Source organism: Periplaneta americana, chromosome 2 (genome assembly GCF_040183065.1).
Source record: "Periplaneta americana isolate PAMFEO1 chromosome 2, P.americana_PAMFEO1_priV1, whole genome shotgun sequence".
Taxonomy (NCBI): domain Eukaryota; kingdom Metazoa; phylum Arthropoda; class Insecta; order Blattodea; family Blattidae; genus Periplaneta; species Periplaneta americana.
Window position 1 is genome coordinate 136,508,649 of NC_091118.1, and position 144,179 is coordinate 136,652,827.

General features: G+C 34.7%; 2 protein-coding genes across 5 annotated transcripts; one reads left to right on the top strand and one right to left on the bottom strand.

Annotated features, from left to right (window-relative positions):
- Positions 1 to 383: 383 nt before the first annotated feature.
- pns (DENN domain containing pinstripe) lies at positions 384 to 57,356 on the top strand. 4 transcript variants are annotated; one of them, XM_069818506.1, is made up of 23 exons: positions 384 to 655; positions 20,472 to 20,581; positions 20,664 to 20,834; positions 21,387 to 21,643; positions 23,623 to 23,894; positions 26,221 to 26,399; positions 30,209 to 30,351; positions 32,887 to 33,205; positions 34,096 to 34,307; positions 36,034 to 36,270; positions 37,736 to 37,937; positions 39,776 to 39,949; positions 41,372 to 41,468; positions 41,568 to 41,603; positions 41,718 to 41,895; positions 44,265 to 44,393; positions 44,472 to 44,593; positions 44,679 to 44,824; positions 47,372 to 47,490; positions 49,415 to 49,620; positions 52,580 to 52,762; positions 53,732 to 53,909; positions 54,906 to 57,356. In XM_069818506.1, the coding sequence occupies exons 1-23, from the start codon at positions 556 to 558 to the stop codon at positions 55,093 to 55,095; spliced, it is 3,960 nt and encodes a 1,319-aa protein (XP_069674607.1). In that variant the 5' UTR covers positions 384 to 555; the 3' UTR covers positions 55,096 to 57,356. The 4 variants fall into 4 exon arrangements, with proteins under 4 accessions (XP_069674607.1, XP_069674605.1, XP_069674606.1 ...); XM_069818504.1 differs by having other exon boundaries at positions 385 to 655; positions 32,821 to 33,205; XM_069818505.1 differs by lacking the exon at positions 41,568 to 41,603 and having other exon boundaries at positions 385 to 655; positions 32,821 to 33,205.
- A 5,254-nt stretch (positions 57,357 to 62,610) lies between these two features.
- On the bottom strand, positions 62,611 to 77,561 carry LOC138694606 (netrin receptor unc-5-like). Its single transcript, XM_069818509.1, has 3 exons — positions 77,480 to 77,561; positions 71,501 to 71,712; positions 62,611 to 65,994 (listed from the first exon to the last, which is right to left on the bottom strand). Exons 1-3 carry the CDS (start codon positions 77,545 to 77,547, stop codon positions 65,852 to 65,854), a joined length of 423 nt encoding a protein of 140 aa, XP_069674610.1. The 5' UTR covers positions 77,548 to 77,561; the 3' UTR covers positions 62,611 to 65,851.
- Between the last annotated feature and the right edge of the window lie 66,618 nt (positions 77,562 to 144,179).

A 144,179-nucleotide genomic window follows, 5' to 3' on the forward strand; every position in this document is an offset into this window, starting at 1 on the left:
TTTACGCAGTTGTTCCATTAAAACTTTAAATTTACAACTGCCCTTGCAAAATAGACCTACATTCCTGATTACATACAGCCGGAATATTATCCGGAAAGGTTTTAGATCTAGGATTTTAGCCGTGGTTCTAGCAGATAAAAAAATATAGAGTACGCTGTAGTCAATTTCAGGCGATTTTAAATTGTCCTCAGTTGATCTAGATATTGTTATTTAAGAAGCTGATATTTTATTGTAATGTCCAATAATTTTCAGTTTGCAAAATAGTGAAAATTTTCCCTCTGTGTTTTCTTTGCTACAGGCGCCGTACGATCGCTAAAGCTTCAATCCGCCGAGTGTTCTAACGACACCGCTATTCGCATCTTGCTGTAATTGCGTATTTGTACCAAAGATGTCGCGCTTGTCGACATACATTTACAGAATCAATTCTGATCCGTCAGCTGTGTAGCCGTGTAGAAAGCAATAGAAAGTGTAAAATGGCTTTATGTGGAATGCTTTTCGGGCGGAAGAGTTGGTGTCATAATTTGGATTGAAGTAAACTGTATATTTTAACAAAGAATGAATTCACCAACTTCTTCGGGAGCAAATAGATTTGCAGATTACTTCGTGATTTGCGGTTTGGACCTAAGTTCTGGATTGGAGCCAGATCGGTTTGCTGGTAAGTGCTTCTGCTAGTCAAATTTTTTGACAGATTGTGTTCTTTACATAAGCAATAACTATTTTCCATAATTAGATAACTTCGACTGCGAATGCAAGTCTATAAGTGTACATTTTTACTCTTACTGAGGTTTTGTATGACTAAAACGTATTTTAATATTATTTATTTACTTTTGCTTTGGTATGGTGTTAGGAAATGAATAGATGGAGGAGTAAGGGCTTTAATGTTAGAGTCATTGTCTTATAAACAAAAGAAATTTTATTGATGGGAATTGGCAAACACTATTAATAACTTGTTGCAAGCGGATAAATTACGTACCTACATGACAAGGATTGTGGTAATACAAATACTTTTCCCCTGTAAAAAAATTCTCAATTTAATTGTAGCCCTGAACAGGGATTGTAGCTTTTAAATAGGTAAAATTTATGCTCGTCAAACAACTTGATAGGATTTTGTACTGTTCTAGAGAGAGAGAGAGAGAGTTTTTAGGTGTGCAGTGTAAAAATTCGTTCGTAAAAGTCAAGAGTGTAAATTTTTGCATTTCTTTTCCTATTCCTTTTATCAATCTCTTTATTGTAGATAAATCTTTAATGATAAATCTGATGAATATGACCTATTCTTTTCACATTGTTACTCCAGTAGATAAATTTAGTGTAAGCCTAATATAAATTTCTATTTGTAAGACCGGTTTTGGTTCACGAAAATAGATGCCACCATTTAATGAAAGGAAAAATAAAATATTAGGCTAATGAATGTATGAAGTTGAGATTATATTGTAAAACTCTTTTTCTTGTAACCAAATCGACATTGGAGGAAAATGAACCAGCAAATGTGAATAGATACACGATTCAGTAGTTTGAAGTATTAAATTTGTAATATGAGAATAACATGTTGCTTATTCATAGTTTAACACCATTAGGAAGAAGATATTAATTGTCAACAAAAATCATCCTTGTGAAAATTAATTCTCAAAACTTTTCTGTGCCTATTCATTCTGTAGACTTACGACATAATTTCATATTTAATGTCAGTACTCGAATAACAGCTACCTGTACTTACTCCCTGTAACATTCCTGCTATTCCAATTCGATAATTAAGCGATTCATACGTGCTTCGAAATTGTATTTGTTTGAGGGGGACGAGAAGAAGGAAAAGGAATACGCAACGATATAGAGCCAATCTTTCAGTACGGTACCATTTATTTACATATTATAGTAACCTACTGGGACTATTGAGGTCACAAAGGCATGGATCTCTACCTTCGTGCCCTCCTCTCCCTCTCCCCCCCATGTTGGGTAAAGGACATACCAGTTACCGGGCTATAGTTCCTATATAGGTAGGCCTACCTAATTTGTTTCTTTTATGTGCCTATTTTTAAGGTGAAACTATTTTTCTGTTTTCTGTGCTGCATTGCCATCAAATTTCGAAATCGGCGTTTATGAATATTGTATACATAAATACAGAACTATACTTCTTGCGAAGTAATCTTATACTAAGTAAGTATAATATTTGATATTTTATTGTTCTATGATAACTTTACTGTCTGTACAAATGTACTTAAATTTAATATACCTTCACTTTGTCTTATGTTAAATTTTATTAATTGAAGTTTAGATTAGTTAATATTTTTATCACGGATTTTATTTCTTTGTGTGCAGTCATACACAGTTTGTGTAGTAGTAAAAGCAATATGTGCAGTAATAAAAATACAACAGAATACAGACTGCCTGGGTGGCGCAATCGGTAGAGTGCTTAGCCTTCTATGCCCAAGGTTGCGGGTTCGATTCCGGTCCAAGTTGATGGTATTTAAGTGACCTGTAAAAGAACTTCTGCGGGACAAAATTGCGGCACACTTGTGACGCTGGCATAACCTCGGCAGTCGCGAGCGTCGTTAAATCGTCAGTATTCGCGCGGCATACATTTTGTAAACCACTGCTGTTTATTACGTCATCACATTTCCGCTTTGAATGCTGATAGCGTAAAATTTTGAATAGCTTCTTGTTACAGTCTGATGTCAGGAGTATTTGGACGTAATTGTGACTATTTTCTGTGTTGTAAATATATATTTGAGAATGGATTACAATTGTAATCCGCATGTTTTCGATTTCCTTATTTGTAATGTTTTCTTATTCCTATAAGCCGTTCATAAGAATTTTTACAAATATGTTTTATTGTTGCACTGGTTATTTCATCCTCCAATATAAATGGTTACGTGGGCATAATGATAATAATACATAACAATGACTTCTCACATGAAACAGGTATGAACTTGAACCAATAGTGACTTGAATTTTAAGAGTGGAAAATTTATTATAACTCTTGACTACTAGGGTGTAGAGTGTAGTTTATAGCTAAAAATGAAGCCCATATAATAATTGAGTTTTTAATTACATCGTTTGCATGATAATACCATTATATTAACTCCACTAGGCCTAATTTAAACATTAATGTTCAAATAGAGTCACAATGTTATATCACAAACAGTTTAATAGAATCAATAAAGTAATGTTACTATTATATATAGGTATGTTGAAAAAATTACTTATTTATATGTGTAAAAATGTTTATTAAAAAAAAAAGAGATGGATTATAATGTAATCCGCGCGAGTACTGGTGCCACAAATATGGTGCGAGCACTGAAGGGTTGAATAAAACATAATTCATTATTATTACAACACAGTATATGAAAGCAATAGTTCTAATATTCATGAGAATTTTCTTTGTATTACAAAAGTTACTTGATATAATTATTACAAAGTAAACGTAATATAAACAATTATAGCAGAATAATGTAGCAGTAATGTGAAAAATTATCTTGTAAGAGTTATCAGAGTCTTAGAACTTTTTATTGTTTGTTGTTTGTGGCGTTATCCTTCCGCAAGCTGTCTTCTTTACATTTTACTCTGCTTGGCTGAATATGAGGTGAGGTACGAATGGTATGGTACTCTATCAGAATCACCAGACTTAAAAAATGGAACATACTATAGATTCTAACTCACCAAGTTGGCATCCCTGACCATTGTTGTTAACACGCTCGCTAGTTCGATTCTTAAATAACAGTTATACGCAGTTAATAATAATAATAATAATAATAATAATAATAATAATAATAATAATAATAATAATATTCCTGTCATTTTGGTGCCAATTCGTGCAGTAGGCCTAATACAAATTTATTTAAAAAACTCTGATTTTCTGTTATATTTTAATACGTATCAATAAAAATAGATCACCCGTATATTAGTATAGGCTTACATACCAGTAGGTCCACTTAAATATATGATTTTTGTTATTTTAAATCGATTTTCAATCCACTCTAAAGTGGTAAAAATGCAAGATGTGATTTGTAGCCTACATTTAAATTACATAATACAAATGCGTGTTTTTTTAAATTTAAATATGAAATTGAGGTTTTGTTAATTTAGATTTTAAAACTCGTATAAAATAAGTAGAAGAAAAACATTCTTAAAATATAACATGCACTAACTTGTTTGGTAATTAATAGGCCTATGGTATAGACCAGGGGTGTCAACTTTATGAATACTGCGGGTCAATATTAAAAAAAAAAGTTCTTTTGAAGGGCCGCAGATATTCTCCAATAATAAATACAATTTATATAAATGTCTTACTAATTAGTAATTACTGTAATTTATACTAATTAATAATACAAATATTTTTTAAATTTTAAGTTTGAAACTTTGCTATTGGGCCGCAGCAAACATAGTGGCGGGCTGCATGAGACCTGCAGGCCGCGGGTTATGTACGCTGGTGCATATAAAATGCTAAATATGATTTCTAACGTGCAATTTTTTTTATTTTAATTTGCTAAAATCAACCATCTCAATGTATTTGTAAATTCATAAAGCTGTTTCTTGTTAATGATGAAAATTACCGCATCTATTAATGATTTAATATGTTAAAAAAAAAAAATTCATTTACCTAAATGACATAATATTTAATGCATAATGTAATGTAACTTATATGTTATAGGTTTTTTTTAATAATTTTATTATTGTCTAAAATATTACAGTGAGGGAAGGTATTAACTTTAACACTAGAATAGTCTGAAATGAAAAAAAGCGATAGAAAGAAAGCAAGGTATTGTGGTTTATACATGTAGGTATCATTTTCGTTGTACTTTAGTATAAAAACATTAATTTAAAATTTTCTTGGCGTTTACCCTGGGTCCTATGTCATAATAATCATGTTCTAATTGTTGAGATGACCCCATATTAATGTTACCAATTGTTTCCAGTGGGTGCACAAGTGAAAGCAAATACTCTTTCTCTGCTTGGAACTCTCTCCATTTCTCTCCTACATAGAGTACATAAAAAAACTTTCCACGTTTCATGAGGAATGTTATTCTTTTGTGCATGTGTACCTGTGAGAGTGAGAGTATGAGAAAGGATAAATTGCTCTCCAATAATGAAATTACGGTATTTGATTAATATATGTTTAGTGAATATGTTTGATACCCTCCTTTTAATTTTTAATGTGTAGTACAAAAGTAAGTAGGTACCTAAACCACTTGAACTTTCAAAATAAATTATTGTACTTAACTTGTGAAGCGCAATAATTATTCATAGCTACATAAGAAAAGAAAACATAATCGAAAAAAAAAACCTAACCCTTTACACGTCCAAAACAATCGGAAATAACACTAGAAAAAAATGAACTGAAAACCATAGTACTATTAAATGAAATATAGAGATATGTTCGAAAGAAAAAATGAAGGCGGGCAAAGGAAAGGGTGACTTTTATCAATTTAAATAAATGAACTATTTGGATGTTGCATACTTTATTTCGTATCACAAAAGTCCGCAGTTCGATCCTTATATCTGGGACTAGTGCCAAAATAGTTACATATTAACACAAACTAATATTAATATACTACTACTACTACTGGTGCTGGTGCTGGTGCTGCTGCTGCTGTTGTTGTTGCTACTGACAATAACCATCCATGCAAATACTAAAAAGTTTTTGTGTATGCAATGTAAGAAGAAATAGATCCAGCCAGATACTATCCGAAGAGAATATTCTACGTAAAAATAAATTATAAATGTCGAAACTATGGCAATGGATGAAAAATAATTCAACATACTGTATCTGGATGTTAAAAACTTGCCTCTACAGACTATATTTACAGACAACCAAGTTTTTTAAATTAAGTTTATCAACAATTGGTAAAAGAGTATAAGTTTAATTCGAAATTTTCTCGGGCTTCCAGCCAGGTCATAAGTTGGTGATCCACCGACGCACAGTGGTCCGGATCGCTTAAAAGCTGGTCAAAAATCAATTTTTCAACTTCGATACAGAATCTTTAAATCACATTCCAATAATTCTACAATACTTGACCTTCAAAAATCACAGGTTATTTATTAATAATAACATACAGGTTTCACGATATATTTGTTCAAAAGTGACATAAATCCTACTTGTGTAATTTTACCTTAGTGATGAGATTTTAAAAGAGCCCTGATCAATTTTTAAAATGCATGAAAATAATAGTAAATATTTTTATTATATAATATTATATGTCTTTTACATTATACACACTAACACGTAAATTAATATTATGTTTTAATATTAATTAGAATTTTTTAAAGTCAAGTATTATTTTTAAAAAGATACTTAAATATATAGAGAGTTTTAAAAAAATGTATAAATATGTACACTGTGAAACTTACACAGCTGTTAAGGGAAGCCTTCGTTTAGGGAATGTTGAAGGTTTCATCTCCAAGGTTATCCAAGGGCAACCTCTACGTGCCCAAGACTACCCCTGCGCGCTGTTTCCTCAATCCTCATGTGCCATAACTGTGACAGCTCATAGTCATAACTCGCGTTCTGTTTACTTTCCATTTAAAAGGGGGTTCTTTCCAAGCTGACTGAAACACTAACTGTATTAAGTCATCTTGATACGTTCAGTGATTCAGGGAGTGTTTATTGTGCAAGTGCAAAATGAATTTTTCTGTGAGTCGCCGTGAACTTCACCATAAAATTAGACAACGGAGAAACGAATCGCGTAAGCAACAAGAAAACTATATCACGTCATATTTGACTAATAAATTTGAAATTAGTACTGATTGTAGTGCTGCAAAAAAGTTATACAATGTCATTAGACTACATTTTTTTTCTTCCGTATTATCAGCGATGGGTGAAGTGTGGTTATAGTGAAACAAATTTTTCAAACAGATATTCTCGTTGATTAGATCATGACATAACATTGCCTATTGAAAATATTTCATCTGTATCAACGCCGAAAAAGCATACCGACATTCCAAGCACATCGGGAAAGCTGGGTCGCGGTCGTCCTACAAAAGTATTTGGGGAATTAAGTGAAAGAAGTAAACGAAGAAAAGCAAAAGAAACGAGAGAAAATGTGTCTTCTGAAGAGCTCTCTTATGCTACAGTAATGAGTTTAAGGTCAGAAGGTGATGAAGCAGCAGCCAAATTGTTAAAAGAAGTAACAACCACAACACCAAGCAGAGGCAAAAGAATTCGTGATTATTGGAGGAAAGAAAAAAAGGAAAGTACTAGACTCACAAATGAAGAAGCTCTTTCATTAATAATAGATTCAAATCTGTCCAGACATCAATATAAAACAATTAGAAAAATGGCTGTTGCACATAACCATGATCTCTACCCCAGTTATCAATCCGTTTTAGAAGCTAAAAAAAGAAACGTACTCCCAAGGCATACAAGTGACCGAAAATAAATGTGAGGTCAAATTACAGTCTCTGTTACATCATACAGCCTATAGAATCTTGAATATTTCACCTCTAAGTAACACAGAGAAAAACTACATGTTGCATTGTAAATGGGGTTTTGACGGCAGCTCTGGTCATTCGCAATATAAACAGATATGGCATCAAAAAGAGAAAAGTGATGAAAGTTTATTCCTTACGTCATTGGTTCCCCTGTGCTTGGTTGATACTTAAAGTGGAGATGTTGCATGGAGGAATCCCCGTCCTTCATCAACTCGATTCTGCAGACCTATTCGCCTTCAGTGGGTACACGAGACAACGGAAATAGCCCAAGCAGAGAGAGAATATGTAGAAAATCAGATACAGGACTTGCAACCATTTACATTAGGTAACATCAGTTTTCACTACTTTTAACTATGATAGACGGGAAAATATGCAATGCATTAGCCAGGTCATCCAGTATGAAGTACTACATCTGTGGTGCAAAAATTTCACAAATGAATAATCTTGAATTTTTACAACAACAGTCAGAAGATACCTCCAATTTTGTCTTTGGATTATCAATTCTACATGCACATATAAGGTTTTTTGAATGCATACTACATATATCTTACCGGTTGAATTTAAAAAATGGAAGGCAAATGTACGAGATGGAAGTCGAGAAATTATGAAGAAAAGAAAGAAAACTATTCAAGATGCATTTCGAAATAGATTAGGACTTATTATCGATACACCGAAGCCTGGATATGGGACCACAAATGATGGGAACACGGCAAGAAGATTTTTCGAAAATACTAAAGAAGCATCTAAAATAACTGGCGTTGATTATGATTTAATTTCACGATTCAGTGTGATTCTTACTACAATTTCGTGTTTTCAAAATATAAGTGAATCGCGATTCAATATATACTGCAGAAAGACCGCAGAGCTATTCGTCAAATTATACCCATGGTATTATATGCCACCAACAGTGCACAAAATTCTTATTCATGCAGCATCTATTGTAAAATCAGCTTTATTACCAATAGGAGAATTATCCGAGGAAGCAATGGAATCATTAAACAAAACTGTTACAAGATTTCGACAAGATCACACCAGAAAGACGTCAAGAATTACTACAAACTTTGACTTATTCCATAGGCTGTTTCTTGCATCAGACCCTTTAATTTCCAACCTAAGAGAACTCCCCAAGAAGAAGAGAACACAGTTACCACTGCAGGTGCTCCAGTTGCTCTCTACACCTGAAGGGCCCAACAGCGAGGACTCGGGAGATTCTGATTCTGAAGACGAGTGATGGAGGAGGGGTCCGGTATAGATGTAAGTCGCTAAAATTCATTATATTCCTCATTTTAAACAATTATTTGTTGATTGGGCATGGCATAATGTAGATTGTAAGTAGGGAGATATTTTTGACCATGTTTTTTAATATTCGGACCACTGTGCGACGTTTCGAGGATGTTCATCTTCCTCATCTTCAGGGTTAAGTGATATCTGAGGGTACCTAGCTCCTTAATTTATAGTGCCAGAGGGAGTCAGCTGAGGAGCTGTGCGCCAGGAAAGCTTCTGAGTATAAGTTTCTCCAGCCCTTTCCTCCATACAGTATTATATGGTTAAGCCACTCTTTGTTTTGGAAGATGGACATAGTATTTCATACTGGAACAAACAGACCATAGACTACAGAAAATCAGTTATAGTTGTAGTCGATAAAATGTCCAGGGCGACAAATGTGATAAACAGTACTTTCCAACACCAACCACCTATCAAGAACAAGCTGTGACGAATTAAAAATACTAAAACCTGAAGTATGAACAGAGGTGTCATTGCAGGTTTTGCATGAGGAGGGGGAAAGGCAAGATTTTTTTTAAGGAAAGACCTTATGGGCAAATCGCGTAATGTACTCCCTGCCTATGTCCTCTGAAATGGACTGTTTTCTATACTGTAAAAAGGTAAAGGTATCCCCGTAACATGCCATGAAGGCACTTGGGGGGGGGGAGCATGGAGGTAGAGCCCTACCCAATACGAGCAAATGCTAGGTAACTTTCGGTGCTGGATCCCGGACTCATTTCACCGGCATTATCACCTTCATTTCATTCAGACGCTAAATAACCGAGATGTTGATACAGGGTCGTAAAATAACCCAATAAAATAAAAAAAAAAATCAGATGTACTGAATATATTTTTGAAATGCATATCTTTTCTCAATTTATCAAGTATTTTTTATTTCAAGTCACAAATATGGCTGATATCATGATTAATTTTTTGTTTTGTTTTATGGGTAAGTTCACCCCACTTCACAGTGCATTTCTAGTTTCTACTCACACAGTTAGTTCTAACTTCTTAACGTACTTATATGATACCGATATAATTTTTGCTTTCCTTTAATGGGAGAAGGGCCTGAAGGGCTGCTTACACTGCAGCTGCCTGAAGCTTATTGTATTTACCACTCCTATTTTGTGAACGATTTTATCGCTGAATGGGCGTGCTCTTGTACGAATACAGCACACTGTACCGTGAACTTAACTTGGTCTGTGGTAATTAACCTAAGCTGTGGTAATAATGGTAATATGTGAAGAAATTATTGCGAAATGAGTTCGGGGTTCGACGCCGAAAGTTACCCAGCAATTCCGCTTCAATTGGTTGAGGGAAAATCTCGGGAAAAAAAACTCAACCACGTAACTTGTCCCAACTAGGATTTGAACCCAGGTCCTTTCGTTTCATGGTCAGGCATGCTAACTGTTACTCCAAAGTGGTAGACTACCTACATGCACTTATTATTAATATGAACATACATAATTTTATTTACAAAATAAATTTTAATTTAATTTGGCAAAAGAATTTTACTTTTATTTACAATATGTCGTGCCACTGATTGCTGTTAGTACAGGGAGATTATTGTAGGCCTACTGCGGGACTCCACTCCGCAGCTCGCGCGGCATTCGCCGGTAATAGCTTATCAGTTTCTGCCTTGCATTTCATATGCGCTCTGTTACACAGCGTAATAACCTTCCGTTACTTTAACAACAACTAATATAAACTAAGGGCATAGGTCGTGCAAGGAACGATTACCGAAAATCAGTGGTGGCGTTACTGTTTGTTTTGACGTGTGTATGTTGGCACGCCGAGGGAGCGAGAGATGCAGGCCAATGGAAGTACTGCCTCTTTCAAGAAGGTGGACAGATGGGGAAAGAAACAATAATTACCAATTAGGAACAGGATTATTTGTTCATAAAAATCAGCAGTAATAAAGGTCGAATTTATCACTAACAGGTTATCATATTTAGTACTTAAGGGTAGATGGTGCGATATCATAGTTATAAATGCTCACGCTCCTACAGAAGAGAAAGACGACCATATAAAGGATAGCTTCTATGAGGAATTAGAATATACTTTTGATTAGTTATCTAGAAATAACATGAACATTTTATTGGGGGATTTCAACTCTAAAGTAGGACGGGGGGATATTTTTAAACCAACTATTGGAAAAGAGAGCCTACACGTAACTATAGTCCCGTCGCTCTTATTTCCGGCAGCCAATCACGTTGCAGATCGGCTACATTTAAGCGTGTGCGTCTTGTGATTCGCTGCTGATGACGTTATGCATTTCCTAAGGCTCGATAAATACTTAATATAATCGCCCGCCATTTTGACTCTTTCGTTGACGTTCGCAGAAACCACACGTGGACGTTATTTGCCGTTCAATTATTTGCTCAATTACAGTGCGTTTGATTTATTATCATAGGAGCTACGACATGATAATGTTTAACGATGTGGCAAATAGATTCCTCGTCTGGTAGCTCGGCAACGAAAGAATAAAAATGGCGAACAATGCTATGTACCTAGACTTTATAGAGCCTTCACTTCCTAACACGTAAGCGAAGAGGAGGAACCACGCCGGGAATAACAGCGTCGCGACTATAGTAATGACAGTGGAGTTAGGTTAGTGAACTTTGCGACATCAAACAATTTAATTGTCAAAAGTACAACATTCCCCCATAAGAATATACATAAATATACTTGGACTTCTCCTGATGGATTGACACACAATCAAATAGATCACATCTTGATATACAAAATGCATATAGAGTGTTAGTTGGGAGACCGGAGGAAAAAAGACCTTTGGGGAGGCCGAGACGTAGATGGGAGGATAATATTAAAATGGATTTGAGGGAGGTAGGATATGATGATAGAGACTGGCTTAATCTTGCACAGGATTGGGACCGATGGCGGGCTTATGTGAGGGTGGCAATGAACCTGCGGGTTCCTTAAAAGCCATTTGTAAGTAAGCAAGCAAGAAAACAATCCGAAGCGAATTAAACACGCAACATATGTTTACGAGTAAAATAATGATACTCTGCGAGGGGGATGCTCCATCACTACATAATAAAATCAACGCACTTTAAACAAGACACGTATTCACATGCAGTGGAACTGAAACTAAAACAGTAATGTAACTATCACAACGCAAGACTAATTCTATTCTTCCGACTGTACTCTTGAATATCATTCAAGCTATTTCGGCCCGCTCTTCCTTATAGCATTGTTTCGTTTGCATTCCTGTCATCGGTATTCCCTGCTTGCGAGACCTATAACATCTTGGTTTCATTTGAGCAGGGTCATTAACTAGCTTATTTTTTATTTTTTAAACGTTTATAAAAGTGGGATGTCCTGCGCCGTGGCGTCGTGGTCTAAGGAAGGCATCCTGGCTAGGACCCGCGTTACGGAATGCGCGCTGTTTCGAGTTCTCATGAAATTTCGGCCAGTGTATGGGACCGGTGCCCACCCATCATCGTGATGCATTTGGGGAGTTACGATAGGTAGCGAAATCCGGTTGCGAATGCCAGCTATAACGGCTGGGGGGATCATCGTGCTAACCACACGATACCTCCATTCTGGTTGGATGATCGTCCACCTCTGCTTCGGCATGTGGGCGTGAGGCCAGCAGCCGGCTGGTCGGTCTAGGCTCTTCACGGGCTGTAGCGCCACGGATTAATTAATTAATAAAAGTGGGATATGCTAATATTAAAAGTACAGTTCTCACATTTACTTTCTTTAATAGTATTATCATTTTTTATAATCTTAAACTCGGGAGGAGGGGAACACATTCCCCCGAAATGACTCTTCTGGTATGGAATAATGAACATTTGGAATTACGAAGTCGAGCCTACTGTGTCCCATTTGTGAACTTTATTAAACAAGTTTTTTTTCTTCGGATAATCTTTACAAAAGCAGGAATAAATTAATTTCATTTGAAAATTATATAGAATACCAGAAATTCAGAAATCAGTAGTATTGAAGATCTGTTTTATATCAAGAAAATTCCTAATCCTTCATTAAGAAGTGCAGATTTTGTATTTAAAATAGCTTAGTATTTGGTATTTATTTATTTATTTATTTATTTATTTAACCTGATAAAGGTAAAGCCATTAGGCCCCTCTATCAGCTTGTGTTGAGAGCACCTAACTATTGTAGTAAATAGCAACATGAAATAATAATAATAATAATAATAATAATAATAATAATAATAATAATAATATTGACGATACTGGGCAAGTCAAACTGAAGGCCCCGGCACTCTGCTGCCTCACCACTAGTCTCACAAGCAGATTACTGTAATGATTCTCACGTGACTTAGTTCATAATATAATATTGATCTTCGTGGCTACAATATTTTGCCTGTACGCAATATTTAAATTACCACCATTAACCGTGATTTAGTCTCATCAATACAGCTAGGCAATGTTGCTAAATGGTTATTAGAGGAGAAAAATTCGCTCCGGCGCCAGGGATCGAACCCGGGTCCTCGATTCTACGTACCAAGTGCTCTAACCACTGAGATACGCCGAAGTTCAATCCACAGCACCGGATCGAATCCCTCTCCTCTAGTGTTTTTCCCTTTGTGGCCTGTCTCCAAGTTCGACATATATGTTGGCATGTATTACGTAAACTGCCATTATACAGTGCGTTCGTAGCTCGGCCGGACAGTTCCGCGGCGGCCTTGGACTGGTTGAAGATTGGCGCGCCTGCCGCCAGAGTTACACGTAAACGACCGGCAAGTCATGGGTACGGAACACTAACTACTCTACTAACATTAGGCTTACCTGCATCACAACAGATGTTGAAACTGATGACCTTCAACTCGAACATATTCCTTATATCTCCGAAAACAATCTGGTTCACTCCCAAAAGTTCATGTTGACTGATTGCCTGTATTTCTCTCGTGATGTTATTCTTCAATTCTTGTAACGTGTGCGAATATGATGCGTACACTTTATTCTTTATCGCATGGTGATAGGTCAGGGGAACGAGGTGGCCACAATCTTTGACTAATTATTCTGTCACCAAACACACTTTGCAATTCATGCATAGAATTCGCAGCGGTCTGCGCTGTAGCTGAATCCTGCTGAAACCAGCCACCCAATCGTTCATTTCTTGTTAGTTGCGGAAAAAATTATTTACAATTGAAGTTACATAAACGTGTGAATCAACTGTTGTGTCGAAAAATATGGGACTGATAATTCTACTCGCACTCATTACACACCAAACTCCAACCTTTGCAGAGTGGTGAGGAACTTCATGAATAATATGGGGATTTTTGGTAGCCCAGTATCTATTTCTGAGTAGAAACGTGACCGTGAAGATGAAACCACGCTTCATCAGTGAAGAACGTTAAAAGTGGGTCCACGTCGCATTATGAACGGACTGCATAAACCAATTGCAATAATTAACCCTACTTACAGGATCTTGTGGTTGTAAAGTATGAACTACAGTTACCCTGTACGGCTTAAGTTTCGGAAGTTTCGTTGCCACAAAAGCTGACGTCTTGGAAATGTTAACCTCTTGTGCTAAACATCGCAGTGATTTGCGGGATGAGTGCTCTAACCGGGCCCCTACTTCATCAAGTTTCTCTTCCGTCAGTACACGGCGTTGTTGAACACGTTTCTTGTTCAAAAAAGATCCTGTATGTCTGACTTTATTGACAAAGTCATGAATAGTTGACCTGCTAGGAATTCGAACACCTGCAAACCGATGTTCAAATTCTCTTCGACACCTTCTTGCAAAAGAGTATTTCACATACGCATCATAGAGAAAAATACGTAGTTCTAAAGTGTACTCAGTCATTATTAATAGACACTTTATCACCCCGAGACAACACAATATTACTCACAACACGCGCACAGACGTCTTCTCCTCACGACAGATCCAACTCGACTGACTGGCGCGTCAGCGGTAGCTACAGCGCTACTCTGGCGGCAGGCGCGCCAATCTTCACCCAGTCCAAGGCCGCCGCGGAACGGTCCGGCCGAGCTACGAACGCACTGTACAAGGAGCGCACTCAACTGAGTGATTTGGTGGCCGGGATTCCACAGTAATATGCACTGTTGGGCGAAGAATCTACGTAAAGATTAATTTTTGGTCCTACAGAATATATCTGTTATGGTAACTTCGGCGTAGCTCAGTGGTTAGAGCACTTGGTACGTAGAACCGAGGACCCAGGTTCGATCCCTGACGCCGGAGCGAATTTTTCTCCTCTAATGATCATTGTTACCATAATAGATAATTATATTCTGTAGGACCAAAAATTAATCTACGTAGATTCTTCGCCCAACAGTGCATATTACTGTTGAATCCCGGCCTCCAAGTCACTAAGTTGAGTGCGCTTCTTGTATAATGGCAGTTGACTTAATATAGGCTAATTGTCAACATATATATCGAACTTGGAGTCAGGCTACAAAGGGAAAAACACTAGAGGAGAAGGATTCGATCCGGTGCTGTGGATTGAACTTTGGCGAAGCTCAGTGGTTACAGCACTAGGTACGTAGAACCGAGGACCCGGGTTCGATTGCTGGCGCCGGAGCGAATTTTTCTCCTCTAATAATTCTGTAGTGCTCGGGAAAAGTGACACAAGTCAGTTTCCACAAACCTTTTTTGATAATTTATTGACAACTTACGGAACATCTGTTCGCTTGGGAAAAAATACATAGGTAGGCTATTCCTCCCATTACAATAATTCATACAGAAAAAAATCAAATCGACATAAACTAGTGTAAGTTGTCAATAAATTATCAAAAAAGGTTTGTGAAAACTGACTTATGTCACTTTTCCCAAGCATTGCAGATTTATTATTACCATAACAGATATATTCTGTAGGATCAAAAATTAATCTTTACGTAAATGTTGCTAAAGCTTATAAACATCTCTCAGATAAGCATCCCAGAAGCCAGGTTATTGCTCGTGCAGGAAACATGAGTATATAACAATGCGTATGGAAATTAAAGCTAAGTTGAACAGAAGGAGACCTAATGTTTCCGCTTACTGCAGTACAAATATTGCACGTGTTGTCTTACGTTATCTGTTTACATCCCTTCCTCCTCAGTCCGCTCTCGTCTTCTCCTGAGTCACCGACAGTAAGTTGCATGGAAAGAGATATAGCTCTTGCCATAAATATTCTTGCTATTTGACGGCTCTACAGTCTGACAAGTGACCTTTTGCGTGACTAGTGAATTTATTTAAGGACATAAAATATTACCTGAATTTCAGAATTATTGCTCAAAATGCCCTCCATTACGTTGTATACACATGTTGCAGCGATATGTGAAGTTGTGGACACTCGTTGGAATTCATTATCGACAGTATTATTGTGTATTAGCCGTGTTATTTCAATCTTGAGAATATTCATAGTACGAGGGTGTTTCGTGCACTTTCTGAGGTACCCTAGATTAAAAATACACACCGACAGATCTGGCGACCAAGCAGGCCATAGTCCACTACTTATTACTCTGTCGTCAAAAATCTCACGTAGGGCTTTCATTTTAATACGGTGATGTGTTTGCTGAATACAGTTCAGGTGCTGACTGAGATTCATAATTAAAAAGTGCCAGCAGAAATATGCTACCAGTTTAATGAAACAAGTGATAAGACAAAACTACACGTTTTGTCATGGGCCAGGCTTAAAGTAAATCTGAATTACTAGCATTCTTACCGAGCTGCGACATTGCTGTGTGCAAGTAAACCATTGGATTTTCCCGACCTCATGTATAGAAAGTATAAGAGAACATTTTGAGAGCCACCGGCGTGGCTCAGTCGGTTAAAGCGCTTGCCTGCCGATCTGAAGTTGCGTTCGGGCGCGGGTTCGATCCCCCCTTGGGCTGATTAACTGGTTAGGTTTTGTCCGAGATTTTCCCCAACCGTAATGTGAATGCAAGGTAATCTATGGCGAATCCTCGGCCTCATCTCGCCAAATATCATCTCGCTATCACCAATCTCATCGATGTTAAATAACCTAGTAGTTGATACAGCGTCGTTAAATAACCAACTAAAAAAAAACATTTTGAGCAACTGCTTTGAAATACAGGTAAGATTCTTTACATTTCCTTAAATAAATAATTAATTACTTACGCCAAAGATCACTTGTCAGACTGTAGTGCTGTGAAATTTCAAGAAAATTATGTGCAAGAGCTGGTGATCTGCTTGCCAGACTGTAGTGCCAAGAGACAGATGGAATGTCTGCCCCTTAGATTTGACTTGCTGTGTATAAAGATTGTATAGGCTATCTATTTGCATTCAGCTTCCACAGCCAGAAATCCAGACAGTTCGCCTTTTAAAATACGTACTTTCTGCAGTGTAATATCAGTTCTATAGTATTCCGACAAATGCCTTGTTTTTCCTAATTTTCCTGGTCTGGTAGTTTTGACAGGCTTTTATGAATGAACCTTTGTGGTACGTAGCCACAAGATCGAGTTATAACTGTTACAATCTTTATTTTCATACCCCACATTCGGCTCGCCTCAATTGTAAGTTTCTTATATTTTAGGTGCTTTTCAGTTTCCATAGGCACAAATTTAATGATCGTACGACATAATATCCATCATTTGGCATGATTTCATATCTAAATTACGGATTATAATATCAGGCTTATTAAAGTGTTCCTTACTGTCAGTGTGGATCTTATACATCATCGTCATTTTATCGAATTATCTATATATATATATTCATTAAATTAAACAGTAAATCATTAAAATTCAGACTAAAACTATAATAATTTGTGTTAAAATTATAAGCCTAACAAGTGGGACTCGCACTCTGGAACTGCACTTCAGCTTGGGTTCAAATTTCGCTTGAATTGATTCCCCCCCTAATTACGGAGTTGTTGTTTAGTCAACTGTCCGAAGACAGGTCTGAACCTCACAAGCAACAGAATGTCGTGTAATTCCATGGCAAATTCTCAGACTCATCTCATTAGCATACCACTTTGCTATCATCACTTCACCAGGTCCACACGTGTGGAGTAACGGTTGGTGCGTCTGGCCGCGAAACCAGGTGGCTCGGGTTCGATTCCCGGTCGGGGCAAGTTACCTGGTTGAGGTTTTTCCGGGGTTGTCCCTCAACCCAATATGAGCAAATGCTGGGTAACTTTCGGTGCTGGACCCCGGACTCATTTTACCAGCATTATCACCTTCATCTAATTCAGACGCTAAATAACCTAAGATGTTGATAAAGCGTCGTAAAATAACCTACTAAAATAAAAAATTAAAAAAAAACACTTCACCAACTTCACTTATGATAAATAATCGCGCAGTTGTTACAGTGGCGTTAAATAATGGATTTAAAGTTGAGTTATTACTTATTGTTATTAGTTATGGAAACTCGAGAAAAGTATTGTTCATCGTAGGATTATAAGTGTAACAAATGGAGTGTCGTAAATTATTTGTGGAATTATATATAATCTTGTTTCTGTTTATTTCGTTTTGTACTGTTCTGGAGTGAGGCCAGTGGTTAGGGAATTATGAGATAGCAATCATCAGTATTTATTTACGCTTAGGGTCTTGCCCTGCAGATAAGCTTTAACCTTTGCGTACGGCATTTTTTTTTAATAAACTGCAGCATAAATGAATGTAGATTAACTTCCTCTTTTTTATTATTGTAAATACACACGCGAACCCAAAATTCGTTGTTCAAATGTATTCGGTACCGGTATATCAGTATTGTATAATTTTATATTTTATTTATTCATTTCTCTTTCATAATTTAAAGTGTGTGTAATGAATGCTCACAATCTGAGCCAAAGTTAAGTGTTCAAATCCGACAGGAGGTGATAGATTTTAAGGAATTAAACAATCTCTGGTGTGCAATAGTATTATGAAGAGTGGAGAAGTTTGGTCACTAAAGGAAAGAAAAAATTAAAACTACTTGCTAGAGAAATGGATTTTTGGCGCAGAGCGGCTCGTATATCTAGAAGAAATAACTACTAAAAATACAATCAGACAAAAAATGAATATAAATATTAGTAAAATTTTGGACTACATTAGAATGAAACAGTTAACAATGCCAGGTAAAACGGATAGAAGAGCAACAACTACAGAGAAGCATACTGGAATGGATACGTCAAGGTAAGCACAAGAGAGGAAGACCAAAAACATCTTAATGTGCATCTACAAGGTTCAACTTTTTTTTTCAATGTTATGCATTCAAGCAACGGCGCACCATGTAGACGCAAAATCTTCATGATCCTAATTGAACGAGCGTTTTAATCTTGATTCTTTCAATATTCTTCCCAGACTGCATGCCTACGCGCGTGTAAAATGTAAAATGTAGCCTACTCTGTACACTGGAGGAGGGCCAGTGGAACAATAGAGATGGATGGAGACGGATTATTGGAAGATGTGATTTAACATTGAACCGTATATGAATATATATGGCTTCTTTCGAAAGGGAAGTAAAGCCAGGGTTCTGTGTGTTAGAGATTCACTATACGTGAAAGAACGCAGTCATTGAATGAGAAAACTGCAGATAAACTTTTGATTGCTATTTCTCCACAAAGTTAAAATTAATAACTCCAACTTGCATGTGGCCTGTCTTAGAAACTGAATTCAAATTCGTAAATATCTTAGTTGCCATATTCAATATATTCGAAAGTAACTACAGAATCAATATCATCAAATAAGTTATATTCATATATCTATTGATTACTTAGCTTGCAATTAGAACACTTTCTTAGCGACTGAAATTAATAATAATAATAATAATAATAATAATAATAATAATAATAGTGAAGGTAATAGGTAATCAGAAATAATAAAATATGTAAAATAATTCTTTTAAAAAATTGAAATATAAATTACAAAATCCAGAGTGTATTATTAACATATTTCAGAAACTGCTCGAGAAAACGACAAATAGTTTTATATTGGAAGATAAATGATTACGGGCATAATAGACCTTTATTAAAGACATTCTAATTGATGCATGATTACTATCTACAGACAGTCTTCACAGAAATTACTGGCAGGAACTATAAAAATTCAGGCTATTGACAGAAGAAGTTAAACTGCTGTAGATGAACTTATTCCCGTAATACCTTCAATCATTTTAGCAGAAAATTATTATTCCTTGTAATCTTCACCGCAGTTTAAAACAGCTGGCCTTGACGATGATAACTACCAAGTAAATCCAGAAGACTTTTTTTTAATTCCTCGAGGATGGCCTGAGAATTCCATCAAATGATGGAAGAGGTATAGCCCAAATCTCTGTCACTGAATACAATACACAGTTTCGTGCTTACTCTGGACTTTATAATTGCGTGTATGTGAAATTTCCCAGTAATGTAAATTTGAGATAAATAAATAAATTAATTAATTAATTAACTAATAAATAAACAAATAAGTAAATAAATAAATAAATTCGTGGATTATTCGAATGTGCTATCCTGGCACTTGTAATAATTATTAATTAATTCGTAGTTTTCTGCCCAAGGTTAGGTCTATCACTGTAAATCCAGCAATCTGCAGTCTTTCCTATTTTCTGCCTTCCTCTTAGTCTCCATATGATCTAGATGTATGTGCACTTGTATGGAAACTAAATAAAACCAGGAAAAAATAATCTGCTATAGAAATGAGTAGTGATTACCATTATTAGTAGTTCATGGGTTTTAATTTCTACACACATATGTTACGATAAGACTTTCTCACATAATTCACGCATGAGAATGAAAAGCTTCAATATTGAATTTTATGCTGCCTATTGTACAGTACTTGGAAATATATACATTAAGTAAATATTAAACTAAAATACAGTATTATCATATTCAAACAGTGAAATATAACAATTTTTGACAGGTGATAATCTGGAATCAACACCTTTGGATCGTTCATATAAATGTCAAGTGTTGGGTTACTATCCTGAGTCAGTGGCGTGGAATCCTTTCGATAAGAATGCAGTTGGCATGGTGAGTTGCAGCAATAATGTGGAACATTCTGTTTGGGAAAATAATGATTAATATAGTATAACCTGTGTCATTTTTCGGATAGTTATGTCTGCCACATGGCCTGCGGTTCCGCACACAGAAGCATTCTTTGGAACCACAATTCCATAGTTTTGTCATTACACGAGAGGATGGACGTCGCAGCTACGGTTTTAGCTTTGTATTTTATGAGGAGGTGCGCAATCGCAAGATCTGCTCGGCTATGCAAGTCTTACAGGTAACACTGATATTTTTTCTTTCGATTTCAATGTGAAGTTTTTGGTTTGTTGTAATACTTTAAGGACATTGCTATCAACATTAATTGTATAAAAGGAAAAGATAGGAATCTCCTAGTTGTACCTAGCTTGTGTGAACATCCGCACATGGTTTTCTTGTCTTTTTCTACTCTTTCTCATTCCATTTTTTCTTTTCCCCTCCTTATTCTTCTGTTTTCCTCTTCATCCTATTTTTCTTCTTTTTGCCTTCCTTATCCTCATTCTCCCATTCCTTTTTTAGGGTTTTATCCTTCAGCTTTGTTTCCTACTCATTTTCTTCATATTCTTATTCTCTTCCTCTTTCTCTTAATTTCCTAACGTACCTTTCCTTTTGATTCTGGCAGTTTGTCTCATCCTCTTCTGGCTCCACTTCACCTTCCTCTCTATTTCATTTCCACTTTTAACCTAACAGAATTAAGCCAGAAGTTTTAAATTATACTTTATTTTATGATGGATTTATTAGACGAAGAAGTTTGTTTTGTGGTGTATAATTAAGCATACTTTTTTAACACAAGCAAATGCATCTCACGGAGTTATCCAGCAGTCATATTGGAAGCGGTAGTCGAAGGAGTCGTGCAGCTGGTCTTGGACATGATGCACATAATACTCGGTCTCTACCACGCCATTTTAAACTGTCAACACACCAACAAGGTGCAGCACAAAGTTATTATGATACAACTAAGGATACATTATACGTCAGCAAGAGTATTGCTTTAATATGTCAACTGCCATATGTGTATGCTGCCAGGAAGTTTCTATCAGGACTTCACAGGTAAATTTCATTTCATAATCTGTTGTATATCACAATTTTTCGTTTTACTTGGTATGACAAAAATGTTAATTACTGCAAGCAATTGATTTTCTGACAGATAGGAGGATAGTGGCTTTTGGCTTTACATTTGTCTGCTAGTTAATCCATTTTTTCCTTAGCATGGCATCCTTCCGAAGATGAGTAAATGTAGAAGGTAGAATTGCGGCACATAAAATAATCTTTTATCGTAATTTACCTTCCCTGTCTACATTAATTACAATTATAGCACGTAAAAGAGTTTTGTGCCCAAATTTATAGCCATGTCAAAATTAAACTCAGCTGGTTATACCCTCATCCTGTCATGAGAAACAAAACCCGCCTTACAGATATTCGCTATATGTATGAAATTCCTTTGTTAGACAAGCGCAGGAAGGTTTTAATTAACAATTTCAGAGATGTTAGCAGCCAACAAAAAGTTTTCACTCGTTTATTATGATATTAATTAAGGTCAAACGTAATTATTAACACACAAGCATGCGTGCATACTTTTTTGTTATACGTCATTACAACGAAGTTTACTACTCATTTAAGAAGTGCCTGAAGGTATAATTTTTACGTTTTATTTTTTATATACCGTAATTAATTGACTTAGTGTTTTTATGTTCTTTGATTCATTGTGGTTGTTAATAAAAATCCTATGTCTCTGTAGATTGATATATAATCAGTCATAAAACACAGGTTTCACTTTCGTATTACATGTTTGCTGCATATGTCTCGGAACTCTACAAGCAGTGCCTTCGAATTAATCACTGTCATATTGCGAATATATATTTGCGATTATCTACAACTTCACATTCGTTCTTGCATACTAGTTTCTGTCATAGATATTGCGTAAGACCCATACTTCTTACACGTTATTAAATTTGATTTATTTCATTTATTTTAGCACATAAATATGAAAAAATATATTTGTCTTTATAAATTTTAGAAATTTTAAAATGTTTTTCTTTACTCGTTATTTCTTCGCTTTTGGTAGTCTTTCTTGTATATGTAATATATTTGCAGCAACAGTTCGATAATCGTTAATTCAATCCAGAAAACTGCAGAATTTATCGAAATGGCAATAATTAAATCACTAAACTGACGTTGATCTAAATAATTTGTTCAAGTTCTTTGAAATAATTTCTTAATGTATGCATTATGAAAGATATAAATGTGAATTATATAAACCTACTTTCTTGCTAAATGAAGGATGTCAAATAAATTATTTCTCTGATTTGTTTCCGCCATAGCTCACACAATTTTGTAATATTTAAATTTCAGTTTTACAGAATATTAATCTATATAATAGAACAAAGTTAAAACGCAGGAAGCCACTGGTGTAGCTCTGTCAGCTAATGCGCTTGCCTGCCGATCGCGCTCGGGCGCGTGTTCGATTCCTGCTTGAGCTAATTACCTGGTTGGGTTTTTTCCGAGGTTTTCCCCAATCGTAAGGCAAATTTCAGGTAATCTATGGCGAATTCTTGGCCTCATCTCGCCAAATACCATCTCACTATCATAAATTCCATCGACGCTAAATAACCTCGTAGTTGATACAGCATCGTTAAATAACCAAATAAATTAAATTAAAACACAGGAAAACTTGTCTTGAGTAGGCCTATCTGCTAGAAGTCTCGTAGTTGATACAGCATCGTTAAATAACCAAATAAATTAAATTAAAACACAGGAAAACTTGTCTTGAGTAGGCCTATCTGCTAGAAGTCATTACAAAATATAACATAGGCCTATTTGTACAAAAGTTATACAAATTCGACTTGATAAATTGTTGTTAATTAACTCTGTATTGGCACTATTTTACTACGGACTAGTATTTCAAAGCACATGAGCAGTTATTATTGTAATGTAGGTGTCTGATGTTTGTTTTTGTATGGACATGCTTATATTTAAGGTAGTACTTTTGAAATCAAATGCTGAAAAAAATGTAATTGCGTTGTTTGTAGGTTGGTGTCTGCCCCATGTCCAGGACAACTCAGCATAGAAAGCTATGTACATAACTTATTGTACGAGGTGCCAACACCACAACCTGGACGCAGTATACGATTCTCGTGCCCCTTGGCAGATAGCGTTGTTATCCAGCGACCAGGTTCCATTGAGGAGCTGCCTCTGTTTGACTTCTCTCTGAGAGAATTATTCACGTTACTTGGAGTAGATTGTCTTATACAGCTCTTCACATGTGTATTGTTAGAGCATCAAGTGCTTCTATGCTCTTCAGGTAATGTGATAAAAGAAAGAACTTCTTTCATTTTACTCTTAAAAGTGACGAAACATATCCATAATAGTGCTGAATTTATACTGTTTCTTTTTTATTTTAATCCTGTCATAAACAAATAATGTAAATGATTGAGGTAAATATATTTTATAGTAGGCCATAAGATTTCAGCGACATTCATTAAAACAAAATATCACTAGGTATTTTAAAGATTTTATCCCAGAAAGATTTCAGGTAATGAATAAGCATCTTTGTCATCTTCCTGTTCCACCATTTCTTCATTCTCTTCTTCTCTTTCTCCACTTCTTATTTTTCCTTCCCTCCTCCTCCTCCTCCTCCTCCTCCCCCCCCCCCATCATCATCATCATCCATATTATTTTGGGCTAAATATGTTGGGTGTAGTTTCATCATCTCGATTGTCTGTTTCTGTAATTTTATTACTTACGTTTCTGAAGATGGTTTGCAATTCCGAAAAATTAAAACTTTGTCATTTTACAAGAAGATGAAAACTTAAAAAATATACACCACAATGGAACCAACATGGAACTTTTAAATGCCGTGTGAACAGAACAATAACTACCACTAGGATATGGATTTCTAGTTCTGTACCATTACCTATTTTGTTTGCTACCTCCTAGACGTAGGCTACATTATTCAAATATCTCTATGTTTCATGGACGCAGGATCCCCCTAATAAAATTCTATAGCACTTAAAACGCCTAAATGATCCACTAACTCCTATAAAAGACTAAAAACTATATTTGTGCCTGAAAAGTGCCATTTTAGTATTTTGCGTACTGTAATTTAAAATAAAAATATCAATACAAAAATTAAAAAATACACTGTAAAGTGGGGTGACTTTGAATGCCGAGGTGACTTTGAACAGTAATTTAGCGCCTTTCTAAATTAAATGCTGTACCCAATTGCGAAAAAACTGTTTAAGTTGTCAATAAACTAGTTCAGTTTTTTTGCAATAGGGTACAGCATTTAATTTGGAAAGGTGCTAAATTACTGTTCAAAGTCATCTCGACGTTCAAAGTCGCCCCACTTTACAGCACCAAAAACTACAAAATTCTATTAAAAAATTATCCTGTAGACAAAATTGGTCTGGCAAGTTCGTTCCATATTGGTCTTAGAAGAGGAGGGAAGAGGATTTTATTTATTTCCTGGAACCGAAGTTCCATCCTAACATAAAAGAGATAGTAGGTTGTTCAGGTTAGGCAAGAGCTTACAAATTAGTTTTCGCGTCAATACATTCCTTTTATGCGAAATGAAACTGACCAATCAGCAATCAGTCTCTTTTACTGATAGAATTTGAGTCTTCAGCTCAGTAACACTCATTGTCAGCACCAGTTTCTTTGTACATGAATACCTCCTAAAATGCAATATTTACTAAAATTAAAATTATTACTTATTAATTTTATATAAACTCCTAAAAGTACTAAATTGGATTTTATAAATCCGTTTCCTAACTAGCGCTATTTACTTGCCTTATTAGTGTACTATTCCATTTTGGTAAAGTAACTATTCATATACAACTTAATTAGTGCACAAGATATACAGAAATCGTGTACTAAAAAAACTTTCCCTTCCCTTCCCTTCCCTTCCCTTCCCTTCCCTTCCCTTCCCTTCCCTTCCCTTCCCTTCCCTTCCCTTCCCTTCCCTTCCCTTCCCTTCCCTTCCCTTCGACACTTCATTGCTTTTTCTGTATTTCATTCAGTATAATATCAGTTTTAGAATATAAAAAATTGAACTACATTAAGAAGTACTGGAAATTTAGGAGACCTTTTATTAAGAGATTCCCACCCCCTTGTTTTATGGGCACTGCAGGTGCTATTGCAACATTACTGTGGAGAACTTTTCAACTGTATTATTGGAAAATGTGATGGGGGGGGAGGGGCGAAGAGAATAGTACAGTTACTGATCAGCAGTGCTGTCCTATTGTCTTATGCTAACTACTAGTGCTAGTAATCTTCACTAATTATTTTCTCAATTATTTACAAGAGGATAACAGTTCAAATTTTTACTACTTACCGTGGTTACTATCATTTTTACTCTACCAATGTAAAACAGCCTGAGTACTCGTGCTCATCGTAATGTTTTAAGTTTAGTCCTAAATCAATCATTTAAATCAGTATTACAAAAAATATGGCTGGAGACGTGTTAAATTAGATCTCAAGTGTTACTGATTTTACTTTGCCATGGGGATAAAATCATACTTAATCTGTTACTTGCTTTCGTTTACAGCTGGGTTAAAGTGAGAACAACTATTGTACGTAAATGTGTTGAAAAATATGTACCAGTATTGACAAAAATTTTCTGTTTACAGACTACCATCGTTTGATGCTGGTAGCTGAGTCTGTAACTGCTCTGCTGTTCCCTTTTTCATGGCAGCATGTGTATGTTCCAATTCTACCTTCATCATTGCAGCACTTTTTGGATGCTCCTGTTCCATTTGTAATGGGCCTCCATAGCTGTAGTGAGTCACAGCTCAAAGTTGCTAGCGAGGTCAGTTCATTTTGTTCATTTACTGTTACATCTCTTATATACATAAAGTTACATAACTGTTTTCTCTTATTAGCTTATTTGCTCTCTTCCCCTTTTCTCCTCCTCCCTCTCTCTCTACAGTGAATAGAAAGATATATATCTTACATCTTGACCAGCCTCTAGTGGTCAGAGCTTCTTACTACAGTTCATGAGGTTCCGGGTTCAATTCCTGAAATTTTTCCTTAATGGGAGTTATTCCTGTGTTCGTCCATGGTCTGGAATTTAGGTTAAGTTTAGATTTAAGACCTCTCCTGGTGCCACATCATCATCATCATCATCATCATCATCATCATCATCATCATCATCATCATCATCATCATCATCATCATCGGGATAATGTAGCTTCATTTCCCAGACACCCCAATCTCAGAAGAGAGTTATACCTAGGCCACTGCCAGGCAAGAAGACCAGAAATGTCGAAATACAGCCTGGCGACATTATCAAAAAATACTTTACATCTTCTACTTGATAGATAAATTTAATTTACGTCTATAATAACCCTCAGTAAAGTTTCCCCAGTGTCCATATTTAATCTCCTTAATACTACTAGACAAACGCACAACAAAATTCCATAAAATTGGAGTCAGCATGATTCTAAACCTCTCTCCACTAAAATCATAGGGGACATTACATTGACACATTCATAACTTATATTCACTTTCTAACAGGAATTGTGGTTTCTATATTGTACCCAAGCTATACCTTAAATGTTGTGTTATCCATAGCCAGCATGAATTTAATTTACGGTAATTAAAAATAAAGTTAATAAAGCTATCTTCAGTGGACTAATGGTTATCATACTTGCTATTTGATCCAGAGTTTGAGAATTCAATCCTAGCCAAAGGTAATAGATTTTTGAGGATGATAAATCCTTGGCATAGCTTCGTATGATGCGAAGTAATGTTTATTGTTCTATATTGACCATAGAGGGCTCCAGGCAAAGTTAAAAGTTAATATATTTTGCTGAAGCCCACTGCTTCGCATGAACAGATTATTATTATTTTTTTTTTTTTTGCATATGATTGCATTAGGAAAGTAGAAATGAGATCCTAAGGTTGTTGCGAAAATTCTGAAAACTTCTCGAGTCGTTAAAACTTGCAGTGTTAATAGTGTTATATAAAAAGTCAACAGACCGACAGAGACCTTTTGCATCAAATGCACTCTAAAACTAAATGAGTACAGTACCAATTAAAATATACTCGTATTGATACATTCATCATATTTGTTAAAAATATATTACGTTTACCTACTTTCTATAGTTTAAGACAAGATCTTGTAGAATTATATTTGGGAAGCAAGAGGATTAATGGCTTAGGACAATATTCAGCCATTGGAAAAAAAAAGAAGACAATTATTACTTTCTATAGTTTATATAGGATCGTTTGAACAAAAATAAATCTTAATCTAACGTATGAAAATTTTGCATTTTCTGACATTCTAAACACGGTATTGAAGAAAATAAGTTTGGTTTTACTATATTTAACAATATTTTTATTATAAAACATTTGATTGTTTAATAACAGATTTGAAGTATGTGTTTATTATAATAGGAGGAAATTTATGGGGTAGTTTGAATCTTAAATCTTGGCACATACGTTGCAGTTTTATTACAAATGATAGGTATATTAAAAACTGACGAAAAAGTGGCCCCCAAAAGAGACTTGAATTGAAAAGAAATGATGACCATTGTTCAGGTTACGTAATGTATAACAGAGATTGCAATTGTGACAGTTATAAGAGGAGAATTCAGTTCCGTTCTGCTAATTGTCTGTTAACAAGTTAACAAGTCCCCTCTAGGGGTAGTTTTTAAGTTTTGATTATGCTATTGAGGCTATGGAAATAATACCTGAAATTTACTGTAAACCATTGTTCACAAGCATTTCAGATTATCGTGTTGTAACAAAGCCTCAGTGTACTTCTACACCTGAAATTAGAAAATTGCATAATATGCATAAAATTTTTTGTGCAATAATGCATATAGAAATCAGGAGTTGTTTATTTTGTTCCACTGGCTTCTACTTGCAAAAAAATAATTTCACAGCATCTAACAGTTTTCTTTCAAACTGGAAAGAAATTGTTACAAAATTTGAAATACAAGTTGAAGGTTTCTGTAGCACTAACATTTTTATTATTATATTATGTAAGTGTACATTTATAAATATAAGTGTAAATTAATAGTGGAGATATTTACTGGGATTACAGAAGTTGTAAATTAATACCAGAGTTATAGTAGATGAACTGTTGTTGTTGTTGTTGTTGAATGACAATTAAAAATTCATTTGCATCGTTCTTTCTCTAGCTTTCTATTAAAGTGATTCAATGTTGTTCTTCCTATTATCGTCGTCCAGTCTGTCACAGAAGAGAAGGTACTGTTTGTTCAAAATTTCATTTTATAGTAGGTGAACTTAAAGTGTAAGAATAGTGCTAGTATTTTGCAGTGTATTTTGTTTAAGTAAATGTGTTCTTGTTACATGGAAGTCTCAGCAGCCCGATTGTAAAATATGGCAATAAAATGTCTGTAAACACTTCTTGAACTAGTTTGTCATGTAACTCGTGTATGAGGTGTAAACTTAAGTTTTATAATATGGAAGAGGATTTTGTTCGTTTCTGTTTATAAAATTCAACATTTTAATAAACTGTTGCTGTTTCAATTAGTCATTATATTTTATTTGAAAATATAAAATCTGTTTTTGTTCGTTAAAAAAGAAAAAGAGACTGTTAGATATGTTCTTGAATCATTATAGAACACAGTGGAGCTTCAATTATTATTGTCTTCAATAAATTATCATTTCCACTAACCATCATTTACTACCCAGCCTTAGACTTCAGTGATTCAATTTTCGCAGTTGATTATTCAGGAGCTGCATTATATCTATCAGTAGAATTTATTGAATGTTTTCAGCTATAGCGGTGGTTTTATTTGATGCAAAATGGCTCCAAGAAGGGAAAAGATTACCAGTGTCAAGAAGGAAGCTCATGATGACATTATGTTGAAAATGGAGCATTTACTTTTTCTTTTTTCTATATTCCAGAAGCAAGTGCAACGTCAAGACTTACTATGCTTGTCAGTGAAATAGTAGTAATGAGATAGCATTTAGCTATATCAACCCGAGGATTTGCTGTGAGATTACTTGACATTTGTCTTGCAGTTAGGAAAAATCTTGGAAAGAATCTAACCAGATAATCAGCCCAATCAGGATTGGAACCCACACTCAAGCATAGCCTTAGATTTTCAATCCAAATTACTACTGTCTGAGGACACTAGTGGTGAAGCATTTTTGCAAAAAAAAAAAATAATAAATAAAAAAATAAATAAATAAAAATAAAAAAAAAACAAAAAAAAAAACAAATAAAATGAATAAATGAAATGAAATGAAATGAAATAAAATATGTGATACAGAATTTTTATTTTTGGAATGATTTTTCCTTATAATATGAATTTAAATTATTTGGTTGTCATTGTTTCAATAACCATCACAGTTTGAAGGAATTAATTAATGACGAGATATCATGCTCGAAGCTCCACTATATGACATTTCTGTGGCTATTTAGTGCTATGTAGGACACATGGATATTTTAGTTAGATGCGTAACAAACTTGCATCCATAGCTTGTACCAGTGGGTTGATATCTAACATTACATGAAAAATAAAATTTTACGTATTATTTTCGTGCGATATTATTTGTATCCTACTGAAAAATGGGATATTGTGGCACATACATTGACAAGTTACTTGAACATTTATATGACTTTATTACTTGTGTCTGTAGGCAAACTTATGCTACGTGGACATAGATAATCAGACAGTTCAGTTACCAGAGGAATTGCCAAGTTTTCCACAACGTGCAGAGTTTGTCTCTGAGTTAGTAGAGCTGCTCACAAAGCATAAAATCAATGTTGGACAACTCGACAGGTGAGTTAACTTTTTGTTGTGTCCTGCTGACGTAGAATTAAGTGAACACACCTTATGAATCTACTAATATGTTTTAATCAAAATTGATTGTGAAACCTTAAAATCTATTTCATAATTTATTGCCTCAGACCACGAGATAATCTTTGTTTTAAATTAATGATAAAAATTAAAACAAAAATATGTATTGATTCTTCATTGTTAGATACACACTTTTAACACTTGTATAATCACTGATTAACTTTATAATTTCTTTACTGTGTTATAAGGAACATACCACAGCCATAATCAAACTACACAACAATTCATACTATGCAGAACACATCACAAACTCCAATCACAACTACAGCAACATAGACACTGACATGAAAATACTACACATCCAGCCAAAAAACCAGAAACTTGACACTCTAGTATGATATAAAATTTACAAACATACAAAAACACACCCAATCCTAAACACTTAACTCAATTTCAAAACACATATCCTTTTCGACACAATTATGAACACACCACGCCACAACAGAAAACCAGAAGATAGCATGGAACCTCCAACTAGGCTTCGAACAATGAAGAATATCCCTTCGAAACTAGTCAGCCAGGTAATTTTCTAATGTTAATACAGTAAAGAAGTAGTTATAAAGTTGATCAGTGAAAAATATGTAAGTCTAAACAATAAGGGTTCTTAGTTTATTTCTCTTTTTCAAATATTTCAAGACAAATTCTTGTAGAAAGGTAGAAAGTTTGAGGTTTGTAAGAAAGAACTGAAATAACTCTATTCAAACTAGAATCATTGTCCAAAGTATGTATGCGCGATGGTAAAACTGCATGCCCTGTATCAGAATTAAAACATAATGAATTCGTGATGTGTGTGTGTGTGTGTGTGTGTGTATGTGTGTCTACATATATATATATATATATATATATATATATGAAGGCTGACCAACAACAAGGTGAAAGGGTCAACATCATCTCCACATTACTTGATCACACAGAGCAGGTCAAATGACCTAAACTGGAGAAATTTATTGTGATGATGATACATGTTATATAAATGTACAGGACTTCTATTATATGTTCTGACCACTGTCGCGTTGTTTTGCTTCTTGGTGGCTGAGCATGTCGCAGCTGGCCATACTTGTATGTTAACCCCACTATTTAAAATATGTATAAAATTGTACCTTATAGAAAATGCTGGAAATGTCGTCCTCCCTCAGCTAAACAGACGTTGTATTGGGAAAACACATTCTGATTGACACGATTAAGTTCGGCCACTGTAATGTTTCTGATTTCATTTGTTATGTTTTCTTTTAGTTCGTCCATATGATTTCTCTTCTTTTGTCAACTAATGATAAAATGGAGTCAAAATATCATTTTTGTACCTCTCTGCATTTACTGTCCGATTATTCGACTTGGGCTAACAGCACACCAAACTCCAACTTTCCTATCATGAAGAGGGATTTGTTGAATACAATTTGGATTTTCAGAATAGCGAGTGTTTTGATTATTTACATAACCAGTCAGGTGGAACCACGCCTCGTCTGTAAAGAACACAAGCTGTGGATCGATTAAACCTTCAGTCACTGATGAATAAAAACCACTCACAATAACGCACTCATGCTACTGGATCGCTTTGTTGTAAACAATGGATATGTGTACAGATACGGAATTAAAATTTGGAGAGAGTCTTGATGGGAGTCCACCTGTATGTAGCAACAATTTCGCACTACTGTCCACAGGTAGCATATATAGGGGCTCTTCTTTACTGCACGTGTGCAGTGTGTTGTAAGCAAAACTTATACAATAAGGGAGCTCCAAATTCTGTTTTCGTATTATACACTTACAAGGCTTCAGTTTTAACAGTTTTGTTATTTTATGTGCAGAAGACCCTGAAACCCCCACATGTGCTAATTTCGAGAGTGATTTGTTGGCGATCATTCAAGATGTGCGCCAATTTGGTTTAATTCGTCCTGTTAGAACTGTACGTTTTCGCATGTTTTTTTTTTTGCACATAATCAATAGATTCATATTTGTTCAAAATATCATTAATTGCAGTTCTGGAAAGAGATAATTGATCAGGGAACGTTTGAATAAATTCTGCACAAACACGACGAGCTGATTCATATTTATAATAAACTTTACATACAAAAATGCGTCGCTCTAGAGTCAGCTGTGTAACCATCTTCGCAGATTACTGTACACTACCCCAAGAGAACAGCATATTTATTCTGGGAGAGTGCTGATTGCCATGGCCGAGAAGCGAAACACTGCGCCAGTGGTCAGTACATATAATAGAAGCCCTGTATAATGTTAATTGCTTTGTTTTTTCCCACATTGCTTAGTTAAGTTGTTAAATGGTTACTTCATTACTATGTTAATTACATTTGCTTGTTTGAATATTAAACAACTGATAGTACATTTGGAAATTTTGCTTTGTTGAAACTATTTGAGAGATGTGAATCCTGATTGCAGGAATCTAAACGAATGTATAGTAATGCCACATGGTGGTTCTAACATGACAAACCTGATGACCTCTAGCTGTACACTACCTGGTGGTTTTGGTCCTCTAATGCGGCGCAAGCATTCCTGGTCACATGACTCTGATTCGGGTGTGTCGGATGGCTCCACTGCTGGATCTCCCCAGTCAGATGCCCTGCAGCGTATTGTTGCTATTGTTCAGCGCACAGGTGTTTCTCTGGATGGCAGTGGACAAGTCAATGGGGGTGAACGCGAGTTAACAGAACATGAACAATATGTTGAAGACTTGCGACTCAACAATGCAGTGCGAGAAGTGTTTCTGAACCGCTTTGTGAATGTGTTCTCAGCATATGAACACTTTGTGATACAACCGAATCAGGTGAGAAAACATGTTAAAATGCATGTTATTACTTCCTATTTTTCTATACATTTGTGTTAGATATATTTCATATTAGTTCTTGCAATGATGAAAACTTGCCCAAAATGACAGAATTTTTGGATGTATATTTTGTAAGTGCTAATATTTAAGTACTGTATGTATTCTGCTGTCATATCTTACTTTCTGTATAATGTCATGCCCGAATAATGAGATATTGGTGTCATCCCCAGAGATTCTAGTGATTATTTGACATATAATGAATGATTGAGAAACAGTGAATTTTAACAGGAGGTATGAGATTATCTCAGAATAAACTTACCCTTACATCTTTGTCCATAAAAAGTTCATTTGAACTTGCTGGGATTTTAATTTGGATGTGCAGTGTAGGAAAACTTACATTCAAATCATTCTGCGAAGAGTGCACCTAGTATTTCTAAGTTTTATGTAATTTATCACCTGTAACATTGAAATATATGGTTAAAAACTATTATTTTAATTCACAGCTTTAAAAAGCTTAATTTTTTCAGTGAAGAGAATGTATTTGTTAATTGGCTTCAGTAGAATTTAATATTCTTAAATGTAAAATTTATTAGGTAATGAAGAGCATTATGTATCAATTTATTATACACTACTTTAAAAACAATTATGATCGATTTTGGGAAGCATGTGCAAAATTCTCTTCCTAATACTTTTTCTTTTTTATTACTTATTGCTGTTATTGTTTCAAACCTTCGTTCGTGTACATATTGTATGTATTGATGTTTTAAGGAAATGGTCATTGGTCAAGTTCTAAGCTGCATTAGATATTAAAAAATGTGCAAACTTAATAAAATTAATATAATTTGTGCAGAGTTTTATGGGTGTAAACATAAACACTTTTTTTTATTCAGGACAAGGAACAGTGGCTGAGTAACAGAGATACAATGCAGAATTTTGACAAGGCCACATTCCTTTCTGATCAACCTGAACAGCATCTTCCTTTCCTGTCACGTTTCATTGAGAGTCAGATGTTCGCGACATTAATAGACAACAAGATCATGGCCAACTGGAGTGAAGTGGAACCAAATTTGAGGGTGTTCGACCGGAGAATACGACTCCTCAGGTAAAGAAGGAAATGTTCTCTGTTACACTCAACTAATATCATTCTAATAAATATTTTCCTTCCCTCTCCTTTCTCTTTTTTTCTCCACATCAAACACTGAAGTATGTGTTTTTTTTTTCCAATGCCATTGGTCTGTCTGTCTTCGGGTGCCCAAAAACTCATTCTTTCAATTTCTAATCTGTTGTCGCCATTCCTCTCTATCTTCTATTGTTATTCTCTCCCCTTCTCCTTTATTCTTTCTTGAATGTCATATGATCACACATGATATCTATTCTAAAATTATCTTGGGGAATCTTTGTTCTGACATTCTCGTAACATGTTCATAGCATTCATGTTGTTTTTGATTAATATAATCTATTATCGAATTCTGTACTTACATTTTTTTTCGAATAACTGTATTTCTAATTTTATTTCTTTTTGATGTCATTGCTGACCTCCCTCAAAAATCCATCTCTGTTGCCAATAATTTTATATGGCTTTCTGCCTTCAGCTTCCAAATTTCTGATCCATATGTTATGCTTCATACATCACTCAGTGATATCATTAAAAGATCTCTGACTTCTTGTGGCATCCTGTCTCTTTTGGAACCATCAAGTATTAGTCACGCAGATGATAAATGACCCGATGGTCTCACCTTAATCCCATGGTCTAGAAGAAAATCTTTAATTTGGGACTCCACTTGCGTTGACACTCTAGCCCCTTCTCACTTGCCGAATACCTCCAGATGCACAGCATCTGCTGCTGAATTAGCCATGAAGAAAAAAATCAAATATGCACATCTTTTAGACAATTATATCTTTATTCTCTTTGTTGTGGAGACCTTCAGTCCTTGGAGTCTTGACTCTAAAGTTTTGGTATCTCAAATCAGCCAGATTTTGATCTCTGACATCTCTATTACTGGTGATCGCCATTGTACTAATTCTTTGCGTCAACACTTAAGTATAGCTATTCAACGTGGAAATGCAATGAGCATTTTAGGTACTCTTCCCAAATCCAGTCCTTTAGATGAACTTTTCCTTCTTTAATAGTTATTAAATAGTTATTACTGCAGCCTCAAGACTTACTTTGCTTGTCAATGGAATAGTAGTAATGAGATAGCATTTAGCTAGTTATCAACCCGGGGATTTGCTGTGAGATTACTTGACATTTGCCTTGCAATTGGGGAAAATCTTGGAAAAAATCTAACCAGATAATCAGCCCAATGTTATATTATGTAAAAGAAATCTGTTCTTAAACAAGATGATTCGAAGCAAACTTTATTGGTCATTTCTTACTCGTGTTAGAATTCTATTTTGCTCACAATCCTTGTCTTTTATTCTGACTGATGGTAATGAATTCTATATTTTAGATGTTTTCATCTCAGAAATGGAATATGTCACTGCCAACCCAGAAGACTCCAGGAGGTTCTAGGTGTCATCATAGTTGAAGGCATTAAAAATCATGCAGTCTTCTTCAGGCGTTACAACTTTTTAGAACAAAGTTTTGGCCATCTCAATAAGTTTTACCTATTTCTTCTAGGCCTGGACTGTTGTTGTCCAATAAATCATGCAATCATTATTATTAAATATTACTTTTCTGTTATCAGAGCATTTTTCGAGACACTTAGAATCACAGAGTACAAATATACATATACGAATCAGTTTTAAAATTGAACTGAGTCTTATATCTACGTTGTAACAATATGTGAAACTTCATTAAATTTAATTTAAAAAATTTTGTTACACAGAAAACGATTTGGAGAGGGATTGGTACGCACACCAGGTTACGAACCTTGTACTACAATTAGAGACACAGAACTTTTGTTGGAGAAACGTCTTGTGTCAATTGATGTGGTGGTGGCTAGCCCTCAAGAAATACTTGTAGCATCTGACTCACAGCAACCTTCAGCACTACCCAGCAGGACACGTGCAGGCACGTTTCCACTGCTGGATCTAGTGGCTCTCAACAAGGAACCTGTGCATAGGTATAACAACTTTTTTTTCTATAATATAAATTAACGTCTTCTAATTTTTTAACTCTGATACTGCAACAAAATAATGTGTCGATTTGGTTTCAATGAAAAATGGACATTATGAACATTGTAACTGGTCAGTCTTTTATCAGGTATTTTTGTATTTGGCAAGTTAATGTGTGTTCCAGACAAGGTTGAGAATTCTGTAAGATTCTCCATCTTTCCCTAAAATCTATTACTGTTTGCAATGCCATAATTAGGTGGCAAATAAATATAGTATCTTGGCACTTACTTGTGAACTTTTGAAATATTCTACAAATTTCCCTACAAACTGTTCCCTGTCTTAAGACGCCATAATTAGCTATCAAACAAACATTTTTGTCATCCATTGTTGAAGTAACCATTAACATTTTCTCATGCTCGAAGTGCACTATTGTTAAAACAATGCTAAATACAGGAGTCCATATTGAGATATAAAAATGAGCATAAGCCATGTCAATAATAGGAATACAAGTAAATAAATTTGTAATAAATGAGACACTAACAATGATGCTCATTTAATTTCACTGTCATTATGGATTTCAATCATAGATAAGAGAGCAGGTGGTAGAAGTTAAGCAATCTATTGTCGACCAAATGGCGGGCATATTAATGCTCAAGGTGCATATTGAGTATTACAATACATTGGTTCTTAAACTTCGTGAGTTCGCGAACTCCTTTCATATGATATACACTTTGCCGGATTCGTAACACATTAGCCTAAGCCCCTTCAGTTCGCAAGCCAGAAATTATTGATGGCATTCACTGAAGGATTATTCAGAATTCGAAGAAATCAACACTGAGCAACTGAGAACACTAACACTGTGCATCAGCAGCCACCACATTACTAAAAAGCACATATTTACTCTTTACTGACCCAGACTACGGTACTTTTTCATATGCCATCCGATATTTTACTTATCTTAAATAAGAGCGACTATGTCTTAAATGTTTAATATAACTTAACTTCATTTCTTGGTATTCAGATATCAGTGTCTTCATCTTCAATTATACGATTAGTCTCTCCACAGTTTCTTCTTCATTAGGTGATATCCTGAATCACAGTCATTTAGTGCTAGCCCACAACCACTTTTATTGTGTTGGATCTCTTACCACCCCTAATTAGTACTTCATGTTATAACTGTATAAAATTCTTTCGAATTCTCTTTAAACATCACTCTCTTTCTTCTTTAAATAATTCTATATTTATGTTGACTGATAGCATTTAAATAGGATATATGAGTATAACTTAATTATTGAAGATTCACTGATACAGTACCTAATTTTATGTATCTGTTTTTAGGAATATATGTTTTTTAAATTTATTTCAATTGATTAAAGTTAATTTACTGTTTTGTCTCCATATGATTTCCATTTGAAGTGATATTTCATTCTGAATACTTTGTATGATATTGCTAATTTCTCCATTAATTGGTAGATCACGAAAACGCAGCACAGTACAATGGCGCAGCTCTCATCGTCATCATCATCGTAGTTCAGAGCGCAGAGAAACGATAGAAAGTGAGAGCACAACAGAAGCTCATAGTGGAGTGAATCTACGGCAGCCAAAGATGAGCAGTGATATGAGTCCGGCATTGATGGCACAAACCAATTGGACCTTCGTTGAAAAGTTATTAAAGGTAACATAGTATAATCAATATAATTAACCTCTCCTCAAGATCCTGGATTTTAACTACAGCAAGAATAAGAGAAACAAAAAAATATTTCAAACAGAATCCCTTTTATTACTTTCGATTCTATTGTCTAAATTAAAATTGTTGTCTCTCATACATTTTAAAGCAACTTATGTGCCTTCTTGTAGAAAAAGAAATATTTACATATTGGATACTGTTTTAGTACACTAATATAATTTCATTTTTTTTTTCCCTCATTTGTGTCCCTTGTTAGTAGACAACTCCCCCCCTCGAATCCCCCAAAATAACTTATATTTAAGGGTACTGGGTAGTGCTGTTAACAGTATTTTCGCGTATAAAAATGAATATATACAATATTTTTTTCCTCTTTTTCTATTAAACACAGACTAATGTCCTTCACACTGTGTGATGAACAAATGTTGGTGAGTTGTGAGCTGGTCACAGAAACAAATTATCTTTCATTGTTTTAATGCAGGAATGGCGGAAAAAAAAGAGTATTGAAAAAATAATAATTTTTATTGTTCTAAATTCAGGAACCATTTATTCAGAAGTCTACCTGAGTAGCATAGTTGGTATAGCACTGGCCTTCTGTGCTCGAGGTTGCGGGTTCGATTCAGGCCTAGGTCGATGGCATGTGCTTAAATGCGACGAACTCATGTCAGTAGATTTACTGGCATGTAAAAGAACTCCTGCAGGACAAAATTCCGGCACACCGTCGACGCTGATATAACCTCGGCAGTTGCGAGCGTTATTAAATAAATAAATATATATATATATATATATTTTTTTTTACTCAGAAACTACTTAAGATAAAGGGTTGAAATTTTGTATGCTAATGTAAACTGTATAGTTTTTCAAAATGTATGGACTACTATTTTAAAATATTTCATTCAAGTAGTGACAAAATAAATGTATGGGGATTTGTCACATTGTGCTTGTATAATTGAAAACGTACTATTTTTATTCCACTCATTTTCTCAAATAATATGTTTTTGACATGGAGGGAAAGTATGAAAAGTGTGAGATTAAAACTTTTTTAATAGGTGTTCCTAACTGTTGGCAATCGCAAATTTTCTTTTTTTCAATTGACTTTTCTTTCTGACATGCCTTATTAAACCGATGAAAGATAATTTATTTCTGTGGTCAGCTCACAACTCAGCAACATTTTTCTATCACATTGTGCAAAGGACATTAGTCTGTGTTTGATAGAACCAGAAGAAAAAGATATTTTATATATTCATATTTATACGAGAAAATACTGTAAACAGCATTACCCAATACTCTTAATGTGACAACAGTATTTCGTAAATTTCTACATTTACTTGATTTTGTATTACTTTCTCTATAAATTCTTCAGATTAACTCATTTGTAAAGCATCCTTGTTGTTTCCATCAGAGTTGTAAACCTGCAACTGAATAGTATTGTAGTTTCGTATTTGGAAAGTTAGTGTTTAAATGTAATATCAGCTATCTTCACTGAGATTTATCATGGCTTTTATAATTTTCTTAAGATCAGTTCTATAATAGTACTTCGAAAGAAAGCAACCTTGCTAAACTATCGACTTGAAAAAGTAATTCTTAAAAAATTTAAAAAGTATCACATTTGCCATAATTCTTAATTTTTGCTGTCCTACTGGGCACATTTTTATAGTGTATTGTTTCTGTTACCTTCGATATTTCATTATTTGTAAATAAAATTGAGTTATGTTAGAAGCATATATAGTGTTAAAGAAATGATTAATAATGGTATAATTATGCTCATCTGTATTATAATAATATATATGAAATATTTGAAAATAAGATATTTTACACTTGGATTGCAGGACTGCAAAAGCAAAACAAAACGGATGCTGGTAGAGAAGATGGGAACTGAAGCAGTGGAACTAGGACATGGCAGTGGAGAAGGTTCCTTGGTGGGAGTAGAAGAAAACACACTCATTGCGAGTTTATGTGATCTTTTGGAGAGAATCTGGTCTCATGGATTGCAGAACAAACAGGTTGGTGGTACTGTGTAATACTATATTTCGTGGGTGCTCGTGTAAAGGGGGTTAAGTACGAATTGACTAAATTGGGATAAGTACAGATTTGAACTATCCACAGTTACTTTTCTCTTGTGTTAAAGATGTTAAGTCATTCTTCCATATCCATATTTTGTGACAAAAGGGTTTTGTTCAATACCAAAGAAGAGAAGTTTACATACCTTACAAATTGACTTAACCCCCTTTACACGAGCACCCGCAATTTTTAGTAGAAACATAAATACTACATAGTTAGATACCAGTATATGGTAGCTTACAGTTAGTGTATTACTTGGAACAGATACAGATTGTTGAGATATTTTTCAACACATTCACTACTGGAATTAAGACATTTGTCATACTATGGGATCAACTTTCGTAGCCCTATGTTGTAGAAGTCTGCAGTTTGGGATTGGAACCAGTGTGTACAGCCATCTATCTGCACCTCTCTGTCGATTCCATGGTAGACAAATTTGTCAATTCCAGTGGGGAATATGTTGAGAAATAGCTCAACAGTTGTTGTATCTGTTCCAATAATTTTTTTTAATGAAATTGTGTTTTCTTTCTATAAACGACCCCAGGGAATCTTACTTTTTTATGGCCCTTGTAATTGCGTTCGAATGGGCAAAATTTGTACAAGCACTTCTTTTGACATTATTAACATAGTGGAAGAAAAAAAATTAACTTTTTTATCTCCCCCCCCCCCCCCCCCTCCCTCGAGAATGTTTGTTTGTAAGCTGTTTTCTTTTTCATGACAAAGAAAAGAACGAAAAATGAGTTGTGGCTGTTTATTCTTCTGATTATGAGGCACAATCTTAACACTTTTTTTTAAATATTCTGTTACATGCACGTATTCTTTATTATTGTGATTATTAATGATATTACTGCTGTTATGGTATTGACAATAATTAAAAATCATAGTATTTTACAAAATAACTTTGGAAGACCCGGCCTTCCTCCCAGCCTATAATTGGTCACCAGTGGTTCCTTTTTATTTTGATAGTATAATGCTTGTTCCTTAATTTTTTGTTCTGCTAACACAGATTTTTAAAATGCATTTGTGCAGCCTGTAGTGTTCATTTCCACCTTCTCCTTAACTCTTAAATTCAGTATTCAGTTCAAATATTTTTATTGAAAAGCATAGCTGGAAACCTATCACTGGATGGTCTTGCACTCTTCGGAAGATTCTGTATGTTGTTTAGTATTGGACCGTAACTTCCTGGAACAAGTTTTCACTCATCTTTTCTTTGGTCTGTGTTAAACTAAAACTGCTGTTTTTTCATTGCAAATATATTATTAGTTTATGCATATTTGTTAATTTATTTATATAAAAGGCACTGTTAAATATAAAACGGGGAGAGATGTAAATTAAGTGATTTTTCAGCATACTTTTTGTTGTAGGGCAAGTCTGCACTTTGGTCACACCTTACCAACTACCAAGAACTGAAAGAATGTGACGACACTTCAAAACCCATTGACCCGAACTTCCTCACTCCAGGTGAGTGCTAGTGCTCTGTCACTTTTATTGCCACTGTCATATATTTTTACATATTGATGTGGGTTTTGTTTGTTTAATTGCTGCTGATGGGCTGGACAGCGCTGGCATGGTGTGTGCTCAGGAAGAGACTCGACTGTAGGTGTTCCTTAATATAAACTCTTCATGTGTTGTTTGTGTTATTGTGTGAAGATTACCTTATCTTTAAAAATATATAAATAATTATTACATTGACTTCATTTTTTTACGCAGATCTGTCGTCTATGGCTCTGGAGACAGATCTCTCGCCCTCTAGTCAACAACGTGGAAGAGAAAGGCACAAATCACCAACAGAGGGCAGGTCACAGTCAAATGGTGCTTCTGCAACACCTCCAAACTCAGATCAGCCTGGTTTGAGGCCTCTGCCTGTGTCACTGACATTCGACATGAGGTAACTGTAACAAAATCGTTAGATTGGAGTCTTGAATTACATTTAATGCAATGAAATTGTATTTGCAACTTAAAGTTAGCATACAAAAATCATATACAAGTCGTTAATGAGTATTGAAATTATTCTAACTAGGTGTTGTGAAAGCAGAAAGATGATGTTAAACAATACAGCATACAAGTAATAATGCATCTGCTTGTATGTTTCTGTCATTGTGCGCATAGTAGGTCACTTCTGCAGTTTTCAAAATGTTACAATAAAATTTCGTATTAATATTTCAACAATAAATCTCTTATATATTTAATGATATTTTAAATTTCTATATCATCATTTCCTCAAGTGAGACGATTATAATCTTATCTTTTTAATGAAGTTCAATAATGACTTGATTGCATAATATTTAATGTTTTGAGCATCCATGATGCATGTTTGATAATATGAAAGATTTGGGTACAGGACGTGTTTATCTTTTGGTATTATTATAGAGAATTTACTGGAACAGGATTATTTCGACATTTTAAAAAATGATGATATTGTACAGTCGTTTAATTACTAACTTAGTGTTCAATAATTTTACTTTAGGAACATATGGAACACAAAACATTAATTTAAAAAATGATGAGTTTGTAGGTAGTTCTTTAGTCCAAGTCAATTACCACATAGGAAGTACAAGCTGTAACTAGCTTTTACAAACATATGGAACATAATACAAGGAATGAGCTTGAAGTTCTTCAATCCAAGTCAAATATTGAACAAAAACTACTAGCTTTGAAATTTGCAGACTGTAATTTAAAGAAAGAGGTAAGTGTTGTCTGCATTCTGTTCACGCTGCTGTTCATTATGTACATCATGACGCATTACTTTTAAGGCAAGATGAAGTTCCTGATTGCTCGAATTACATTCCACAAATTAAATTGATGTAACTTATCTAAATGAATCTTATTTTGGATAATTTGGATTTATCACCACATTTTTCACTCCTTGTATTCACTTCTACCTTCAGTGTATGTGAAATATTGATCCCTAAGTGTCTTGTAAAAAAAAGAGAGAGAGAAAGAGGGGGAGGGAGAGTGAAGGGAGGGAGGAAGGGAGTGAGAGGGGAGAGGGAGAGGGAGGTCCGAATTATAGCATATTCCCAAATAGTGAAGTCCGAATTAGTATTGTATCTTTGAAAGTTTGTACATTTAAATATTTAATATAACTTACTTTCATTATTATATTATTTTTGTATTGTTCCAAATAATTTTTCATTAGAGGCATCTTTTTGTTTTTATGATAGATCTATTCCTTGTTCTGAACTTATTATCAATATGGCAACTTGATTATTTTTTAGTCTGACAAGCAAACATTCTGATGGGGGCAGATAAAAAAGTTAAATTTTTTTCTTCTACCATATTAATAATGTCAAAACAAGTGCTTATACAAATTTTGGCCACTCGACCGCAATTACGAGACCGTCCAGAAAGTGATTTTTCCTGGAGCCGCTTACAGAAAAAAAAGCATAATTACATGGAAATATTTATTGAAACAGATACAGCAATTGTTGCGTTGTTTGTCAACATATCTCCCACTGGAATTGAAACATTTGTCATACCATGGGATCAATTTTTGTATCCTTGTGTCATAGAAGTCAGCCACCTAGGATCGGAACCAGCATTTGACAGTCATCTGTAACTCTCTGTCGATCCCATGATATGATAAATGTCTCAATTCTGGTTGGATATGTTGAAAAATAGCTCAGCAATTGCTGTGTCTGTTTCAATGAAGTTTCCCAATGAAGTTGTGTTTTCTTTCTGTTAACAGCTCCTGGCGAACTTATTTTTTATGGCTCTCGTAATTGCAATTGAGTGGCCAAAATTTGTATAAGCATTTTTTTTAATGTTATTAACATGGTGAAAAAAATAACTTTTTTATCTGCCCCCCCATCAGAATATTTGCTTGTGAGCAGTAAAATAACCAGTTGAATAAAAAACTATTGATTGTATAAATAATTGACTAAATCATTTCCTACTGTATATATACATGTCAAGTTTGAAGATCGTTGAAAAGTCCAAAACTAACAAAATGAAGCAGACTTAGCAGGATGAACAGTTTAATAATTCTTGAAGGAAAAAGAAGAGGGATGCACAGAATACAAGCTAATAAATTGTAATGCATACTGTATAATTCATGTAAGAAGTAGCCTATGAAAGTAGCATGTGCGAAAATAGTGTCAGCATTTTATATTAACTGTAATTAATGTCATAGATTATGTATAGTTTACTTCAACTAATTACAGAGTTATTGTAGGTAAAGAACATTAATTAAAGTGCTGTACAATTTTTTTGATACAAGGAATAGTCATTAATGGCAGATTTTCTATCATGGAACAGGAATGTACAAGCAATGACTGACATCAAAACTCACATTGGCTATGCAAGAGCTTGGGTTCGGCTGTCACTGGAAAAGAAGCTTCTCTCCAAACATCTACGTACTTTACTGTCAGATACTGCATTACTCAGGTACATGACCACATATCTGACAAAGCTTTGAATCGGCAACATACTTGTCTAGGATGCTAACGTGATATGTGGTTTTAGGAGCCAATACAAGAGATATGCATTCCTGCGATGTGAAGACGAGAAAGAGCAGTTTCTGTACCATCTACTGACACTCAATGCAGTAGACTACTTCTGTTTCACAAATACTTATACCAGCACAAGTAAGTTTCACTTTTTGTTAATTAACTTTTATAAATGATATTGCTGTCATCAAAGTGTAATTTTTCTGTCCTCTTTGAATTGCAGAACTTCCTTATCGTGTGGTGATATTCCCCTCCAGAAGAACAAGTGCTGCTACCACTTCAGCTAATTCGTGGGTCACTATATCTGGCACACTTGGGGAAACTTCTCCAGTTTCAATTCCCCGAGGAGCCCTCGAGTTTGTTTTTCACGTAAGTAATAACAGCAAAGTGATTTAAATTGTATTGTAATATAAAATGGCATCATGTTTCATCAAGTGCATCACGACCAAATATTTCAGTAGTAAGGTCAAGCCTTCGCTCCTCCCCTTATTGGAATATGTTCTATGGTAAATGATGATGATTATTATTGATAGTATTATTATTATTATTATTATTATTATTATTATTATTATTGTTGTTGTTGTTGTTGTTGTTGTTTTTATTGCCTAATTTCTGTTAAGTATTAACAGTTGTTGGTTCTTTTTTTTATATAACAGACCTGTAGTGGACCATTTGTGTCTGTTTCCAAAGCTATGAATTTTCACTTGAGTCTCGTATAGACTTGAATTTTATAAAATTAAACCTTTCCACGGCAACTGAGTTGGGTAGGTCACTTAATTAGAATGGAGGACGAAAGAATGGCGAAGATGATCTTCACTGGAACACTGGAGGAAAAGAGAGATAGGGGTCCTCCCAGATTGAGATGGTTAGACTGTATTGAGGAAGATTTGATGAAAGTGAGAATAAGGAGATGGAGGAAGAGGGCAGAGGACAGACGTGATTGGGCTATTGTTTTAAAGGAGGCTTTAGCTAAACTGTAAGAGCTGTATGCCAGAAGAAGGAGAAGGAGGGGGAGGGGGAGGAGGAGGAGAATTTAAAGCTACCACTGGCATTTATGGCAAGCGCATTTTAAACAAAATATAATCAAAATCCAAATGCACGCATTCCGAATTGTTTGTTGTGTGAACAGCTATTCAGAACGAAATTGTACTCCAAGGCATGAAAACACGCCTATGTTAGGCGACTAGTGGTATAGCTTTGGCGTTATATTGCTTCAGTGCCAGGAAAAGGGTTAAATGCTGCTTTAAGAATACATCATAATTATGATAGTATTTCTTTATCCTATGGCTGTTACTTGACTTCGCATCATTCACCCAAGTATCCCCCTCTGCATGCGACATACCAAAGCTGTAGTTCTTTTTGGTGCTATAGACGCATTATCCTCAGTGCACCATGAGAGACCAACTACATAGCACTGAATGCATAATGATGATTACTGGAGCAATGGTGGAATTTGGTAGGGGAAATGGTAGTACCCTGCAAAAACCTACAACCAAGTACTGTCTTTGTCCGTCATAAATTCCACTTGGACATACCTGGATTCGAACTCCGTATACCAACGTGGAAGGTATGGTCCAGCCCTTCAGCCAATGGTGCAATAATAAGAATTACTTGGTTAATGCAGATTATCAACTAAATAACATACAGTTGTTGTTTAGTCAACTATCTGAAGACAGGTCTGAATCTCATAAGTGACACCATAAGGCATCACTTATGAGGCAACTAGGCCAGGAGATAATGGGGTAGGGTGGCCAGTTCCTTTCCCCCTCCATTGCATACATCACTGACTAGTAACATATTACACTAATCAGACTTCAGATATATACAAACAATAATTATGTTTTATGTAATTGTATTAATTGAACTGTTGCAAATTGGTTGTATTATTTCATTAAGATATCAGTTCTACCTATTTTATATAATGTATACTAAGATTAAAATTTTTCCATTTTGGTGGCTGAGTGGTCAGACTTTCAGCCTGTCACACAGGCAGTCGAGTTTGATTCCCGGTCATGCCTGGGATTTTTCATTAAAATATCCATAGTGACACTTGTGGCAGACAAGGTGCAGTTGGTGTTTCTCTCGGGGTTCTCCTGTTTCACCATATTAGACATCTACATCATTCTGTCAACATCTTTCCATTCCATCATCATTCCATAACCTAGGAATGTGTGGGGTTGCCTGCTTTAAACCTGGGTACATAGCAAACCTTAGCATTTTGAGCCAGTGTGGATTTAGGACTGTGTTTAACTTGAGAGTCAACATGATAGATTTAATGGGATCACAGTGCTGGGTCATAGTGACCACCTCCTTAAATTCAATTCAATTCAAAATAAAAAAAATTTATGCCCCATAACTGAATGTTGTCTGTTAACATGACCTGGCATATGAAAATTAGCTTAATCAGAAAATAGCATCTTCTTAAGATAATTTTGTTATTTTCTCCAGTTAAGTTAAACATGCAGTGGTTGAGCATAATTGTGCTGCATATCAAATGAAAGCTTACACTATGAGGTTTAAAATGACATCAGAATCAATTCTAGAGCCATAATAGTTTTGGAGTTACGGATATTTTTATTTCTCAAGATGTGGGGAAAAATCAGATAATTTTTTTATTTTTTGACGACTTGGGGAAAAAAAATCTATACAGTAAAAAAATTCTAAAATTTGTGGTGTTTGTTAACTCCATGGGTACATGAAGATACCAAAAAATTAAGAAAATTTATAATATTAGGATCCAAAAAAATTCAGAAATGTTTGATTTGACATTGGATGACCCTGTAATAACATATAATATTTAACTGGAAAATGCAATGATTTTTCTGAGGAAGTACACAAAGTGAAAAATTAATTCGAAAAATTGATACTAATTCATAGCAGATTTACAACACAAGAAATCGTCTTGCTTTGTTTCAGCATAAGAATCTGGGTATTTTGACAACTCTACGAATTGGACATGACAATTCAGGACCTTCACCAAAGTGGATGGTGGAACATGTTGTAGTGCGCAATGAAGTCACAGGACATACATACAAGTAGGTGTCACTAAGGTTCAAGTCCGTTGGCTTGAAGTTTTATTCACTATAAGTGAAGTAGAGAAAACATAAATATTACTTTTTCGGCTCTTACATTACTCCTTTAGCAATTCTGTGATTTGTGAAGGTTGCTGGAAGAACACACATGTAACACTCATCTGGGTGTTAACACTGAGAGAGCTGATTCCCAAAAAAGACATAGCTATAGATTTTTCTGTTATACCAGAACCATTTTGTGAAATTTCAGTGAGATGTGTGTGCTTCACATTATAGAAGTGAGTGGAAACAGAGCATGCTTGTATCTGAACATTCTGTGTGTGCCTTAAGATTTAATAAGGTGACCGAAAGACCTTTAAGTACATCACTTAACAGGTCTTGATTCTGAAAGGGACCAACCTGAGGATTATAATGATCTTACTAATTTTAATCTTAATACACAGGATGGGATTCACTGTTGAGTTCGCAAGTGTAGGCTTTGTGGTTTACAAGAGACTGCTGACATGTACTTAATGAATGTGTTTCTTGAAGCCTCGAAAAGTATTACAGTAAAACCTCGTTAATCCGGACCCTGATAAGCTGGACTTCGCTTAATCTGGACATGCAAAAAAAAAAAAAAAAAAAAAAAAAAAAAAAAAAAAAAAAAAAATGTTTGGAAAAATTAAAGAACCTTGTTTCAAGACTTACTTTTATACATTAGAACTATGGAATTGCAATATTACATCTATAGTATTAAAAATTGTACTGAATTGTATGTATTGCTTTACATTTTATTGTACTGCATGTTCAGTTCAAAGTGTGTCATGGCTCGCTGTATGCCGTCAAGTGGCTAGTCGTTGAGCCTAGAGAATTCAATCTTCCTACACTTCCACAGAGGCTTATTACTTACGTGCCAGAGAAGTTGCCTAGCAAGTACGGTGTTCATTCTGAAGAGTACTTACCGATATGTACGGTAACACCTGTAATGGCAGGAATGTGAACTGTTTGGAAACATGTACTGAGGTGAGTTTTTTTCTTACTGTCGGGATATATAACTACAACGTCTTTGGTCGGGATATGTGGAGAGGGTTAAGACGATTACTTACGTATTTGTTGACATTAACTTCGACGGTTAACATGGCACGGAGCATTTGATTTGTATTGTGGGATGTTGCCATACGCAATTGATGATAACAAATATCCTGCGTACAACTTGTCCGCGCAAAACACAGTTCGAAAGAGGTTATGGTAGCACACAGACTTTACAGACCGCCATCTGTTGCTACGACGATCAAGTTATACTGTACACGTTCTCAAGTTCAGATTGAACGCCTTGTTTAATAGGCAACTTCTCTGACATAAAAGCTGAAACTCACTTCAAATCGCTGACTCACAACAGTGACGTCATGACACACTTTGAAATGAACACCCAGTACTGTATAGTGTATTTAGGGTTATACCCTTTAAATATACCATTATAAACGAGTTATTTTGCCAAAACAGAGTTTTAATGCACTTTCTATTGTTCTTTTAGGTTATTTCAGCTAATTTGGACTTTTGTTAAACTGGTCAACTTATCCCCACAAGTAGTCTGGATTAATGAGGGTTTACTGTATTTGTTTGGTACCAGTAATATAAATTAGGGACAGGACAAATCAACAAAATAGAGTTTAAGTCAGCATCTGAAATTGATTTAGATTTTAACTCCGACCTTTTGATGTTGAACAGGTATGTGTATGCACAATGGCCCATTGGGTTGAAATGTGCAGAACTAATCTATCATTCCTCTTGTTCACTCCTCTTTCTATTTAGTGTAGATTGTGTGGTTAAGAAAGTGATCAGTCTCACTGCATCATGCCCATGTGCATTTGTTTATATGAGCACTAAAGTAATAGCAGACTGTGTGTGTCTTCTTGCCTTAGTTGCTAAATAGGAGAGGGTTTCACAGATTTCCCTGTGGGCGGTGGCTGGGACGAGGGATTGATGATGGTTCCACAGAGCGTTTGCTGGTGGGTGAGCTAGTGCCTCGGCATGTTGATAGTGACGAACTGGTAGAGACATGTCGCACACCCCCACCTCGCTGTCGTAGCCCCAGTGTGCCTCGAAGGCCACAAGACAACAGACCTTCTGTTGCAGAGATCCAACATATGCTGGGTGAGAATCCATTAAAAGATATGACAGGATGTTGTTTATGCACTATGTAAGTTAAAATAGGAAAGATTTGTGAACAATGAAGCTGAACCAAGAAAAATTAGTAGAAGTATTACAAAAGAAAATAATTAGATTTTCGTGGAACACATTCGTAATTAGACTGTATTTTTGTATTTTATGATTTTTTTTTTTTTTTTTTGGTGTTCCAGCTATAAGGATACACTGAGGTGAAATTTCAGTTTTCTTAACCATTTGAGCTAGATCTTAGAAAACTTGTACACATTTTATACTGTATATAAATAATCTCTGTACAAAGTTTCATCTCATTTGGTCGAAAATTATATGAATTCTTACATTTAAATTGTATTTTGAAAAATTATTACTCCTTCTATAAATTTTGTCTGAAAATTGCTCCATATATCTTTCAGACTCCCTGAAACGTAACTTTCTATTAACTTCTTTCAAATTATTCTTCAAGAGTTAAGAAAAAGTTATATAGTCAAATATAAAAACAGATAAAAATTGCATTGTTTGGCAGAAAAAATATATCTTCTTCTTTTGGAATGCTATCAGGCTGGTGACATTTAAACCATTCTCCTTTGAGATTACCAATACAGAACAGTCTCTTTTTTGAGATGCATACCAATATTGCACACTCAGGGGACATATGCAGCTTGAATATGGCTATGGACGCGAGTAACTTTGTCCCCCAGAAAAAATATTCATTCATTCATTATTTTCTGCCCAAGGGCAGGTCTTTCACTGCAAACCCAGCTTTCTCCAATATTTCCTATTTTCTACCTTTCTCTTAGTTTTCGCAAATGATCCCTATATCTTAATGTCGTCTATCATCTGATAATTATCTTCTTCTGCCCACGAACTTTTCTTCTGTTCCAGTGCCTTCAGTAGGCAGTTTCTTCTCAGTCAGGGACCCAACCAATTCCTTTATCTCTTCCTGATCAGTTTCAAACTCATTCTTTCTTCACTCACTCTTTCTAGCTCAGCTTAATTTCATATTCTTTCTGTCCATTTCACACACTCCATTCTTCTCCATATCTACATTTCAAATGTTTCTAATCATTTCACGTCATTGTTATGCCCACGTTTTTGCCCCATACAGTGCTACACTCCACACAAAGCACTTCACTAGTCTCTTGTCTGATTCCCTGCATGGTCTAGTATTTTGTCTTCATGACGTCTTTGTATTTGTGTTCTGTATTTGCTGTTTGTTCATTTTGTTGTAATTTATCTGTAAAAATGTGTTAGTATAATATACCCATGCAAGTTAATGTCTTCATTTCACATCAACATGCTTCTATTTCTAAATAAACACTTCCTTCTTTGGTGAAATTTGTTTGGAGTGATTCACCCAGGGCTGGATTTAGATTTAGTGCCACCCCCAGGCAGTGCTAAAATTTGCTGCGTCCCCAACTCCCACAAACAGTTTATGAGCAGCTATTATACAGGTCATGTTTAGTTTAAATTAGTTTTAAATGAAATATTACAATTCAGAAAACAATAAACTACTGAAATCAAAATGGGTTACATGCTTCTTACTTGTGAATTGTAAAGATATCCTTCGCACTTTCTTCACAGAGAAAGCATTGATGATGTCAAGTCGATCTGACGAAGCACATCAGACTCGATGGAAAGAAACATATTCAACCTTATTCATTGTTGAAACAAAATTGATTTGTGAAAGCCAGGCTGTGGTTTATTTTTAAGCATTGGTTTTGTTGGTGGTATATACGAATATTTCTTACTTCGATAGGAAGTATAAAGTAAGTTGAAAATTAAACTCCAACTCTTTACAGAATAAACCTTTCATATCAAATTATACAGTGCACATGCTGGAAAGTGACTAAATAATATTGTTGACGATATATTATATTCATAACATAACTGAGAGTTGTTTTTTTTTTTTTCTCTTGTACAGAAGAGGGACCGAAAGACTTGCACTGCAGCCTGAGGCTTATTGTGCTTACCAGTCGTATTCTGTGAATGATTGAGAGAGTTGCAGTTACTATTCATAGCAATAAATAATAAAACATATCCAATTTGATTTTCAACAATGCATTCTTGTTTATACAAGCAGTTAAACTGAAGCAGTTTCGTAGTATAATAACATGAAACGGTATTACAATATAATAAATACTTTCCTTTTACTCTCGCTGCGACCCCAACAATGCGATAACAAGAAGGTGTTCAAGAACAAACTTCAGAAAAGATTTACCAACAAGTGTTGTAAAAACAAATTTCACTTTAAAATAAAAGAAAAGAAAAAAGGAAGAGAGAGAGAAAATGCCATGCCTCCCTGGAAATTGCCGCCCTAGGCAGCAGTTGCCTAGGCCTAAATCCAGCACTGGATTTACCTGATTACTTTTTACTTCTTTGCACGTACTTATATATTGTATTCTCTGAACAGGACATCAGATTTGAGATTAGCTTGTTTTTCATATTGATAATGCTGACAATGTTTTTCATTAACAGGTTTTTAATATTAGTGCAGTTCTAAAAATGAGATAAATAAAATTTTCTTTTATTACATAAAATCGTAACATATTTTTTTATTTATTATTAAGTACAAATAGTTAATTTATATGTGTTGTTAAACAGATAAAAGTAAGTGCTGAACATTTTATTTTCATGGTATAATAACGTTAAAATAATTGGTTCTGCATATAAATGATTCATATGATAGAAAATTATGCTGGAAATGAGAGAATGATAAAGTTTATATATCTTTAGCCTGCGACCAGTTAATCATTTATTGATAAAGAACTAGTGATAGTTTAAACAGAAACAATTCTAAGCACATAAAGTGAAAATTCTAAAGAACTAAACTTGTGTATTACATAACAGGAGAAGGTCTAATAGTTTGTGTTATTTTTTTAAGTTGGTAACTTTACACTTTATATCTCGTGCATAGTAATAATGAGAGATATGTTCATTTTAAAAATAGGTGATGCTGTGAATAGTATTGTGAAGCTCCTTTATCGGCGCAAGCAGGAAAAGGAACGCAGTACACTTACATTGCTGCTATGTGGCGAGTCAGGCCTTGTATATTGTCTGGAGCAAGCATTGCTAACAGGGTTTAAGTCGACACGTTTATTTGGGCGAAATCTTTATCTCTGGGACTATTTTCGTAAGTATTACAATATTGTTGTCTTAATATAATGTAAAAAAAAATAATTGTTTTTAATTCAGTTTTACTAGCATGTTGTTTTTCAGTGGCTTGCAGTTGAAATATATTCATTTCTCATGTTTACAAAAATTCTCGTATGTTTTCCAATCGTGGTATCGTGGTAGCAATGCACTTACATTTATATTTTTGTGACTAATTGCAAACTGACTGGTCAATATGTGACTTTTAGCCATGTGATGTCTTCATTGTTAATTGGAAAAAGTATAATAATAACAAAATTTGAAACAGTGTAATTGTACGTTATTTAAAATAACTCAGTTTAACTAATAATGTAAATGTAATTATTTATGGCAACACTGAGACCTTGATGCTTACTATTATTACACATTTATTCACATATGTGTTATCCAGAATTGTGTTTTAATGAAGTTAATTTCAAAATTTTTGAGTGGTTCCAAACCCACTTATTGAAACCATCACTATATGCCTATTTGTTATAATACAGACTTTGTTCCTTTCTTGCTTTATGTTTAGACATATAAATCATAATAACATTGTATATAGTCACCCTTCTTAATTTGTTGGTAGGCAATGAAGGCTTGCTAGCTCACATCTATGCAGTTCTGGATCATTGTAAAAATTATAATATTATGTTCTTACATTGCTCTAATTTACTTAATTTTGTTGTTAATAGAGTAAGGTAAAATTTTGAAAATTTCTTTACTTATATACTTATTTATTATTAACTTTTATAAAATTTATGTTTTGAACTCATATTATTTCCAATATTGCTAGCACTAAAATGTTAGTGTAACGTATAATTCATTCTGAAAGAGAAGATCAGCATTATAAATTAGTTGAATTATTCGTGGAAAATTTTACATTGAAATTAATGAATGTGAATAATATACGATTTACTTGTGTATTATTTAGTATTAATAAACATGTTAAATGAACTTATGCTTTTAGTGCGAGCAAAGGAACATTTTGAAGTAACTTTAACAGATCCAGATGCAGAATCGACTCCAAATCCTCAAGAAGAGAAAGTTCTGCGTTGTTACTGCCATCTTATTGATCAAATTGGAAGTTCAAGTCACACACTTGGGAAAGATGGGAAGTTCCAGTTATTTGTATGCTTGTGTGCCAGGTAGGAACAGTGTTATATCTTTTGTCTTACATCCTCTTATAAATTAAAAATATAATCTTTCATTCAGTAATGGTAGATGTGTTTGTTTTGAATAATGAATAATTTATTGAAGTAATCATCTTTGGTGGAAGAAACAAATTTCTTCTAATCACAGTCTTACATGAACAAATACCTCATAAGCCTTTCATGATTCAGACGTGCTTCAAATCTGACAAGACGTAAGTAGAATTTTTGTAATGGATATAGATTGTATTAGAATAGAGTTTCTCTACGTATTCTCATGAATTTTCTCCCTCACCACCTCACCCATGATTTCAACAATTTTACATTCATTATCATCCATAAAATAATAATTATAGGAGCTGACAGTTAACATAGGAAAGACAACATATTATGAGCATGTTATGCTCCAATAAAAATATAATTTACTGCAATTTTATTATTAAAGAAAATATTGAAGAACAATGTGCATCGATTGGAAGCAAATGCCATGGTTGCATATCATAAGGCAGTGGAATCTCTTGAGAATGATAAAAAGAATATGTTTATAATATAATGAGCCAGTAAGAAATACCGGTAATAGAATTGATTACAAAGTAGAGGATAAGCAGCAAAGAAGAATTGATTTCCAATAGTAAAATTAATAATACCGAGACTTCAAATTCCACAAAGACGCTTACTGAGCATGCACAATATGTTATAACTGGTACTTGAAAAATTCAGGTGGCCCAAATTTTATTTCTGAGTCTTTACAATAGAGAAAGAACTCCAAAGATCAAAGAAAAGAAAGTGATACCAGTAGCAGTTATACAGAATGTCCACAGAGACCAGAGAATGTCAAAATCTAATAAGATAACTGACAGCACTAAATCATTACATTTATGTATTTGTAGGTTATTTTAATGTATTCGCTTTTTTTTTTAATCATCAATTAATATAATATATTGTGTAACAAATTATATATATATATATATATATTTTTTTTTTCCATTTCAGAGAACACTTGCTGTCACGAATGTTGGTACCCTTGTCTACATGCCGTGTGACTTTGGAAATGTATGAGGAGCAATCCTTTCTTCGTAATCCAACTCTATTAACTTTCTTGCGACAGATTCTAGAGTCTCTCGATGAGTTTGACATTGTGTTGGAGAACTCACTCACTCAGGGCATCGGGGGAACCCACTAGACTGCAGCTCTCTATTCTTCCGTGCCATATATAAAACACACAATACTCATAATTGAAGAGAATGATCTGGCCTGTGTGTGCGATAGGACTCAACATGAAGGCCTACATACACCTAGTATTTCCATTCCCCAGAGGGAAGGCTGGGTGCAAATGTGTCATGGCCTAGCGCACATGCATGTGCACTTCAATGGTCTGGAGTACAACATAAAAGCAATAACATACCTTTATCTGATACGTGCTAGCTCTTTTCTTAACAAGACAACTGGGTTCCAGTTGTTGCTATTGTTGTTACATTATTATACCTGTCCCCTCTTCTTTGCAGTTGGGGTCTTAGATTAATCTTTACCAGACATATTTTTTCTAATAAAATGACTTCTGGAACATTTTTTCTGGTGGAAACATTTCGGAACAAAGGTTGTGATGTATTTTAGTTAAAAAATGGTCATGATCTTGTGAATGAATCCTTAGTCTGATAACTTTTGGAACACAGTTCTATAAAAATACATTTCGGTGGAAAGGTTCTGTTGCATTCCATCTTAAAAATAGGAGATGAGGTCACAAACTGAAAACGCGGTTTTTTAAATGAAACCTATCTCAGATTATAGGTTGAGTAATATATTGTTTGAAAATATGTTTAAAAAATATGTTACAGGCATAGAGGACCAGCCATTTTACGAAAATAAGAAAGTTTTTGTTAATTCTCCTTGTATGTTCTGTGACTAATCATTAGGAAATCTGATTTTTGTGAATGAGTTTTTTCACGAATTTCTGCTAATTGAGTCAGAGAATTAAAATTTCTGTAGGTATGAACGAGACTTGTCGCGAATTTTGCTTGTTCTTCCCATTTTTTGCGAATTTGGCAATTTTTTGTATTAAACACGGTTTTTTTTACGGATATTGCAGAATCTTATATTCATCAGTCACGAAATTTCATTACTTTATTTTTAACAACGAAACATTCAAAATAAGTACGAAAATGGGTTTGTCTTTTATGTTTTATCATGTGGACAGCATGGCTGTTCAGCTGTGAACAATGAAAAGTTGTGTCGCACATGCACAATGCTTAGGTCCATTTGCACACTAATACAATAAGAATAAATGTTTAAAAGATATTTACTGTATTTTCAGCAAGAGTACACAACGAAGACTAAGAGATAATGTAGGGGAATAAGTTTTTCATTACCAATTTTTTAAAAGTGATTTCCATGTTTGAAGTCAAACTTTTTCTTCACGAGTTACATGTTTGAATACCGACTTTTTCACGAATTACATATTTAAATAACTATTTTTTTCACGAATTATAATAATTTTATTTATCGACTTTGATGTGTTTTATTCATAATTTTACAGTGTCTCTCCTAATCATTGCAGGTCGATCTTCAACAGAAGTTTTCATCTGTTGTAAAGTCACTGAATCTTTAGATCCTGATGTAAACAATGAAATTATATTAATCCGGTGTAACTAGGCCTAATATATACGAAATATTTCGTCCCATGCATATGGACATATGCTTTATGATAGATTCGCAGATGTAAATAGTAGTACCGATGTAATATACATGTCCTTTTATTATAGAAATGATTTTATTTAAACATTGTAAAATATTTTTTTTATTTGCTTTGATTTGAAATTGTTAAAAAGAGCAGTAGCATAATAATTTTTAATAATGAATGATATCTTAAACTATAATAAAACAAAAATATGATGTTCTTTGCAAAATGGAACTAAGAAAAGAAAAGAAACTTAAAGTGCATATTTCGGCAGAATGTGAAGATTAATTGTAATTAATTTACCTAATCAGAGTGCAAAGATAGCTGCACTCTTCATCTATATTTTTGTATCCCCGTCCTCTTCACTGCTGCTGTTTCGAAAAGATTTATCAGTACGCAGTCAACAATAATGTTGCACAGACAATGAGATTCCCAAAATTTCTCTTCCTTTATAATGACGTGCTGAATATAGTTTTTTTTCAGTTATCTGCTCTTACATCCATTTCTCCCTTCTCAACCAAGATCATTACATCTTCGATTTTAAAAGTTTTATTGTTGCGGGCAACATACCCTTTAACTTACCCCACACCAGCTCAGTGGGGTTAAGAACACAGTGATATGGAGGGATTCTCAATATTTCGTATTCAGCTTATTTCGTCATATTGTCAATTACATGCATTTTTCATATTGAAATCTAATATTTTTGCTTTTTACTGCGTGAATATTTCCTTTCACCATATAATTTTTGTACAGTACACTTTTTTTTTTTTTCCATCCAACATATGATTTAATTTTTCTTCCATGACATGTTGGAAATATGCTCCGATTTTACACTATAGTGTGGTGCATTGTTCATAACAATAACACTGTTTAGTTCCAGTTTTGGCAGTACCTATATTCTGGAATTAGTTCCGAAAAACATTGCCTATCATCTCTTCATGATAATCACTAGTTTTCTTGGATACGAAAAGCAAAACTCTGCCTTCCAAGAAGTCCTCTTCATTTCCAAAGTGTAACAAAATTAATTGCTTTCCTTCACCTAGTCAATTTTTAAGCCCACTGCTTAGCCCAGAGAGAAATTCTTGCCTCTTAGATTTTACTTCTGGATCTATCCTAAGTTCTGAAACTGTGTGACTCATTGATTCATAATAATTCTTCTTGCATTTATTTTTGTTCACCAGCAATGTTAATTTTCCTGTTTTTGATCTTTCCAAGTGAGCAGCAATTACATTATTCACAGACACACCTGTGAACTTTGCAGTCAGTTTGGTAATAACTTTAATAACCATCATGGAATACTTTCACATAATTTATAAAATACATTGAGGGTAATCGACTTTTCACCACTATCCTTGTGGAAATCATACCGTACATATTCGCAGCATTCAGCCATTTTGAAATCCGTGATTTTATTCATTGTTAATTAGAATTCCTTTCATGTTGTATGAAGCCTTTAGTATTTCTTGATATGTAGTTATACAAACTTTAATAACATACAAGTTTCAAGTTCAGATTTCTGTGATTAGGTACCATCAGCATTATTGTTGCATTTTGGCCAGGAGATAATTCACTCACCCAGTATAATCTTTCTTATGGTTTTTAAGTGATGCATAGGCCCTATTCATTAATCTTCACCTTGTTTAAACACGTCTTTATTTTTCCAAAACATGGCATTTACAGTAATGTTGTTGAGTTGAGATTATAACCTTAAATCATAACACTAATAGTAGATTTCTCTGAGAGCATTGAACTGTATGAAAGTAAGTGCCATCTTATGTTTCCCAAATGATGTGCTTGCTAATATGAAGCAGATCCGCAGCATAGCAATAATTTGTTGCTATCTAATCCTAATATTATAATACCAGTACCTGTACTACATTTTTCTACAGTGAAGCATGAACTAAGTATTTCTCTGCAAATTGATTTAAAGGGAAAATAGCACGAAAAATATATTAAAATGCTGGGTATTAAAGTAATAAAAAGAAGCACAGATCTGAAAAGATTGATTGTAAAATACTAAATACGATTTTCATAGTTCGCTATATGCGAGAAATATGTTCAAATCTACGTGGAGTTCAATAAAACTAGGCCTATTGCAGATTAAAATAAAATGGTTGAGTAAAGGGTCAGGAAACAGTTTCGAATGGAATATAAAAATAACCTCTAGCACTGTTTCCTAGACCATATCTGTACTTAAGTGTGTAGCACCCAAGATGTCTGGTGGTATAATGTAAAATTGAAGGCACTTTATAGAAGTTAATTTTTGAAGAAATGGTCAATTTTACAACAAAAAAAAAAACCAGTGCAAGACTTAATTGTTTTTATAATTACAAACTTCAATAGTTCGAGAACTGCTCAATATAAAAAATATGGCTGTCCCATATGCCTGTTACATAGGTGTTTTGTAACATGCTTTTCAGCCTTATAATAATTATAGTATAAATTTTCACCAATTTATTGCATTTTCAGTTTCGACTTGTCATTCGTAGACAATCTTTTAAGTCTGCCATACTGACAGACAAGTGAATATAGGTGCACATATAGGTCTTACTGAAATAGAAGTCACACCTTTGAACCTTTATATTTGTATAGTAGTTTCACCTTTGTTCATTTGTTTGGATTATTCAAGCATAAGAGACCAACAGGCAAGAGTTTGAAGATTACATTATGTACACATACTATAATGAACTCATGTAAGACACTTTTGGATGCTTAAATAGCTAGTTTGTCGTGGTTTAAAGAATAATGGACTAAGCTATGTAGGTGAACCTTTCAAGTCACATGCGTCATAACCCTTGAAGATGGAGTCAGTAAGTAGTTCCAAAATGTTAGAGTTTATATTTCAATATACTGTATCATCACCACACACCATTAAGTATTGTCACTTCCATATAGGCCAGCTCTAGGGTTGTCAGCTCATGACTTCTTGCTAAAGTGTGTAGCAGATTTTGTATGACTTGTGATGAACAAAACAGCTGTGGTACATGTTTTCTTTCAGTACTCAGTTTCGTTTCCATTTTCATTTCACTGTTGTTCTTGTTCTGTTAATGACATTTAATGTCACTGATAACCACTGTAGGCATAAAGAATTGTGAAATAAGTATCTACCTATATACCTATGGTTACTTACCTATATTCATGCCTTTCTTTCCTTCAATCCTTTTCTGTACACTTCTTATTTTTTCCTTTCTTTCCTTGATATCAGTATAAAGTAAAGCAATTGTAATTGTATTATATTTTTCCTTGGGGAAGTAAGTTACCATATCACCGTGTCTAGCAGTCTAAATGATAAGTTATTTAATTTTAAAATCAGTGACGTTAGGAAAAATGAGACTAGTATTGGTTAAAAATAAAATAAAATAAAGGTTAATTTGCATACCATTCCTTGAATGAATTCAGGAAAGTATAGTTTCTTTGCTTTTATGACTGTTTTGTTAGGAAGAGATTTCGTATTACCTTGAAGAAACAGCCCTCTGTACTGTTTTATTGAAATCTGATTTGGCTCCAGAGTCAATCTGAAAGTTACACTGGAGAAAAGGTTGCACCAAATGGCGAATGCATTACCTTGACAAGTTCAAATCCTGGTTTCTCCAAGTGCAATTTTTGATGGAGTGAGAGAGACTTTTCCTGACGATAATCATCCCTTCTTGCCATCATTCCACCATTTCTCCATTAATTATCATCCCAATAGTGACAAAGCTATACTGCTACCATAGTAAATAGAATTAGGAAGCGTGATCACTTGGCTAATATAATTCGCTCTGCTTCATAACTATGCTGGTTTCTCTATTGGTTCTTTATTGTAAAAGAATGTATTATGTAAATACAGTAATATAGCATATATAGAATTCGTAACTGAAAATAACTTCCTTTCTTTCAGGATAATCTGTACACTGTGCTTTGGATATACATATGTTATATAGATGAATAGATTACTTCCTTACTGCTTGGTTCTCAGCTGCAATGCTCCTAGCTGCTGGTTATGGAGAGTATGTTATCGGTAGTTCAGCACTCCTCAAGCTACAGTACAATCCCTCGTATCTGGCACCCAAATAACAGGCAGTACCAAAACAACGGCACTTTTGGCTAGACAAAAAAAAAGTCATTCATGCAAAAGGGAAGAGTCGGACGAAGATGTGAGTAGTTTTCATGGATCGCACCTGCCTCATATTGTGTTTACTCTTTACATTGTTCACGCGTGAAAACATAGACAAAAAAACCCGTTATGTCCCTGGAGTATATCAGGTACCATCGGTAAGCTGTCACTTAGACCTTGCAAACAATGCGCAGAGACAATATCTTTAAATTTACCACTTGAACTCGCCCGTTTCAAATGGGTGTTGGATGAATCTAAATAAGAAAGTGTGAAATTCTCTGTTTCTACAGTGCGAAGAAATTTCATTCAAGTGGTAGGTAATATCATGGCTATTACTGCTAAGCGCTACTGTTGCACAATGGATTTCGCGAAATATTCTTACGCTCAAATCATCGAGCGCTTCTTCGTCTTCATAGTTCGACATTGGCTACACTGCTCTTAACATCACATGACTCACATGGCCGCCATTTAAAATTGTCATAAGGTTACGAAAACTTTCAGTATTTTTTACGCTATTATGTATTACTATATTACAATAATTATTGTGAACTGATGAATGTACATTACCGTATTCAGTACTAGAAATAAACATTGTCCATATTTCAAAACTTCATTTTTGAATATCTATATGAAAATTACTAAATTTGAACATGGAAAAAAAAATGTTTGTGCAGTAGGCCTACAGTGTGTCTTTAAATAACCTATAAACATATTTTCCAATTATCCGACAAAATCAGTTATCCGACACTGACTTTGTCCCACAGTTGCCGGATATGAGGAATTCTACTGTATTAATGTAGAATATTATTTATTATGAAAAATTACAACGCCATTTGCTTACCCATATTAAGCAAAGACATGCTGAATGAAACTCTTTTCCTTCTTATTCCAAACATTTGTGTGTTTTTGCTACCCATGGAAATTTAACTAAATCTTGTCCGAAAACTGAAAAAACTGTTAATAATTTTATAAGTATGTTAAGCCATTCCTCAAATGAACTATGTAAATTAACCCTGGAATGCATATATCGAATTGTTACATATTAAATTAATGCATAGGTGGGGTGCACTTGTACCCCAATGCTATTGTCAGATTTAAGTAGTGACAGTGGTGATATTCGGTCAGTTCACACCAGTTCGGACGAACCCATTGTTAAATTATTTGTAGGTAATATTTGCAATTACCACAGGTAATGTTTAACATAGGTACACATGAGAGAACCGGTTGTTAACCTTTTTGAATATCACCACTGAGTGTTGGGAAATGTAAAGCCAGATAGATAACTAAGATCAATTTCGCCATCATGCACTCCATTTCCACTCACAAAATCTACGCCTGATTACAGGATTACCAGGTCGTAAAAAGTGATTTTTATGGAAATTTTCGAAGTGATGTTCCATGTCATCCAAATTGTCTTCGGTGAAGACAGTTTTGTCTACGTTGCTTATCTGTAATGCTTCCTCTAACCTGGAATTTATTTACAAGGTCATGGAAGATATCATTGGACGTGTTGAAATATTAATACAGGGAATCTTTCCTCATATTGGTTCAAACTTCACAGATCAAATTTGTTAACACGCAATTATCGTATATAACACTTGCTGTTTAATACTACGAGAATATCTGTATGCTGTTTTAAGCTATAAATGATTAACACGAACACTTGTATATAATACCTAATCTCGGCTTGCCTTAGACTAAGACTACATAAGCTGAGACGCAATTGCAGGTAGCATTGTTTACTTACTGATAAAATAACATACACTCTATGGAACATGCAGATGGGAGCATTGCCTCTGAGAGTCATTTCCACTTCGTAGTAAAGATGTATTCTATTCACCCAGCATATAAAACACGTTGATTTATCGAATCATAATTGAAACAGAAATATCCAAGTTAGACTATTTTTTTTTATTTATTTTATCTTATTTTTATTTTTTTTTTCCATTGACGAGGCCCTTAACTTGTCGTTATTCATCTCAACTCTGTGAGCAGCCTCATGAGATGTCACTAGGCCTAGTGTTGAGAAGCATAGACCACTTAGTTTGCCAAGTACTGTCCAGAGTGCAGCACAGACAATGGGTCCACATTACACTCGTAATGGATGATGATGATGATGATGATGATTATTATTATAATTGAGAATTGTTGGAATGTCACAGGGGAACCGAAGTATCTGGAGAAAACCACTGTGTTGCCTGGACCAAGGGTTTGTCCAACACAGGTTATAAATATTATTTAAATATAAAAATAAGATTTTTCAAATTAATACAAAATACGGACTATTATTCAATACTGTATACTACTGTTATAATTTAAAGATATATTGCTTTATTAAATAAGAAAAAAACCATTTGGCAATAACATTTGCAATGGGGTTCCACCTGAAAAGCACATTTTTTTGTGTTCAATTTATTATACAAGTTTTTTCTCAGTTTAAAGTTCAGGTAATATTGTCAGCATAATAAAATGTTTTATCATTATTTCTTTCTAACGACTGTCTTTTTATTTTGTATCGTAATTTGAGGACCTCATTTTATTTCTATCATGCCTTATAGTCTTAAATGCTGGACAATTAAACATAAAGTAACATACTTGCTGAATAAAAAAAAAAAAAAAGATGCTAAAAAATTTGTCTGAATTATCCAACAATTTGACATAGAATAATTTTATTGATAAGTTTAACCTCTATGCAGGTTTTCTTATCTTTATTTACATTCTTGTATAAAGAAAAACACCATTATTAATACAAATAGAAACTCATTCATTATGTTTTAAGCATTACTGCAGAAATGCGAGAAGGTCACTCAGTAAGAAGTACTAATGTAATATTCTTTTTTGCACGATCGTGTTTTTTGTTGTATTTACAGCTATTGTTGTTAGCCTTGAAAGTTAGAATTCCTACACAGAAACCTGTTGCTAGGGAAACCATTCTCCATAACATAAAACTACACTGGAATAGACCCATTACAGTGCACTTATTGTTACTTAGTTACCATTACAGTGCAGTTTTGTGAAGGCTTTGGGATAATATTGTTCTAAATTTTCAATTCAAACTATATTGTATTCGCAATTTTTTAAATATGATCACGCAAAAAATGTTGTACAATATACGTTTGTGAAGTTCATTACAAAATCTCGGAAATTGAAAAACTTGCTTTGCTTGTTTTTCAAACTTTTGCTCGATTTTGTGAAAAGCACTTCCCAACCTTGTATTGTAATATACTATTTTTCCTACATTTCTTTATGGCATAATTTCATTAACTTTACTGTTGTTTTAATGCCCAAAAAATGACATAAAGTGATCACTCTTTCTACTTCTGTCCATTTTGCTACCACTGTAATTTGAATATATGGTGATTGATAAAAGAAATAATTACCAATCCATGTGAAATATTCATGTACTTCAGTGAACCTACGCACAAATCACAACAGAAAAATCTAATCAAAGAAATACCTTGTATCAAAACTTATATCAAACTTGCATCTCTCCAGTACATAATCTGTCACTTTACCAACTCACATAACATGGCCCTTGGGTTAAATAGAGAAACAGAGGAAATATTTCTATAGTACTCTAACATTCCAGTATTGGAAGAACTAGTTAAACGTTTAAGAAAACAACTGAATTGAAAAATAAAAGTAATTCATCACAGCCATTATTCTCCAATGACTCCTGCTAAAATCCTTATTACTGTGGACTTTTGTCACTATTAATATGTATATCATGGGCAAAGATCTGGTGCTAGCATGTCTTGAATATTGCTATAATCTGGGTTGTAAATGCTATTCACTGTATATTTTTGTTATGAAAATGTATGACAATGTTGTCAGATTACTAATACTTGGAGAAGAAACTATTAACTTAGTACTCTAAAATAAACTTCCGAAGCCTATTTATTACATAGTTGTAAACATCCTTATTTTATAAGATAAACGTTGAAGTACAATATTTTTTATTTTTAGTTTTGTATGCATAAAATGTGATTATGGTTAAAATCAGCAGTAATGACGTTCTCAAGTCATCTTTGCTGTTTTTAGTTTTCACAAAATAAACATATGTGATATTTTAACAGTTTTAGTAATAATTTTAATAGTTGGGATAGTTTTGTAAGTGGTGTAAAAAAAAATTGTGTTAACGTTTTAACCCAGTGATTTTAATGAATGATACTTTGGAATGGGTACCTGATGATCGAACAAATAGAGGAAAATCTAAAACCAATTCGAAGTAAACAATACGTATTTTTATAAAAGAAAGAAATCTGGAAGAATGGTAAAGTAAGACAGATTAGCTTATATATTGGAAATTCGAAATTCTTGTGAATAATTGAAGAATCAATATGTAGATACGTTTTAACATTGATGTTAACTGGAAAAAAATTCATGTAAAATTATGCAGTGTTTGCAGAACTTAATTTAACTTCAGTTTACAAAATTCTTGCCAGTCGTATTGTTTTTATTATAAAATAATTTATTTTTTCGTATTTGCTGGATCAACAATTTTAAAACTCTCATAATATGCAATATATCTTAAGAATGACAAGAAGTTCCTTATACATTACAATTATTGATAAGCAGAAACAAACTATGTTGTTCAGAACTGCCATTTTACTTGAGCCCAAGAATTACATTTAATGATTCCTAATTTATTGCACAACAAAATCAGCGAATGTTACTTCTGAACTTATTAAATTAATGAAGTAAATGATTTATGTTGTATCCTCTGATATTAGATTAGTACAATTTTACGATGTTTAATACGTACTTTTACAATTGTAAAAGAAGATAAGAACTTGCACAAAATCTGTTGTACTCCAGGACATTATTTTGTTGTTTAGTTCCTTGTTGAGATGCATACCAAAGATTTGTATAAATGCGTGTGTATGTGTTTGTGTGTGTGTGTGTGTGTGTGAATGAGTGTGCGTGTGTGGCCACAGCTCTGTGAAAACAACTATTTCAGGATAAATAAAATTGAAACCCCTATCCTAAAAGGTTTGAAACTTTTTATAATCCTGGACATTAAAAAAAAAGAATAATATCGATTTTATAAACACAGAAATTATTATATTTTGTAGTCCAGGCTGTGACCACATTGAGGAAGACAAGTGTTACCAATCTGAAAATGACATATTAAAGACATTAAGAACATAGAATTTTTATTCTGTTTCTTCAGTCCCCATCCTCTTCCTGAGAGATTCTATTATACCCAATAAAATGGTGTCGTCTTGTCCATGCCACGAAGCAGCCAGCACAGTAGCAAGTGAAACTGAGTACGAAAATAGACCCCAGGTAAGCCATGTGACGTAAGAGACCTGTGAAAGTAAATTATAATTTAGAAGTCCATAAGTGGCCTACTAGAATTTAATTTCTTTGAAAGGTACTGTGGAATTTTTAATATGCAAAGTAGCCTCTTTGGTAGCTCAGTTGGCAGATCATTGGCTTACAATGACTGCAGACTTGAGTTCGAATCCTGGTGATGATGGAGTCCTATTTATGGTGGACAAAACCAAGATTCCTGAGACTTTTTCTCGTGATTTTTCAGTTCCCTCCATCATTCTGCCATCACACTCCATTTCAATAGCACCTACTAGAATGATGAAGCTGGATGTAGTATTGTGATTGGTGTACAGATGGCACCATTCTGAGGAGGCATAGTACACTATTCTGAGAGTTAAAGGACACTGTAGTGGGACTTCACTGGACCTTGAGCCTACATGGCTAAACTCAACAGATTGCACCACATACCCGAATTATCAGAAATACAGGAAGGTGACTATTCGGACTCCAGCAACCATTCTCGCGAAAAGGAAATGTTAAACACAAGCATCAGGCTTCAGTGCAAGCCTTCAGGCTCCTCCATATAAAAAAATGGGCAAAGCAAGTGTGGGATGTCATTGATCCATTGTCATATCATCTCATCAACTCTATTCAGAAGCATTGCTGAGTAGAATAGTAAATGATGATGATGATGATGATAATAATAATAATAATAATAATAATAATAATAATAATAATAATAATAATGTGGCAGCACAGCCCAGGAAGGGGCAAGGCTAACCAGCCAACTCCTGATGTTACTCCACATGCCTCAGCAAAGGTGAACGATCATCCAACTAGAAAGGGGGTAATGTATGGTCAGTATTGCTATTCTTCCAGTTATAGCTGGTTTTCGAAACTAGTAGTAACAACATCATAATAATAATAATAATAATTATTATTATTATTATTATTATTATTATTATTATTATAAAAGCAACAACAACACTATAATGATTTTGCTGCTAAACTGGAGAATTTGCTATGGTAGCTTTGAACTGTGCCATTACGGTTACGACCAAATTTGACTAAATACACAATGTCACCAACATAAGGACATGACGTTGATCTGTGGCGTTGTTAGAAAGAGAAATTTTTTTTCTCTTTACCTCCTTTGTTCTGAACATTACTGAGTGATAGCACCACTGTTAGTGACAAGATGTATTTGGGTAAATATTGTTATTAGATTACGTGTCTTAGATGAGGGGCTTGCGACAGGAACAGTTTTGCTGTGGCGCATGCGCGGACACCTCATGCAGTGGCAATGTGATCCTTACTTGAATTTATTTTCGTATGTACATTCCAGATCAAATCAACAACATCCCTTCTTGCTCCGGTCACACATCTTACATATACGAAGGTTAGGTTTGGTTAGTTTAGGTTTTTATTAACCAAGTGCGCGCATGCGCAGACAGCCAAGATGATCCTGTAGGTCATGGCTCTTATGATAGTTTTTGTTTCGTAATATTCATAAACGATAATATGATGAAAGCTGTAAATAATTTCATGGCTGCTAAAAGTTTTTTCTTTGTAAAAGACGGGGTGTTTTCTCTAGACCACAAATAAAACGGCAACGTGGTCATAATTACGTACTTAACGCTTTGGCGAACATTAACCGAAATTTACTTTCCTTCATTTGAATGGTCTTCTCTGAAACACACCTTTTCCCCCCTTTATTTCGTTGTGATTACCTACTTTAAGATCTTACTACATCTGCATTTTCTTTTGATACATTCAAAACACCGCCGTTGTACTGCATAAACCTTGCACTCGACTAATGGAGTAAATTAGTCGCGAATTTTACTACCACCATTTCGATTGTCTTTTGTTTGACAGCTCGGTATGGACTAGTGACCAGTGAGCAACGTCAGTGTACCGTGTGTATTATCCAGTTGTTCCGATTTTGCTGTTTAGGAAATGTTAACTTTTTCTTAAGGATTTCGGCGTGAAACACCGAAAGTGACGTTTATTTTGCTGCATCACTTCTAGACTAATTTGTAAGCAAAAACCAAATTTCCGAAAATACAGGTTTAGCGATAAATGGAAATGTACTACCATATATTTATATTATAATTATACAATTATATTGTGAACATAATGGAATGTGCAGCATTTGGCAGTAATGCGTAATGTTAGGAAATGTAGTCACTGAATTTTGCACCAGAATGCAATACTGGATGGCATCACAATGTACGTAATACCAGATGGTGGTAGTACCATTGTAATGAGACCTGTACCTAGTGGCCTTGATGTCTCAGTGCCTGATCCACCAAGTGAATTACCATCCACTAATTCGGATTCGTACTATAGTGACACACATGACTTATATTTCAACGTACGGAAAGGAAATGAGCCCCAGCTCTTTACATAACTAGAATTATATGATTTGGTGAGAGAATCTGTCCAAGGAAGCTGCGGAAGTATTAGGATCTCGAATGAAAGAGAAAAACTTGTGCACTGTAGGGACATCTTCAACATTGTTTAGGCATTGTGAGCAAGAATTTATCCAATACTTTTCTTGTGAAGAAAACTTGGTGTATTGTAGTTACGTAAAAATTTCATGTTGAAACTTGCAGCAAATAGGTACACCACACAGGAATGGTGGTTATTCGTAGATTCAACAAACAATAGAAGTTTGAAGGCTGTACTACTGCATTACGGAAACCTATATCTCTCTGTGCCAGTTGCATATTCTGTGCATTTAAAGGAGAGTTACCAAAATATCTCAATATTTCTGCAGAAAATAAGATACCTATAGAGAGCAACAGTGATATTTCTAGCAATCAAAAATTATTGATATGTTGCTCGAATATCAACAGGGATACATGAAATATCCGTGTTATATTTGCAAATTGGACAGTAGAGCACGTGATAAACATTTGATACAAGCAGAATGACCTCTAAGAACCAATCACATTGTTGTTGTTGTTTTCTAATGCCAGGCGTTTGACAATAAAGTCATTTGACCTCTTGCACTCCAATATTTTTCAAAGATATTGTCATGGTCAGCCACTGAAGCACAGATTTTGAGGTGTTCCGAATCCATTTCTTGATTTGAATTGCACAATGGGCAGTTAGGGGACTGATATATTCCAAGTCTATGCAGGTGTTTGGCCAAACAGTCATGGCCTGTTGCCAATCTAAATGCAGCTACACACGATTTGCTTGGTAAATCGGGAATTAACTGTGGAATATGATGCAGAGTTTTCCATTCTTTCCCTTGAGATTGTGTTATCAAATTTTGTTTGTTGAAGTCTAAGTATGTAGATTTAAGAAATCTTTTCACAGAGTAATACGTAGATTTAGTAACAGGTCTGTAAGTAGCAGTGCTGCCCTTCTTTACTAAAGCATTTGCATTTTCATTTCCCAGGATTCCAAAATGGATGGTATCCATTGGTCAATCACATTGTGGACAGTAAAAATGTACAGAATGTCAGCCTCATCGACCCAGTAGAGATACTATTACCCCCATTATACATAAAATTGGGGCTGATGAAACAATTTATTACAACTCTTGATGAGAATGGATAATTTTTTCACTATCTCTTCAAAAGATTTCCAGCTCTCTCACAGTGTAAGTTGAAAGAGAGCATTTTCATCAGATCTCAGATACAGAAGTTGTTCAAGGACTCGGAATTTGAACAACTAATGACTAACATTGAAAGCTTGGGCGGCATTCAGTGATGTATTTGAAAATTTCCTGGGTAACAAGAAACACCAGAATTACAAGAGCATCATGTGTAAAATGCTGTAAAATTTCAAAGAATTAGGGCGCAAAATAAGCCTGAAAATTCATTCCCTGTTTTTGCATTTGGACAGTTTTTCTCCTCACTTAGGTGATGTAAGTGAGGAACATGGTGAAAGATTTCACCAAGACATCAGTGACATGGAGCGCCAGTATCAGGGACGATGGAATACAAGACTGATAGCACATTACTGCTGAACATTGATACATGAGGAACCGCAATCCACTCATAAAAGGAAATTCATTCTTCGAAGCTTCAAGGAAAGGAAAAAACAAAAAATGGGATAAATATCTGATTCCAATTTTTTTTTTCAACTTATGACTTTCTGCGACATCTTACGCATGCAATTTACTATTGTCCCAAACTTCTATAACTTGCTTTAATATGCAAATTGTGCTTTAGGCAGGAACTTAATATTCAAATTGTGAAAAATTCTGACGTGATGTAAAATAACAAACAACAGATTCGTGATCAGCATACTCAAAATATGTTAATATCACCTATCATCTGGAAAACAGTTCTCACAAAAGTTTTATAGAGTTTAATAATATATTACAACCTCCACCAATAACCTGGATATTCTCTTATACATAAAAATAATATAGTATTGTGATCAGCATACTCAAAGTATGTTAATATCACGTATCTTCGAGAAAAAAGTTCTCACAAAATTTTTGTAGTGTAGTTTAATAATATACTACAACTGCCACCAATAACCTGGGTATTCTCGTATACATAAAAATAATGTAGTATAATGTTAACATAGAACAGTTATCATTATTTAGTCCTGACAGTTGCCGGTGATCTATGCCTGGGTCAGGCGAGTCCATTTAGTTACGTCAAGGGATGTTCAGGTTGTTCACTCGCTTGCCTTGGGAGCGATCGGATGTCATGCGTGCGGTAGAGCAGTATGTTTCCAGTGCAATTAAGCTGTACTGCATATCTTTACCGATCGCTCGCCCTTATCTCTACTCCGAAACTCTCCCCACTCCTCCTATTACTTCCCCTCTTTCGCGTTTCTGAGCTGTCAGGACTAAATAATCGGTCTGTACATCTCACTTGACGATATGTGTCAGAGGAAGAACAATTGTTTGTATGCATCTGAAATCTGACTAGTGGGAGATGTATGCAATGGAGGGAGAAAGGAACTGGCCACCCTACTCCATTATCTCCTGGCCTAATTGCCTCATAAATGGTGTCTTCTTGGTCTCACTTGTGAGGTTCAGACCTGTCTTTGGATAGTTGACTAAACAACAACAACAATATTAACATACCGGTAAACTATAAATATTAGAAAATACATGAAACTTGAGTGAATTAATTAGGTAGATGCAAAAGTTCATGCCCCATATTAATTTCATTGACAGACATCATTTCAAACTGGACTCTCCTTATACTAAAACTAATGATTTCAAAATGCTAGAATTAATTTCTTCGAAAATCTACAGTTGCTTGGTGTTTACAGACTGTTGTTGTTTAGCCAACTGTCCGAAGACAGGTCTGAACCTCATAAGTGACACCAATAAGGCATCACTCAAGAGGCAACTAGGCCAGGAGGTAAGGGGTAGGGTGGCAGTTCCCTTCCCCCTTCATTGCATACATTGCTGACTAGTTACCATATTACATTAGACTAAGTATTATAATTTGTATTATGAATTCCATCTGTAAAAATGTGAAATAGTGGTAGTGGTGGCTTCAGTATCTCACAACTATGAAAATGATGAGTAGTTTTCAAGAAATTGTCAGTATTATTCACCTTCTTTAAACAGGTCAGTTTGTGTTATAGTGAGGAGTATGGCGTCTTGGACACGATTGTTGTCTACAAAACATGTATAGTTGCCTTCATCTTCACGGGACACCTCTGCTACATGTAGTGTGCCAAAAATGTCTATTGTGATGTGTGGTTCATTTTCACTTGTGACTAATTCACCATCCTTGAGCCATGTTATTACAGTCTCTAGTGTTGCTCTGTAACAACATTATAATTCGTTATTGCCAATAGCCTTATTAAACAACTACATACAGTACATAAAGTTACATAAATTGTTTTCATTGGTGCAATTAATTTTCTCAAGTTTAAAACTGGCTTTGTGGTAAACAAAAACAATATTGGAACGAGTGTCCTTGGACAAATTTTCTTCTCTACTACAGTCGTTTCCCATTTACTATTATGCACACAATAGAAAAAATATATACAGAGAGTTCCTATGCAGACTGGCCCCATTCCAACCTCTAACAAAATCTGTTGTCGAGTAGCAAGCGGTCGTATGTCAGTGTACGAACAGGTCTGTGCGTGCTTTTCCATGCAGACCAACCCCACTCCACCCTTCAGTCAGAGTATACTTTATTGAGTGTTCATTTATAAAGTGTAAAATAATTTCAGAACAGCACAACATTGGTAATGAATGTAGGAAGTTTGATAATTATTTTGTGAATGCATGGAAACAAAGTGATTTGTGTTATTTATAACAATTTCATAGCCTCATGAAAGAATACGACATTAAAAGACACTACCAGAGGAGTCACACTCATGTTTCTGATAAGTTTAATGCATATGAACAGGTAGCAAAGGCAAAAGGAATTGTACACAAAAGTCATTATCCAGCAACAATGCTTTCTTAAAGACGGGAGTTTGAAAAAAAAGAAAAAGAAGCGAATTGCGAAGTTTTGAAACTCATTGCTGAGCATGAAAAGTGTTCGATGAGAGCAAATTAGATAAATATCTCGTTGCTGTTGCCAAAACATTGTGTCCTGATAAAACAGACACTGTAAGTAGGTATTCAGAAGAACAGTTATTGGAAAAGGAAATCACTATTTTCCCTGTGCATGCAACCGGTAATATAACTGTTTTATGGAAGTTAGAATTTATAAAACAGTTAGTAGAACCCCGATTTTCCGTCACTCTATTAACCGATTGGTGGATTATCCGACCGTCTCTCTTTCTCTCTCTCTCTCTCTCTCTTTTTTTTTTTTTTTTTTTGCTGCAGAAAAAAATATGAAGTACTGTACATTATATTAGTACGAATTTTTTCTACAGAGTGTTTGTTACGAACTTTTACTCTTATACAGTATGGTCTACTTTTCGAGGGGTCCAAATTCTATGCAAAATGCCTTCCACAGGTGTCAAAAAAAGGAGTTGTGCTACGGAAAAAATGCAAGTAATTGAATGGTTTGAGAAAAGAGACTGTGATTCATCTAGCATCAGAATACGAAATAGGAATTACAACTGTCCACGATTTAATTAAAAACAAATATGAAGTGTAATAAGTATATAAATCTACAACATGAGACCTGTACTATTCCTATCTTTCCTCAGACAGTCGTCATAAGGAGCTTTCTTGGCTCTTAAAAACCCGTCACTTAAATTAGTGAACTTCTGATCCACTACCTGGCATGTAAAACACAAGGCCATGGAGGAATTTAGGAAACTTTATTATGCATTCAATTTATGAACACATCCGATTTTTTATTAACCGTTCCTTACACCCCCTTCATCACCACGGATAATAGGGGTTCTACTGTATATTACTGGTTGTTCTGTATGGTTGTTAAACTTGGACTCTTACTTTGAGAGAGGAACAGAGATTAAGGGTGTTTGAGAATAAGGTTCTTAGGAAAATATTTGGGGCTAAGAGGGGTGAAGTTACAGGAGAATGGAGAAAGTTACACAATGCAGAACTGCACGCATTGTATTCTTCACCTGACATAATTAGGAATATTAAATCCAGACGTTTGAGATGGGCAGGGCATGTAGCACGTATGGACGAATCCAAAATGCATATAGAGTGTTAGTTGGGAGACCAAGACATAGATGGGAGGATAATATTAAAATGGATTTGGCTGGCTTATGTGAGAGGAGCAATGAACCTCTGGGTTTCTTAAAAGCCACTTGTAAGTAAATAAGTAAGCATGTAATATGATTACCGATTTTAGGGATATGGTAGCCTATGTTCAGTTGCTGATATTTATTAAAGGCGTGGACATCAACTTCACTGTTACAGAAGATCTTATAGAAATGAGAAATATGCTTGGCACCACAAAAGGTACCAACTTGTATGATGCAGTGGTAAAAAAATGACAGTATTGAACATGAATGGACAAAATTGTGCAGTGTAACTACAGTACCATGTATGTTGAGAGTTATTATATTATGGCGGAACTGGTATGGTAATGAAAAAAGTCGAAACTTTGGAGAGGATTGTGGATAAATCACTTTGCCTTGTACACTGAGAAGTGCTCTGTGCAAAGATAACAGACTTCAGTGAAGTTATTCAGACTAATTTCATTTGAAGCACTTTATATGAGAAGCTTAAATCCATTGCACTTATTTACATGATGGATAGTACAGTGGACAACACTACGTTCTTCGTTTATGTGAGTCATAGTATTAGCGAATGGGCCATAGAACGTAACGCGGAACTAATTTCAAGAACTTCCTTGAGAACATCACTGGCTGAAATACACCAGAATAGTCGACTATATGCAATAATTATTTGAAACAATTGCACGAAAAGACACCTGAAGATTTTGGAATAGAAGTTAGTGACCATTCATTTGCCATACAGTCGATGAGACCATAGATGTAGGCAATTTATAGCTAATATCGTGATTGTGGAAATTAGATTCCATAGAATCTGGAAGAGCGCACCTAATTCTCTGTAAAGTGCTGTGCTGAAGAAGACAAACCACCATATTGTAACTTGCACTGGCAGAGATGTCCTCTGCGTCTTTTAACCAGGAAAAGAGAGAGAAAGAGAGATGAAACATTTCTGTTCTTGGCGACACACAGTGCTTCCTACATAATTAAAGCGGGAGGAACATAGGCAAATTTCTGTTCTGATATAATTCATGCCACTTACATTGTCTTGTGACCAAACTTCACGAGCTGCCACTGCATATAATCAAATACTGGTTGGGATTTTTTCCCTCCCTCTGAGGTTTTCAAGTAGAATTGCTGGACAACTTTCGGTGCTGGGCCTCAGACTCATTTCGCCAAATTAATTCAAATGTCATTGTCATCATTACTATAACCCAGGTTAAGTTCATGATGCAGCATGCTGTATACAGGGTGATTCACAAAGTTTTACCTCTACTAATGGAACATTTTCCTGAAGTGGTTTGGAGCATATTTTTCTAATAAAGTTTTTTCCTATCTCACATATTTCAGGAAAGGAAATAACATTTCAATGGTGACCTAGTCATTGTGGTATACCTGGAAACGAGAAAGTCGATAATATTGCAAAACTGGCAACATATTTGCAACCAAGACCTCTTCAAGTGATATCTCTATCCAGTGGCTTTGCTTCAGTAAGGTCTCATTTTATAAACCTATGGATCCACAATTGACTCTCTTCTGACAAAGGAAAAATTTTACAGTCTTTTCAAAAGAAACCAAATTACCTGGAAGTGTAAAACAAACTTGCCCAGACATGTTCAAACATTTTTAACAAGAGTCAGAACAGGTCACATTGTCACACAACTGTACTTACACTGATTTCACATTTCTGATAATCCTACTTGTCTGTGGTGTAATAATCATGATGATCTGGAACACACTCTTCTATACTGTCCATCCATAAACCATAAAAGCAGTAAATTAAAATCATCAGTACCAGTTGCAGAAGACACAGCCCTGCAGTATATATTGACTACACCCCAACTCTGGCTACTAGCAACAGGCATCTATAATGAACACCGATCAAAATATCCCTCATTTCTCATGAAAAACAAGAACTGAAAAGACTACAGTGGACTATAGTGGACTTTATGTTGTCGGCAAACATTTGGATACATTAAGAAGATTGATTGATTGATTGATTGATTGATTGATTGATTGATTGATTGATTGATTGGTTGATTTATTGATTGATTGATTGATTGATAATTAGGAATAATCATTGGTTTTATAAACGTCTTGGTGTGGACAGATCTCTCAAATGTCAGCGCATGCACTTACTTTGCTTGTTAGTTATCTCAAGATGCTGTATGAATTTACAACTGAGAAATATGCTGATAAGATATTTATTTATGCTGTGTGTGTGAGGAAAATGTAATAGCTGCTGCAGCCGAATATCATTGCCATTATCCTAATCATAGGATTCCGAATCCTAAGATTATTAGTGGAACATATAACACACTAAGGCAAACTGGTTCACTCCCCAGTACTCATATTCAGTATGAAAGACGTTAACAACATGATGTATCTAACAGAAGAAGAAAACATTCACAATGCTGTACAAAGCAGTCCTCAAACTTCAACAAGATGTGTAGCTCGGCGACTTGGTGTTATTCAGTCAGAGATATGGAGGATACTCCATGTAAATGAACTGTGTCCTTATCATCTTCAAGAAGTGCAACATTTAGAGCACAAGATCATGCTGCACCTGGTTAAGCAAAAATAGTAGAAAGTTTTACAGTTGTATTATGTTCACTAATGAATCACAATTCACATGGGATGGCATTAATAACTTATATAACTTATACAGGATGATTCAAAACTTCTGCGGCAAACTCTGAGGGGTGGTAGATCTAACAATAAGGAACCCTTTTTGTTTAACAACCTATGTCTTTTGACGCGTTTCGAAGTTACCGTTGAAAATGTTTTTGCACGGGTGTATGTCAATGTATGCGAATGTGTGAACCCCTGTTTGTTTGTTGAGATGTTTGTAAGAGACGAGAAGGTTTGTTGTTGTTTGTTTGCGTTTAATGTTCAATACCTTTTCCTTTCAGGTCAGTCTAATCATCAATTGAGAATGGATGTCTACACTTTTCCTGAGTTAGCCGACATGGTAATGTGTTATGGGGAGGCTCACAGAAACGGAAGAAGAGCTCTCCACATGTACCAACAACAGTTTCAAAACAGAAATCACTCTCACCACACAATGTTTGTTCGACTTTATCAGTGCCTTCGAGACAATGGGTCTCTTCGTCCCCGGCGCATTGGTGGAAGACTGCATAGACATCCATTCTCAATTGATGATTACACTGAACTGAAAGGAAAAGATATTGAACATTAAACGTAAACAAACAACAACAATCCTTCTCGTCTCTTACAAACATCTCAACAAATAAACAGGAGTGCACACATTGACATACGCCTGCACAAAAACATTTTCAATGGTAACTTCGAAACTACACGTCAAAAGACATAGGTTCTTTAACAAAAAGGGTTCCTTATTGTTAGATCTATCACCCCTCAGAGTTTGTCGCAGAGGTTTGGAATCACCCTGTATAAAGCCACGGAGAAAATCAATTTTCAACATTGATTTGGTATACGGAGTGGTATTCTATATGATCAGCTGATAGGACATTCATTCTACCCGAAAACTTAAATGGTAACATGTATCTACACTTTCTACAAAACGATCTGCCACAATTACTAGACGATGTTCCTCTTGCAACGAGACTTAGTATGCACTTCCAATTTGTTTATTAGTAGCCCACGTGAGCACTGAAATGTTAAATTTAATGTGGCCTAGAAACAGTCTTTAAATTCTGTCCTGAGTCTTCTTTTACAGCATTGTCTTAAATCTATTACATGCAATCTCAAACTTTATTTCCCCTCCAAGAGAAGTCAAGGTAACTTTCGTTTATCTTAAGATTCATCATCATCGCTGGTTTCGAACCCACGAATCTTAGGTCAGGTTCAGCCACCAACAATGACACAGACATTATTGTTTCTCATTTTTACTATTTTGTTTAGTGTTAGCTAACTTACTGAGTCAGTTATACTCACCCAGGACAGACAAGTGAAAAATGTGTGCCTTGAGATACTAGATAGCGTCTCCTCTTCTTGAGTTTCATTGCTTTTTTCTCTGAGGGAGGAGAAAACAGTTTTCATAACGTATATAATAATTCTGATTTTGTAGGCAGTAAATCTTTTTGAGTAGCCTAGTTACAAAGACGACCATGTCTACTTGTCAAAAATTTTCAGTAGACACCAAAAACTGTTTTAGTTAGTTTAAGCCACCTTAGGAAGTTGACATTTTTTCTATAGTATGTTGGCAACTTAGAATAAATAATTTGCTTAATTTAAATATTTCATCTTCCATATATAATGAGATAATTGAAACATAAAAATGGACTTGGTCAGCTTTGTAACAAAGAATGGGAGGTGGCTGTTTTTGTAACATAAATGTCAGCACACACCATATGTTTGAATACAGAAATAGGGTGATATAAAAATTTCAATATCTTTTATCTCTTGAGGAATAAACTGAAACATATTTATTTTAAGAAAAGTAATTACCGGTACATCATATTAGTGCAACCACATGAAATTAATATGAAAAAATTCCAACATAATAAATAGAAAACATATGGAGAAATTCACTGACCTTTGGAAGTAAAGTTATTGGTTTTCAATATTGTTACACAGAATAAAAAGAAACTAATATTATAAATATAGGACTACTTTTAATAGAAAGTATTTCACATTACAATTTATAGAAAAACATTGCAGAAATTCACTGATCCTTTGAAAGTAAAGTTATTGCTTTCCAACATTGTTGCACAAAACAAAAAGGAATCAGTGTTATTAACATATTTTCCCATAATCATCTGCTCAGTCACATGACCTAATTCAAGTCTCTCATTGGTTCTGCGTGGAGTTGGCCACTATTGTCATATATACGCTTAGAAGGTGGCCGTCTTTGTAATGAAGACTTGCTTTTAAGCGTAATTTAACACATTTTTGTCCGTTTTTTGACAAAAAATAATAGCAAATTTAGATTTCACGTACAATTATTTTAAGACTTAAGCTACACTACTATGGTATAAATGGAAGAGAGTTGAATCTCCTCGCTTCATACATGTCTGGTAGAGAACAAATAGTAGAATCCATGTTGAATCTTTCGTACACTACTTTTAACACAACAACACAATAACATAAATACAGACATGGAAATCCTACACATACAACCCAAAAACCAAAAACTCAACACACTAGAACAATATGAAATATACAGACACACTAAAACACATCCTGATCAAATACTCAACACACAAATCAATTTCAGAACACACACACTATTTGACACCACATTTCAACACTTTTCAACAATCGAACGCACCCACACAACAGGCAGCGAAGTTCGAGATGACGCCGAGATCTAGTAGGCTCTGAGGATGGTGTGAAGAAACATCGAAACAGCTGTAAGCCGCACATGCTTACATAACACGAGTAAGATCACAATTTAATCAATTATTTATATAGTAGAAATTCAAGGGGTCAGGTCTTTTGAAGGAGAGGTGCAACATGGTGTCCCACAGGGTTCCGTCTTAGGACCTTTCTTATTCCTAATTATTATAAATGATTTAAGTTATAACATTATGGCTAAATCAACATTATATGCAGATGACACTTCTTTCATAACATGTTCGACTAGTGCAGTAGAACTGTGTCAGCTAACTTCAAATACAGTTGTGGAAGCAGCAGAATGGTTCAGAGCAAATAAGTTAATTTTAAACGAGGAGAAGACTCAAGAATTAGTTTTGACATTGAGAAAAGAAGAAGGGTCTGAAGAAAAGGCAGTAAAATTACTTGGTATCCATCTTGATGCAAAACTAACCTGAGATTGCCACGTCGAATATAACTCTCGAAGACTATCTAGAGTCCTGTACCTCTTAAGAGTAGACAAAATTCCCGGGCAGTATCTGAGAAGTGTTTATTTTGCTTTTTTTCATAGCATATTAAAGTTTGGAATCCTGATGTGGGGAAAGAGTAATAAACAGAATGAAGTCCTACTGATTCAGAAAAAAGCACATCACATTGTAAACCACTGTTCATACAGGAGTCCATCTTAACAGTTGTTAATGAATATATTCTTGAACTCTTTCTGTACATGAAGAAAAATCTTTATAATTTCACCAGTAGAATGGATAAATGCAAGTATAATACTCGTAATAAAGAAAAACTAGACATACCATATTGCAGACTATCTAAAGTTAAAAGTAGTCCTTACATAGTGGGCTGTAGGATGTTCAACATGTTACCACAAGAAGCACAAGAAGTGTCACTATACACATTGAAAGTAGAAGTGAAAACGTGGCTTCTTAGAAATCCGTTTTATTCTGTACAAGAATATTTTGAATTAAAAAATCAAGCTCTAGAAATTTTTTTAGGTTTTTTCAGGTGTATTATTATTTTTGTAATATATGAGGAATTTTTCATAAATTATTAAATTAATTCTCATGTTACTGTATGTAAACAAAGAGTACCAAATATTATTTTGGAATCAGTGTGTTCTAATTTTCATCTAGATATAAGTCTATTTTGATTATTTTGACTCTCGATTGTAAACTCTAAGGATATTTGAGATCAGTTTGTTTTGTCTTTAGTAGCGTATGTAATATAATATTTTATATTTTAGTACAATAATTTTACACTTTCATTTTGACAATGTCAATAGCTTTTGCTATAACAGCAGCTAATAAATACTATACTCCTATACTATACCGGTACTAATTTTCCATAAGAATAACTCTTAACCCCACTTTCGAAAAAAATGGACTTGGCTGTCTTTGCAATTAGACTACCCATTTGATACTTGCCTACTGTACAAACTCCTGCACATTTTTCAGCATGTATGAATTCTGGCACAGTGTACGTGACATTAGTAATATTAGGGTATAATGCAGCCAACAATGATGAGTGGCATGACAGTTGAACCATACTTTGCTTCTCCTGTAACAGATATGACACAAAGTATACAATGTACATTTATTTCAGATTCCTTAGCATTGATTTTCATACTTTGCTTCAATAAAACAAAAGAATTAGTACCAGTACCTATTCAAAATATTTTATACTTCTTTTAAAAAATTACAGCACTGTAATGACATACACTAAAGTGTAATATTCCATTTTGGATTTAATTGCAAGCAGGGCTCGAAATGGACTGGAATTACTTTTTCATTTTGTCTCGCAAGAAATTTCCATTGTACATTCTGGAATTTTAAATTTTGTATTAATTATATATGATGTTTCAATACATTTTTCAATTAAATATGAATTAAATTATTGTTAAAAATGCTGACAACAGTACTGTCGGTACTGCTTTATTGTAGAGCATTCTTATAAGCTCTCCCTAATTTATAATATTCTTGCAGCATGGCTTTGATATGTATGATTATGCATTGAGTTTCATTGAGGTTCAGAATGATAGTGCAGCATTAATTAAATTAAAAGGACTGGGACTCAGCAACACTTCATCATTCCATATCGTGCTAATGATCAAATGTCATAGGCTGCTAGGCAGCGAATCGAATTTCTTATTGTTAAACTACAGCTGAGAATTAATTTCAAAGACTGGAAACAAAGGTTCCAATCATAAGTATATGGCTGGAAATGATTTTCTTTCGCTAGTAATAATATTGTATAAGTTACATGTTGAAGTAGATTTTAGATGCTGGGTAACTTTTGGTGCTGGACCCCGAACTCATTTCACCAGCATTATCACCTTCATCTCATTCAGATGCTAAATAACCAAAGATGATGATAAAGCGTCGTAAAATAACCTACTGAAAAAAAAAGTAGATTTTAGAGATGTGTGCATTTTATTCAGTATATTTTGTTCTGGCTGAATGAAGTGACTACTGGTACCATTCCAGGTTTCCATCTATGTAAATATGATAAATCAATCAATCAATCAAAAGACATTATGGAGCATGTCGATTCCACAAAACGCTTCCACTTTGTAAATATGAAAAGGGTTCAAAATTTCCAAAGACATCTGTCCAAAATTTTTATATTATTAGTTCATTAAATATTTCATGGTAATACTTGGCGTCATCTCATTAATTCCGTCGTTGTCATAAACAGCAACGTGTCCACAAAAATAACAGAGAGTAAACGTCCATTTCGAGCTCTGATTTTAAATTACTAAAAATAAGCTGTTGAAGTGAGTAATATTTTTCGTTGCACTTTGTTTTTTCTAATAAGAATTATCATCTATATTTCTTGATAAAATATTTCTGCTTCTTTCTACAATCGCAACTATAAACTAGCAGTGTACTACTTATTTGTAAGTTTCGGTAAGAATACTTATTGGTCAAAACGAAACGATGTTTCAAATTACCTGATTACTTCGTTGCAAGTACCAGTATGCCTTATACAAGGGTTACAGTGTAGGTATATCATTACCTGTCTCACACGACATCTGCCAAAGCGTCTTCTTTCGCCTTGTAGTCTGTTACAAATAACACAAGGTCCCCATAATTCCCATTCTGTAAGTAGTGTTATATTGAAATGATAGAACAACTCGTTGATAGTCATCAGCGTTGAATTTTGGTACTGACGCCACTCTGCCAAGTTGCCTATGATAGGCTCCACATCACTTTCCACTACTGCATATGAAAATTAATAATGAAATTTTAAGTAGCAGAATAACAGAAAAGTATATATTATTCATATTTCAAATAAAAATAAATGACATTTTCTGGCACATTTTACCTGTATACTAGGTGTGTACAAAGTTACTCCCAATTTGTATTCATGCACGCATACGACATGTACAAGGATTAGTCGGTATTAGAATACATTATTATTATTATTATTATTATTATTATTATTATTATTATTATTATTATTATTATTATTACTTTTACTACTACTACTACTGTTATTATTATTATTATTATTATTATTATTATTATTATTATTATTATTATTATTATTATTATTTATGAAGCCCTTAATGAATGTGAATAGAATTACTGTGTCATGGTTATGGTTATGTTTCTTTCAGACAACCATGGTGTTTCAATTCTTGCATTCAAAATTGGGAGTAAATTTTTACAACTCGGTATTAAATGAAAACATGTCTGTCTTTGTTAAACTTCGTAAGTGTGCAAAAGTATAAATTTAATTTTTAAAATAATGTTTATGAATATAGTAAAGAGCAGTTAATGCTTTTATTATTATTATTATTCCAGTTATTATTATTATTATTATTATTATTATTATTATCATCATCATCATTATCATTATTCCCATAATTATGCGAAGCGATGGAGAAAAATATGGAAAATAAAGTTATTGTTGATTCCATAATTAAATTATATGAAAATTCAATATCAAGGCTTAAGATTGGCAAATATTTATCGGAAGAATTCTTAGCAAGAGGGCTATCTCTTGATTCTTAGACACGAAAGGTCTCCACCAAGGTTGTAGTCTGTCACCAACTTTATTCAACATACAACAATCTTTGGAAACTTGGAAAAAGAAATGTAATGGGATGAGAATACCTGTGGGAAATGAAACAATTTATGCGTTGTTATTTGCAGATACCAGTTTGTCGTAGCAGAGAATTGTGATGATATGGAATATATGAGTAGAAACTCATAGAAGAATATAATAAATGGAGACTAAAAGTAAATTTGCAAAAACCATTTTATATAGCACGTAGTGAAGAAACAAGAGATTTAATTTTGGAAGACGGGAAAAGCTGTAAAAGGCTGTGATGAATATCTGTATTTAGGCATCAAAATTAATAAAAACCGCAGGCAAGAGAATAATATATACCGGTAACCAGTGCTGTAGTTGAGCTGGAATGAAGTTCCAGTAAAAATAATATTAGGGTTCCACAGTTCCAGTATAAATAATATAGGAAACGACAGATAGCAATTTGGGGGCTTCTGAAATAGTCGAGTTCCAGTAATATTTTTTTCAACTACAGCACTATATACAACATTGGATACAGAAAAGATTATCAGCAGTAACAATGATGTGAAACAAAAATATAACACACACACACACACACACACACACACACACACACACACACACACACACACACACACACACACACACACACACACACACATATATATATATATATATATATATATATACATATAGGCTATATCAAACTGCAAATTTAGAAATCAATTATTCGAAGTATGGTACTTTAACATATGGAGCAGAAACATGGCAGTTGAATAAAAATATGATTTTACAACTGCCTAGTACAGAAATGAACTATTTAAGACGCTCCACAGAACATTCTAAATTAGAAAAACATTAGAAATGAGGCAATAAGAAGATAAAATCAATCTGTCAATCAAAATACGTTATGGAGCATGTTGACTCCATCGATTTCACAAAACGCTTCCACTCTGTTCTGTCTTTTGCTAGTTCCTCCCAATATTGGTCTGTAATTCTCATTTCCATGCATTCCTTCTGAATTTCATCCTTCCATCTATTTCGAGGTCTTCCTAGTAGCCTTGTGTTGTTAAAGGTGTTCATATATATTCGTTTTGCACTGCTGGAGTCATCCATATGTATAACATGTCCTGCTCAATTTAATAAGAAGAGAAATGAAAGTTAAAACTAAATTTTAGATTTTGTGAAATATAACCAGTTAGAAAGGTATGGGCATGTTCTAGACTGGATATCACCTGGAAGAGGAAAGAGAGGTCGTCCCAGAAGCACTTGAATGGAGGATGTTAGAAGTTGGATGAGAGGAGAAGGTTTAGAAGAAATGGACTAGGAGGACAGAACAGAATGGAGGAATAAAATAAAAGTGGAATGAACTTTAAACATAGGAAGATGTATTTACATAGTATACCTGTTCATGATGATGATGATGGCGACTATTATTATTATTATTATTATTATTATTATTATTATTATTATTATTATTATTATTATTATTCAACAAACCCAACTATTACTCATAACTCTAAAAAAAGTTGTTTAGAGAAGCTTTACAAATAAATAAAACAAAATGCATTTTTTCTAGTTGTTTTTCAATTGCGTCGTCAGGGGAGACAGCTGCCCCACTAGATAAATTAATGATGAAAAAATAAAAGGAAAAACAAAAATGGAGAACTTACGAAGAAAAAAGTGTGTGTATGTGTGTCTAATGTCTACCCACTTCACTTGCATGATTCGGATTCCGCATACTGCGGATAGATGGCAAGACTGTGACCCATTTTCAAGTTGCATACCACTTCAGTGGACCACGTTATGCATGATGTGTATCTGTGAAGAGTTATGTCGTGTACTAGGATGAGTGTATGTATAAGTGTTCATGTAAGCATAGTGTAGGGAATGGTGAGGATGATAATGAAGGTGAGGAAGGGAGAAGGGAAACCCGATGCCGGCACGTAGTCTACTCCTGCTGAATAGCACCAAGGGGGCCGCCAGGCTTAACGTCCTCATCCGACAGACGAATCACTATCAACAGTGACATATGCCTTCTCTTCATATGCACTGCGGAAAGATTTGGGATTTAACCCAGGCATATTGGTGCACAATTTAGTGATTAAAAGTTGTGCACCTCCATCTCTCCTCGTCCCGAGGTAAAAGAAAGAAGTGTTAAAAGAAGGTAATCAAATCGCCAAGCAACTGAGACTGGATCTGAATATACCATGGATTGTTGGCAAGCAGCTGCACTGCAGCAAACATCCAACAACAAATCCCTCGGAGTTCTGGAGAAGCTCTTTAATAATTCCATACTTGGATTCTATTATTTCTTCTTTAGAATTGCGATTTTCTATTGACGATACACCTGCTTTTGCATTGACATATCTACATCCTTCGCACATTTCACTCGTGACAATCGATGAATTAAAGGAAAAGGCAGCTGCATTCTATAGCTTTTACCATTTGGTACAAAATATGGATGGACAAGAAATTGAATAGTGAAGAACTTTAAGACCTTGTCGTCTCCCAAGTCTTAAAGGAGACTGAACCTTTCTTTCCGGCGACGAAAAAGGCTCTGCTGATAGTGCTCACCCAGCCATGCACCACCAGAATAGTAGAGCGATCTTTAAGCAATCCGAAAGGGATCAAGACATGGCTACGAAGCACTATGGGAGAGACCTGTTTATGGCTATGATGAGTGCACATAGAAATTTGTGTTTGACAACTATGATTACTTATTCAAACAGTATTTGAAAAATTTGCCATGAACCCAAGAAAATTACTTTTTTAATAATTATCAATTATTTGCAACTCTTCCATATTGTGAATTTTTCATCACTTCATTTGTATTTGCTATTCTATTCTATTACTAAAATAAACATTAATTGAATATAAATTATTTCCTTACCGATACAAATGTTTCTAGTTTATTATGTCTGCTTCCTTCCCTTTAAAATATATATCATTTTAAGCTGCACCCGCCCTGGCGACACCCCTGGTCCAACTTATACTCTCTCTTTCTCTGGGTGAAAGATACCTCCACTTTGCTTTTGATCGTTTCAAAAGAACAGATTAATTATCCGACAGTATAATATGAATATGCACAAGAATGTAAGTATTTCAAAAATTATTTCATTATAGCACATCATAGACCGGACAAACACATTCTCAGTTACTCGTGTGTCTGCGCGCGAATCCACGCACACACACATACAAGAAAGAAAAATAACTTTATCACAATTTTATATCGATGTACAGGACAAAGATAAATAGAACAGTTGTTCAAAATGTGTTTGTTTAATGTTTTATTTCTCACCATCTAGTGCGTAGCTCAGATTTAAATGTTCATCCACACTATAGCAGTAGTACACGCCTGCATCAGCTGGAGTAATATTATGTACCACCAAAGTGTGGTCAGGAGTAATGTAAACTCGGTTAAGACTGGGGTCTGTCTCCATATCTGGCTGCACTTCTTCAGGTTCTTTGAGGAGCAAGAGATCTTGTCTGTACCACACTTTGGCCAGACCATCATCTTTCTCGTTACTGTGTGTCACAATCACAAATTAAATCTTCATTTTTCTATATACACTTTTAACACTTATATATCACTTATTCATTTTCTGACTTCCTTACTGTGTTAATATTTAGGTATTTACCTGGTGACTAGTTTCGAAGTATTGTTCTTCATTGTCCAAAGTCTAGTGGAGATCCTGCGCTATCTTCTGGTTTCCAGTTGTGGTGGGGTGTGTTCACGATTGTGTCGAAAAGTGTGTGTATTTTGAAATTAAGCTTAGTGTTCAGGATATGATGTGGGTGTGTTTTTGTATGTTTATAAACTTCATATTGTTCTATTGTGTCAAGTTTCTGGTTTTTTGGCTGGATGTGTAGTATTTTCATGTCGTTGTCTATGTTGCTGTGACACACTAGAACAATATGTGTATCATGGATCGAAACTAGTCTGCCAGGTAAATTGAAAAAGTTAACACAGTAAAGATGTTACATGAGACACAGATTCATCAACATTCCTATGAGCCAACAGGACTATAAAGAAGAAATACACACCATCAAATATATAGCACAGGAAAATGGATACAACACTAACATAATATACAACATCATAAGGAAGACTAAATGTAAACAAGGAAACGCAACACAAGAACAAAATCAAGTACCATCACACTAACATACGAAAATAAGAACACATACAAGATTGCATGATCATTCAAGAAACTGAAATACAACATTGCATACAGAACACACTACAAAAACATCTTAACACATAGATAAGACACACAAACAAATACAACTTAACAGGTGTGTACAAACTATCATGCAATAGTTGCAACGACTTCTAATTGGACAGATTGGAAGATCATTTCAAACACATTTACAAAAAACATATCACAGCCATAACGAAACCACACAACAATTTAACCTACGCAGAACACATCACAAACTCCAATCACAACTACAGCAACATATACACTGACATGAAAATACTACACATTGAACCAAAAAAACCAGAAATTTAAAACCCTAGAACAATATGAAATTTATAAACATACAAAAACACACACACATCACATCCTGAACAGTCAACTCAATTTCAAAACACATATCCTTTTCGACACAATCATGAACACACCTCACCACAACAGGAAACCAGAAGACAGTGTGGGATCTTCACTAGGCTTTGGACAATGAAGGACAATTATTGCGTCCGAAATAATAGATTTAATTGTAAAAATTTATAAATTATTGGAATAGATCGTGATGGTGGTTCTGATGACAGAGAAAGAGGGACGTGTGGACAGATGTATTTAAAAGCAATTCCTAAAAGTCACATTTTTTCATTGTTCAGGCCACAAATTAAATCTGACAATAAATATGATCTCGATAAGGTTCCAAATATCCTAATTACAATTGGAATGGTCAAAGATATAAAATTCTTTAAGATGTGTGTCATCAGGAGATGATTGATCCTCAATTACCCCCTTTTTTTTACTTGGTGATCCCAAGCACATTCCCTTCTTTATGAAACTTGGTGATCTGCGAAGTACAAGAGCATTAGACTGTTTGTAGAAATTCTAATTCCTGTTGTGAATGTGCTTGAAAGATTGTCTTCGGATCCAAATGCTAATTAGAACACAAAAAAACATTCTCGTCAGTTATAGACTATTGCTTATGAACAACGCCAACATTCTTGGTTACACACCATGTAATTGCAATTGGAAACCTTTGCCAACTACCTTCAAAAGATTTTGATGGACATGCACAGAGTTAAAGTTCACATACATGAACTTATGAAAATCATGGAAATACTGTATATGAAACCGGATATGTCTGCTTCATCTTCATGGAGAACATGTTTTCAAGATGTTCATCAAAACCACAGTCTTAGAGACGTTTGCAGTTTGTCTTTCAAGAATAATAACTAGGCATTTCACATTCAAAATATAATTTACAAGTACCAGTATGTTTATTGGAACACGAATAAGTTTCGCTTTGCCTTGGAAAAAATCCTGCAGACACCAATGTCTATATCCTGTACACCAATAATATAATTATACCGTAGTATATGCCAGCAAGTACAGTGTTTGTTTTATGTTTAACTCTCTAGTTATATTTCGTATAATTAAAGATAAAACTATTTCCCAATGTAGTAATTGATAAGCACAGGAACGCCATTCCATAGTGCTTCAGCAATAACATCTTAAGCGAGACTTCTGGCTTCTGTTGCATTCAAACAATTATAAAATACGATAGTTTGGTCCAGGGAGCTTCCGTTTTTGGTGTAAAGATAAATTCGTTTGGCGTATTTCTTAATTGAAATTAAGAAATGGCATTCCTGTGCTGAATCCCAATGTTACTGAAAAAACTATGCAGAGATTTCTGAAAGTTGTATATGATAGATTCCATTACCAGTAATGGCATGCTAACATTGCTGTGTCGTAAACCTTGACATCTGCCATTTTGAACACATCTTTGTCAGCACCAATTAAATTATTTCTCTCTGAACAATATGCATCTGATTCAGCAAGCAAATACTTGCAACATAGCCATCCTAAAATCAATATCAATAGCAATCCTTCTGTATTAAAAATATATAAATGTTTATATATTGACATTTTTTTCTTTGCACGAAGATAAACTGAATAGGTTAGTACTTACGAACACAACTCAAAAATGTAATTTTGCAAGTTGACATCTAAGTTACGTAATGTTGTTATTCAATTTTTTTTATTCAATAATAGACAGAAAAAAATGACATTTTAAGTCTAAAGTTTGTTTGATTAGTCAAATATTATCTCCTATAATAATAATAATAATAATAATAATAATAATAATAATAATAATAATAATAATAATAATAATAATAATAATAATAATATAATTTATTTATTGATATTTATGTGCTGAACAACAGCTGTTGGCCAATTATAGTCCAGCACAGTACTGTACTGAAACTCTAAAATATTTTTTCTCAAAACACCATTTTGGACTATGTGTTCTTTCCCATAAAATACCTTAATTATTTTACTTATCTTATAGTAAGTGCGAGATGTTCCTCAGGTGATATACTTTTTCTTATTGTAGTGTCGTTTCGTATTATACTCTCTGTTAACTCAATAAATAAACAAATGTAGTTTTGTTCATTTTGAAGTAATTAAAAAATTTGTACAGTAATCGTACATTCTCAATTAATGATGCAGCAAGTGAAACTGGCTCTCATTTTTGTTTTCTATAATAGGATGAACTCAAAAAAATCTGTTCCGACAACTTCTCCGACTTCTACGACGTAATAAAAGCTATAGCAGCTCTTCCTCTTCGAAATCCATTTTGGTACTAAGCTTGCGGTGTGGTATGGTTGTCTGTGGTCGATATGGACTTCAAAGTTGTGGTCTGTGTGAGTTAAGCCGACTACAAAAGTGAAGTCTGTATGTGGTCGGTTCCGCCGACAGCACAACCACACAAAAACTGCAAAATAATCGCAAAGTTGTGGTCCGTGTGAGTTGAGCCTAAAGTCAAAATATATTGAACTGATTTGACCCTGCTTTTAAATTACTGGTACAATCAGATTCAAATAAGAGACCAGATCTGTTGTACCAGTAGTAGATTTAGATTTAGAAAAGTCAAGGTGAACTGAATTTATTTTGTTTTTAACGTAACATGAAATATGTTTGTGAATAACGATTTCAAATTTTAGAGAAATTATTTAAAATAGAGATAGGTCTGTAATTACTAACATACTTTCTTTTTCCGTTTTTGAAGACAGGAATTATTGCTGCTTGTTTCCACATTGAAGAAAATACTTTGATTTTCAAACTCAAGTTAAAAATGTGAACTAATACCAGTATAAGAATTACAGAACATCCCTTAATTATGAAATTAGGATACCATCACTGCCCTTAGATTTAGTTGGCTGAGTTTTTAATAGCATTCCTAATATCTTCATGAGTTACTGTAGGTAAAGATAGGCTGTCTGTGTAGTTGGAATCCATGTTATCTAACTTAAGATTAAGCTTTTTCTGTACAGATTTAAATTAATTGGCAAATAAGTTAGTAATTTCCTTTTGATCAGTAAAGTGTTTTCCATTTGTGGTTATTTCAGTGGGATAGTTGTCTTTTTTACGAAATAAGTCTATATATTTCCAAAATTTCTGAGTTCATTCTTTAAATTTTCGTCAATATTTTGTAGCCAAATTATTTATCAGATTTGATCTTATATTTGATTTGTTTTCTATAAGTTTTCTATAATCTGTTTTGAATTCTTTATTTTTTATTTTATTTTTTTTGTGCTCTGTTTTTATCTAATAAGTTTGACGTAAGAAGTTTGAAAACCATTTAGGATATTGAGACATTTTAACCATGGTGACTGGAACTTCCAGAGATATAGCATTTTTTTACAATAGAACAGAGTGAATTAGTTGCTATGTTAACATTAGTACAGTATCCTGATATATGCAATTCCAATCATAATTATAAAAACTGAAGTAAAGATTTAAGTAATCGCCTTGAGTATAATATTTAGAAAGGAACTATGTTGACCATGAATAGAGAAAGATAATTTAACTTCTCCTTGTGAAATTTATTTGATTTAGGCCAAGACAGCAAGAAGAAGAAAATAACTCAAGTATCTTAATTTTGGAGTAGTAACATGTATCATTAGCACAATAACCAGATGATCAATTCATACCAAGAGTGTTGAAATCACCGAGAAATACTATTCTGTACTTACAAGTATCAAGATTAATTTCTAAGAAATTAAGATAAACTTTAAAAAATATGGGATCTGTATCAGGTGAAAAGTAATGATTACCAATTAACAAATTATACACGTAATTGATTAACTAGCAGACTTACTCGTGTTAATTATGTAAGTTTGTGCGGCTTACAGCTGTTTCGGTGCTTCATCACACCATCCTCACAGCCTACTAGATCTCGGCGTCATCTCGAACTTCTCTGCCTGTTATGTGGGTGCGTTTGATTGTTGAAAGGTGTTGAAAAGTGGAGTCAAATAGTGTGTGTGTACTGAAATTGATCTGTGTGTTGAGAATATGATTGGGGTGTGTTTTAGTGTGTTTGTATATTTCGTATTGTTCTAGTGTGTTGAGTTTTTGGTTCTTGGGTTATATGTGTAGGATTTCCATGTCCGCATTTATGTTATTGTATGTATGGTTAGCATTGGTTATGTGATCGGCGTATGTAGATGTATTATGTCTTCTGGTTATTGCTTTAATGTGTTCTTTGTAGCGTGTTTGGAATGATCTGCCTGTCTGTCCTATGTAGAACTTGTCGCAGCTATTACATGTGAGTTTGTATACACCTGTGTGGTCGTATTTATTTGTTTGTGTTTTTTGTGTGTTGAGATGTCTTTGTAGTGTGTTTTCTGTTCTGTATGCTATGTTGTATTTCTGCTTTCTGAATGAAGAAGCGATCTTATGTGTGCTTTTATTTTCATATGTTAGTGTGATGTATTTCTTGTGTTCTTGTGTTTGTGTTGTGTTTTGCGTGTTTTTGTGTTTGTTAAGTTTTTGTTTTGTCTTTCTTATGATGTTGTCTGTTATGTTAGGATTGTAACCGTTTTCTTGTGCTATGTATTTGATTGTGTTCACTTCTTCATTGTAGTGTTGTTGGCTCTTGGGTATGTTGAGTAATCTGTGTACCATTGTCCTGAATGCAGCATGTTTGTGTTGTATGGGGTGGTTAGATGTGTTGTGTATGTGTGTGGTGGTGGGTTTTCTGTATATTTTGAGGGTGTGTTTGTTGTCAATTTTTGTTATGGTGATGTCTAGGAAATTTATGGAGTTGTTGTTTTCAAGTTCTAGTGTGTATTTGAAGTTTTGGGTGTAATTTGTTTATGTAATGGTGTAGTTTATGTATTTGTCTTTTGTTTCCTTTGTATAGTATGAGTATGTCGTCTACGTATCTGTGCCAATATATTATTTGTCTGCATATTTGTTGTGTTCATTGTTGAGTATGTATGTTTGTTTTATGTTGTGTAAAAATATCTCTGCTAGTATGCTGGATATGGGTGATCCCATTGGCAATCCTTCTGTTTGGGTGTAGTATTTGTTGTTGTGTGTGAAATAGTTTTGCTTTGTTATGATGTCTGTGATTTCGATGATTTCTTCGATGTATTCTTGTGGTGTGTTGTTGTCTATGAGCATTTGTTTTAGTATCTGTAATGTGTCTTGAATTGGTATATTAGTGTATAAGTTAGTGATATCGAAAGATGCTAGTGTTGCACTGTGTGGTATGTGTTGTTGTTTTGTTTTGTTGACTAGGTCTATAGTGTTCTTTATTGTTGTGTTTTCTGAATTTTATGGTGTTTCTGATGATTTTGTCCATGTGTGTGGCTAGTTTGTGTGCTGGTGCCGCAGCTGTAAGTCGCACAAACTTACATAATTAACACGAGTAAGTCCGCTAGTTAATCAATTATTAATATTCAAGTGTTGAAAGTAGTGTACGCAAGATTCAAAATAAATTATACCCATCGCCATAGTAATTTCAAACCAAACGCATTCACTAATAATTTCTAAGTCATGCCTTAGATATATTAGAGGTATCGCATCTGATTGTTGACAACTATTAAAACAGCACCACCGCGTGTTTTGTTAGTGTTATCAAGTTTTCTGCCAGCATGAAATACATTATAGTAATTAGGAAATAAATTATTATATACAGCTGTCTCATGTAGCCATGTTTCAGTGAGACAGATAATAATAATAATAATAATAATAATAATAATAATAATAATAATAATAATAATAATAATAATATGAGAAATGCGCACGAATTCGGTTCTACAGTGACACTGTTTTGTTTAGTCGCGCAGTTTTCATTTTCCCTTTGGTCACTGCTAGGAGCTTATCTGCGGCCAAGCGGCTTGCTAGGAACTTAAGTGACCAAGCGACCACCTGGTCTGCCAGCACTGAAACATTTAGTATAGGAATTTGTATTTACCCAGCTGAAAGTAGGTGTTGAAAATGTCCCCACCAATTACTACACATTTTTGACACCTTCTTATGAAATTGTTAATTACTTTAAGAAGTTCTACTGTACTTCATTGATTAACTCGATTTCAGCTCTTATATAGTCTTTGAGCTCATTTATTGTATGCGGGTTTTTCGCATAAACCTCATTTTTAAGTGCCTCCCATAGATAGAAATCGCATGGTGTTCAATTTCGACTTACTGATAATTCTCCTTCCGAAAATTCGACGCAATTCTCTCATGGATTCTTCGGCAGTATGGAAATATACTGAGGAACGTTCTCCATAAGTCAGTTCATCTAAAAATGGGTCAAGGATCTCATTCACATAACGCTTGCTGGTAATTGTGCCCTGAGTGAAAATAGGTCCAATAATTCTGTGTCCGTTCATTGCACAGCACACACCTATTTTTTTCACCGTATAAAGATGTTTCGAGAACAAGATTGGGTTTCTTCTGACTATAATACCGATGATTTTATGAGGATACGTGTCCATTTAAATGAAAATAGGCCTCGTCAGAAAAATAAATTAATGTCGGATCAATTTCCTCAGAATTTACTTTCTCTAAAATCCAATTACGAAAATGTAACCTCTTATTGGGATCTTGTTCATTTAACTTTTGAAATACCGATACCGGAATTCTGTATGGCTTTAATTTAAGTAATTTTGTTGCTTGACGAGCGGACTCGTAACTTACCGGTACTTCTGTTTCCTGCGCCAAATGCTTAAGAGATTTTTGCGAGGTGTGCTAGTCACTGTCCTATCTCATCTATTTTTTTTCTTTAAGAACATGTCTTCTCCTTTGTATCTTACGATCATTTACTGGACTTGTCTGTTTGAATTTTTTGGCTAATCTTCTTATTGTAGTGGCATTAGGCACGGGTCTATTTGGAAATTTGTTACGGAAGTTCTGTCGTGTTCTCGCACAAGACTTTCTGTATTTTATGTACGGTACGTAGTAAACATATACAATGTTCACCTAATGAAAATCGCATTGCAACAACGCCGAACACATACACACGCAACACAACACAACTAATTCAACCTTCACACACGAGTGCAGATGATGAACTAACTAGTAATATCACTGTACGGTGCGGCAGCATTTGTTAGTGGAAGCAGGTGGGAAACACACTAGCTGCATGGGCAACATGGCGGCAAATGAAAACCCCTCAGTGTAACAAAACAGTGAACAATACGTTAGTTATATTTTTACCAAATTTTTATTATTGTAATATATCTAGCAGATTCTTTATAGCATTAGTAATAAAAGAACATAAATATAACATTATTTCAATTGAGTCAAAATATGGTTCAATACCAAAATTCAACATGTTAAAATATTAGTAAAACATAATATTAATATTGCAATTTTCGTACCGTAAATAAAATTGTAAATAGTACCTAGACTTACCCACTTAAATCTTAAATTCAAACCTAACTCCGATCTGTAATATATGCATGATCTAAATATTATAACTGCTTATCAATAGAAATAAAACTATACCGAAATCGTGTCACATTAAAAAGAAAGTTAAACAGCATTTAAGCTACACTTAAATGTAATATTTAGTTCGGAAAACATGGCCAATAGCAGGCCATAATATGTTAACAAGGTTATAAAATTTAACACGTGAAAGACACACAATACATTTTCCGAAGTGATATAGTGTTAAAAGTTGTGTAATCAAAATGTATAATATTTAGTTTTTACTAAGTTAAATTTTTTTTATAATTATTGTTATTATTCATGTCTTAGCATATACCAATAGAAAACCGGTATTCTGTAGGCCTATTTAAGCATTATATTATAATCTTAAGGTATGTATTAACGTTTGAAATGGCGTTTTTTTTACTAAAATTTTCTTTGTAATAATGTTAGCTGCAAAATTCTAGTACAGAGCATTGTACACATAAACAGCAATAACTCAGTGAAAGAAATTTCAAAATTGAGTAATTTTTAGAAAATATATGGCATTTTGAAGAAATAGAATAATTTTTAATTAATTACTTTTTTTAAGGAATCAAAAAGTGAAATTGAAGTTTCTGATAAATGGTTATGTTAGTCTACTTTCATATGTTGTCTGATAAATATCTTAAAAAGGTTGGTTAAAAAATGTAGAATTTCCTCCAAAACGTTAATACATACCTTAAGTTTATCTATACATGTAATTAAGCATTATGTAATAAGTCGTGTGTGTGTTTTTTTCTTTATATGTGTGTGTGTGTGTCTTCTCTCTTTCTCTTTCCCTGTGTGTGTTTTTTTTCTATATGTAATATAAATATAGAGCATTCACCTACGGGACAGGAAAGCAGCCTGCCTGCGGTGTTGCTTGCAGGAATCATCTATCCGTAAGCTTCCGCTTTCTATACTATACTCTGTAGAGTTTTAATTTTAAAAGTTTAGCAGCAGTGAAGACTGATGTTTATGAAACTCTAACTTCCTGTGAAACACGTCTTAGAGATTTATTAGGAGAGCGTGTAAATGATGCACTGATTTCATCAATTTTTTTCTCCAGTCAATACTCTTCGTTTTCGCTTAGGAATTGTAGCATTTATCGATCCTGTTGTCCTTAATTTGTTAACAAGACGTCTAACAGTTTCTCTACCCTGAATTGGAGCACCCGGATATTTCACTTCAAATTGCCTATGCACCTCTATACATGACTCTGTTTTCACATAAGCATCATACATAAAAACTCTCTGTTCAAGCGTGGATTTTGCGTTTTGCATTGTTAACAAATTTTACACACACACTGAATATTTAAGCAACTGTGTCAAGAAACTGCACTGTACGTGTTAAATACTGCAACATCTGGCTTACAACTGATAACTTGTCGACTTTGGTGTCCTTGATTGTCGAGCGTGTCTCAACAATTGCGTGCACAAAGTGGCATATCAGTACATGCCGCTTTCCTGGCCCCACCTGTAGGTGAACGCTCTGTATAATATTCATTCATTCATAGTTTTCTGCCCAAGGTGGTGATTTAAATCACACACTCCTTCCTTTGTCCAACAGTTATCACCTCTAAACAGTAAACATACAGAACAGTACAGATGGTGTTTCTCGTCATAGCCACAAATTTGCATGTAAATGTACTCGACCCTTACATGCTGATTGTATTTGCACATTATCTAATTCTGGCACTAGACGATCACTATCTTTTATTTCAATTACTTGTGTTAACTCAAAGACCTAAACTTAGCGTGTTTTAAGTCGCTTACTTTAATTTCGTCACTGTCAGCAGCATGTCCCTAACTCAACACGTTATGAGCATGCACATAACTAAACACAACTTGATAGCCATTACAGCATAAGCATAAGTAATCCTGGGATTCATCAGTCTGTCTCTGTGAAGTGCAGACATTTTCATTATCATCTCTTGTCATCCATTATTCATTTACGTTTTTTAAATAGTCACCTGTGGGTGCGGTATTCAGTTATACTGCAGAATATAATTTTAAGAATTGAGCTGGTTACATGGAATCAATAAATTGAACCCAGGGCCAAGAAAGAGAACGGAGAAGAAGAAGAAGAAGAAGAAGAAGAAGAAGAAGAAGAAGGAGAACCCAAGCCTGCTGTTAGTGGACAGTTATGGACCCCTCTCCACGCTACTTTGCCAGTCTCTGATATGTATCCATGTAAAGGAAGCTGTAATATTTCCTTTTGTTTTATATGACGTTCTATTGTTGTTGTTTAGTCAACTGTCTGAAGACCCGTCTGAACCCCACAAGTAATACTACGAAGGCACCACTTATGAGGCAACTAGGTCAGGAGATAATGGGGTAGGGTGGCCGGTTCCTTTCCTCCTCCATTGCATACATCACCGACTAGCTACATATTACACTAGTCAGACTTCAGATGCATACAAATAATTGTTCTTCCTCTGACATATAGGCCTATCATCAAGTGAGATGTACTGCCCGATGATAGATGTAGGCCTACATATCAGCCAGAACCTCAATCAGAGGTAGACGTTCTATTATACTCGTACATAATAAGTAAGTTTTACAATTCACACTGAAACATCAGCTCTGTGATTAATTATGAATACGTACAATTTATGTTAATCTGACGATGCCAAATAAGCAAAAACGTTAATTAACTTTTATTAATGTAGTTACATTCATTTGTAATATACAGTAAGTTATAAATAAGTTTAGAAATGGACATGTAAATTGTATATATAATTAATAGTAAGTAAGGATTTTTAATTATTATGAGATGCTAAAGTAGTGATCAGTTCTCAATTTTTTTTTCTAATTTCCTGCTAATTTGATGAAAAATGGTTAAATTACAACGTATAGAATATTCATGTTTGAAACTTCATAGTATTTAACATGTTATAGAGCTTGTTTTAAATACCTTATTGGTGGAAAATTTAACATAAAAAAGGAATAAGCACTAGCATTAACACAGAAATATTACAGCTCTGTATTTTCACTTGGTTACATTTGATGCTATTAAAAAGTACTCTTGCCTCTACCATTCACATGCAGATGTGTTTACACCTAGGAAACTGTACAAATACCAAAAATATCTTGCATTGTGTTGTCACCATGAAGGTAATATTTGTAATGAATTGGCGTGCAGTGTGCCAGCTGAGTATTTTGAAATCATCTATTACTGACTCCGCAAAAAACTTTATTTGTGGGAGAACCCGCTAAATGACCAGGTTCAGTGTAAATAAATGTTGTGAGGTTTGTGGTGGATAAAGTAGCAGTGAATATTTCAGTTGCCATTCTTCTTCTCTTTGACCTCGGTACTGGAATGAAGACATTTAATTATCTCTAGGAAAGTCTCATACTGTACTTGGTAGGAGACTGAGTAGAACCCAGATCCATCCTCGAAGTTGTGACGTTTATCCTGTCCTTAGCCTATATTCTACCGACATACATTTCAACTCAGATTTAGCATTAAGGTTATTTAAATTGGTCCATTGTGTGCTCCAACTATAGGGATTAAAATAGGTACCGGTAACAACTCAAATGCATGGAAAATCTAGGATATGTTGTCATGATTAATAAATACACATTGAATCATCTGTAGAAAAAAAAAAAAAAACGTGTTCAAATTATTATTCGCTGTCCTCATATTTCAAGTTATTTTTTCTGCAAAAACCAATAGCCTATATCTGTCATTTCAGTTTGTTAGAGTTCGTTTATAAAACTTTAATTCTGGATTTACAATCTGTGTTTTATATTGCATTATGTGTGACTAAATATGAGACTAGAATTATTTAATGTAAATAGATCACTATGCACAATAAAACTGCAGCTCTTTGCTTGTTTCATTCACTGTGAAATGAAACAACCCAGAACTCACCACGAGGAGGTGGCTGCATATCGAGTTCCGCCCTGCCCATCCCAGCCTCCCAACCATGTGAGCAAGAGCATCTAGTTATTCATTCTCTTGTGGTTATCAATGAACCAATATCATATAAATGTTTAATTTATTCCATTTAGTATATTTTCATATAGATTAATGTAAATTTCATTATGTTTCTGCATCACAACATAGAATCTCTTTATTTTAGCATGGTAGCAGAGTATCATATGGTTATTTCATTTTCTTGTGAGGTACTTTAATTTTTTTTCTTTCCTTCCTTCTCTCTTTCTTTCTTTCTTTCTTCAAGCCAACTTCTGATCATTTTCATAAATAAGTCCAGCATTTACAATTTATTTTACTTTCAAATAATCTCTTTATACAAAATTGTATTTAATGTAGCTTTATATTACAGTGACTAAGAGCATGGTGTGTCCTTAATACCTTTCATTTCATTGTTTCTTTTTCACATACTAATCTTTTATTTCTCTCTCTTTCTTGGTTCACTCTTATCTCTATCTCTCCTATCCTTTAATTTTTCTTTCTTTCTGTATCTCTTTTATCTCTCTTCTTTAGCTCAATGTCTTTCTGTATCTCTTTTATCTCTCTTCTTTAGCTCAATGTTTTCTCTGTCTCTCCTTCTTTATATTTTTCTTTCTTTCTCTAAGCGCACTTCTGATTATTTTAAAAAATAAGTTCAGCATTGATAATTTATTTTACATTCAAATAATCTCTTTATACAAAATTGTAATGGTATCTAATGTAGCTTTCCATTACAGTGACTAAGAGCCTGGTGTGTCTATATTACTTCTCATTTCATTGTTTCTTTTTCATATATTAATATTTTATTTTTCTCTATTTTATCTCTCGTTCTTAGTTCACTCTTATCTCTGTCTCTCCCTTTTTTATTTATCTTTCATTCTCTAAACACATCTATGAGTATTTTCATAAGTACGTTCAGAATTGATAATTTATTTTACATTCATATAAACTTAATCTCGTCAAATAATAAAATTGTATTTAATGTAGCTTTTTATTTAGTTACTAGTAATCCTTTATTTCTCTCTCTTTTTTAGGTTACTCTTCTCTGTCTCTCGTTTCTTTCAGTTTTATTTCTTTCTCTGAGACCTTTCCTGATTATTTTCAGGAGTGCAGACTGAGAATTTATTTTATATTCAAATAATTTCTTCATGCAATTGAATTTAATATAGCTTTTCATTTTAGTCACCAAAAGCTTGGTACTGATATGTCCATAATATATTTAATTTCATTGTTTCTTTCTCATTTGTTAATCCTTTATTCCTCTCTCTTTTATTAATTCAATCTTACCTCTGTCTTTCTTTGTTTTCATTTTTCTTTCAATCTCTAAGCCCATTTCTGATTATTTTCAAAAGTAAATCCAGCATTGGGAATTTAATTGGCTTTCAGATAATCCCTTTATACAATTGGTCTATTTAATGTAGCTTTTCATTATAGTATCGAAGAACACGGTTATCCATAACACCCTTTAATTCATTCTCACCTTTCATTTATTAATCCTTTATTCTCCTTACTTAGATCATTATTCATTCTCCTTTTCTTTCTTTCTGTATCGTTCTTTCTCTTTCCAGTTTTTACTTGTTTATGCCTCTCTCTTTTTCTTTTTCTTAAATTGTTCTTTTCTATTGATTTATTTATTTTTTCTCAGCATTGAGCATTTCTTTTACATTTAATAATTTCGTTTTCAAATTATATTTTAATTGCATTTCATCACAGTAGTACAGGAAAGTTATCACTTCTATAATACATTTTTTACGTGTGTTTGTTTGTTCCTTCCTTCTTACCTTTCTTATGTTTGTACTGTATTGTGTGTATTCAGAATTTTTGAAAATATGAATATTATAATTATTGCTCTCTGTTCACGTTTTGTCTATTGAACACTTTTTCACTGTTTTATTTATTATTATGCGTAATGAGAGAGACAGAGAGAAAGAGAGAGTATAAGATTGTACGCTGGATAGCTCAATAATTCACAATATTTTTAGGATACCATATAGTAATCCAATATTTTTCTTAATCCGTATTGACATATCTTAAAATATGTCTTCTCCTCTTTTTAATTTTCATACTTAACCTGTATTGACATATATTGAAATATGTCTTCTCCTCTTCTTTAATCTTCATACTTAACCTTTATTGACATATATTGAAATATGTCTTCTCCTCTTCTTTAATCTTCATACTTAACCTTTATTGACATATATTGAAATATGTCTTCTCCTCTTCTTTAATCTTCATACTTAACCTGTATTGACATATGTTGAAATATGTCTTCTCCTCTTCTTAGTCTTCATGGATCTTGACTTAAAATTAGTGTGGCAGTTTATAACTTTGTTCTGTGTTGTGTGTAAACGTGTAATAGTTTGATCAGGTTTTATGAATGTTTCTATATATCTTGTTTCTAAGGTGTAGTAATATAATTTTATACTTACCAATAGATACCGGTATCTACTTAACTTTCAAATTAGTGTACTGGTAGCAATTTACAATTTTTGTTTTGTGGTGTGCAGTAGTGTATCAATGTTTACCGCATTTTATCAGTGTTGTTATTTTGTTTTAAGATGCAGAACTTCTGTTCTGTGGTGTGTAGTAATAATTCGTTTTTGGGATGTAGTAATATAATTTTATACTTACCAATACTTAATTTTTAAATTAATGTGCCAGTGTTTGTATTTGTTTCTAGGATGTAGAACTTCTCTTCTGTGGTATGTAGTAATTTGTTTTTAGGATGTAACATAATTTTATACTTATCAATACTGGTACTTAATATTTAAATTAGTGTGTTGATTTATAAATTTTGTTCTGTGATGTGTAGTGTATTAATGTGAAATAAGTTCAACGCATTTTATCAAAGTTTTTATTTGTTATTAGGATAGGCTATAGAATTTCTGTTTTGTGAATAACTTGTTTGATGATGTAATAATATTACCGGTACTTATACTTAACTCATACTGACATATCTTGAAATATGTCTTCTCCTCTTCTTTAATCTTCAAAAAGTTGTGATTAGTATTACACAGATCTTGATTTAAAGTTAGTGTGACGGTTGATAATTTTTGTTCTGTAGTGTGTAGTAGTCAATGTTTATATTTTTTTGTAGGATGTAGAACTTCTGTTCTGTAATAATTTGTTTTTAGGATGTAGTAATATAATTTTATACTTACCAATACTTAACTTTTAAATTAGTGTGGCGATTTAAACATGTTCTGTGGTGTGTCATGTATTAATGTGAAATGCGGAATGTCCATCGCATTTTGTCAATATTTTCATTTGTTTCTAGGATGCAGAACTTCTGTCCTGTGGTGTGTAATACTGGCAATTTGTTTTTTAGTATGTAGTAATGTAATTTTATACTTACCAATACTTAACTTTTGAACTTGTGTGGTGATTTGCAACTTTTGTTTTGTGTTGTGTAATGTATTAATGTGAAATATGTTTATCACATTTGTCAATGTTTTATTTGTTTTTAGCATGTCATAATATAAGTTTATACTTACCGGTACCAATATTTACAACTTTTGTTCTGTTGTGTGTAGAGTATTATTGCCTCATGGCATATTGTTTACCTATTAATCAACAATTCAATATCATTTTCCTCATAATTTCATTCATTCTCAGTATTTGGTCGTAACTTGCCTCATGGCATATTACCTGTTACTTCATGGCATAAGTTATTGTTTACCTGTTGCCTCATGGCATATTGTTTACCTATTGATCAACAATTCAATAGCATTTTTCTCATTATAATTTCATTCATTCTCAGTATTTGGTCGTAACTTGCCTCATGGCATATTACCTGTTACTTCATGGCATATGGTTTACCTGTTGCCTCATGGCATATTGTTTACCTGTTGCCTCATGGCATATTGTTTACCTGTTGATTAATAATTCAATAGGACTTTCGCCATTCTAATTTCATCCATACTCAGTACCGGTATTTGATTGCAACTTTCCTCATGGCATATTGTTTTATTGTTGATCAATAATTCAGCAGGATTTTCCTCATTCTTATTTCATGTATTCTCAGTATTTGATCGTAACTTGTCTCATGGCATATTGTTTACCTGTTGATCAATAATTCAATAGGATTTTTCTCATTCTAATTTCACCTATTCTCAGAATTTGATTGTAACTAGCTCATGACATTTTGTTTACCTGTAGATTAATAATTCAATAGGATTTTCCTCATTCATTCTCAGTATTTTATCGTAACTAGCCTCAATGCATATTGTTTGCCTGTTGATCAATAGTTCAACAGGATTTTCCTCATTCTAATTTCATCCATTCTCAGTATTTGATCGTAACTTGCCTCATGGCATATTGTTTACTTGTTGGTCAGTAATTCAATAGATTTTTCCCCAGTCTTATTTCATCCATTCTCAGTATTTGAGCATACTCTGATAGCCTATTTTATTGTATTGCTATACAGTATTATGTTTATATCACAGACATGTAACATTTCTTGTATTTTGGAACATCTCCTTTTCTTCAGGAGAGTGTGCATTCGAAGGTCTTTAATCTAGACTGAATGGTATCTCAAGTTATCTTAAGTTCAAAATTAAGGTTTTTTTCCTTCTTACTGGTGTTTTAAGTTTACAATGCAAACATTAAATTTCAAGAAATTCTCAGCTGGTTTTGTCTCATTTCTATAGCTTGGCAGTCTCATGTTTTAATTTATATAGCATTTGCTGTCACAATTGTAGTTCATTTATACCAATTCAATTCTTGTGATCAGGCATGCCAGTACGTTCTCTGTAATAGTGTTATTGAAAATTGTAACTTGCAGTAAAAATTAAGGTAATGTATCTTCAAAATTGATAGAAGAAAATGTTACAAAAACTGTCTGATGGGAAGTTACAGTGGCAACTGCTTTTGTACTATTAAATAATAATACCTTCTTGAGCAAATATCTACTGGTTTCCTATTAGGTCATTATGTACCGGTATTCATATTACGGATATTTTTTTCTTATGGCCTCAAATTATATTCTAAATTTCTAGGGATACAATGCCAATACTGGTATGTAATTCTGTAAGTTTTTTGTATTCGACAGATATTGGAGAAAAAAAATGGAAGTATAAGGGTACAGTACATCAGTTAATCATAGATTTCAAAAAGACATATGATTCATTTAAGAGAAAAGTTTTATATAATATTCTTATTGAATTTGGTATTCCCAAGAAACTAGTTTGATTAATTAAAATGTGTCTCAATAAAATGTACAGCAGAGTCCGTATAGGCCAGTTTCTGTCTGATGCTTTTCCAATTCACTGAGGGCTAAAGCAAGAAGATGTGCTATCACCTTTGTTTTTAAACTTTGCTCCAGAATATGCCATTAGAAAAGTCAAGGATAACAGAGACGGTTTGTAATAGAATGGGTTACATCAGCTGCTTGTCTTTGCGAATGACGTGAATATGTTGGGAGAAAACCCACAGACTATTAGAGAAAACACGGAAATTTTACTTGAAGTAGGTAAAAAGATAGGTTTGTAAGTAAATCCCGAAAAGAGAAAGTATATATGATTATGTCTCGTGACTGCAGAACTGCACATATTGTATTCTTCACCTGACATAATTAGGAACATTAAATCCAGACGTATGAGATGGGCAGGCCATGTAGCACGTATGGACAAATTCAGAAATGCATATAGTGTTAGTTGGGAGGCCGGAGGGAATAAGACCCTTGGGGAGACCGAGACTTAGATGGGGGGATAATATTAAAATGGATTTGAGGGAGGTGGGATATGATGGTAGGGACTGGATTAATCTTCCTCAGGATAGGGACCGATGGTGGGCTTATGTGGGGGCGGCAATGAACCTCCGGGTTCCTTAAAAGCCATAAGTAAGTAAGTGTACAAACTAGCGTACAAAATCATTTTCACTACAGGAAAGTGAATGCCCGTGAGTCTCACGCACATTTACCGATGAAAAAAAAAATGGTATGCATGCAGATGACCAGTCAACTCCTGGAATGATTGAAAGCAGAAGGAGAACAATTTCTTAAGTCCATAGTCACCACTGATGAAACCTGGGTCCACTATTTAATTCCTGAATCTCAACAGTTAACGAAAGAGTGGCACCATAGCGGTTCTCCAAAACCTAAGAAACCAAGAAGAACAATCTCGGCTAGAAAAATAATGACAACATTCTTTTGGGATTGGAAGGAAGTTATCCATGTTGATTTCCTTCAGGAACGCAGGACCATCAATGCAAAATATTATTCCAACATTTTGTCTGGAGAAGTGAAGAATAAGATCCGATCCAAAAAGAAAGCAGGAGGAAATCGGATTTCCTTCCTTCAAGACAATGCGAGACCTCACACTGCCAGAAAAACCATGGAAACCTCAGGAAACTAAAGTGGAACCTCCTGCCCCACCCACCTTACAATCCAGATATTGCCCAAGTGATTTTTATTTGTAATCTTCATCTTACGATGTTTGGTGATTTTTATTTGTTTGGGAGACTTAAAACCGGTATGGATGGCGTGCGGTTTGTGGATAACAATGCAGTGATCTCACATACGTTCGTGAATGGGTATGCACCCAACCAAAAGACTTTTGGGAAAAAGGAATAAAACAGTTGCCAGAATGCTGGAAGAAATGTATAGAAGCCCATGGGGACTACTTTGACAGATAATATGTAAAACAGGTCAGTTTATAGTACCGGTAGTACAATATTTTCTAAAACAAATCAGTCCCATTTATATTTGAACCACCTTGTATTAGACCAGATTTCGTTTTACATGACTTATTACAAGGGCCGAATTAGTTTTAAGCTAGAATTGATTCCAAGCAGATCTGTCAGATGTATGGTGGATAACTGATAATCAGATAAGCCTATACAGTGTAGTCCGGTGTACAGGATTTGAAATGGGGAAAGGTTATGAGGTAGGAACAGCATCATTAGCTCCCACAATTTTTTAAATTTTAAATTACAAATATAAATGAGGAGGCGAGACCTGACATGTAAGCTTTGCCATAGAGGAAAGAATGTGCTATCAGAAGGAGGGTTTGTCTCATGTTGGTTAATATTATACGAAACATCAACACAGAAACATCATCTCAAACTAAAATCTATCTTCCCCCTCCATATCCATTGGTGATATAGACACGGCACACAATACGTTCATAGGCCAAGTCTTGTCTCCTCTACTATAAGAACATATTGACTACTATCGCTAACCATACTGGTATCAAATAATTTTGTTTCTGAATGCTATTTTATATTAATTTACTTTTTTGAAACCTTTTTTATGATGGTCAGTTTAAACTTCAAATCTCCCCTGCCTTTTACATGGATTTGCAGGTATGTTCTCTTTGAGTAATTTTATTTTTCCTGCAAACTCATTCCTCGCTTTCTTGGCTATGTCTTTACATTATCCACAATAATGTGCTTACCTGTATATCATCTTCTGAATCTCTTGTCAGACACATATATACCGGTACTTTGAATTAAAATAAGACCATATGGTTCATGTTATTCTGTTAGTATTATATGAATGTATATTACTGTTCACTTAAGTTACGATATGTAATATCTCATCGCATCATTACTTGTCATCATTATCTGCATACTGCTGTTTGGAATGAGTGAGAGAATATGAAATTAAATTTATAGGTGATAACAATAGAAAAGCCACAGACAGGCATTTACCCTAAATTTCAGGACAAAGCATGTAACTGGTATTCTAATGCATATAAAGTACCGTAATAATTATCATCAGTCAGTGGCGTATACTGGTTAAAGGGTTTGGGCTACCACTGACCCTATTATTACACAAAATATATCTAACAATTACTTTAATTTTAATTACTATGGTAAAACTAATAATACAAAATTATTACATTATGTTATATTATAAACTTTTTCTTTTGTAATTTCCTTGGGCTACCGCCGGTAGGTAGTCCGCAAAATACGCCCCTGTCATCAGTAGGCCTAATTATATATAGTAGTATCACTTCATGAACATAAAACATTCAGAAGCAGAGTTGATATAAGTGACATTGAAAGAAAAAGTAACATAATTGCATATTCTAAATCTGTAATAGCATTCTTTCTGAGGAAAAGTAATACAGATGCAGTTCTAGTCAGTGCTGCTTTCTGTAGCCCACCTGTTATATTACCAGTGCCGTAACTAGGCTAGGACAGATGGGGTAGTGCCCTGGGGCCCCTACCATTTGATCTTAAGGGGGGGCCACTGGTCATTTCCGAATGTTTTGTGCCTCGTGTGTCAGTCATGGGTGGAAATATGGGGGAGAGTGTAGCGGGGACACAGTGCCTCCCAGGTTTGAGTGATATATTGCCCTACTAGGCACAGAGGAGATAACTGCAAATTTGATTAAAAATGAGATAAAGTCACACAGCAGTTCTTGGAGTATTTTACACCTAATACTAGAGTTTCACGGTTATACCTAGGCTCTAAATACCGTACCTACATAATCAATCTGTCAGTGGATTTCAATAAAAAAATCATCGAATCAATCAGACAGAAAGGGCTCGGCATGAAAAAATATCATGGACAACAATACAATGGTATGTCTGTGGTGAGTGGTGCCTTTACAGGTCTCCCAAAAGAGGATCAAGAAATAGCACCACAAACATATTTTATATGCTGTGCACTTGTAAAGATCACAATTTTGAATTTAGGTGACCTAAGATCAGTACAGATCTCCGTGAACAAAACAAGTTATTTATACATCTTGATTACACAACTTTTAACACTGTATCACTTCGGAATATGTATGATAAGAACTTTCTTGTGTTAAATTTTAACGTACCTTATTAACATGTTTCGATCTATTTTCGGTCATCTTCGGAAGAGTTCCGAAGATGACCGAAAATAGTTCGAAACATGTTAACAAGGTACGTTAAAATTTAACACAAGAAAGTTCTTATCATACATATTCCGACAAGTTATTTCATTCAAATCAGTGGTATGCACGGTAAGTCCCAGGCTGTAGTGCAAGCCTTCTGGCCCTTCCTCCACAAAAAAAGGAAATAAAAATAAAAATAAATAAATAAAAAGTAAAAATAAATGTTATTAATGTGTTTTGTTGTGTATTTTATAGTTGAAAGCCCATTTATCTTTTAAATTATGTTCCTGAATACTATGTTCCAGTATTATGTAGTACCGGTATGCAGTATTAGCATTGAATGTGGAAAGAGTACAATATACGACTGCCGAAGTAATCACATAGGTTTCATAGTTGCAGGCAAAATCATATTCCTGGCCTGCTCCTGACTGCTGACTGCCTGCATACTTGGATGGGAACTACAATGTAATAATAAATTAATACGTATTATTGCTTCGACCTGTATTATCTTTTATTTCTGTATTGTTTACTGCAATATTAAAAACCTAGAGAATTTCGTGCTAAATTAATGTTCTTCCTTTCTGTAAGAAAAAAAAATAATGTTTTAAACCTAAAATGTTTAACAGCTGGCTCAACGAACTGCCACAAATTTAATGTTTGGAAGAAACAGTGCAAGTGGGCTGAATAACACCACTGTCTGGACACACGTTCAATGAATATGGCCAAGGTTTTGGCATAATAGAAAAACGTAAAAGCTGCAAGGGAAGCCATACACAACTGCTAAGGGAGAGGGTTTGTAAAGCTATGGTTCCTGATGAGATGCAGGATACTGTAAGGTCGACCAGAATTTAAAAACCATTCAAAGTGATTTCAATGAAATCTGAAGACTTCTTGGATGTGGCTTCAGAAGCTGATAGGGCTGTAAATACATTAACATTGCGCATTACTCAAGTATCATGGATTCGAGTTGCTTGTGATCATCCAACATTGGTCCTTACCAGGAATAACTTGAGTGATTCTGAAAAGTGGAAGACATGTCAGGTTCTAAGAAGAGGACGAATACTGCAATCTATTACAAATCTGGAGAAGTTTGCTATGCTGACTCCTAAGAACTCTTTAAAGGCAGACCATCTGGCAATGCTAGATTTCATGGACACTAAGTACTGTACCATGGTTTTTAGAAGGATCTGTGCCAGTAAGAAAAACAAACAGTTTCTCATGCTTACAAATCAAATTGTTAGTGTTCTATCTTTTAATATTCACAAATCACTCGACTGTTTGTACTGTTTTCAAGGAAATTATACATGGCACTTATATCGTTGTCAGACTTTGATAATGTGGGAGCCAGTTACACTACATAATATTGTCAGTAATGGGTTGTTTCACAGCTCAATATGTTTGCAGGGAACTTAATTGGATGTTGAGACACTTTATGTTGAAAAAATTAAATAATAATTGAAAGTATACAGTTTTTTGTGTTTCCCACACTTTGTCATTTTGGCATACCATTTTCCTTGTCCAGTCCACAATTTAACAAAGGGCTTGCAAAAAATAAGAGTGGCGAGGGGGGCAGCGGAGAGGTAAGGAGCCAGAGAAGGGAAAGCAATGTTTACCTTACAACAACAACAACAACAACAACAACAACAACAATAATAATAATAATAATAATAATAATAATAATAATAATAATAATAATAAAAATAATAATAATAATAATAATAATAATTATTATTATTATTATTATTATTATTATTTCTTACCTTTAAAATAGGTTCCAAATTGCCATTTCATTCACTGATGGGTTTATTTTTATTTTATTGGGTTATTTTATGGCGCTGTATCAACATCTAGGTTATTTAGCTTCTGAATGAAATGAAGGTGATAATGCCGATGAAATGAGTCGGGGGTCCAGCACCGAAAGTTACTCAGCATTTGCTCATATTGAGTTGAGGAAAAACCCCAGAAAAAACCTCAACCGGGTAACTTGCTCGAACCCGGGCCACCTGGTTTTGCGGCCATACGCGCTGACTATTACTCCACAGGTGTGGACTTGATGGGTTTATCTCAGCTGTGGAACGTGCTCAAGTAGCAGTAGCAAGGTGATGATTTCTCAACCAGGATAGCTTAAAAGGGACCGCATCCATTCTTTCAAAGGTTTGCCGATAATTTTAATAGCCTTTAAACTAGACAAGTGGGATACTATAAAAGTGTCCAACAAGCAGTGCCAATGCTGCTGAATTCCTGTATTTTCAATTGGTTGCTTTAGCAGAATGTAGAATAGAAGATGGTTAAATTTCTCGCTAGCTATTTTAACAAAGGCCTCGGAACAAATATAATTATTTAACAAAGGGCTCACGCGAGCTCTTGTGAGCCCTCTCCAGCACATCTCTGATTAAAAGATTTGAAGTTATCAAAACCAATGAACCCGACTTTCGGGCTTTTGCCAACATGAATATCATGACTTGTTCTGTCCGAAACGATTCAGAAGGGAAGTCCTAAGCAATTAAATGGTGAGAAATAGGATGGATTTATGTAAGAAAAAATGTCCCTTTGTAATCTACTTCAAGACAACTCTCAATGAGGAAATGGAATTTTATAGAGCTGACTTTTCAAAACTATGTCTTGGAAGGCCTCTGCATATTGAGCTCGACCAATTGTATAGTGCTATCATTTTACGAGAAAACTTTGCATAATTCCACCATCGACTGACTTTCTGCTCTCCCGACCGCAGCATGGGAAGCCAGTTCTACGAAACATCCCACCAGTTAGTTGCTTCTGAGTATCGTACTGTAACGTGTGTGTTACTGTTACTTGTGTATTAACCCTTCAGTGCTCGCGTGGGAGACACCTATCAACCAGCATGTTTCTTTTCATTGTTGTATTTCCTAGAAAGGTGAGGTTTTAGATACCTTCAAAACCAAGCTCACACAATAACATTCTTAAGTTTATGTCTTGAAGTTTCTTGTATAACTTATGTAGCTAAGGTTTTATTCTTCTGGATGACAATAATTGTCAACGACGCGACTTTTTACGTTTTTGCAAAGTTTCGGTAAGTAGGCCTATTCATTATCACTTTTGTGAGTTATATACTGCCAGTATATCTTTAGGGATAATTTGTTCTATTGAAATTCGAAGGATTGTAGATCTACGTTTATCATAGTCCTTCTTATTCTGTAGTTGCTAAATGTCTTGATTTGCTGGTAGTAATGGGACATGCTCCCTACTGGTGCAAGCATGACAATCAAGAAAGTGTATGCCGAGGTTCTGCTGTAATCCAGTTCCCTCGTAAAATGAAAGCACTGTACAATGGTTCAATAAAGATAACTTTTTGCTAAATGAAAAAAACCTTTCAAGACCTAAAGAGCTACTTTCACCCATACATCAAGACGTGAAGCATGAGGATGGCCCTTACAAGAAGGTTTGCAGGAAGTAAAAGAGGACGTTCAAGGAATATTTCTTGCCGTAGACAACCTGTGGAAGAGCTTGGTAATGGGAACAATGATGTTGTGACAAAAAGAGATGATTTCTTCAGATGAAGCTAGTGATATAATAGACTTCGAATAATGCTAATTTAATTGAGTGTCAAAGAATTTTTACGTTACTTCTTTAAGTTTCAATGTAAGCAGGCCTACATTTACCCATGGGCCATATGGGGTTGGGCCCAGGGTGGCAAACTTATAGAAGCAGCAAAATTTGAGGAAAGAAAAAAAATGAGCTAAAAATAAATTATATTTCCCTACTTCGCAGATGCCTGTTTTAAATAGTAACATAATATTAAATTGTTGTTGCATGCCTCTTTTTTTACAGTGTGACTGCTAAATGTTTAAGATTTGCATAAGTTAGTTGGTGCAACATTTTTTCGAGCCCATTGGTGTAGCGCTACCCAAATACGGGCCAGAATTTAAGTATTTTGTGTTAAGTATGATAACCATAGTGCCTTAAGACAGAAAAAATACTCACTGTTATAAGTAGTGTTCTTATTCTAAATAGAAATAATTGTGAAGATCATTGCATTTGTATTATTTTTGCACTAAAACATTTTCATGGCAAAATAATAGGCCTACTTGTGATTTTAAGCCTTTCTTATCCTGAATGAATTTAGAATAGAAACTTTATTTGCAATGTTTGGAAAATATACGTAGGTACCAATGTGTACCACTGTAGAGTTACATCATAACCCTATTACTGATTTTTTAAATTTACTTTTGAACATCACAGTCATTTACCTCAATACTAACAAAATGTCACTTGTCTTACTTTGCTTCTGAATGCCTCAATTGTCTCAGTGTTACACCTTCAGCGAAACTGTTTTCCTGTTTCTTCATTCAATAAGTAAATGCTCTAGGCCGAACTCAGATTTTTCACTTTTATGTGAAAGAACTTACAAACACTGTATTCCAGCACACTTACTACCACAACTCAGCCCTATTGTAATTCTAATAAAGGGAAATGTTAAGTTATTCTTCCCAGAAGATATAAAAATCAAGAGATTAATAATTATGTTTAATATTAGTAACAAAAACAGCTTTCCTGTGTTAATATGAAACTTTGTTGGTAATTTACCTTGGTTGACTAGTTTCGACTTGATTTGTAATCATCTTTAAAACATACAGACATAGACAAAACTATTCATACACACTTACACCACAGTTATGATTCATGTATAATATCTACTGTATTTTCTCATATAATCATGTTTGTTAGCGATCATACTATGATACTGTATTCTTTTATAAAACTGATCGAAATGGGGAGAAAAAGTAAGGAAACGTCTGTTGAAGAGAGAAGTGAATTATTCTCTCACTTCACAGTGAAAGAAAATCATATTCCGGCATAGCAAAACAGTTGGAAGGAGCCAATCTACTGTCCAAAGCATAATAAATAGGTTCGAAGGAAAAACAGTGTCAATAAACAATCGAAGAAGTGGACGTCCGCAGAAAGTTTCTTCAAGAGAAGAGAGGTATATAATAAACTTAATTAAGAAAAACCCTAAACCACCTTCACCTGAAATAGCAGCTCAAGTAGAAAAATATTTTAACAATTCAGTAACTTCACGAACAATAAGAAGGGTCCTTCATCATGCTGGGTACAAAGCTAGGGTATCAAGAAAGTAAAATAAATAAAGAAGAGGTTACAATTTGCAAAACAGTAATGGTACCTACGTATCTAGAAAAAAATAATGAATTTTGGGAGAAGGCAATGTTTACCGATGAAAGCATATTCATTATTTTTCACAATGATGGACGTATTTTGGTTTGAAGACAACCTACACAGAGTACAATGAGAAGAACCTTCTATGTACCGGTACTGTGAAGCATGGGGGTGGTGGTGATTAGTATGATTAGTATGGAGGTGTATGGCCGCTTCAGTTGTAGAGGAGTTGGTTTTCATAAAGGGAAATATGGATAAATTTTAGTATTTGAACATCAGAAAGTCTAAAAAAAAAGCCCAGAAAAAATAAATATTGGTAATGATTTCTACTTTCAACAAGACAATGACCCTAACATACGGCGGGTATTGTTCATCTTTGGTTATTTTACAACACTCCCCACACATTGAAATCACCTCCACAGTCTCCAGATACAAATCCTATAGAGCATCTGTGGAATGAGAGAGTCCAGGGTGAGAAAACATCATATAACAAGCAAGTCGCAATTGAAATATCTTCTGCAGCAGGAATTAAGAAACTCTGGATCAGAAATAACACAGAACCTGATGCATTCAATGCCAAATACCTATGTTAAGAGAAATTATATACAAGAAAGGCATGCAAACTCGCTACTAAAACCAAGTCAACAATGCTATTTTTCCCTTATTATGGACTAATCTTTGAAGGTATATGAATACTTACGTCTAGCCATATATTGTCTTGTAGTAAGAATATGCAGTTTTATTTTGTACGGTATTATTATGTATTCCTATTAAAATATTAAGTACAGTATATACATTGATGTAAAAATTATAATTTTGTTTGCAGCAATTTGTGCAACCTTAAATATATTTTTGCAAATGTACAAAAGATTGTTTTCAACTCTCTCTGTGCGAATATTTTTGTCCATGTCTGTATAAATGTTTAGAACTTTAATTAAAGTCGAAACTTGCCAATCAAGGTAATGTACCGGTACCGGTACCAACAAAGTTTCACATTAACACAGGAAAGTTGTTCCTATAACTAATCTTAAGTGTGTAATCGAGATGTATAGATTAAAATGTAGTAACTTTTACTTAGTTAATTTAAAATTATTTACAATTGAATTCAATGAATAGAGTGTATAGTTGCAGTGTACTGGCATATAGCATTATAAAAAATATTTTGTCTCTAAATTGTATTACAACATAAAATTTTATCATAAAAAAATTAAACAAATTATTACCAGTTAAAATAACACGCAACTAAACTTATTTTATCACAAATATCATGTTACAAGTTAAAAAGATTTTATTCATCTGCAGAGGGCAAAGTTTTAAAGGCACATATCAGTGTGAGGAATGACTTCAGAATACTACTTAAATACATCTGTACGTTGTTATTGCATTATTGAATTACCGGTATTTATTTTTAGTGCAAGGAACATCTTTTTTATCTATTTATTTGCTCATTCATACTTTTATTTATTTATCTATGTATTTATATATTTTTTGTCCATTCATTCATTTGTCCTTGTACCATCAATAAAGAACATGTGTTTTTAATTATTTTTAAGTTACCTATGCCAGTGGAGGCTCCTGCATATTTCTTAAGAGGAGGAAAAAAGTTAACAGCACTAAATGACACCTTCTTGAATGAAACATGCTACAAATTAGCCTACATGCATACATGTAAGACCAGGTAGTGTTGGGGCTGGCCTTCCCTTCTGTATAGCAATAATCTGTTCTTGTAAACTGAGTTTCCTAAATTGTCCAAAATATATTATGTTTTCACTCCATTCATTGTTGAATAATTGTACAAATTAACAATTACAAGGAAATTCACAACCTCGTAGCATTTTTCACGCACACTGCAGCATCACACGTGTTGGAAGAGACTAGCTATTAACACGGAACCGGAACCATTTTACGGAAATGGAAATGGGACTGGGAAATAATCTGAGGAAAGCGAGAACAGTGCACCCACCCACGTGGTCTGTGTTGCCACATGTACATTTCAGTATCACATGCTTTTGAAGAACGTCAGTTCTTGTAAAGTCATACTATCATTATTGTTCAAAGCTGCCATTGGCCGATTAAATTTTTATGTTAAAAATGATGTAGTTTGGAGTACCTACTTTCAGTTTCTAATATATTTGTACAAAACTGACAACTTGGTTGTTACCCTGTCTAGTAAACAATGAATAGAAGTGAATTTCAGGGGCCAACTATGTAGAACTACTTCCTCTTTGTTTTACATAAACCCGACTTTAACTTTCAAATATCCACGAAAGTTTCAAACCATGAATAGTAGCCTACATAAAGAGCAATGAATAATATATTTGATTTATAATTAAAAAAAAAAAAGTTTACATGGTGTCTTTCATAGCGTTGCGTTAAAACTGTTTTTGTTGTGTCTCCTCGTAGATGTGTTATAGTCCGGTTGAATGCAACATCATTAGGTGGCAGCAGTAGCGAGCTTGCTGCACGACCAGTCGGTTTCTATTTCCCGCCCATGACTGATTCAGAGGAGGATCTCCTCCCTCTCCGTTCATTTACTTGCTTTAAAATTCTGCTTCTTTCTCTGGCCGCTAGTGCGCTGTTGTCTATGTGTGTTAACTGCAGCAGAGGAGGAATGGAGTGCCTTTCCTCTACACAGACAATCTCGCATCTTTCTCACAGTTTTCTCCAGCACATGAGCGCGCGTCATTTAAAACTCGATCCACCGAGTTTTTCTTATAGCTGTGAACTTAAAAATTATCGAATCTTCCTCGAATTTCAAGGCACATATATTATTTGGTATTTACTTTCAAAAGAAGAAAATGTGAGGAGGACGTTCCTCCCGTCCCTCCCCCGAGGAACCGCCACTGACCTATGCATTCTTTATACTGTATAACTAAAGTAGAGTCTTGATTATCCGACCTAAACTGGACCTGGAAGGGGTTGGATAAGGGAAAATATTGGATAATGCAGAATAGCAAAGAAATATATATGGATAATAAAACAAGTGTTACAGTAAAATATGTTACTTAATGAATAAAAAATAGAACAAAACATTAATGAACGTGAGAACCAGTAGGCCAACAGTAATTATAAACGTTTACAGCAGAGAATTTAAGAAAAATGTGCCGTTAATATTTGCTTACTTTCTGATTGACGTTTTCTCACTGCATGATCTACTACGAACAGTGGTGGATAATATGGAGTGTCAGATGATCAAAAATCGAATAATCAAGACTCTTCTGTATTTAGCAGTATTCTGAAGTAGACTATAGCACAATGTGAAAATGATAGGAAACATTTTTAAATCTATTTATTATTATTTTATGTATTATTTATTTATTCATTCATTTGTCTGGTTTGACTAGAGAGTTTGAGTTAATTTACTCGTAAATACTGTAGGGCTACAACTTAAATTCTAATAAATACCTTGAAAAAATAAATTTGCCGAACTTGAACTTGACAAAACAGCTGAGACTGAAGCTTCAGTATGAAATAATTGAAGTTCCGGCTTCTTAAGATGAAGCGATGATCACAAGCATGAATCTTCACAGTATTTAAATAATGCTGCTACACAAGTTATTTTTATTATATGTATTTGTCTTTTAGGAAACATATTTCACACATATATTACTACATTGAATGTATTGAGACTAGTTACAAAGCTGTAGCAAAGAGCAGATTGTTGCTGGGCAACAGTAGACAATAAATGTAATGTGCTTTTGTTATTGTACCATTACCTACTACATATTAAAAATATCGTTCATCTGACAAAGCCTTCTGTTGCTTATTAAGCAATGATTACACTGGTCTACAAACAAAAATCATCATGAAGAAAATGGATATCTGGATTTCATTGAAACTGATATGCTGATTTAAAATCTGTAATCAGTTTTCCTCTATCATGTATAGTTTTTAAGATGAGTCATATTTTATATCTATTTACTGCGAAAATGGAAGAAATCAAGCTATATAGTGACCTTCAGTTTGAAAACTTTAAAATCTCTTACTAAAATTACGAAAAGACGTAAAAGTTCTTAACTTCTACAAATATCTGCAGTGGGTATTTGCTTAAAGAACTCGAGCAGGCTGCTTCAGTCTAGTACTGTAGTCGTTTGTGATAAGTATACAGTGCTGCCTCACAATACCCTACTCTCAAGATGATAACATCAAGTCTTTAGTATTCAACTTGAAGTGCAATGTAATTGTTTATAAGGTGGATTAGTGAATTTTAAAGCGAAGTTTAATTTGTTACTTCGGAAAGAAGGTAGATGTACCAATAAAGCTAAGTCTACTTGAAATGAACTTTTTAAGAAAATCAGACATTTAATGTTAGGCTAAGGTCTTATTTTTGCTTCAGTCACTTTAATTGTTTCTTTTACTAAAGGGGTAGCTGAAGGTTTGTAACAAACATGAAATATACAGACAGCACTCTTTAAGTTTTTTTTTACTAATGGCAAGTCCTACTTGACTGTTTGTCATTAATCCATATGAAACCAGTTATGTAGACCAATTTACCGACAGAGTTGTTGCCCAGGGTGCGCCATAGGAGGTTGGTCTACACTACACCCATGATGAGATGAGATGATGGAGATTTGTTGATATGCCACAGGAGAATTGGGGCTCCTGGAGGAAACTCCTGTCTTATCTGGACCACAAGCTTGAAAGTCTGTTTATGACCCGAATAAATTTTGCAATGTACCGGTATGTAGACCCTTTACAACAAATCTCAGTATGAATAAGTCCCACTGGATCTGTAGAAAATGTATACGGTATGTTAAATTTTGGGTGTCCTCTAGGAGATCAACATAAGGATTGGGCCTCTCATATCATGTACTCCTCATGTTTCAGTGGATTGCATGATTGCCTTATCAAGAGAAAAGTAGCAATGCATTTTGCAATCCATATGGTTTGGAGGGAACCAAAAATCATAATGGTGATGATGATTATGACGATGATGATTGCAGTTTGTGTTGTGTAAACACTAATGGTTTTAATTTTATTTCTATAGAAAATGGCTTGCGAATACCTTACTTCAGCCAACAGTCATCATTCCTCCTCATAGTGACTACATACCAGAAGCTAAGACTTCAACACCACAAACTTTCAGCCAGGAAGATCTGAATCACCTTCTAACAATCTCTGTTTTCTAAAAAAAAAAAAAAAAAAAAAAAAAAAAAAAAAAAAAAAAAAAAAAAAAAAAAAAAAAAAGCAGAGTTGCTTGCCTCTAGAAAAAATGTTCTGAATAGGCATGTTGAATTGTCTTTTTAACGAGAAAGCAAGTATGTATTGAGTAGGCCTAAGTTTGTCACCGTTTATAGCCCAATGGTGTTCTGAAATGATATTGATGGCCTCTTGAAAGAGTGCAATAGCAACATAATGCCACCAATTTGAAACTTTTCTTGATTCTTCAAAGAAAAATTTAAAAACAGTACTGTTCCACAATGAGAATAGAAAATCTCTATTCCAGTTGCCCAACCATTTATTTAAAGGAGATCTACGACAGCATGAAAATACTTTTGGAGACCATACAATACAACAGCGTTGTCAGACACAGCCTAAATGGAGCGGAGCACTCCACTATAACTCGTGTGCTCCGGTGCTTCCACAGACATAAGCAAGTTCACGCTCCGACTGGACATCTCTAGCACCACAACCGGTTTCGGAGCTTACAACTCTGACACTACTGCAATACAACCTTCATCAATGGAGCATTAATAGAGATTTGAAGAGTATGCAAGGAGGCTCCACAAAATTCTGCTGTTTCCTTATGTCTATGGGTTAGTTGTGCTAGAGATGTTCACTATGTTAAACAAGACTGGGAGCCAAGGAACATTTATGAAGCAGGAAAATATAGTGTCCAAAATGTGCCTTTAGTGAATCCAGAGAAGATATTATTTCTTACTCCCTCTCCATATTAAACTGGGCTTAATTAAATACATGCCATGGGTAGGACAAATTCGAAGTGTTTCGAGTATTTGTGTGATAAATTTCCAAGATTACTTAAGCAAAAATGAAAGAAGGTATTTTCGTGGGCCACATATGAGATCCTCAAAGACAATGCATTGATGAGAACTCCAAATGATGAAGAGACTGGTGCTTGTGAGAGATTGTATGAGAGGAGTTGGCATAGTCACCACATGCCAAATCAAAGAGCCAGAGTCATACCACATAAGGTGATAAGCAGAGTGGAAATAAGAGCAACATCTTTAGGATGAAAGACAAGAAAGCAACTGAACCTGTTAGAATTTGTAATGAAAATCTCATGGACACAGCAGGGTTAATGTAGTATAATTTTTATGTTGCCTTTTACCTCACAATGCGATGATGAACTACTAGTGACATCAACTCAAGATATTTAAAAGGTATATACTAACTTTTGTTATTTAATTTCTATTGCACAGCGAATAGGTTGTTTATATACTTATTTTCTGTGTCACTTATGGATATATTAATATAATATTCACGAAAATGAGTTTAAACAGATTATGTATGATAAGACTTTCTTGTGTTAAATTTTAACGTACCTTGTTAACATGTTTCGACCAATTTTGGGTCATCATCAGAACTGGTTGTTGTTGGTCTTGGCACCTCTTGTTTCCTGTGAGGGTGCGTTCGTAGTGTAGAGTCAAAGAGCGTATGTGTTTTGAAATTGAGTTGTGTGTTGAGAATATTGTTGTGTTTTCGTGTGTCTGTATAATTCATATTGTTCTAGTGTGTTGAGTTTCTGGCTTTTTGGTTGGATGTACAGTATTTCTATGTCTGTGTTGATGTCTCTGTAGGTGTGGTTGGCATTTGTGATGTGTTCTGCATATGTGGAGGTGTTTTGTAATTTTGTTATGGCTATGATGTATTCTTTGTAACGTGTTTGAAATTATCTGCCTGTCTGTCCTATGTAGAAGTTGTTGCAGGTGTTACATTTGAGTTTGTATACGCCTGTGTGGTTGTATTTGTATGTTTGTGTTGTTTGTGTGTTGAGATGTTTTTGTAGAGTGTTATTGGTTCTGTAAGCGATGTTGTAATTTAATTTCTTGAATGAGGTTGCAATTTTATGCGTGTTTTTGTTTTCATATGTTAGTGTGATGTATTTTTTGTGTTCTTGTGTTTGTGTTGTATTCTTCTGTTTTTTATGGTTTTGTTTTGCCTTACGTATTATGTTGTCTATTATGTTGGGGTTGTATCCGTTTTCTTGTGCTATGTATTTGATTGTGTTTAATTCTTCATTGTAATCCTGTTGGTTCATTGGTATGTTGAGTAGTCTATGTACCATTGTTCGGAATGCAGCTTGTTTGTGTTGTGTGGGGTGGTTGGATGTGTTGTGTATGTGTGTTGTTGTTGTTGTGGGTTTTCTGTATACTTTGAATGTGTGTTTGTTGTATACAGAAAACCCACAACAACAACACACATACACAACACATCGAAACCACCCCACACAACACAAACAAGCTGCATTCCGAACAATGGTACACAGACTACTCAACATGTTACAGTGTTAAAAGTTGTGTAATCAAGATGTATTAAACAGACTGTTGTACTGTAAGCGATTTTTGAGCGTGAAATTAACACTGCATCTTCAGTAGAGCTGTGGACTTGTATATTAGTCCGGCAGTTTCGGTAGAATACGAAAATCTAGTAGAAATTGCCGTAGAATTGGTAATATTGGTCAGAAAAGAAACCTGAATGCATGTACAGAAATTGAAGTTTTTTTAAATTAAGGGTTACAGCAGGGGCCTACCTAAGATGGGGTTACCGGGTTTGAAACCCCCTTTTGAACTAAAAAAAAAAAGACATATTTAAATTTGAGTGTTTCTTTTATACGTAATGTTTTCCCTTCTCTAATTTTTCACTGACAGAGTAAGAAAATCTATTTCGACATAAGGCATAGTCCTTCTACCTCTCCTCCAATATAATTCATGTGCTTAGTGCTGCGGCACTCTCAAATTATAACGATGCTATCTTTATTATAGAGAGAATAACCACCTAGTACCGATCTTGTAATAAAATGTAGCTGACACAATATGAAATTTAAATTGTTGTGAAACATATTGAAAAGGTTGTTTTGACAGTTCTGCAGTGCAGATGTTAAATATTGTGCACTGTCGATTTTAAACCCATTTTAAAAGCGATATTCACCCGTTCGTTAGTCTGAATTCTTATTTCATTGTGAAACATTCGTTTTACGTTTTGTGCATTTGACAGTTCATATTTTTAATATAAAGTTCACATTATCATTCTGGGTTCCTTGGTATGTCTAAGCGACCGCAAAGCTCAATTTTACATTTTTTTTGTTAAGAAGTCGCGTAGTGATTCTCGCGAGGTAATGAAAATTTCACATTGGCAAATGTTTCTTTGCAGCCGCAGTGTGACGATGTTGTCGCAAACATTCTTCCCAGAACCAGTTTCACATTCCTCTGTGAAAACTCAGCCGATGATGACAATAATAATAATAATAATAATAATAATAATAATAATAATAATAATAATAGGGTTTTCCCTCAACCCAATACGAGCAAATGCTGGGTAACTTTCGGTGCTGGACCCCGGATTCATTTCACCGGCATTATCACCTCCATTTCATTCAGACGCTAAATAACCTAGATGTTGATACAGCGTCGTAAAATAACCCAATAAAAAAATAATAATAATAATAAATAATATACTTACAAATGGCTTTTAAGGAACCCGGAGGTTCATTGCCGTCCTCACATAAGCTCGCCATTGGTCCCTATCCTGTACAAGATTAATCCAGTCTCTATCATCATATCCCACCTCCCTTAAATCCATTTTAATATTATCCTCCCATCTACGTCTCGGCCTCCCTAAAGGTCTTTTTCTCTCCGGCCTCCCAACTAACACTCTATATGCATTTCTGGATTCGCCCATACGTGCTATATGCACGCCCATCTCAAACGTCTGGATTTAATGTTCCTAATTATGTCAGGTGAAGAATACAATGCGTGCAGTTCTGCATTGTGTAATTTTCTCCATTCTCCTTAACTTCATCCCTTTTGGTCCCAAATATTTTCCTAAGAACCTCATTCTCAAACACACTTAATCTTTGTTCCTCTCTCAAAGTGAGAGTCCAAGTTTCACAACCATACAGAACAACCGGTAATATAACTGTTTTATAAATTCTAATAAACAATATACAACATTTAAATTACCGATAATGTAAATTGTAAATATTTTTAATAATGACCCCTCCTTGACAAAATTCTGCTTACGCTACTGGGTATATAAGTTCATAATATAGGCTAACAACCAAAGGAATATCTATGTAGGATACCCAAATACTAGGGTTGTAAGGTGATTATGAGTGGTATAATTGGTGTGAGTGGTAGGTCTTATTTGGACGTAGACCTATGTGTAAGATATCGAATAGGTATTTCGCTAGAAGTTTCTTTCATGTGAAAAGAATATGTGTAACTTCTCTTAATCACAAACATTTTTCTATCAATAATAATTAGAGTTTCCTTATTAGAAATACGAGGACATTTTTGGGGAATAAAATGTTTCTGGAACTCGTAAAGATACAGAAGTGACTTGAGTGATTGTATATTACGAGTTTCCATTGGGAAACGAATATTATAAATTAAATTATATGAATTAATCCCCAATTTAATTTAATTAGAAATGAGTTGTTAACGTTAAAGATTTAAATTGTTCGAAATTATATTCTGAATAGTCACAAAAGTGTTCGATTATATAATTTTCATTGTTAGAGTTGGTTTTATTTAGTTTTCAATCTCAGCTAACGGAGTATAATTTCATTTGCAGTACCGTTCAAAATTAATTTTATTATAATTTTGCATGGAAGGTGAAGGATCTTCTTTTCGGAACTCGGGGAAGTTGTTTTAAATATAGCTACTAATAATTTTTCGAAATCTCTAGATATATTGCAGTCTGATATACGGAGAGATTCACGAGGAAAGGTAAAAAATTTGGGATGTGAATTCTGAAGTCATTCTGAATCAAAAAGTTCATATAAATATAGGTCCGTTTTCGAACGGTTACGGAGATATGGCTCTTTGATTTCACACAAACTTCTGGGATTTCTTTGCACTAACTCGCATTTAGAGACAGATAATGGACAAATTTAAAGTTTATATTCACTTATGCATTCTACCTAAAATTCTAGATGTCGGGGTCGATGTTTTCGCACATTTTCAAAGGTACCTCCTTCTGCTTCAATGCACTGTTACGCTCGAACATGAATCGCGCTCATCGCTCGGGAGAGTTGCACATGGCTATTCTTTATGCGGCGTGCAGTATCTAAAATACGGTCGATTAGCGCCTCTCTCGTTTCCACCTTCCTTTGGTATACGAAGTCTTTCATCCAACCCCATAGACAGTAAATACTCTTCGATATGGTAGGCCTACTCTTCTGTTCGGAAAGCGTGGTTCATATTCAGCGACGGCACGCAAGGAACTTCCATCGCACAAATCATTAACATACACAATATCGGCGTATTTTGCAGTCGAAAATTTATAAGGCATCTTGAAAAACACAGTTTAATACTTCCGATAACTGTACCTGTATAACTACTGTACTGTAAGTAGCTGACTGAACTGCTGTAAACTGATAAACGATAGTGTATTTGTGTTATGCGTGGTTTCTGTATCATTACATCAGATAAGGGCAGGCGATTGGATATTTGTAGTGCCCCATCACCCGGTTTGTGAGGTGAATGAACTTATCACATCGCTCACATAGCAGATTCCAATGTTACGTCATTCATTGCGATCCGTGACCTTGTCTCACATCTCACGTCAGCAGCATATGGTAACATCTGATTCACATTGGGGCGAGACATTTTACCAAAAAATGCATCAAACTCCGCCCATCATTCGAAAACGGACCTATGTTCATATGAACTTTTTCACTCAAAATGGCCTAAGATATCGTATACTATTTTTTTTTTTTTTTTTTTTTTTTTTTTACCTTTCCTCGTGAATCACTCTGTAGAAAGTATATGTCTACAAATTCTTAAGGATTCTTTACTTAGGTATACTAAATACTCTACATATTAATGTGATTGTACCAAAATTTTATAACAATTTTTATAGTTGGTAATACTAGTTTCCAAATTAGTACAGTTTTCATGTTAATTGAATTAAATTCTGTTTGTAATCTGGATCTGAATGGTCACTTGATCTGTCAGGCAGATGTCTCACTTTCTTTGTGTGAATTTATTATTGTCAGTTGATCTATTTAAATTTTTGAAGTAATACCTTAAGTGTTCAGTTGCCACTACATTATGGTAATCGCTACGCTTTTTACTTGTAGATGGTTTTTGTATCATACAGTTCTCATGCTTCAGCCCTAGGACGCATTCTGAGAACCTTTACTTGAACACTGAGATGCTCCTGCCGACAGAAATCCTTTATATTTATGCTCACCTAGCTTTTTAGTTTTTTACGAGTGAAAATATTAAATAATCTCGTTAAGAACAAATTTCCATGCCCAGAACGAGAATTGAATCCGGGATCTCTTGTAGTCAAGAAAGCTGACCTCTAGATTACGAAGCCGTATGTTAGAATCTACTCGTTAGGTATATCGTCATTTGTATACAACATCGCCTGTTGTTTATGCAACTAGCAAAGCTTTGGTGTATCTAAGGTTGCTTTTATTCTACGAATGCTATTAGGAAAATTATCGTAACTATTCTATACTGCCATTTCATATTCTATGGTAGTCTGCAATAGCATTACAACTCTAATTGTTAATGCCTATGCTATATTATTTCCTATATATCTCCTGTTCATTTCATTCACCAGAATGCTAAAAATACTGGACTTCATTAGTCTGCTTTTTTCTTAATCTGTACTTCTACACTACTCCTTTTACTTTCACATTAGGGAAAGTATCCTGCAAACTTCTTCTTCTTCTTCTTCTTCACTTCATGGTATGGGCAATTGCCCGTTCCGGCTTCAAAAGTCGCTCCATCTTTTCATCGGTCGTCCCTGATCTCTTCGTCCTTTTGGTTTATAATTTATTGCTTTCTTGGGAAGTCTGTAGTCGTCCATTCTCTCTACATGTAATTTCCAATCTTGTCTGTAATTGTCTATTTTATCAATAAGTGGGTATACTCCTAGTTCCTGCCTAATATCTTCATTTCTAATTCTATCCAATCTCGTGCATCCTTTTACTTTTCGCAAGAATCTCATCTCTGCCGCTTGTATTTTACTAACTTCAGGTTTTGTTGTAACCCAGCTTTCACTTCCATATAAAAGAGTAGGGACTGCCATTACATTGTAGAATTTCATTTTTGTTTCCTTTCTGCTTTTATTCTTCAAAGTTCTATTAATTGTGCCACATACTGTTTGGAATGATTGTAATTTTATTTTTATATCATTATCCTTTTTGTAACTCACATCACATCCCAGGTACTTAAAATTTGTTACTTGTTCTACTGCTTTATTATCTACTTCAATCTTAGATCTTACAGTATTTTTGCCTTGAAATGCCATTACTTTTGTTTTTGTATTTGATATGTTAAAGTTATGCTTCTGGCATATTTTATTCAGTTCATATACTGCTTTTTGTAGTTTTGTTTCAGTATCTTGTATTACAAAAATATCATCGGCAAATACCAGAATATTAATTTTTATTCCTCTATCAATTAAAATTCCAGGATCTACTAAAATCTTCCATTGTCGAACAATTTCGTCAGCATAAATATTAAACAGTGTCGGTGATAAACTACACCCTTGTCTTAAGCCTATATTTGTTTCAATTTCTCGAGTTAAATGTTTTCCAGTATTTACGGTAATTCTTGAGGCATTATATAAACTCTTAATCATTCTGATAATGTGCTGTTAAAATGTTATGTTTTATTTAACGACGCTCGCAACTGCAGAGGTTATATCAGCGTCGCCGGATGTGCCGGAATTTTGTCCCGCAGGAGTTCTTTTACATGCCAGTAAATCTACTGACATGAGCCTGTCGCATTTAAGCACACTTAAATGCCATCGACCTGGCCCGGGATCGAACCCGCAACCGTGGGCATAGAAGGCCAGCGCTATACCAACTTGCCAACCAGGTCGACGATAATGTGCTGTGGGTAGCCTTTAGATTGTAATATTTGAAATAGTTTTGGCCTGTCGACTTTATCAAATGCTTTCACAATATCTATAAAAGCCATGTGTGTTTCTAAATTGAACTCTCGGCGCTTTTCTGTTATTTGCTTCACTGTGAATACATTATCAGTGCACGATCTTCCCTTTCGACTTAATACATGTTTTTAACTTTACTGATACGAAGTAAGAGGTTTTGGACATGTCTGTCGCTTGAAATACAATGAGCCCCAGCAAACGTTCCCAGTGTTACTGTTGGTTGATCAGTGGCAGATTCCCCCACTACTGCTGCTCCTTGCATCTGGGAATCACGGCGCTTCGTCGGATTAAAAATTGTGTACTGCATTGTACAGAGCTATAATTGTATCTGGATTCGCTTTCAGTGGCTCCATGGCTGCAGGCACACACCGCTTGCCTGCCAACACTCCAGTCAAGAAGGCTAGAACAGGAAGCCCTCTTGCCCATAACTAACTCCTGCTTGCTGGACTAACTTAGAGAATTTCGTGGCGAATGTTCTAATCGAGCACCAAAAAAGGCTAATCAAGCTTTTCATTTATTAAAATGTGACGTCTTCAATTTTTTTTCTTATCCAATACCTACCCGTTCTTGTAGTTTTGAATGAGTTGATTATTTTACGAACTGTATATCTGTTAGGTGAATCAACCACAGGAAAACGTTCCTGAAAATGATGCGTTTTTAGTTACAACAAATGAAATTCCTTTGTTCCATACTGAATTTCTTCACTATGACTCACTTACTCACAACCCAAGAGAACTACATCACATCAAGCTTGTCGACTACTTTATATTGTTTGTTGACCTTGTGGGCGGGTGCGCTCTTCTTGGCCGCGGAAATCTGCCACTGTAAGCGAGCCCAGATATAATGATGGCTCTGTATTACTAAATTTAATAAGTTTCCAAAATTGGACATCTCTATTTTATGACTAACCACCAGGGGCGGCTTTCGAAGAGGGGCTGCGGAGCTGCAGCACCCCCAGACATTTGTGGCTCTTGTCTCATTTTATGTTGTGAAATACATTTTTTATACAGTCTCTATTTAGCGGCTCGAATTTTTTAAAAATTTCGCTCTCATTGACATGCACGCAATCGTTAGTGAAATCGCTTCCTCCCCTGGTGCTGCCAGAGCGAAGCCAGAAACAAGGACTATGGATGAAGCCACTTCCTCCCCTGGAGCTGCCAGTCTCGTCTCGGATGCTTTGCGCGTTAGTTTTACCCCTCCCCCTGCTGCCCCTCGCCGTGAATCCAGAGCTTCCAGGCGCTGCAAAATTTACAGCAGCTTGTCAGTAGCGCGCAGTTTTAAATGCATTTTCTTTAATGTTGTGAGTATAACAAGTGTAACAATGCTTAATTCTGTACAATATTTACAGTCTATTAAGTTCAGCACCTTAACAATTCAGGAGAAATGTGAAATTAAGTGCCCATCAGTTGAATCTCATAATGGAAAGAGCCGCTAAACAAAATATAAAGGCTCGCATATTTTTTGCTGACTTATCCAGTATCCCTGCTTTCTTCTCTCGATATCCACACAGTCTGTATTAGATTAATGTGTTTCAAAGATAAGTCCATCGGCTGAGACAACAAGATGGAGTTTTAAAATAAGAACAGTAAATATTGTTCATGAGAAGAAGGAGCCATTGCTAGAATGTTTTCAAACCATAATGGAATCTGAAACGTCTAACAACATCACAATAACACAATAAATGAGGCAAGCGGCCTGGTGCGTGCTCTTGAAGATCCTGAATTCAATTTCTGGCTTAGTTTTTTTTTCATTTAATGATGTATCATGTAGATATATTATACAACCAACTACAACATCGCCAGTTAGATATTTCTAAGGTTCAAATCTGCATATAAAAAATTAATTATGGTTTATTTAATGACACTCGCAACTGCAGGAGTTATATCAGCGTTGCCAGTGTGGCGGAATTTTGTCCCGCAGGATTCTTTTAAATGCCAATAAATCTACTGACATGAGTCTGTCTCATTTAAACACACATGCCATCGACCTGGGGCGGGATCGAACCCGCAACCGACTATGCTACCGAGGCCGACTCTGCATATCAAGCTTTGTTAATGCCATACAGACAATACGGAACAGTGCACAGTTGAGCGGTGAGATCTGTGAAAATGAAAACCCTAAAAAGCGTCGTAAGGTCGAAGGGATTCAAACAAGGGTTGCGGCAGCCAAGGAAGTGTGTGACCTCATTATCACACAAGCTAACACCCGATTCCAGTTCATAGATCATCTGATATTATCTTCTCTTCTGTGTCAAGAAAAATTTGAATGCTACAAAAGCTCATTTCCTGAAAATGACCTAAATGTATGTGTGAAGCTTTTTCTAATGTTCGATAAAGACAAACTAAAAGCGGAACTCACTGTGTTACATCAGGGACAAGAATTCAGAAATATCAGTGACGCAGTCAAGCTCTTGCAGTTTCTTCTATCTGAGAACTTGCAGGCCTCATTTTCAGAAGTTGTGAAATTACTACGCATAGCTATCACCATACCAATGACAACTTCCGAACCAGAACGTTACTTTTCGTGTTTGAAGAGAGTAAAATCCTATCTTAGAAATACGATGAGAGAGTGACCGCATTAGCTATGTTTTCCATTGTAAAGACTATGTTAAACGACATTTCGGATTTTAATAAGAAGATGATTCAAAAGTTTGCAACATATTACAAGACAAGGCGTATGGAACTAACCTTTAAATAAGGTAAGTTGCATGGTTTATTTTTTTATGCAGCCCCCCCCCCCCTGAATTCAATACCCACGAGCCGCCACTGCTAACCACTAAAGATGCTGATTCGATTCGATTCTCACGAGTTGATTTCTCCTTATCTGCATGGTTGGTGAATCCTCTTATAATAAAGAAAGCACGCATGGGTGTACAAGTTTCTACTTTTAATCTTTGCTGTATTCTGTCACTGATTTATCTCTCTTTTTTAAATATTATTATATGGTACCGGTATCTCTCGTACTTCTTTGCATATAACTTACAAACGCAAGATTATTCTGGATCGTGGTAATAATATGATCTTCTGCAGAGTTTGTAGTGATACCCATGTATGCAAGCCTTTTGGTAGTGTGTTGTAGCACCTGATTCTACCGTATCCATTCTCTGTTGGTCATGATGTCTGTGCATAGGAGGAGATACGGGGAGGTATAGGGGGCAATGCCCCCCCTCCACCCAGTTCAGAGTGATATATGCTACTGTTTTTCTCTACCATTAGGTATGAAGAAAGCATAATTCTGCAAATTAATATACAAATCAACGTTTATGTAAACGTTATACATATTTCTAAATATAGGCATTCATTATGCGATTTATCTTTTTATAGAGTTCATTATTGCACTTCATGTGACACAGGACAGTGAGTTCGGGAAATACGGTACCCGTTCCCTTTTTAACCCTTTGCAGCACAAATTAATTTTTTATGTTTTTCACTTCATGGATCATAACAAAGCTTCGATCAATTTTTTTCAACATTTTAACTCTGCATACAATTTCAAAACATAGATGACACCTCTATGTATACTCAAGAGGTGGTTCCTTGGTGGAATATCTGTGCCATAAAATTTAGAAAGAAAGAAAACGGTGGTTCTTCTGAACAACCACTAGTCCACACCTGTGGAGTAACGGTCAGCGCATCTCGCCGCGAAACCAGCTGGCCCGGGTTCGAATACCGGTCGGAGCAAGTTACCTGGTTGAGATTTTATCCGGGGTTTTTCCTCAACCCAATACGAGCAAATGCTGGGTAACTTTCGGTGCTGGACTCCGGAGTCATTTCACCGGCATTATCACCTTCATTTCATTCAGACGCTAAATAACCTGAATTGTTAATACAGCGTCGTAAAATAACCCAATAAAATAAAATAAAAATAAACAACCACTATGCTGCAAAGGGTTAAAAGAATAGAACAGAATGGAAGTAAACGTATTAATAGGCATAATAATGAAGAACTTGCTACTAGGATAATAATTTATTTGAATGTTGGTACATCTGCTATTATTGCGGATGGTAACATTCAACCTACAACTATGCATTGACCATACAGGTATTAACAAATGACGAAGTGGACAAATATGAAACTTGCTCGAGAATCAGTAATAGCAGTGGTGATATTCGGCCGGTTCGCTTCGGTTCGGACGAACCGGTTGTTAAATTATTTCTAAGTAGGGTAGCTCAGTTGGTAGAGCAGCTGGCTACGGACTGAAAGGTCCGGGGTTCGATCCCAGGTGGTGACAGGATTTTTTCTCGTTGCCAAACTTTCAGAACGGCCCCGAGGTTCACTCAGCCTTCTATAAAATTGAGTACTGGGTCTTTCCCGGGGGTAAAAGGCGGTCAGAGCGTGGTGCCGACCACACCACCTCATTCTAGTGCCGAGGTCATGGAAAGCATGGGGCTCTACCTCCATGCCCCCCAAGTGCCTTCATGGCATGTTACGGGGATACCTTTACCTTTTAATACAGTATTTACAATTACCATGGACATAGACTACAGTATGTTTAACATAGGTACACATGAGAGAACTGGTTGTTAAACTTCTTGAATATCACCACTGAGTAATGGCACAGATCTCTTAGGATCTAGTTAATAAAAATCGACAATATTTATTTGATACCTTTTAATTGACATTTTGCTGTACTTAGCTAAAGTTTCAGACTGAAATTCAGAGGAAGTGATGAATGTTTATTATTTATTATTGCGTATACATTATGCATTGTTCACTGCTTTGGAGTAACGGTTAGCATGTTTGACTATGAAACGAGCAGGCCCGGGTTCAATTCTTGATTAGGACAAATTACCTTGTTTTTTTGCGAGGTTTTTCCTGAACTAATTGAAGCAAAATTGCTGGGCAACTTTCAATGTTGGATCTCGGACTCTTTTTGCAATTATGTATTGAAATATCATTGTCATCATTATCACAGCCTGGGTTAAGTTCGCAGTGCAGCGTGCTGTATTTGTACAAGAACGCAGCCGTTCGGTGATAAAAGATATCATTCACAGACTGGAGTGGTATGCTGGGACTGCAATGCAGGCCTTCGAGCCTCTCCTCCATAAAAAAGATGTATTTGTCTTTTTATGCATGTGGGTGCATTCGTATGCTCATGATAAGAATATGTAGGCCGATTATTAGCATATTTTATCGTCCTATTTTGCCCACCCAAGGAAATCGTTCTATCTCCGCCTACGCCTATGCGTCTGTTCTGTAGAAGTCTGGCCATATCTCTTCTCTCTTCTTTTTTCGTTCGCGTAGTTGTTTGATCGTAGCTTCTGTAAATTGTAGTAAGACGTAAGTAGTCAATTCGGAGGTCTTATGCGAGAAAATTTTCTTGCGAGTTCATGCGTTAGCCAAACTTAAGAAGTCTAAGTTTATTTTCATGTATTGTGCCTTTACGCTATCAATCAATGCCAGGTTTCTTGTGCTTAGTTTTGACTAGGTTATTTCTAGGCTATAAGCTTATGTCATCCTCACGGAAGAAGAGTTCGGTGCAGAAGAAGATATCAGATGATAGACGACATTAAGCTACATGGATCATATGAGGAGAAAAAGAGGAAGGCAGAAAATAGGTGAGATTGAAGAAAGCTGGGTTATTTCATCACTCCTAACTGGTGTTTGTATTATCCTTTAGGTTTAAGCCTTTTATGAAAGTTCAAAGAGATAGGGAATGAGGGAAATACAAGTAAAGATCATCACGTGAAAGCTGCATGGTTGGTGAATCTCCGCCTCCCAAACTTAACTATGTCAGTCTGTAGTCTGTCCTTGACAAATGACAATAAACGTAGGCCTACAACAGTAAATCAGCTAATAAGTGCTGTTTATTGCGTTGTGTTATGTTTTGCGATGGTTACATATTCAGTGCGTGACGTGTATACATTTTGAAAATGTACACATACAAAAAAAAGTCGTGACAGTACATGGGGAAACTTAAGACGTATATATATATATATATATATATATATATATATATATATATATATATATATAGTTTCTGGCCACCTAGCTCCGTATAAAAAAAAAACATTAAATTTTGCGAATAGGTTTAATCAAACAGGTTTTGTAAATGATTTGATGTGAATGAAGTAACACACAATGTGAACAACACATCCAGCAGCTACTGGCAAGAGGGTGAGTATCGCATGTTATTAATATAACATAGTACATTAAAGTTTTAATAGTTCGCGGTACTACGGAGGATCTGCTGCTGGTCGGCCGACAGAAACACCTGAAACGTTCGCTTGGATTCACTGTACATCCCTTATTTTATATTTAATACTTGCGACTAAATAATTGAAGGGTTCAGAGCCATAGTGGGCCAAGCGCCATTTATTAAAAACGGAGAAAACAAGGGTTAAAGTTAAGTGAATACCATAGTTTAATGAAGATTGACATATCATTTAGTTTGAATGTGTATACTTTATATTACTGCTAAAGGCCCTATGTTTCCATTGATTTATGGTAATAACTTCATTTTAACCCTTCTTTTCTACGGTTTTAGTAAATGGCGCTTGGCCCACTATGGTTCTGAATCCTCCAATTGGAAATGCTAGAATTAACTGAAATTAATTTGGTCAATGTTCTCAATAAAATTGCAGCTCTTTGCTTGTTTCATTCACTGTGAAATGAAACAACCCAGAACTCACCACGAGGAGGTGGCTGCATATCGAGTTCCGCCCTGCCCATCCCAACCTCCCATCTATTTATTCATTCTTGTGTTGTTATCAATTAACTGTTGTCATTTATCTTATTCTATTTGGTATCTTTTCAAGTAGAGTTTATGGAAACTTTGTTGTGTTTCTACATCATAACACAGAATCTCTTTATTTTACGATGGTAACAAACAAGGGTTATTTCATTTTCTCGTTCCTTTAATTTTTCTTTGTTTTAATTCTCTTTTTTGTGTTCATCACTTCTTTCTTTCTTTCTTTCTTTCTTCATCTTTTTCCTTTCTTTCTTTATTTCTCTAAACCCAATGATTATTTTCAGTGACTAAGAATGTGGTGTGTTCGTAATACCTTCATTTCATTGTTTCTTTTTAATTTAATAATCGTTTATTTCTCTTTCTTAGTTCACTCTTATCTCTGTCTGTACTTTCCTTTAATTTTTCTTCCTTTCTCTATTACTCTCTCTTTCTTAGCTCATGATCTTCATGTCTCTCCTTTTTAGTCCTCTTTCTTTCTCAAAGCCTAAGTCCATTTTTTATTATTTTCAGAAATAAGTTCAGCATTAATAATTTATTTTCCATTCCAATAGTCTCTTTATACAATATTTAATGTAGCTTCGACTACAGCGTGGTATATATTTCGTTTCATTGTTCCTTTTTGTTATAACGTTACTAATGATCCTATATTCATCTCTCTTTTATCTGCCTTTCTTAGTTCACTCTTATGGCTGTCTCTCCTTCCTTTTATTTTTCGTTCTTTATTTCTCTCAGTTGATTTCTGATTATTTTCATAAGTCCACTATTGGTAATTTATTATAGGCCTACTTTGACATAATCTCTTTTTTCTATTTTATTTAATGTAACTTTTCATTACAGTGACTAAAAGACTGGTATGTCAATAATACCTTTAATTTCATTCTTTATTTTTTTCCCTTTTATATCTCTTTCTTAGTTCATTCTTATCTCTCTCCTTTCTTTTATTTTTCTTCCTTTCTCTAAGTCCATTTCTGATTATTTTCATAAGGTCACCATTGGTAATTTATTTTAGATAGACATAATCTTTTTTTTAATTTGTATTTAATATAAATTTTCATTACAGCGACTAAAAGCCTGGTATGTCTATAATACCTTCCATTTCACTGTTTATTTTTCATGTATTAGACTAGACGGCATTTCGGAAGGCGGTCAGCTGCTATATGCGCTGTAGCATTTCTGGTATGTATGTGACGTCACAAGCTTGTACAGTAGAACCAATCGGAATCAGTCTATAACAAGTACTTCCCGAGTTTGTTCACGTGTGAGTGTTTCAATACACTGAATAAGTAAAACTGACATTTACTGTGTGTGTGTAAGATAAATAAATGGAAGAAGAGACTGTAAAAAGACAAGTACTGCACAGGCAGGTGCGGAAAATAATGTTTAAAGTGTTTAGTTCTAGGTATTCTTATACTTGTTTTTTTTTTTTTAAAGATGGGACATGACAGAAGCGTTGCGATCGGAAAAACAACTGAATGTCACATAGCGTTGTAGACCTGTTTCTATGGCAACAGCGGTTGAGTTGCCAAACTTACCGTTCCCACCTGGCGAGTGCTTAATAGCTCTCTTGGCGACATTTATTGTGCACACAATGTTAGCATTGGTATGTTTCGTGTTTGATTCTCTGTCGATTTTTGTATTGTTTTCTTACCTTCCCGTCAATTGTCAATGAATGTTTTAACGTCAGCCATCTTAACGTAATTGCTAGCTTCCATCAGCTGGCAGCATGGTAGTTCATATTGGCAACATAGCACTGTAGTTCCAAGCTCGGCCGCTTAACTGTCATGTCCCATCTTTCAAAAAAACAAGTTATAGTAAAGAATTCTCGCTGTTATAGAAATAACATAACTTGTCATGAACACTTTTGTTACTCGTGTGTAAAGAAAGTAAAGCCTTGTATATTTTAACATTTGTGGCATTTTCAAATGTCGATTTTCATAAATATAAAAATTGTATATTATAAGTGATTTCTTTTTACAGAGGAGGGAGTCGAAGGCTTACACTGCAGCCTGAGGCTTATTGTGCTTACCACTCCTATTCTTGTGAATGATGGGTAGCCGTGAACTTAACTTGGGCTATTGTATGGATTTTTCTTATTTAGTAGGTTATTTTACGACAATTTATCAACATCTTAGGTTATTTAGCGTCTGAATGAGATGAACGTGATAATGCGGTGAAATGAGTCCGGAGTCCAGCACTGAAAGTTACCCAGCATTTGCTCATATTGAGTTGAGGGAAAACCCCGGAAAAAAACCTCAACTTGCCCCGACCGGGAATCGAGCCCGGGCCACCTGGTTTCGCGGCCAGGCGCGCTAACCGTTATTCCGCAGGTGTGGATTATTGTATGGATGATGATGATGATGATGATGATGGGGCCCGCTCGTTTCATAGCCAGACGTGCTGACCATTATAAGTGATTACTATGGTTCGGAAGTTGATGAAATATCGTCCTTTGCCTGAGACATCACAGACAATGTAGGTTGCAATAAATACTCGTTTTACTTCAACACAAACTAATATATAGCTGCTTCTATTTTGCATTTTTTTGGTCTTTAATTATATTTTGGTCATCTTTTATTAAATGTTCTACTTCGTATTGCATTTTTGCCCTTTTCTGTTTATGAACGGAAATTGTTTGCGGTGTCGCCAATCCAATGACAACAAAACATTGATAGGACATTGCGTAATTGTCTTGTTGTTGGGTTGGCGGGACTGTTATCTGTTATGTTGCATTTATTAACATTAATCCGGCGTTTTTGTTTGGATATTACTTGCATACGCTCATCTGTAACAGTATTATATATATATATATAGTGTCGGTACTTGTTCTTTTCTCTTTGTAAGTTAAATCCTAGATCATAGAAGTATAGAAGTACTTCTATGATCTAGGGTTAAATAGTTCTCTTATTGTAACATAAAATACTTCAGTCGCCAGTAATTTCATTCCTATATAATATTATTCTACGTTTAATTTGTACTTCAGCAACTGATACTTTCTTTGTTCATAAGTTATACAATAAATTGTCTAGTTATTAATCGGGTAATGTTTTAGTACTCCGATTTTATTGTAACTGCAAATGTAATATTAATTGTAATTTTAATTTCAATTGTATTCTTGATATTGTAGTTGTAGCCTAATCCTCTGAAAGAGGAGAAAAGAAGACCTGATGACCTTATCTCTACCAGATTAAATAATAAATACATAAAGAAAGGAAGAAAGAACGAAAGAATAAAGAAATAAATATAGAAAGAAATGAAGAAGTAAAAAGATAAAGAAAGAAAATAAATAAATAAATAAATAAATAAATAAATAAATAAATAAATAAATAAATAAATAAATAAATAAAAAAGAAATCAATAATTAAAAAAGAAAAAAAGAAATAAAAAAGAATAAGGCAATAAATACGTAAAGAAAGGAAAAAAATAAAGAAAAAAAAGTAGCGGTAACTAAATAAGTAAACATCAGCAATGTTACTTTTTGGTTACGCAACACTTGAATACGTGACACTATCTGTTTACGTTCGTAACAGGTTTCCAGCGTCCGCCCACCAAGTGCCCGTGCGCCCAAAGTGCAAAATGCCCGACGTGAGCACGTCTGGACTTCTCTGATGGCGTGTGGGGAGAAGTAGAGGCAACCTACGAATCTGTTGGATCCAGTCCTGAAAAGTAGCTCTTGGTAATGGATCCAACAGACTGTTCTTTCTCTAATGATGGAGACGATATACAGTTTCGCAACGTTGGATGTCTTTATTTATGACACAGTGCAAATACCCAAAATCCTCATACCAGGCTGAAAAGCTGGAAATCATACTTCTCGAAAGTATTTCTGTCGAATTTCAAAATAAGCTGTTTCACAAATCATACCAGAGATGTATGTAGCTTCATATGACTTTTGAAGGGATCGATGAAGAGTAAAATATGCATTACATAATTATATGCCAAGATATCCAATTAGAGGACCCGAAAGGCCTGTAGGATGGCGGTATGTTAAGACCTCACCTCGCGAAACAATTGGTACCTACTGAGTAGCAGTATGAATGTCAGTTCTACGTGCCTGCCGCCTTTACCCTGAAGGAAATGTCCTTAGTACTCATTTCTGTTAGAGGCTGTGTGAACTACAGGACCATCGTACGGCAGGAAGGATTAGATCATTAGATAAAATCCATGATCTAAAGATAATCGAACCCGCGAAATCTAATTTAAAACACAATTATTTCATACATACATACATACATACAAATATAAGTGTTCTGCTCAAGAGCAGATCTTTCACTGCAAACCCAGCATTCTCCAATCTTTCCTATTTTCTGCCTTTCTCTTAGTCTCCGCATATGATCCACTTATCTTAATGTCGTCTATCATTTGATATCCTGCCATCATTTGATGATGACAATAATAATAATAATAATAATAATAATAATAATAATAATAATAATAATAATAATAATAATAGTAATAATAATAATAATAATAATAATAATAATATAATTCGTTGCAAGTGCCACACATTTTTAGGACAAGAAGGCAGACAGTTTCAGAAACTTCTTTTATATAAATGATTGATTAAATGGCAAACTTACTCGTGATAATTACATAAGCACGTGTGGCTAAGTTTGCCATTTAATCAATCATTTATATTTAAGTGTTAAAAGTAGTGTACGCAAGATTCAAGATGGACTTCTTTTATAATTTGGGCCAGTTAGTAAATGACAATTTTATTTAACGACGCTGTATCAACTGTACGGTTATATGTAGTCAGTAGAATGGTTGATAGCGAAATTGTATTTTGGAGAGATGAGCAAGGATTTTCCTTGGGATTACCTGACATTCGACATAGAGTTGGATAAAACCTTCCTTTTAATACGTTTTATGCGCTCTGCAGTAGGCCTAACTGAGATACCACATCACAAAGTGCAGAAATCGTACAAGATCTCTGAAAGAGTATAGCCAGAGATAAAAACTCTCAAACGACTTGCACGTTAGTGCGCGTTTCTTCTCATTCATATATTATATTATAATAATACCATATCATGTAATTTCATGAAACTGCTCAAGTTAATAGTTTTGTGATAATTCATAATAATTGTCAATTATTTTCATATCACCACCTTTACCATTACCTTTGTATCGCACCTAATTTGTTCCAAATTTTTATATTATGTTATAATGGGTAAACGGCTGAATCTTTAGGTCATGATTTTCGAATCGAACACAAGTGACATATATTTATGGTGAGTTATCTAATATAATTAACATTGACATTGGATTTTATTATTATGATGCACCGAAGCAGGCCTACATATGATATTTCCGTGCAGGAATTCTGCGTTACCATATAATTAAAGATGGATAGAAGAGAGAAAAACTCTCTCCGGCACCGGGACTCGAACCCGGGTTTTCAGCTCTACGTGCTGACGCTTTAGCCACTAAGCCACACCTGATTTCAGTTCCAGTGCCGGATCGCATTCTCTCAGTTTAAGTTCTATCTCTCAGTTTCCCCTTTGGTGGCCTACCCTCATGTAGGCCTACTGTGTCACAGAATATGTGACAGTGACACAATATCCAACGCACTATGTATACAGAGGTGCACTCATTACGAGTGACTAAGTTTGTGATCTGTGGACTAAGTGGCCGGGATCCGAAGGGGTGAGAGCCGTCTTGAATCACTAAGTGATTAGGCATTCATATTATTATGATGTACCGAAGTACATAAATGATGTTTCCGTGCCGGAATTCTGCGTTACCATATGATGAAAGATGGATAGAACAGAGAAAAACTCATAATTATATATATATATATATATATATATATATATATATATATATATATATATATATATATATATATATACACATACACACACACACGCGCGCGGTGATTCCAAAAGGACTATACAACTTTGTAGGCTTATAGAAATTTATTTAGAAAATACGAAGATGGTTGCAATGTAATTTGATAGCAAAACTCATCAAGTTTTCACTGACATAGCTTTGTAGTACCTAGTTCTGTCATCGCGAGCGCTAACGTAGTTCATTTCAAAATGGCTGCTTTCACAGGTACAGAGAGATCTCGCTGTGTGTTTTTGTTTCAAGAAACGAAATCTGCGACATTGGTTCAGAGTAGATTTTGTACTCAGTACGGCAAGGATCCTCCTACCAGGGCAACAATTTATTCTTGGCACCGTACTTTTGTTGAGACTGGCTGTTCTATTTCCCATGCCAAATCTCCCGGATGTCCACGTGTGACTGATGCTGTGGTCGAACAAGTGAGGGAAAGCTTTGTTCGAAGTCCTAGAAAATCAATGCGGCGTGCTTCTCGTGAGACTGGGATTTCACAACCGTTTGGCGCATTTTAAGGAGACGTTTGCACTTAAACCATACCAATTTACGATGGTGCAACACATTACCTACTGATGAAGATAAGATGGGTCGACGGGATTTCTGTGTAGAAATGCTTGGTAGGATCAAGCCCCTACAGTCTCGGCTGCGCGAAACGAGGAAACCGGGGCAAATTGAACGCTGCGCTTGCCGCCATATTGTTGGAGAGCAGAGAAATAATAGCAGTGCGTAAATCAGGCAATTTAACGCTGTGATGATCTAAAATTGACATATTATGGCCATTTTCGACGTTTAGCGTAAAATTAGGACGAAATAAACATATTCAAAGTTTCATTGATATGTGTTAGAATATTAAAGAAAAGAAAATACGTATGCAGCAATTTATAGAAAACATACTGATACATCTATAAATAGGCCTACACAATACACATTATAGATTGTATAATTTTACGATAATCAGCAAATTGTTAGGTTTCAGAGAATCTAAAATTATATTAACATATTAACTCTTAGATCACAAGACATAAATATATGCACCTTGATTACACAAGTTCTTGTTATAATCAAATTCCTAAGTGAAATAAATATGCGATAATCAGTATAGACTTGTTGTTAAGTTTTAGAGAATCAAAAATAAATTATATTACCGGTACTTTTAGACCATAGGACATAGGTAATCTTGCAAAATATAATATGCGAAGGTAGCCAAATTACATTGAATTCATTCTTCAATTAATAAAGGGAATGCTATCAATTATAAAAAGTATCGGTACCTAATACATTGCAAACAATAGGTAACGTGAAGACCTAAAAACAAAACAATCACTTTATGCAAGATAAAAAAAACCACATACTTTTTATGTGTGGATTTTTTACATATTGTATTTTTATTTTAAATAAATAAAACATATATTATCGTTGCTTGCGGAGTGATGGTACATAATTTTTATGCACATATGCAATATCAATAAGATGCCATTTCTTGCTTTTGTTAATAAAATATATCCGGCAAAATGTAAAAGAGTTATTTATAGGTGAACTCTGAATCATAAATTCACAAAGGAGGCTTAGCTATTATAGCTATTTATTTATTTATTATCTGTATATTTATTTATCCATATATGGATCTTGAATGAAAGTTTATTATCTTACAGATAAATTCATTTACATAATAAAAACAAAAAGTGATCTTTCCACTAATGTTTTAACATCTGATGTGTAATTCTAAATAATTCACTCAGTGGGATTTCTCTACAGTCTGATATACCTGTACTAACAATTAAGTATTCTTTATTGTCGTAAACTACTGATTGATTTTTAATTATATTGATATTGTAACAACAGAGATAATATTATATCGTACCTTTAGCAAATACCTTGGAAAATTAAACAGGGATGGTATTATCGCCGCGCTCTCATGGTTAACATTCGGCAGGTCTTTGAGCGGCCTCATGCGTTCGGCAGGTCTTTGAAATTTAATTGTATTATTGTTTTCAATTTCTTGTGTCGCCGCTCCAATCACTAGCCTCAATTTCAATAATGCAACCAATAAGCTGCTTCAATTATTATTAAATGACACTTACTTGTCTAATCCACGTAGACTAAACCCGAGGTTGCAATGTCTTGTGCTGAGGACGAACATTAAGGTATGTGATTAAAAATTATTATTAAAGAGTTATTATTAAGAGTTAAGAAAGCCAACGTACTCGTATATGAAATAATAATAATAATAATAATAATAATAATAATAGCCATTTAACAATATAACAAACTAGTGCTTATTCTTATCGAGAAAGTAGACGTGACAACGTGACGCTTAGAGTGAAACCTACAGAGCAACAATCGGTCGGCAAAATTATTTTTTTAAACCACACCGCACGTTATTGTATGATGCCGACATGTTAAGCATGAGTCCGCGGCGATAATATATCATCTTTCAAAATTATATTGCCATTACTGTCACACTATTCACTAAAAACACCCGAGACAAAACAAAGGACAAGTATGACAATCGTGTTTACCGCTCTATTTCTACCAGTAGCATGGCGGCGTAAACATGCGCAGACTGGTTTCAATTTTGGACAGCACACCAGCGCTCTGTGTGAGTCTAGTATACTATTATAACGTATACTATTATAACGTCTTTGGGTAGGATTGAAGAAGATGAGTCGTTATTGAACCGCGTGATCTTTAGCGACGAGTCGACATTCCATGTCACTGGTAAAGTAAATACCCATAACTGCAGGATCTGGGGCTCTGAACCTCCACATCTCCATCTGCAACATGTTCGTGACAGCCCAAAAGTGAATGTGTTTTGTGCCTTAAGTAAAACTAAAGTGTACGGCCCCTTTTTCTTCCATAAAAAAACAATAAATGGTTTTGTCTATCTGGATATGCTACAAAATTTTCTCATCCCGCAGACACATGGAGATGATCAAGAAGAGGAAATCCAATTTCATCAGGATGGTGCACCTCCACACTACCTCCAAAACGTCCGTAATTTGAGGTTTCCTGGTCGGTGGATTGATCGTGGATGACAGACATCATGGTCACCTCGGTCCCCCGACTTGACACCGCTTGATTTCTTCTTATGGGGGTTCCTTAAAGATCAAGTGTACGTTTCACTCTTACTTGCCAATCTCGCTGAGCTGAGAAGCCAAATCACCGCCGCAGTTGAGGTAGTGACGCCGAATATGCTGTTGCGAGTTTGACAAGAAATTGAGTTCAGTGGGATGTCTGCCACATGACCAACGGAAGTCACATTGAATCACATTGAGTGAGAACTTGGTAAGTTTTGCTATTACATGGCATTAAAACCAAATCTTTATTTTTCTAAATAAATTTCTATAAGCTTACAAAGTTGTATAGTCCTTTTGGAATGACCGTGTATTGTGTTTAGGGAAATTATTTATAACTAGAGGTGGGATTTTTATGTAATATCACTTAGCAAAATATGTACATTAATATGTAGTGAAAAACAGTGACATATGTTGTAAAATACATAAAATGGGAAAAATACGTACACATATTTAATAAAAACTTATTATTTTGTTAGTTACAACACTCAAAACACGTTTATACATTAAATTTTGTAGCACAGTGAACAATAATGTATTTTTATATGTTCTCTGGGGTTCTAGAAAGACGTTTGTCACTCAGACTGTTCTTATATGCAGAGAAAGATCTTTCTGCGTCACATGATGTAGCTGGGGCAAATTTTAGGAGAGGAATTTTACCTGGAGAAATGTCCTTAGATGGATCAACATCATCTCCATTTGGAATTCGGCACACACTGTGAAATGTTGAATACGTAGGGTTTCTTTTCAAAACTTTTTGCAATTTACTCAATCCACTTGCACCAGTTTCTCCATGCATAGTACTCAGTTTTTCAATAGCATCCTCTATAATAGCAATAGAATCTTGCAGAAGAAGTCCTGATGTTTCTAGACGTTTGATGCTTTCTGAAATCCAGCTGATGTAGGCAATTGAGGAGACCACTTTGGAGTCACTAAAGACAGTCTGGGATTCACAAATAGATGCGGCACTTTCAGGATCGAAAGAATCTACAACATTCTTCACAGCATCTAGATGCTCACTATAGGAGTTAAGTGCTTCTATCCATTTTCCCCACTGGTTCCGGGGGCAGTGGTATCTCTGGCAATTGCTGTTTGTAAGATAGCACTTGTTGTGGGGCTTTTAGAAAAACTTTTTTTTTGTTGCTGAAATTAATCTGTTCACTTATGTAAATTTAGCTCTAATATCTTCTTTAACACGTTGCAGTCCATGGGCCAAGCGCGTAAAATGAAGCATATTGGGGTAAAACACTTTAAGAGCAGTAGCATCTTTAAGCATACCGGTATATGCTGCAGCATCGGAATACATCACTATACTTGGTTTTTTGAAAGATGGGACATGACAGGAGCGTTGCGATCGGAAAAACAACTGAATGTCACATAGCGTGGTAGGCCTGTTGCTATGGTAACAACGGTTGAGTTGCCAAACTTACCGTTTCCACATGACGAGTGCTTATATACTAAAAGCCAGGTTATGAACCGACTAAACCGGAAGCAACGTTCTGTTGCTCTCTTTCTGAGCGCTGTTGCCACATAGTGGCGCGAGATTCAAAGCGTGTTCAGCGTTTGTTACCGAAATGTTTAAAATAACTACTGTATATAGTTCTTGATAACACTATCAACAATATTAGTAATTAAAATTATTGTTTTAAAAAAAGCACGAACTAATGACGCCGGTACAGAATGCGGGGACTCGTAATGCACGTGGTTCTCCAAATGAACTGGGAAGTTTGACTACACTGTCTCCATGATTCCGTTGCCAGATTTTCGTTAGCAGATGACATTTTCACGCGAGATCCAATGAAAAGCTCCGTTCTCCTTTTCCCCTCCAATCCCCCACACTCAACTTGTCATCACTGCACACGCTACCCCTCTAACCCGCACTTTCCTCTCGCCCTGCCAACTACTTCCTGTTTAGTCGGTTCATAACCTGGCTTTTAGTATAGCTCTCTTGGCGACATTTATTGTGCACACAATGTTAGCATTGATACGTTTTGTGTTTGATTCTCTGTCGATTTTTTTTATTGTTTTCTTACCTTCTCGTCAATTGTCAATGAATGTTTTAACGTCAGCCATCTTAACGTAATTGCTAGCTTCCATCAGCTGGCAGCATGGTAGTTCATATTGGCAACATAGCACTGTAGTTCCAAGCTCGGCCGCTTAACTGTCATGTCCCATCTTTCAAAAAAACAAGTTATAGTACCTTCTCCTCTAGCATTCCAGTCGGTCACAGACCTTTTAATCCATCATTCACAAATCTCGCAGTAGTTGAGTGATTTGTATAGTCCAGCTCTTACACTAGATCAAACACGGCTTTGAGGCACTTTCAGGTTCTAGCTTCTCCACCGCAAGATTCACAATAAATCGACCCTTTGCATCCGTTGTTTCATCAACAGCAACCCATATGAAAGCATTGCCTATGTACTCTCTTATGTTGTTCATTGCCTCGTCATAGCAGATTTGAAGATAATTTTTGCGTAGTGTTGACTGATGAGGAACATGTTGCTTGCAATATTTTTCCAGGAAAGATGTGAATTCAGACACTTCAAGTTTATACCATGGAATATTGGCCGCAATCATCATACCGCATAAGTCTTTATAAAAAGGGTTATTTGAAGGTGAAGGATTCTTCATCTGTGTTAAAAGTATTAGTTTCTTTTGTTGGTTTTTTAATATGCTGAGCACTTCGTACATGTTTTTCAAGCTGGGATTTCATAGAACATGCGATATGTTTGTTACATGCTTGATAAATCACTACTTTACCATCACTTG

What these genes read in the sequence shown, in the direction of transcription:
- pns (XM_069818504.1), top strand. Translation starts at nt 556, where the DNA reads ATGAATTCACCAACTTCTTCGGGAGCAAATAGATTTGCAGATTACTTC. An exon ending in ATAAGAATGCAGTTGGCATG is followed by an intron (nt 20,582 to 20,663) that starts GTGAGTTGCAGC and finishes TTTTTCGGATAG; the next exon opens with TTATGTCTGCCACATGGCCT. An exon ending in TCAGATACTGCATTACTCAG is followed by an intron (nt 44,394 to 44,471) that starts GTACATGACCAC and finishes ATGTGGTTTTAG; the next exon opens with GAGCCAATACAAGAGATATG.
- LOC138694606 (XM_069818509.1), bottom strand. Translation starts at nt 77,547, where the DNA reads ATGAAACTCAAGAAGAGGAGACGCTATCTAGTATCTCAAGGCACACAT. An exon ending in TTTTCACTTGTCTGTCCTGG is followed by an intron (nt 71,713 to 77,479) that starts GTGAGTATAACT and finishes ATGTTGTTACAG; the next exon opens with AGCAACACTAGAGACTGTAA. An exon ending in AACTGACCTGTTTAAAGAAG is followed by an intron (nt 65,995 to 71,500) that starts GTGAATAATACT and finishes TTACTTTCACAG; the next exon opens with GTCTCTTACGTCACATGGCT.